The sequence below is a fragment of the Crinia signifera genome, chromosome 1 (assembly GCF_055691185.1).
Source record: "Crinia signifera chromosome 1, ASM5569118v1, whole genome shotgun sequence".
Lineage (NCBI taxonomy): Eukaryota > Metazoa > Chordata > Amphibia > Anura > Myobatrachidae > Crinia > Crinia signifera.
The window spans coordinates 393,913,346-394,046,609 of NC_139217.1; the positions used below are offsets into that span (position 1 = coordinate 393,913,346).

General features: G+C 43.9%; 1 protein-coding gene across 2 annotated transcripts; it reads right to left on the bottom strand.

Annotated features, from left to right (window-relative positions):
* Positions 1-3,751: 3,751 nt before the first annotated feature.
* TNFAIP8 (TNF alpha induced protein 8) lies at positions 3,752-121,491 on the bottom strand. 2 transcript variants are annotated; one of them, XM_083151605.1, is made up of 2 exons: positions 121,298-121,491; positions 3,752-5,015 (listed from the first exon to the last, which is right to left on the bottom strand). In XM_083151605.1, exons 1-2 carry the CDS (start codon positions 121,488-121,490, stop codon positions 4,447-4,449), a joined length of 762 nt encoding a protein of 253 aa, XP_083007731.1. In that variant the 5' UTR covers position 121,491; the 3' UTR covers positions 3,752-4,446. The 2 variants fall into 2 exon arrangements, with proteins under 2 accessions (XP_083007731.1, XP_083007732.1); XM_083151606.1 differs by lacking the exon at positions 121,298-121,491 and adding an exon at positions 28,903-29,187.
* Between the last annotated feature and the right edge of the window lie 11,773 nt (positions 121,492-133,264).

Below are 133,264 nucleotides of genomic sequence, written 5' to 3' on the forward strand. Positions count from 1 at the left end.
TACAGTATTTGCAAAGAGATTGTTGGATAATTGTGTGCAACACAAAACTAGAATTCTGAATTTGCACACAATATCTTTATTTGCATCTGTTTATTAGGTTAAGAAGGATTGACTTGCCGTCGGCACTCACCTTTTCAATAGCCCAAAGGATATTGGGCCTGAATCAGGTTCTGAAGGCTGTTGTTCGGTACTTTGTGCGTGTGCCAGACCCGTACTGCGCATGTGTATTACAGGGTTGCAATAGCAGATACAGGATGGCATTACACTGCAAGTGATTGACAATCTGATACTATTCAGAGATGCGGTGACCGCCTGATTTCTAAAAATGGAGGTATGTCACTGCTGTTGCAGGGGAAGGACGAGGCAACAGAGGATGGAGATTCCCCTGCTACTTGCACGGACCTGTGGAGGCCAGTCTGTACAACTCCATCGGCCATGGAAATTACTGATGGCAATGCAGTTGATATGACGTCGCATCCTAAGGGCCACATGTATTAAGCTTGAAAAGTGATAAAATACCAGCCAACTCTTTCTACAGATTACCTGGTAGGCTCTCAGGTTTAATGGGGTGTAATACACTGTACAAACACAGATGCAATCACAAGGTAGCAGACTAGCTTTCGAAGCATTTGCTTTGAGCGTGCTTACTAGTGTGTGTGTGCATATATATATATACACACACACAGTATATACCCATATATAACACGCTCATATTTAAACAATTTGTATTTACATACTGTGTAAGAACCAGTGTGCAGCATACTGTATATTCATTTTTGCATGTCAAAATATTAGAGTCATCTCAATAAAACTCTCATGATGCGAGTATTGCAGCAACATTCAGTCTACTTTCCAGCACTGGTCTAGGTCGTTGTTTTTCATCCTGTATTTTGTATACAAAACAATCTGGCAGTTTATGTATGGCAAAACAGATCTACAGCTGTGTCCTCTTACATCTAAAAACAATGCTCAGGGTGTGCACTTTTTCCTTCATTTTGCACCTTTGTCTGCATGTAGGATACTACTGTAGGTACCTGGGATTAGGCGGTAGCGTATTATCACAGATATAGCATGGTGATACATGGCGCAGGTCACTCCTATCACACTGGTCTCTTCTTTTGAACAAAGATGTAGTGCCGCTCATTCAGCCTACCTATGGCGATTTTTATTTTTCAGTTTTGCATCGTACTTTACTTATAGTGTACTCGGTATTTACGTTTGCATTTTTATAGCAAAAGAATGGTTAGAAGATAACATAATCAAGATGTACTAAGCCTGAAAAAGTGTTTAAATGGAGGAGTGAAAAACCACCAGCCAATCAGCTCCTGTCCATTTGTCAAACACCGCCTGTAACATGGCAGTTAGAAGCTGATTGGCTGGTATTGTATCACTCTCCATTTTATCACTTTTCAAGCTTAGTACATCTGAGCCAATGATGCATTAAGCGGGTTGCTCGTATCGGACCAGTCTTTTTACCATAAACCTTGCTACTTTTTCCTCAGATGTGTGTCTTCGGTCACTTTTACAATACTAGGTACTTTGGATTTATGGGTTTCAAAACAGGGCACAGCCACAAACCTTTCATGTTATCCACATGTGACATACTGTATGTGTGCAGTTACTGTCTTGTTTTAATAAATTCTTGTTTAAAAAAAATATTTTCTTTTTATACAGTTTCATTTATAAATAGGATAGGGAAACATGCCAGTATGTAATTTTGTATAATTTACTGGAGAAGAAAAAAACTGGTTGGACACCGGCCGATTACACAAGACAAACTAAAGCTTTGGAACTCTTGTCAATGTGAATAGGATCAACCCAGGTTATAGTTACACATTACATTAATAAAGTGAAGCCCGGGCGGAGTACTGAGTTGCACCTTCCACAATGCAGTCTGCCCGGGTCAAGGATACAAGACACAGCCCAGGTTGAACCTTTGATACCAGCACATGAACGGTATTGCCCAGGCTGATGCAGCTTAAACTAATATAGCAATGAATTAAGTAATATCTTCTAGAGAAGTGAATCTACAAACACCTACCAATCCTGCCTCCCCACTGATTAGGAAGTGAAACAGGACATGGGGGGGGGGGGGGGGGGTTTCCCAATACTGTACCACACATATGAAACTGGCTTTTTAGACAATAATACTAACTAGGCTATACGGTACAATTACTGCATCTTTACCTGTGGTAAATTACCAGTTATTTGGATGGGATCGGGGGTAAGATTCCAGACCCATTTATTCTTTACTTGGCTGAAAAACAGGTCTGCTGGGGCTACTTATATAGGGTATGGTTGCTCATGCCGGAGGCATGCAAACCAGAATCTCCGATAAGGGCTGGCTTGCAGGACTAGTTAGATTGCCCTTGGGGAATCCATTTTCTGCAGTAATGTACCGCAGCTTAAGTCTGTGATAACAATCATGTTTGTGGTTTGCATGTACAGCACAGAAATCCACATTTTATAGAAATAATATATTTATGTTTTACTCCCCAGACTAATAATACCACATCATAAGCTCCATTGCGCACGGTGCCTCCTGTTTTCATCAGAGACCAGTGATGGTCGCTGAAGAAAATGGGAGTCACTGAAGAGAAAGCAGCTGGTTGGATGAGCATGTTCCTCCGACCAGCGACCGGTACTTGGCTGGTCGCGGGAGCGTGCTCCTAGTTACCGTCGCCTCATACACACAGGGATATTGTCGCTCAGCGACCATATTCCCGGCGATATTGGCAGAAATTGCCCCATGTGTACGGGGCTATGCATCTAAGTGGACACCTTACAACAAACGTTACCTTATTAGGATAAATAATTGAATCAGAGGGAAAACACTTTTTTGTACCTATCAGCAAAGCGTAATATAAAACAAATTATAACCAGATTATAAATAAAAATAACATCAAAATTGCAATCATAATTCAAATTTCAGACCTGTTTTGCCCCCACCATAACATGGAATTACAATCATATAGTTTTGATTTTTTTTTTTCAAAATTGGTATCTACGTTTCTGAGAAATGAAGAAAATAAAATGTATTTTGCAAAGGAAGTTGATCATCTCCTCAGGGCATGGATATATTTTTAGACCAGCTTGTATTACTATAACCTTGGTTTGCATAACACACTAATAACATCAGCAAATACTTGGGTAGACATAAACCCAAGCAGGATGGCAGTATTATTAGATGTGAATAAAGATCATGTATAGGAAAGTTACCAGTAACATGCAAGAACACATGTACAAATACACCTTTCCGCATGGGGACAGGGCTCTTACTGCAGCAGTGAATCTACTCAGTAGTGCACTACATGAGTAACTTATGTCATTTATTCCACTTGTATCTATTTTGTGTCTGATAAAGGGGGTTATTCTGGTTCACTCCTTCTGGCACATTCCTTCTCAAATGGACAAAACCATATGCACTGCATGTGTGCAGATGTTACTTGTGCAGAGAGATAGATGTGGTTGGGGTTTTATTTCAAATTGAGATCTATATTGCAGTGTAAAAATAAGCACTCAGTATTTTCCCTGCATAGAAACAAAAATAACTCACCCAAATCTAATTCTCTCTGCATATTTTACATCTGCCTCCCCTGCAGTGCACATGGTTTTGTCCACCTAAGATGGAATTTGCCAGAAGGAGTGAACCAAAATAACCCCAAAAGTCACAATTTGCAGCCCAGTATCCAGCTCCAGTGCAGAGAGCCTAATGTGGCCACATGAATGCAATAAGCAGACATTACAGGTCAACGTTTGAAAGGATAGAGGTTTCTTTTTTTTTATTTTGGATGACAGTTTGACTGTGACATTAAGAAAGTGCAATTCTGCCATCCACACACACAAATAAAGAACCATTTATGACAATTATGACATTGGAGTACCGATTATATTGTAAAGCACTGGGTCAAACATTACATACAATTCAGTGCCCTTCCATGACAGCAAGATTCAAGTTCTGTATGTATATTGTACTTACAAGATATTAGACCAAAGGAAAAAGAAGCTGCCCTTTTTTAATTATTCAATTGCTTATTAAGATCATATAAATGAAAACTAATCAGCGCACACATGTTATATATACTTCATACATTGCAGAGAAACACTACTACAATGTCTTTGCATTACCCTTGTGGAAAGCCATAAATAGCATCAAACCCTTTGCATAAATTCTTTGTGAGACTTCCATCCCGGTGGAAATGTCGGCTTAGCAGTTGGTTTCCCCCCCCTCACTTGCAAACGACTCAGCATGTACAGGGAGCCTATCTGCATAGAATGCTCAGTAACACCTCACCAGCGAGAACCAGGAGCTTGTATCAGATGGCAGAACAATATGGTTCCAGTGAAACTGTCAGCAGATAAAATACCCGTTAATCAGTGGTCCCCATCATGGCAGCTTCGAATTTTGCAGCGAGTAACAAAGAGACCATAATATATCTCAAGTGCTTAAATATTGTCATCATCTAACATTTTGTTCACACCGTCACAAAGTCTCTGGATATGTGGTTTGTAAGGTCCAAATGGATTGTACAGAGCAGCCAAAAACTCACAATCAGAGAAGTGGTCAAACACGTTATTGATGCGTCCATGAGACTTCGCCGTGAGGTGACGCTGGATGACCTGATGGAGAAGCTCACGGCACTCATTCAACAATTTTGACAGCACATTGCGGTCAAAGGTGTATTCTACTTGATGAAAGCTGACCACCGTCATGGCCAACTGATGGACTTTCCTTTTGAATTTCTCCATAAGTGCAATCTCATCCTGATTGAACTGGTTATTTCTGTAGAGAACGGCCAGCTTGATCACGGTCTTGATGAGGTTCTTAATAATCTTCTCAGATTCTTTCTTGCTTTGGGTGAACTCCTTAGTCACCTGATAAAGCTCATCCAACACTTCCCCGCTGGTGTCATCAATCAGGGATGTTGCAATGTATTTCGAAGAAGCCATCTTGCCAAGAATCTTCTTCTGGGCTTGGACAGCCAGATATTTGGAGTTGAAAACATCTGTTGCCACTAGAAATATAGAAATTGTATTAATAACAAAAAAAGGAAATATTGAAAGTAAAAAACGGAATTGTTATTTTGCCATTCACTATTGCTTGTTTACACAGAAAAATCCAGAGAATTACATTGTGTTTATACTACTAGCATGTGTACAAGAACAGGTGACATTTCTCACTCCATTAATGTAGCTAATGACCGCATAGACAATGAAGTGCTTAGCACATGTACAAAAGACAGCTGTTGCTAAGACACCGTGGGTGAAGTTTACTAAGATGTGAAATACACTTCACAGGTCATTTTGCTATGGGCAACCAATCACATCCTGTCTGCTATATTCTAGAGGGTGGTAAATAAATAAGTAGCTGCTTCTGATTGGTTGCCCATAGCAACATGACCTGTGAAGTGTATTTCACATCTTAGTAAATTTCACCCCATACCTCACCAACATGGCATGGTTACTACATACCCTCCAACATGACCCATTCCATTAGGTACAAAATGCTCTGTTCCTGGACTTCCCTGCCAGTGGCAGTTGCAGATGTGAGCCTGCAGCATAGTCCAATATTCAAAAAGGGGAGCCACACCTACTGCCACCCCAAACATCACTGTCCTGAAATCACTGAGTTGATGTGACCACCCCTCTTTGAATATTGGATTGTGCTGGAGTCCAACCTTTGTAACTTCCACTGGCAGGGAAGTCCAGGAACAGAGCATTTTGTACCTAATGGAATGGGCCATGTTGGAGGGTATGTTACTACAGTACATATGGTATTATTACCATTCTGTGGCATTCTAAATTCCCCATCAATAAATCTGAAAATACTCTATGAACAGAATAAGAGGAGCAAATAGTCACAAGTAATAATTCCACCCAACATTAAAAAGAGAATTACCAGGCACCTCCTCTTTCCTGCAAAGTACTAGCCAATTAGGGAGATGTCCACCTGTCGTCTGTAAAAGGTACCCAATCAGCTTCTATCATTTAACTAGTACACTCTATAAAATGATAGCTAGAATCTGTTTGGTTGCTGTAACTGCTTATTAGAAGGTTTGATAAATCTCTCCCTTAGATAGAAGACATGTTTTATTAGATACTGAAATATTATTATTATTATGAAGTTTCTTACATAGCGCATTCCTAATTTGCAACATTTTTTCACTGTGGCCAGTATTCACTGCCTCAGTTTCGCCGTATTTACAGCGAATCTGGCAAATCACAGGGGTAACGGCGAATTTTCTCTCAGTAAAAACAATTCGCCTTATTCAATGGAGACAATTCGCTGCAAATGAACAGCGAATGTCTGGCGATTCGCCATATGTGATTCGCCAGTGGTTTTCAATGGGGTTTTTATGGAATCCGCTAAGAGTGCATTCAATGATCAAATGGAAAACTGCTTTCTCCAGTGATTTTCGCCATGATTCTCCATTTTGCATTCGACATCTTATTTTGGTGAACTGTTATGTGTACTTGTAAAATAAATGTTTTCTTTAAAAAAAAAATTATGTCCCAAAAAAAATAGTTTTCATTTTATTTGAAGGGTCTTGTTTTTTTTTACAGCTTTACAGGCACCTTTTTTAAATTTTGAATCCACCCCCCCCCCCCCCCCCCCCATCTGCGAAGAACCGACAGCCAGCTGAGCAGGTTGGGGGGGGGGGTAAGATGCAGGGGACGTTTGCTGACATTGGAAGGGGCAGCCGGGACAGGACACTGCCACTAATCAGTATGGAGATGGGTCCAGCATTAGCAGCAGACCTCCGGCTCCAGCAGCCCCAGCGTGGTGATAGTAGATGTCAGCACTGGAGCTGCTGGAGCCGGAGGTCTGCTACTGCTGTGCGTGAGAAGTCTGCTGATGCGCAGCCAGCTGTAGTTCTCTGCAGGAGAGGTTATTATGCTCCCTGCCAAGGGAGCAGGAGCCAGAGGTCTGCAGGAAGGGGAGAGAGCCGGGACAGGACGCCACTGACCAGTAAGGAGATGGGTCCAGCAGTAGCAGTAGACCTCCGGCTCCAGCAGCCCCAGCATGCTGATAGTAGATGTCAGTGCTGGGACTGCTGGAGCCGGTGGTCTGCTACTGCTGCTGTGCCCGTCCCCATCCTCAGGCTGTGCGGGGGCTCCTGGCGGCATCAGCGAGCTTCCCCGCCATGACTCCGCTCCATCCCCTGCAGTGGCAGTATAGCCGCAGAAGCAGGGGAGAGAGCCGTGAGCGGTATTCGCTGTAGGGGGTAATTTTTGCCATCAGGGGTGGAGAGCCCCTGACTCGTTGAATAGGGTGGACGGACGGCTGCCGGGCGAATCTCCCTGAAGGGAGAATTACATCGAAAGTGCAGCGAATCCTACACAGGATTCGCTGCCGGCCCCGATCCCGGGCCATTGAATACTGGCCTATGTATTCTTTAAGATAAAAAAAATCTTAAAAAAAAAGAAGATGATGACTTCCATTTCTGCCTTCCTGTTTCTTACACAAGAACCGTTTCCCACTGTTACACAGAAATATGACCTATCCCTTGTTAATACATGATCAGTGCGGGATTTTTTTTGTCAATTATATATACACAAAGTATTTTTTTTTTAACACTTTGCAAATAATAGAAGAGATATCCATATTTTATATATCTATACACAGACAAATTCATATTTTTCTTCTATGATTTGTGTTTATTGTACTCACACAGTATGTGTCAATAGTAATTAAAACTGCTGTTTTGGAGGTATCCGGTCTCTGGGTCGACAGTCACTAGGTTTACATCGACTAGGTCAACAACTAACAATGGTCGAATGACAGAAGGTCAATGCGCTTTTTGATGTTTTTTTTTGCTTAGAACGACTTCGAACATGTCAACACAAGCTTAATGTCAACATGTACATGGTCGACACAAGTTTATCATGTTTTTTTTTGTTTTGTTTATACCGACTTGTTTCATACTCTACTATCCAAGTGGGCATAAAGTTAGATTATAATAGTGCTCAAAGCATGGTGTCCATGCCGACATGTGTGTCAACCCCTCCAAAAAAGAACATGTCGACCGATCGCTTGTGTCGACCTCTCACTTTTTACCTAAGGCAGTGGTTCTCACCCTCAATCCTCAGGACCCCCCAAACAGTACACGTTTTACAGGTCACCCGGCAGGTGCACTGGTGCACTCATTATTCACTGACACATTTTAAAAGATCAGAAGTGGGGCTAATTATTTCACCTGTGATTCTGTGTGGAGACCTTGATAATGTGCACTGTTGCAGACCGAGGTTGAGAACCACTGACCTAGGGTATGTTGACCACTCCTAGGTGTCGATCAATAGTGTTCGGACCCAGTGACCCATTATCCCAGAACCGTTTTGGATTGAGCCTTTTCCACCCTCTGTAACTCAGTAGAGCTGTAGTGTCATTTTCATCCTGCAGGTGGCAAAGTAGTCACTAGAAAATGCACCTGTAATTTTCCAATGATTGTAGATACAGAAGTATTGTGTAAACACAATATATGCCAGTGTCCACAGATGCCCTCATTTGTGCGCTTTGTGGAAAACATTTTAATGGGTGAGGATTGAAAGTATTCTCAAAACACATTCTCAGAATACTCATCAGTATCTTTTCCTAGGCATACCAAGGCCAGGGTTCTTTACCAGCCCCAGAAGCGTGAGAAGACCAGTAGTCCTGAGTATCCGGGGGCTCCTCAGAGGACCAGTGTTCATCCACCTGATCCAATGCTGTGCCTTCAGATGCATCAGCAAATCACAATAGCTTACAGTGAGTCTACTACAGGCACCTGCTGCAAGATCCTCTATCTCTGCAGTGCTGGCCCTAACCAATGTGATGCCCTAGGCAAGATTTTGGCATAAATTCAAAAACATACATGCGTTAGCATTAGAGATATGCAGATCTGGATTTACATGGATTCCAAAACGGGATCTTATTGGCTATCAGCAGTCAAATGTTTTTGCTCCAAAACATGTGAAAGCCGGATAGCCAATAAGTTCCCGTTTTGAGAGCTGGGTAAATCCGGGTCTGCACAGCTCTAGTTCGAAGTGCCTGCTGCACAGTATCTCTGCACATGAGCACATGTGCAGCACCAATAGCTGATCATGATGCACAGAAAATAACCATCAATGGTGACCTTGTCATATTGTCAATGCCTCGTTTATGTAATGGGCACGACTAGTGTACCACAGAATTCTGTCCACAAGGCAACTTTGGGTTGCTAGTTTAGTATAAAGGTAGTAGTTGCTACATTGATTGTAGTGTTGTGTCATTTTATCTCATATTGTACATACACAAGGTGATAGAGTTACCAGGGTTGGGCATTTTATTGATACAAATGCTGAAATGTTATTGTTGATTTTTGCAAGTAATAACTCCCAGTATTTCACACCCTTCTGGTATAATGGGTGTACGTAGCCTGTTATCAGAATCTGTGTATCATAACATTCTGCTAACATCTGCAATGTGAAGGGATGGGAGAATGTGCAGGATTTAAACACGCAAATACTTCCCTTCCTTTACTCATTTTTAAGTGTGTGCATGACCTTCTTCAGCCTGTGTATACCTGCAGCTTTGTGCGTTCCCTGCCTGCAGCCTGTGCCTTTTTGTTTACAGCTTTTTGCATGACCTCCATCATATTGTGTATATCTACCTGCAACCTGTGTATAACTGCAGCTTTGTGCATTCCCTGCCTGTAGCTTTGTGCATGCCCTGCCTGCAGCCTGTGCCTTTCTGCCTGCAGCTTTGTGCCTGACCTCTGGCAGTTTTTTTTTTTTTTATGTTTTCTTTCTGTGTGTGGAAATAATGTACAACTTCCGTTATGTAACTGAATGAATAAACCAGAGCTAAGGTGGCCTTTTATTACAGTATATATAGTATAACAATGTTCCTCAACTATCGGGGGAAATCAACATTTTTGCATGCCAACAACCAATAAATGGTGACCGACAAAGCAATTCAAGTGCTGCTCCGTTCGCGTGTGCACAGCCGCTAACATGTTGTTCCATCATTTTGACAGGCAGGCTGGAAACTAGGGTAATATGAAAAAGCAAAAACCAAACCATCTGCAGCTAGGTTGAAACCAGTGGCGTAACTACAAATATAGCGCCCCCCCACCCAGGAATTTTTTCATAATAGCAGCAGCTAAGTCATTAGCATACTTTTGCAGATTTTGCATACAGATTTTGCATACTTTGCAGATCTGCTGCTTGTGGCAGGCAGCAGATCTGCAAAAGTATACAGTCGTGGCGACTGTAGTAAGGTCCCACACACACACACCACATGATATTGTTAACTATATCGGCCACGGGAGTGTAAAAAATGAACTATATCAATAAATGATTATGTTCAGTGACAACACCGTGAACCGCCAAACATGCGGGTCATTTGGCTATATAGCCAGTGACCTGCATGTTCAAGGGGTCATTAACGATGCGCGGGAGCATGCATGGCTAATGATAGTGAGTGTACACACTAGATATTTTAAAAGATATATCTCTCAAAATCCTTTTCTGAGAGACATATTTTACAATATCCTCTAGTGTGTATGTGGTTTAAGACAGAATTGTGCCCACCTGTGAATAAGGCCAATAGTCAGCTAGATAAAGGTTGTCTATGTTGACTTATACCCCGTTCTCACTGCAGGCAAATTCCCGGGCCTAGCATGTCGACCCGGAAATTTGCCTTTTAACACAGGTTTTTTTGCAGTGTGAATGGGTCGCATACCTGGATCTCATACACGGGTAAAACCCTTCTTTTTATCCGTGTTTGAGATCTGGATATGCAGACACTGGTTAACCCATTCTCACTGCATAAAAACCTGTGTTAAAAGGCAAATTACCTGGTAGAACTTCTTCACGGTAATTTGCGGGTTCCAACGGGGGTCCATCCCTGTAGTTCCCGGCATTTTAATGCCAGGTAAAATCCGTGTATTTCTCACTCACAGTGAGATCACGGTATAAATGACTGCCGACCATTTAGATCATAACCCTCCCTGGGCCACTGTGGGTTTTACAGAGAAGCGTCAGCATTGATTGTGCAGAGTGGATACTGTGCAATGACCGGGATATTGTAATAACTAGTATTATCCTCCAGGAAGATACAAGTAGGAATCCTGTTTAGCAGGCACCTTAAGTGCTTCATCCCTTGTGCTCAAGTACTACTTACCAATTATGTCTGCTCCCCTCCTGCCTGACCAACTATGGCCAGCCGTCTGCTAGACTTTCAGTGCAGTATATTAGTAGATGGTCTTAGGGTCGACAGAACTTAGGTCAACAGTCATTAGGTCGACCCCTATATGTCGACAATAACTAGGTTGAATACATGACATATGTCGAGATGCATTTCTTCGACATGGGTCATTCCATCGTTACAATCATTAGGTCAACATGAAAAAAGTTGACATGCATTTTTTCATGTTTTTTTGTGTCTGTCGACTTAAGTTGACATGGACTTCATATAAGTGTACCTCGTTTTGCTCGCCATGCTTCAAGCATGCGCTCTTTCCTTCTATGCCCACTTGGATAGCAAAGAATGAAAAACTACCTTTTTTGAAAAAAAAAAAAGAGCATAAAAAGCTCATGTCACCCTAATGCTTGTGTCGACCTATTTCATGTGGCAACCTAATGACTGTTGACCTAATGCTTAGACTTAGTGACTGAATCCCGTGTACTGAATTTAAAAAAAAAAAAATTTTTGCTATGGCAACCGATGGTACAAGCGATGCTCCCGATGTGTATTTTATACATAATTAGCGATACTTGTGTATTATCTGGGCGCCCGATTTTTTAAGCTTATGTCATTGTACAACCAAAAATCGGCCACATCGCATGCGATCAGACCCCATTTTTAATTGTACAGGCACCCAGATGCCTGATTCCTATGTTAAATGCCCCCCCAGACCCGATTTTTGATAGTCATTACCCATCAGGGTGGGTGTACAATGTCAAATGCCCCCCCATTGTTAATGCCACCCCACGATCAACGCCAAACCGCGCGGGGCAGCGGTACGCGTCCTCCAACCCCCACTTTTCATACCCCCACTATCCACGTCGGCGTGGAGTTGACTTTATATAGTGTGGCGAGCGGAGCGAGCCACCGAGCCCCGCGAGGGGACGCGTATTACTTCACATGTATTCCGCGTCCGCTTACCACGCTTCGGGCTCGGTGGCTCACTGCTCTCGCCACACTATATAAATTTACCTAATAATTAACCATCATGGTGGGTATACAATAAAAAAAAAAATTGGGTCTGTGGGGCCATTTAACATTGGGTACAATGTAAAAATCGGGTCGGTCGCGACGCATCGCATACCATTGCAATGGCATGCGATGCGACTGATTTTTACATCTTAAACACTAGACAACCTGCACCGCGGCGTATACAGTATGAACTGCAGATTAACAATATTGTGCATACACACTGACTTATACCCAGTGACGTCACCCTCAGCTGCTAAACATTCAGGTCATCGGCTAAGTAGACAAGATTGAACTGCATGTTCCGTTGATAGATTGGGTGGTTGGTGGTGGTGATGGGGGAGGGGGTTGTTTAACGATGCACAAGAGTACAATTTGTTAATGATATTGAGTGTACACTGCTTTTGAGCTTTTATTTTTTTTCATTGTGTACTGTGTTTGGGACATTACCGGTGCCTATTCAGCGAGTAATTCTTTAAAGATCAACTAACCATCACCACAACAGAAAACTTTTCGTGATTTGTTTATAAAATGTAAAAAGCTCTGTGATGCTGTAATAAGCTCCAAATGATACTGGTCAGGTGGCAGCAGTAAAAGAAGTGCCTGATGTAATGTGGTCTGGATCACAGCCTCATACAGGTGCAGTTTAATTCAAAATATTAAAAGCACAGTAAATAAAAACAAGTGGGGAAGCGAAGTCAGGAAAATCCCCTGATAGCTACTGCCAGTGATACCCACCTATGGCCATCTTTAGCTGTGGGCATTGATAAACAGAGACGCTCTAAGCTTGTCATTCTATTATGACACATAAACCCCATAGCCTGAATAACCTGTGAAGTGCTACACATAGCAGTAAGTGAGAAGATCACAAGAGAAGGAAGAGGGCAAACGTCACAGGTCAGAAATGAGACCCATGGACTATTCCCACCTGCACACTCTGCGATTTGTCACTGAAGTACTCTCCATCCCACATACATATACATGGCATCCAATAAATACCATTAAGAGAGGACTGCACTTCCATTCTGACTGTGCAGTACCCCTCCCTTCTATAGATTTAGGGTAGTCCTTGCACAGAACCGAGCAGAAACCCCTGATACAGTTTCACTTCTTTAAAAAAAGAGATCTCTACAGGAAATTGCATTGCTGAGTAAGCTACAGTACATACTATTTGCACAGTGCTGAGCCATCAGGCAACAAGTTGACAGCAAGAAAAATGAAAGACACCAGACAAACAGGAACCCAATCAGTATGAGTGCAGCGTATCTTCTTTTCCATTATTATAGCAGAGCGTATGATCAGCATGGCAAAAGGTAGAAATTTTCCCTAGCTCATTGCTCACATGCTGCTAGGTGGAACGATTTCTATGTAAACGGTGTAAAAATATATAAATAATAAAAATAAACAATTGGATTGCAACAAATTCCTTATGCTTACAAAAGATTAATACAAGTGAAAGATCTTTCTTTTCACTTATCGGATAGTCCCCCAGTTAGTCAATGTCACAATAGATGATAATTATTAGGGTTTACAAGTAATGTGTGTAGGGGCGATCGTTCTGTGCAGCCCCGCGCGTCACTATATCTAGTTAATCGCCAGTCAGAGCCAGTGTTCTCTCTCAGCACACATTGCTGTGCAGCGCTGTGTGCGGAGTGATCCTGAGCAATCTACATTGATCAGATTGCTCAGCAATATATTCTCATGTGTAGGCCCCTAAAGGTCCATAAACACTGGGTTTTGGGCTGAAACACCCACTGTTGGGCTCAGGGTGCATACACACTGAGCGTTTTTCGACTGTTTCTGCGATTTTCCCAGGTGTGGAAAGCTATGGAAAAGGCATCCACTCTGCGCTCATCTGCTGGTAATATCAGCATATGAGCGGTGAGGCCAGTGATGATTTAGAAACACGCATCAGCACTCATCGCTGCCCTGTAAACACTGGCCGGCATTGGAGCTGAACGCTGCTCAGATGAGGAAACAGAGCTGCTTTCAGCTCAGAGTTGCCCAGTGTGTATGGGCCTTTAAGAATGTACTCGTTTTAATAATTATGTTGCAATTTGTTTAAAAGATAAATATAAATATTCTATTCTGTCTGAGGGCCTGATTCAGAGATGTACACGAACACTGTCACAGCTGTGACTTAGGGCCAGATTCTCTAAGCTTCAAAAGTGATAAAATAGAGAGTGATAAACAGCCAGCCAATCAGCTCCTGCCTGACATTTTTCAAACACAGCCTGTGACATGGCAGGTAGGAGCTGATTGGCTGGCTGTTTATCACTCTCCATTTTATCACTTTTGAAGCTTAGAGAATCTGGCCCTTAATATGCTAATGTCTGAGTTGCCGGCATCTGCATTGTGACATCCATTGGAGCTGTATACCATGTATATTACTGTATATTTACACATGCTCAGTGGCATATATACAGTAATATACATAGTGAGAACACCAATGTTTGCCTGGTTCACAGAAAGTAGAATGCACCATTTTATTTTATAGGTAGGTGAACAGTCAATAGGTTGACACCATATGGTTGAAACAAGCAAAAAGTCAAAATGACAATGGTCGGGATGAAAATTATTTTTATTTTGGACTATTTTCGGAATCTACCATCCATGCAGACTCTGATTGGGAATGGGTGAGCAAGGCAAGCCATGCAAGGGGACATGGTACACTAATGGGGAGTCCATGTGATCAGATCTACAAATTAACAACTCCCTCCCCCCCCCCCCAAAAAAAAAAACCCTCATGTCTACCTTATTTAATGTGTCAACCTTTTGTCTATGTCGACCTAATGACTGCCAACCCTTTATAACATAACCCTCCCTGGGCCACTGAAGCTTTTACAGAGAAGCATCAGCACTGACTGTTAGGGCTTCACAGTATCAGCACTGACTGTGATATTGTGCAGAGTTGATACGGTGAAGCTCTGACCGGGATATTGTAATAACTAGGATTATCCTCCAGGAAGATACAAGTAAGAATCCTGTTTAGCAGGCACCTTAATCGCTTCATCCCCTGTGCTCAAGTACTACTTACCAATTATGTCTGCTCCCCTCCTGCCTGACCAACTATGGCCAGCCGTCTGCTAGACTTTCAGTGCAGTATATTATTGTATTAGTGTACTGAAGTATACTGAATAACTCATTTTATTATAGACAGTATCTAGGTCATTCACTCACACTGCATTCTGTACTCAGTGGTATGGAAATCACAGATTGCAAGAGAAGTTAGAGGTTAATATTCTACCCTATTTCTATATCAATGCTCAATCTTAAAAGAAGCAACATAAGGTGTGAGTGGACTACCACATCAGGGTCTCCTTTCTGGAGAAGCACAGAGGAGAAGCAGATGCTAAACAAGGGATAGGGGCAATGTTCCCTCTAATTTTACGAAGGCTGTGTGCGGCAAAAGATTTTGTCTGTGCAACTTTGGAAGGAAATTATTATTTTTGCGCGTCACTTATATATAACTGGAAAATGATGTTCAGCATTTGTGTTAACTTTACTTCAAAATGATATTAAACATTTAAACATTTTAAAACACAGCACACAATGTAGTTAATGGGTGAAACACACATTGAGTGCACAACTGCAAAAAGGGACCACTGTGCGCTCTGTTTTCATGTATGTGCGCACACTCGTCGAGTTGTATGCGCGCGCACGTGTGCACAGCTTAGAGGGAACACTGGATAGGGGATAAGGCTGACATCATCTAGGGCTAAAATGAAGAGATAAATGTGGTTTGCACCATTTTAGCCCTGCCCCTCCCTGGAGACCCCTGAATTCCGGCATTTGTCTCAGTGGCAACGGGATGCGGGGGATGTGTTTGTGAGATGTGCGCACCCTCCGATTTCAGGATGCTCAAGGACATTCTGGGAGGGTAGGCAAGTGTGGCTAATAGGGGTCCAAGCACGGTGCCGATGCCCAGGGTACATGGCCATGGAGTCGGCATTGCTCCTTGGCACCTGCATCTGGCTATCAGGGTGTTTTGATACTTTGGATGTTCCAGGCAGTGTACGTCCCAATGCTGGGGACCATCGGTGTAACATGCTCTCAGGGGGCAAGGTCAGCACATGGCAGCCCTGTTACTGCACTGCGAGTATCAAATCCACACACACCTACTGTGTATAATGTTCTTACTTCCAAATGGCAAAAATGTGATATTATATTGCAACCATTCTTTTCAATGTTATTAAAAACTAATACTGTAGCCGACTGGTCAATCTGAGAACAAATAAAATAAGTGCGTATTATCTAGGGTTTTGAATTCATGTTTCCTTTTCCAATATACTCCACTAACATGTGCGACACTACAGTATACTCCACTAACATCTGTGACACTATACTCCACTAACATGTGTGACACTACAGTATACTCCACTAACATCTGTGACACTATACTCCACTAACATATGTGACACTATCACCTACAATGTAGATTACACAGTGATAAAACCGGTCCACATCAGAATGTAGAGCAACTAAACAATCAACAGTAGCACGAGGACACTAAAAGCCAATGTACCTGTTTGCTCTAAGACAGAGGAATGTGTATTAATGAAAATACTTGAAATAGTTTTAAGTGCAGACAGCAACTTCAAGTTTTCCATGAAAGACCACGGCATCTATGCTAAAGGTATTCTAATAGAGCCATACAGACTCTGTGATACTTGACTCTTTAAGTGTAGTATCAAAATACTGTACATAATTAAAGGGAATTAATACCAATATTGCTGAAATACTAGCAAACACCTACATGTTGGACCACACAGCCCCTGTCTCTACTGTGCAGTATGAGCTATTCCAAAAAAGACCCATGATTAACCTCTGTGAGTAGACGTTAAGGCCCCCATCCAGTGTTGCATGCAAAACCCCAACTCCCCCAGCATCTGGACCGCATACAATATATCATATGTGGTTGTTTTGCATACAATATATCGTATGCTATCCCAGTCATCATGGTTGCGGAGTACGATAAATATTCAGGGCAGAAATGCACCTCGGCTCAAGGGAAAATGCATACAATATGGACAGTTTTCATCTGATCCCTCGCGCGGGAAGTTCGGAATCAGATGAAACGTGGCCAAAAAGCACCAGCGGATGGGGGCCTGTACTTAGGCAGCAGCTAACACAGACTTCTGACTGCGCCTCTAGAGGTGCAAACAGAAATCCACAATTAAAGCTGCCTCAGGGCTGCTCACTGATTAATTGTAGTTCAGTTATTAAACTAAATAAATACACTCATGTAACTCTTACAATAATGGGGAGATTAAACTAGAGATGCTTCACACATTGTTTTACCATGGCAAGAGTAATTAATTTATCAACCCTGCAATGAGCATTGTGTCTGGAATAAAAATCTAGAATATCGGATTAATAATACCCATTTCACATTACAAACCCGCGTCCATCCCGGGATTTCGAACCTGGGTCGGACCCTATCACACTGCAGTATCGAACCAGGTTATTTCCCAGTTGGCACTACAACACCATGTTATGTCATTTTAAATCAGACTTTTTATGGCTTTTAGTTGATTAACTACCTGTTGCTGACTTTTGTGCAACCCTGAAAACTCCAGCAATTGTGCAATATATCTGTAAACAACTGCATCTTCGACAGTTCCTGTTAGCTGCCTGGCAATCTCTGCCTCACCCCTTCCTTAATATCTCCTTCACCTCATCAGGACTCTAGATTGCCATGGCTGCTTGTGCAGGAAATAACCAAAGGGATCTTTGTAGTCTCCTGTGTACTTTGCAGTCTGGGCACAGGATGCTGATGTCATCAGACAAAGAGCAGCCAATACTCACTTTTCCATGATTACCGGGTTGAATAACCCGGGTCTGTCAATTTAAGGTGCACACTGACCCGGATTCAACCCGTGTTTACCACTGCTTATATCCCGGGTGAAATGCAGAGTTGCTGAACCTGAGATATTTAAAAGTGCGGCTTTTAGACTGCTCTTAACCCTGGTTATTTTGGTGATGTGAAAGGGGAATAAGACACATATTTGCTGTCAAAATAAGAAAAAATAAATAAATGTTTATTGTTTGTTGCACATAAGCACCTTAATGTGCTGGTATTTAACATTTTACTAAATTATTAACAACCAGAAGATACCATTACCATATCAGTGAGCGCTATGTGGTACTGTATTCTAAGAAGTCAATTGCAACTCCTAGTTAACTTATTTGTAGCCATTTGACATGAGCAGCTGTTCTCCGGCTGCTTCATCCTTCCATTTGTCACAAAAAAACAAAATCGTACAACACTTGTCTCATGATCAGAATTTCAATGGGAAACAGCAGCAGTCTCTTCTGTGATCACACCGCAAGTCTACAAATAAATGCATCTACGTTTCATAAACCCAGAACTATGAAATGTTCATTGTTCGCATGCCAGCACTATTCGGATACACATTCCTGAATAGGTTATGCAGAAGTCTGTCACTACAATGTTGAACTTTATTAGATTTTCTATCTATACATCTTGTAAATGAAAGTCTGTTAGATTGTCTGATTGAGATAAAATTAAGAACCCAGTTAACTGACTGCAATATGTTTTTTGACAGCAGCACATCCAGGGGGCCTCACTGACACATTTCTGACAGAAAAAAAGTAAATCACTACATAATAGGTCGACCCAGGTCAGACATGGGTTATTTGTGCGGTGTCAAAGGAGTATAACTCACAGGACCCAGCATCAGTCCATAGATGACTGGAGCGATGAAGGTCTGTTCAAAGATCATGAACAAGACTACTTTTTCCTCCTTTGCTGTGTCTTTTTCACCTTACATAATCTTATGTAGAACAACTTCATAACATAGCTAGTCACGCTATGAAATACATACACCTTGGGTGGTAGAACACTCGGTTTTCAGCATCACACATTGGTTTGTTGCATTTAATCTTGACTAACAGATTCTCATTAACCATAATGGACTTTGGCCCAGATGCAATAAGATTAAAAAGTGATAAAATGGAGAGTGATAAACAGCCGTCCAATCAGCTCCTACCTGCCATGTCACTGACTGTGTTTGAAAAATGACAGGCAGGAGCTGATTGGTTGGTGGTTTATCACTCTGAATTTTATCACTTTTGAAGCTTAGTGCATCTGGCCCTCAATTTTTTATTATCTTACATCGGTGGTAATCTGCTGGAAGTACAGTCCTCGGCTGTGATGTCACAGCATGGCGTCACACTACAAAAGCTTCCATGACCAACAGGAATGTATTAAACATTTATATGGGGTGAAGGTGACACTGCTTCAGCCCCAAGTATTACACTGGCGGTGTGCGGTAAATGACAGGAGTGCTATGCAGGAGACTTTGCGTGAGTAGCCCACAGTAAGGATGCCAAGCTATAATGCATCTACGCTGAAGAGTGGTCAATGTGGCAGTATACCCCCTTGACTGTGAGGTGCCCCACCACACTGGTACATCATACAAATAATCATTCAATATTACATAGTGGGACAAACTTTTTAAAGATCTAATCTCCGTAGAGTTCTAAATGTTTCGATATAAGAGCTGCCTACTTAATGGCAGACTCATAACTACATTTTCAAATAACTCTTATGGGTTTTCCTAATCTCTACCCTATAATACAATCTTTGATAACATTTGAATCATTCTGAACTCATTATATGTATAATATACAAGCACTACACACAATCTACTGCTAGTTTTACCACAATGTGGAATTCCCTTTCCAGAAACTCAACTTTGCCATTATAACCTGTAGCTCTAGCTCCAACATAAAGTAGTAGTCATTGGTAAAAAAATCCAATGACCAATATGAAGATGACGCATTGCTCTCTAAGTACTAAAAATTTAGAATATTATTTAGTGTCGTGATCTACAGTATGGAATCTGAATACCAAAAGTTACTATACAATACCGAAAAACAAAAAAATTACTGATGGATGTTTGCTGAAGCAATATTACCACCAACTAGCAGTGCCAGGGACCAGTAAGAATACAGGCTGCATGGTATGTAGACTACTGGAGGCTTGGAGTTGATATTATATAGTGCCCGAAGCGTGGCGAGCGCAGCGTGCCCCGCATTACTTCAGACTTATTACGTGTCTGCTCACCATGCTTCGGGCTCGCCACACTATATAAAATCAACTCCACGCCGACGTGGATAGTGGGGGTATGAAAAGGACGTGTACCGCTGCGCTCGCCACGCTTCGGGTTGGCGTTCATCGTGGGATGGCGTTAACAATGGGGGGGGGGGCATTTGACATACAAATTACCCATCTGGGTGGCTATACAATCAAAAACCGTGTATGGGGGGCCATTTAACATTGGTTCCTATGTAAAAAACAGATTTTAAACGGCCATTTAACATTACATACAATGTTAAATCGGGTCGGTCGCATCGCATGCCATTATAATGGCATGCGATGGACCCGATGTTTACATTGTCGGGAAAGCTGTAAAAAAGCCCGAAATCGGGTCGGTCGGGTCCCATCGCATACCTTAAGTTAAGGTATGCGATGGCACCCGATGGGCGCCCTGCTAGAAAACAAGTACCGGTCTATCTATCAATCTATCTATTCCAAAAATACAACATTAGCCGCTAAACCTGTCCGATCTACTCCAATCCAGTTTACAATCAAATGTACTAAGCCAGCTGAGAGAAAACATAAATATTTTGGTTCATGTTGGAGGTGGTTTGTTATTTATAAATACACAGAAGTGGTGGATATTTTTTTCCTAAAATTTCTCAGTGCCTGAAATTCAGCTACCAACAGATTTATTACTAGATAATATGCCAGTTTATCATATGCAGAATATCTAAATGATTATATATAGCTGAATACAGAGAAGATGAATCAAACCTTTAAAGAGAGATGAGAGATGAAGAGGAGGAGTTGCCCACCCAAGCAGCTTATAGCTATTATTCATCTTGCAGTGTGTAAAGGGTGGCACTACACAACTCAGCATGCCATACTTTTTCTGTTAAGGTATGCTAAAACTGTGGCAAGGCATGCCGGCATGAACCTGGAATGCCTAGCCACTGTTTATAAAATGACAGAAGCGGTTTGGTTGCAATTGGCAAATTATTCCATATATTTCTTTAAGTTGGGATTCATCTATTAATTCAGTCTTCAGATTATTGTCTTGCTCCAGATCTATTGATAGTGACAAAAAATATTTGCAAACCTCTTATAACAAAGCTCGACAAAACCCGGGTGCCAGGTCGCCATGGCAACCAGATTCTGCTTCCTGGCCACCAGATTTGCCAGGAAGCAAATCGCCCTGGGCAGAGTGGTGGGTTGAGCCAATAATAGCAGCTGGGTTCGCAGGGGGTTATACCATTATATATAACTGCCAGCGTGGCAGCAGCTGGCAGAGCGGTGGACAACTAATCCAGCTGCTGCTGTATCAGAGCAGGTTCACAGCGTGGCTATTTCAAAACTCGAGGACGGAGCAACAGTGGTAGCTCCTGATTGGCTCGCGAGCTGCCTTGACATTTGAAATAGCCACGCCGCAGACCTGCTCTGATACAGCGGCAGCCGGGTAAGTTGTCCACCACTCTGCCGGCTGCTGCCATGCTAGCTGTAATATCTAACAGTATATCCCACCGCGGGGCCCACTGCTCACATTTCTTATGACAAGGGCACCAGAGGCTGCTGCAGGTGCTCCTGATAGGATAAACACTGCCAGGACCCACTGCTCTAGTTATTGTGCACAGCTCTGCTTATATTGTGAAAGGAAATGAGGGGAGGGTGAAAAATGATACACAGTGATCTCTGTCTCACCCTCTGCCACTCACTGCCTCTTCCTTTCACCCATTTTCCATCGGTCTCCATGTCACTCACTGCTGATCATCCTCTCGATGTCACCCTCTATCTATCCCTTTCACCCACTCTTGGTCAACCTCTGCCTCTCAATATTACCTACTGCTTCTTCCTGGTCATCCTTTCCCTCCCCAACACCTCCTGCCTCTCCCTGTCAATCTCTACCTTCCTCCTCCACTATCCCCCCCGTAATTTCTTTCTGAATCTGCCCCTGCCTGGCATCAAGCAAGAAACCCCTAGCAATGAGCATGTAGGTAAACAACACTTATGTGGCATAATATGTAATGGGCATCACGGTGAGTGGTATTATATGTAATGGGCATTACAGTGTGTTGCCTAATGTGTAATGGGCATTACAGTGTTTGGTATACCGTGTAATGGGCATTTATGGAGTGTGGTATATGTAAATGGGCATTATAGCATGTGGTATATGCAATAGGTATTACGGCATGTGGCATAATGTGTAATGGGCATTGTGGAATGTGGTATATGTAATGGGTGTGTGACATGTGTAATAAGCATTATGGTGTAACTTTTTGGAATGGTCCCTATTTTTAGTTTGTCTGGCTCCTACACTTTCATCCTGGCTCCTAGATTTAAAAAAAAAATTGCTGAGCCCTGTCTAATAAACAAGTAATGGCCTAAAACGGACTCACAAGGCTTCTGTACTTCCTTAACACATATCACTTGCAACTACCCTACACTTGGTGCCCCATTCAGATCCAATACACCCCATGTCAATTTCAGAGACAAATTTGTTTTTAAAAAGGACTTTATTGGATACGTTCTCGTGGGCTGCTAAACAGGATTAGCAGATGTAGTAAGTCTGGGTGAAAGCAGATACAATGTTTATTGGTTGTTATCGCCTGTGCTGCCAGTACACTAGGGAGCATGTAGCCAGCAGTAAACTTGTCTAATTTGTGCCTTCTGTTAATGTTTAACTTCTAAACTTGTTATTTTACATGTTAAAGGTAAATACATTGATTGTTTGGATTAAAGTGTCTATAAAGATATGCTCAAAATTGAAATTATGTATACTGTATCAAAAGTCAGTATTTTGAATTTACGAGGAAGTACCAAACATACCAATTGTTTACAAAAGAAAAAGTATGTACAGCAGCTTACCTCGCAACATAGCAGTCAAATACTCAGCAGGTAGGTCTTCTGAATATTACTGTGCAAAGTTCAGCATAAACATGGAAATAGTTTATATAATAAACAGGCTTTCACACTTCTTAAAAAAAATAAATACACAAAGGTGTACTAAACTAAAATACTACTATGCATAAGCCTTATTGTATAGATTTGACTAATAAAAGGTAAGAAGTTGCCACACATACTGTAGACCAGTGGTTCTCAAACTCGGTCCTTAGGACCCCACACCGTTCACGTTTTCCATGTCACCTGACAGGTGCACTCATTACTCACTGATGTATTTTAAAAGAGCCAAAGTTGGCGCTAATTATTTCACTTGATTCTGTGAGGACACCTGCAAAACATGCACTGTGTGGGGTTCCGAGGACCAACTTCGTGAACCTGTGCTGTAGAAAGTCAGAATACCAACTGTGTACTAGGATTTATGTTTGGTTACTCATTAAAGGAGGGTTAGGGTTAGAATGTGAGAAGGGACTGTTGGATTTAGGCTCCAGGAGGGATGGGTCGGGGTTAAAATATTTCCGGGACCACTTGTGATTTTGAACCACCAGGATGCCACTGTAAGCATCCTGACCATCGAGATTCTAACATTCAGGATATCATACCTAACCCTGTCAATAATACTGTTCCAAAACAGTTCTGTTCCTATTAGACAGTAGCTAAAAATGGGCCAGCTGTATTAAGCACAGTGAAGAGATTAAGTGGAAGGTGATAACGCACCAGCCAGTCAACTCCTAACTGTCATTTTTCAAACATAGCTGATTGGCTGGTGCATTCTACTTTACCTCCACTTTAACTCTTCACCAGGCATAATACATTTGCACCAATACCAGGCAAATGCACACATTAGAGAACACCATGAGCAGGGGTACTCCAGAGTACCATTGTATTCTGTAATCTACAGGTTTTCTTAAAATGTTAAATGCCTGAACTTCCCAATAATGACATACAGTAGCATTTTAGTTAATTATTAGTATTTCATCTGAGCTATATACTCAGCCGGGAAATATAAAGCTCAGGCCTCTATCATAGAAACACTTAATTCCAGGAAATTCATTAAAAAGAGATTATTATTAGAGAAGGTGATGATATTGTCTGTTCCCAAAAAAAATCTAAATAATCATGATACATAAAGGGAACATTATTACTTCCATATGGCCAAGTGAACCCAATGGGAATCAACTGCTCAAAAGCCATTTTACATTTCATGTGTAAATAGTAAATTCCACCATATTTGCCTTTTGCTTAAAATACACCGTATAGTTTCAGCAGTAGCTTCACAGAAAACGACATGTGTAAAGATATTATGGTTTGCCCCAATCCTCTACTTGCACTGCTGTATAGCCACATGTAACACACTTCTGTGGTAATTTCCTGAGGAAACTGGATTGCTCAATGAATGGTTATACAATACAGGTGCACAGCATTACACTCATTGTGATTATATTGTTATTCTCAGCTTGTTACTACTCTTTAGACCAGGCATGCCCAAAGTCAGGCCCAGGGGCCAATTGCGGCCCGTCCTGTCATTTCAGCTCCAGCTGGAAGCGGGCAGAGCATCAGATGTGGGAAGCACAGCACAGGACACTAAAGGTGGGGCCCCAGCGAGCGCGCCTTTACCTTGCTGTCTGCTGCAGTGAGGAGGTGCTGTCCATCACAGTCAGTTGTGTTTGGGGTCCTACCCCTGCTGCTGCAATCGTATATCACCCTACTCCACAATCACAGTGACAGCAGTGTTTGGGGAGGGGGGCAGTAAGGGGGAAGCTTGCTCCCGTAACATGCAGAGCGGAGGAGGGCAGCAGCGGGAGCCCAAGCATCTCCTGTCCTTGCAGTTCCTGCTTTGCCTCTCCTTCCTCTGGCTCACACAAGGGGCTGGGATACTGTACAGAGAAGGGAGGGGGCAGAGTGGGGGACATACAGTGAAGGAGGGTCAGGCTGGGGTACATAGTGAATGGGGGTCAGAGTGAATGGGAGTCATACAGTGAAGAAGGATCAGGCTTGGGGACATACAATGAATGGAGGCACTGATGGGCATTAAGAGAAGGGGGGCAGGCTGGGGGACAGAGTGAATGGGTGCAGAGTGGGGAACATACAGTGAATGGGGGACATACAGTGAAGGAGGGGCAGGCTGGGGGACATACATTGAATGGGGCAGGCTGGGGGAAATACAGTGAAGGGGCAGGCTGGGGGACCATTCTGATGTGATTAATGATTCAAAGAATGTCAGGCTGAATGGTCGGCCCCCACACATTTACACTTCACCAAATCTGCCCTCGTCGCAAAAAGTTTGGACACCCCTGCTTTAGACTTTAGTATTAAAAATGTACAGTAACTGGTCTCAGTCTTGTTTACTCTAGGCAACAAAAACCTGTAGCATGAAATTAATTTGTTTTCTTCTGCCCACAGCTTGTTGGCAATATTCAGTTGTTTGTGCCGATGGGTTACTGGGTCCTTTCCATGCATTTCAAAAATATACAGTATGTACCGGGATCTATGTTTGAAATGCAAAGTGGCATGTCCAAACTGTTGCCCATTAGCTGTTGTGAAACTACAGATCCCAGCATGCCTTGCCATAGTTTTAGCATTCCCTAACCGCAAAACTGTGGCAAGGCATGATGGGACTTGTAGTTGCACAACAGCTGAGGGCCATAGTTTAGACATGCCTGGGCTATACCCATGCGAACTTCCGGGGGACTGAGTTTGGGCACCACAAAAACAAAGTGTGCATTATAAGCCATTACAAATCATCTGTGTGTACAAGACCTTTAGGTGACTTCAGACAAGTAGAAAACTTGGGGTTAATTTTGTTATTTTTTTATTTTTATAACCGTATTCCTCTTCCATGGCGCTGTGGAGAATATGAAATGCTTCACAGTTCATGGAGCTCGCGCAGTTTATGGGTCCATACTGACCGAAGCAACCTAGGTCTTTGCGCCCCCACTAACAGAGAGAACACATACTGTACACCTGCCAGTTTAAAAATGAAAATAAAAGTTTGAAAACAAAATATCTATAGTGCTGTAAAATTGTCACCATTCACATACATCATGTACAAGTAGCCTTATGCTCAGTGGCTCATTTTGAAATAGGCACATACCTAGGGAAGCCACAATTTCTCTTTTAAGGTGGGGGAGAGGGGGGGTTAATTAAGTAGTAACTAGAATAGATAGTATTTCTATTTGCCATCATGGAGTATTAACAGGCAGGATATACACAGCCCACCCTGTAGGTTGTCCTACTGTGCATTTATAGAAGCATTATTTACACATTATTATGTTATTATTAGGCTTATAACCAAATAATAGGCAATTACTATTATACATAATTAAAACTTAACGAAAACTTAAAGAATCACAGTTCATGGTATTATTGTTAGGCTTATAACCAAATAATAGGCAATTACTGTTGTACCTAGATCGTACTGACCCCTAAATTTACCTCTGCTTATGCTATATATACACACTAAGACCCATAGAGATTATGTGTAGTATATGTGCTCTCTGCATATGCTATATACACACAAACACACCTAGACCCATACAGATTATGGGCAGTCTATGTGCTCTGCTATATACACACTAAGACCCATAGAGGTTAAGTGTAGTATATGTGCTCTCTGCATATGCTATATATACACACACCTAGACCCATAGAGATTATAGGCAGTCTATGTGCTCTGCTATATACACACTAAGATACATAGAGGTTAGTCAATGTGCTTTCTGTATATTCATTTAGTCGGAAACTTCCATTTGTTGGAAAACGGCAGTTTCCAACTTTTTTAATCGAATCGGACACGAGGATTGGAGGAAGAGTCGCCAATTTGCGTGCTTTTGTTAGAAACGGGGCCAAATTCAACTTTGAGGTGAGGAGATCAGGTGAAGAGGACGGCGCCGGGTGAGCAGCAGCAGTGGTGGTGGTGGTACTACGGCTGTTCACCAGGGCTGTCTTAAAGGGCCCATACATGGTACAATTATTGTATGCAATTTTTGCATAGGTTTTGCAATGCAATGAGATGCAATATAGTACAAAACTTTTGTGAAGCACATACTTTTTGAGCTGTGTGATGAGATGTGTGACGGGACCGCGCATCTCATCGCACCCAGCAATTGTAACTAGTATGGGCACCTTTACTGCTGCTGCTGCTCACCCTGTCCCGTTGCTCTCCTCTGATGGGTGTCCCACCGGCCAGGCTCCTCTCTCCCGGCAGTGCTTTATGGCTGACAGGCAGCTACAGGCTAAGTGTGGCTCCATCCAGCAGCTCCTTGTGGAGACGGTACACCAGGAACGGCCAAATCTGACAGATTTAGCCGCACATTGAATAGGGCTTGACGAATCCATTCCAACACGTGCATGTCGGAATGGATCCGACTGTAGTTGAATACACCCCATAGAGGTTTTGGCTAGTCTGATGTGACCAGCAAATAAAATATACATTACAAGTGTAAATTGTCTTTTAAACAGTACATGCAATTATCATGTGGGCCAAATAAATTCAGAGGCAAATATTTCACTGCCCACTGGGGTCTCTTATGAAACTGGTACAAATATAACCTTGTGAAAAGCTGATTTAACCTATGGCAGATGTGTTTTTTCCTAGACTGCTCTACAAATATGGTGTTTAGCATCTGATAGGTTGCTGGGGGTCACAGCAGCTTTTGTTTCCATAAAAGTGAGTTTAGGCATCACTTCCTTGCCTTGTGCTAGGAATGTTTCAGCACCTCTCGAAAGCAAGTTTGGAATGTGAGGGCTCCCATAGGAATGTGCTCAGGACAGGAGGAAGGAATACTACTGCTCAGCCCGGTGTCTGCTATTACACCAATTATTTCATCTGCGAGCAGCTTCAGCTTTCATGGAAATAGGGACCCAGTGTGTCCTTGAGCAAACTCTGCAGGCGAGGGATCCAGGGCTGGTATGCTCTACTTTTCCTTTCAGCCTGCATTGGTCACTGTGCCAAATACTGATTTAAAAAATATCACTTCATACTCTATACTAGACCCAACAAATCCTGCTGCTTGAAAGGAACAGACAGATGTTATTCCAATGGTAACAAAATAAAGAAAAGCAGTTGTTTTAAATGTAATCTGATATAGGTAAATATAATCAGTTCTTTGTACACATATGCATCTTGTACAGTATTGTAATATTATACAAAAAAATAAAAGAAACGATGGGTGCAAGAATAATAAACAGAACTAATCCATATGAATAATTGTGCTTTTACTGGACAGTTTCCAGGTTTCCATCGTAGTAAATGGAGTCTTTTTACTATATGCGCAGCCAACTCACATTTTGTTGTGAATCGAGACCTTTAAGAGGAATATACAGAAATAAAAGAGGAAGTACCGGCTAGCAGCAAGCATGCCAGTAACAGCGATCTTCAGTGTTCAGCTGCAACATACCAGCCTGCCTTGCTCAGCCAGGCAATCTGAGGCACTGCAGTATGATTCTTCACACAGTTGCCTATGCTTAATAGTGAGCAGTGCTTCATTTTCTCACACAACATGGGACATGCTGGCCTAAGACAACTAACCACTGCGAATACAAACACTGCTTACTGCCAATACTCCAGTCCACTTCCAGGAAATCTAAAGAACAGTCATTCAATGAATATGCCAGATCTCTACAAGATAATGGCCGAGCAGTGAAACCAGACCAGAATTCACATTTCATTTCCAAGTATCTGAGTGAAGAATCTAGTATCAAAAGTAGGCCACTGAAAAATAAATAAAGCAATAAAAAAAAAAAAACAATAATAAAAACCTACCGTCTTTAGCTTCATCAGACTCTGAGCTCATGGTGTCAGTGCAAATCACTGGAGACCAGATTACAGCTGACGTGCACAGCAAGAAGCAGAAGCTGCAAGTCAACTTCTCAAGCAAAAAAAAGTCAGGAAGAAAAAAAGGAAAGTTCTGCAAGTTTTACCAATCACAAAAAAGCAGTATGGAAGGAAGCCCTTCCCCTTCTCAGCCACTGTCTGCAAAGCAGCAGCTCCTACAGAGAATTCTGTATTGAGGAGGGCAACCACACTATCCACACACGCTCAGTTTTCCTGGGAGCTTTTAGCTTTTTTGGTGGGAGGGGTGTTGCATGCTGTGACAGGACTAGATTGTACTGTAGAAAGGAGTTCCGCTGAGCAATGATAGATGTTTAGCATTTCTTTAAAGTGATTGTTATAGCTGTGTGGTGATTGTTATAGCTACATGACCCAAGGCTAACAACTCCTGCAGGCAGCATTGATGCGCTCAGCCCAACAAAGTGTCACACAGTGAGGGAGGTGTGTGTCATAGAATTGTCAGGGCAGGGCCCATGGAACGGGAAATGATGAAAAGCTGCACACTTCACTTACACAGGGCATGGGGCTATTAGAACAAATCACTGACAGATGTCATTTCTGTAACAGAGACTGGAATTAAAAAAACAAAACAAAAAAAGAAACAACTTTTTAATTAAACAACATTTCTAACATAGTTTAATAACCACTAGAGCATTTTGCTGGCTGCCTTTCTGTGGTTTTTGGGCCTCTTTGCAGGATGATAGTTACTTGTTGTTGTTATTGTTTAAACAAGATAAGTTGGTGCATTACTTATATTCAATAAGGATACCAGGATACATTCCAGAAATAGTAGTAATACAGGTTATGTGGAGATCACGTGAAAATTCTTCTAAACTCATTTGTTTTATTGCTGTAAGTGTATTTAACTGAGAGAATTAGAAAGTCAACGGGTTTATTAAGGAAAACTCAGGCAAAGAATAAAAAAAGTCTGCTTTTGTAGAGAATCAGAACTTTACGTTTATTTTTTGAACTGCAGCAAAAAGTCGACAATCCATTTGCTACAGGTAACACTGCAGTCACTTATCCTTCCCACAAGTGTTCAGTTCATGTACGGTTTATGGCAAAAGCATCATCGGTTCTGGAGGGTGCAGGAAGAGGGACCCCATTGAAAAAAAAACACACAGGGGTTTCAATATAAATATACTACAACAACCACCACCACCACCACCAGATATCCCTTTCCCACTGCAGGTCTTAAACGTTAAATTGCCGTTTTTTCCCCCTTTCTAAACGTTTAAGGCTGCAGTGGGAAAGCGCAAGAGTTGATTTACCGGTTAACTTTAACCAGTATTTCAACCCGTTTCCAAAGCAGAGTCCTAAACGTTTCAGATCCGTTTTTTATGCAGTGAGAATGGCTCTGAAACGGTATTTAAGATCCCACACTAGTCTTCCCCCTCCCCTGGTACCTTTCATCCGGGCAGCATGGTAGGCAGCGGGCATTCCAGGGCTCCTCGTCGGCAGGTCTCACACTGATGCATGAAAGCATCACGCAGGAGGAGGCTGCAGCTGGTGCACTGGGGATCCGGGCAGCGCGGTCCGTGCTCAGGAGGAGAAAGGTCTATTAGGAGATTGTCATTTCATCGGTGGGGGTCCCTGCCGCGAATGGGAAATAGCGGAACCGTTCATTAAATATGCGCATATTTAATTAGCGGCTCATTAGATATGTAATTTCCGGGCCCGCTATTTTCCATTTGCGGCAGGGACCCCGCCGATGAAATGACAATCTCCTAATGGACCTTCCTCCGCTTCCTCCTCTCGAGCACGGACCTGCCCGTATCCCCAGTGCCCCCACTGTCGGTGCACCAGCTGCAGCCTCCTCCTGAATCATGCTCCTTCATCAGTGGGGGACCTGCCGACTAGGAGCCCTGGCATGCCACTGCCTACTGCACTGCCCCGCTGCCCGTATGGATTGCTGCAAGGTACCAGGGGAGGCGCGGGGGGGGAGCAAGGTACCAGGGCAGGGGGGAGGGGGGTACCAGGTACCATGGCAGGGGGGGGAGCGAGGGTACCAGCTGGCAGGTACGGGGGGGGGGCAGGACAGGTACCAGGGGACACGAGGGGATTAAACAGTTTCACTGTGATGTGAATGGTACTTAAACGGTAATCTACTGCAATGTGAAAGCTAATACCGTTTTAAATACCTTTTAAAAATACCAGTTCTTTAAACGGCTTGGCAGTGGGAAAGCAGCATTAAGCTGTCCATACACTGAGCAACTCTACATTCAACTAGCCAGGAATGATTTCCTGGCAGACTAAGCTAGAATGATGCATGACTTTTCCAACATAGGTGGGTAATCAGTAATGTCCGGACAGCAAATTCTTTCTTTAATGGGCAGAACCATGCTGCACTGCAGGTGGGGCAAACCTACTACGAGCAGAGAGAGTTAGATTTGGGTGGGGTGTGTTTAAACCAAAATCTATATTGCAGTGTAAAAATTAAGCAGCCAGTATTTACCCTGCACAGAAACAAAATAACTCCCCCAAATGTAACTCTCTATGCAGAGACTTTACATTAGTTCCACCTGCAACGCACATGATTTACTGAATTAACACCATCATCATCAAAGTAGCCAATCATACAACTACAGTATTATCTCAAAGTAAAGGATTGACTGACTTAACATGGGTAAAACAAAAATAATCAATTCCGGGGTCCGTCCCAATTGTAACATTAGAATTTATAACCTATTGCTAGATACTGCAAAATAAGGGGGGGAAAACCAGCCTTGGCTGGTTGAATCATGCAGTGTGAAGCCCCACCATGATTCCAGCCAGCCCTATTCCAGTATGAAAAACTGGTACCTCCTTAACATGGGTAAAACAAAAACAATCAATTCCAGGGTCTGTCCCACTTGTAACATTAGCATTTATAACCTATTACTAGTTACTGCTAAATAATAGAAGATTTCAAGACCTATGTGAACTTAAAGTACCGAATTGGGTGACCAATCCATTTCTAGCGGAGGCAACAGAACTCCACCCTAGACTGCAGGAGCAGTTGATTGACTTGAAACATGACAGTGAAGCCCAATCCAATTTCCTTCAGCATGGTTAGGAATGCTTTTGGCGAAAGTAAAGGATTCTCATCCTATCCTCTGGCAAGAAGTAAAAATGTTGATTCTAGCATTTCCTTCCACATACTTAGTTGAAAAGGGTTTCAGTTTTGTGCAGCAGCTCCTGACAAAAGCAAGGAACAAGCACCAAATATGTGAAAAGGGCGACCTAGGACTGCGACTAACCAAGATGAAACCAGATATTGAAAAAATTGCATCCACTCAACAAGCTCAAGGCAGCCATTAACAATACTGACACGTTGACGCTATACGCGTTGTAGGTACAAAGAACATAATTGTATTTGGAAAAGAGTTACAAATATTTTACCCTCTTGACAATTATACTGTGATTATTCGTGATTTGGAATTACTGTTCTACTCTTTTACTTATTTATGTTTTAAAGAGGTTGAAAATTGAAGGTTGTCTCCTGTGAATACAATTTGAAATTCTGACCACATTAGATCAGAGTTATCAAAGTAGTGGTTAGAATTAAAAAGGCTTTGCGCTCACTTTTGACATGTCAGCTAACAAAAACGTCCCACCTTGTGAGTGGGAGGAAGGGGGGGTTGGTATGAAATATAGATATAGTTAGGGGGCACTGGACAACTGGCCATTAACCAGAGGGCGGTAGGCTGGAAAAGGTGGAGAACCACTGGTTTAAACCATAAGGAGCGTCTCTAAAGTTTACAGAGATCTGTGCGCAAAAGGAAAGACATTCTGTGAGTGCCAGTCCTGAAGGTGAGAACGCTTGGTCCAAAAATGATATTTAGAGGGGGAGGATTTCTGTCTTGGACATGTCAGAACCGGCAAAGGGGACAGCAATTGCACCAATAGACCCTGCCATTGAGTGAGGAAACTGCTATCACAAGCTCAAATCTACACAAGAGCAGGGCTATAGGGACACAATTAACATATAATGCGTCACTAAGTCCCACCTCCTCTGTAGAGCATGCAGAAACTAGTGCTAGGCTGTGGGGGAAGCAGCACAGGGTATGGCTATACCACTCACCGGGTGCCTCCCCATAATGTGCCCACAAAATTTTGTTCCCACAAAGCTAAAGTGCTGCGTAGCGAAGGGCTCGCACATTACTGGCTGTCCCCTGGCTCAGGCTGGCCAAGTTTCAGTTCCAATCAGCTGCATGTGACAACATGTAGCTACCACGGCCCTCCCCCCGAGCAGTTGGGACAGGCCTGTTGCCCGGACTGCTCCCATGAAAAAGTTAGTTGCTGCCCCCATCACTTTGTCGACATTGCAGCAGCACGGACACCACGATCCCCTGTGATTGCAGCTTCTTGGCTCGAGTATGCTCAAAAGAGCAGAAGTTAATGAATAGCGATTTCTACACTTCTACGAACAGGTCTGAATAAGGCCCAGAAAGCAGCGGCATCTACAGTAGAAGGATCAGTAATAGTTGCAGTGGAGATGGGTGTGGTACAGGGGTTCGACAGTCGGGATCCCGCCAGTCATTAGCCCAACGTCGGGATCCAGACAGCATGGTGAGCACAACTAAGCCCCTTGCGGGCTCACCACGATGCGGACAAGGTGGCTCGCTACGAGGGAAAATAGCCGTCGGGAACCCGGCTGTCGATGTTTTGACAGTCGTGATCCCGACGTTGGGGTAATGCCTGTCGGGATCCCGACTGGCACCCGTAGAGACATGCATGGAGCATTGCAAAAAATATAGAAGGTGAATTAAAATTAAGTATAAAGTGTTCTTTTTCCTTCAAGACGTGAACACAGGTCTTCAGTGCTCCAAATAAAACAGCCAATAAATTGTCGCAGTAAAAAGCTCTTGATGATCAAATAAGGTATGAGAATAAACACAGCCATGGGAGGTTGTACTAAAGCCTAAAAATATGTAAAAATTAAGAATATAGAATTTCTAGGGTTTTCCTTGCATTACCATATGTACCAAAATCTAACCAATACCAGAATCCTTGGAGCCGGGGGGTAACAGTCTTTGGGTAGACTTACCCAACAGACGCCTATGGACCATGGGTTCTTCAAATTGTGGCCCTCCAGATGTTGTGAAACTACATGTTCCAACATGAATTGCCACATTTTTTCCTATAAGAGCATGCCAAAACTGTCATCAACTGTCACAACATCGGGAGGGCCACAGTTTGAAGACCCATGCTATGGACTATCGAGACTTCCCTGAGAAAAAGCTAGTCGGAACCCTCCCAGCACCTCCTGTGGATGCAAACCCATCAGTTCCAACATTGCAAAGGGCAGCTATTATCAGCTGCAAACTTATACAGAATGTAAGTACATATGCTATTACTATGTCCGCTGCTGTAAGTGGCGGGATATACCACATCCTCCAGTCTTAAATGAACATCTTTATAAACATGGAAGCAGTAAGGGAATACATACTATTCTATATGTTGGCTAATATCTCAGTCTGTGTGGCAAACAACTGCAAGGCTCGATAAAACCCATGATAAGGCATGCCGGATAAAAGTGTCACACAATGACCAATTTCAGTTTGTGTATAGGACCGCTATATTCCAGTGTGGATAAAAGGGAATACGTATCATTTGTATCTGATGGCAGCATATTGTACTTACAGATTTACTTGCATACATCTAGGCTCCTTGCTCATTAAACAGCTATTCTAGCCATAGCCAGAGCTGAGCAACTTTGCGTGCAACTTTTTCCATTACAATGCATCTTATTCACAAAAAGGAATAGGTTGCACAAGAGGCTTCTACTGACTAAAATGATAACCAGCATGCCTATAATCTCGCAGTGCCTACATTTATTTTCCAGTAAAATACTAACATAGCATTTTGTATGCATATAGGTGCCTCTAGCTGCTGTAAACTACATATCCCAGCATCCCTGACACAGTTTTAGTATGTTCTAACAGCAAAAAGGGGGAAGGGCATACTGGAATATGTAGTCCTACACTACATATAGGGCTGCTTAATGCATGTTCCTGTTCAAAAGAATGGCTGCCTTTAATCCATGTATATAAAGAATTCATATCCTTTATACAGACAAAAATTACTATTTACAGGAAAGATAATATTTCCTTTAGCAATAATGATGCCCAGATACAGAATAATTTAATTAAACACACACACACACACACACTACGCTTGATCAACTAAATTGGTTTCCTTGGTTAAGTAACATAAGCTATATAAAAAAAAAAATTACTTTCCTCTGAAATTATTTAAATGCATCATTTTTCTGTAAGAAAAATAACTTAACCAAAAATATACATTCCATACTGTATACAGCATAAAGAAACAATGGTACTTGTTTCTTATCACGGCCACAATCGCGGGCATCGTGTGCCTTAACTTTAAGGCACACGATGCCCGCGATTTCCTTTGAAAAAAGCAGTACTCGGGTACATCTGGTGGGTCGTGTGCCTTAAGAAGGCACACGACGCGACCGACGCGATGCCCACGATTTCCCCATAGGCTTCAATGTTAAAATATTTAAACATTGAAGCCTATGCGCGCCCGACGCGATGCCCCCGATTTCTCCATAGGCTTCAATGTTAAAATATTTAACATTGAAGCCTATGCGATGGACCCGATTTGTCCATAGGCTTCAATGTTAAATTATTTTAACATTGAAACTGAGTCCATTTAACATAGTAAAAAATGGGAAACGGCCGAATAAGGTCCATTTCTCATTGGCTATGGCCCCGTCATGTGTGTAAATAATAATGGCCCCCCATTGTGGCCGCCACCCCCACGATTAACGCGAACCCAAAGTGTGGCGAGCGCAGCGAGTCCTCCGACCTTTTCATTCCCCTACTATCCACGTCGGCTTGGAGTTGAGAATAGATTAGTGTGGCGAGCGCAGCGAGCCACCGAGCCCGAAGCGTGGCGAGCGTAGCGAGCCCCGCGAGGGGACGCTGATACCTGTGAAGCCCGCGAGGGGACGCAGGGATCTGTGAAGGTATCAGCGTCCCCTCGCCACGCTTCGGGCTCGGTGGCTCGCTGCGCTCGCCACACTAATCTATTCTCAACTCCACGCCGATGTGGATAGTAGGGGAATGAAAAGGTCGGAGGACGCGCACCGCCGCCCCTCGCGGGCTCGCCACGCTTCGGGTTCGCGTCAATCGTGGGGGTGGCGGCCACAATGGGGGGCCATTATTTTTTACACACATGACGGGGCCATACCCAATAAGAAATGGCCCATATTGGCCCTTTTACCATTTTTTACTATGTTAAATGGACTCAGTTTCAATGTTAAAAAAATTTAACATTGAAGCCTATGGACACGATGGACCCGATTTCTCCATAGGCTTCAATGTTAAAATAATTTAACATTGAAGCCTATGGACACGATGTACCCGATTTCTCCATAGGTTTCAATGTTAAATTATTTTAACATTGAAGCCTATGGAGAAATCGGGTACATCGCGTTGGTCGCGTCGTGTGCGTTTTGGTATGCGACGATTTTTTCCAAAACGACCACCACGATAGAAATCGTGGTGGCCGTGCTAGGAAACAAGTACCAAAACAATAAAAAATGGGGCCTTTTGCCTTACTAAGCGATACATGCATATCAGTTGTAATGAAACAGTATTAAATTTAGTATATTGAAGAGACACAATGATTGCTGCACCAGTAACAAAACCAAACAAAAAAAGCTACAGCAATAAATTTATAGTGTGCACTACACATTAGTGCAATTGAATAAGTATCTGCACTACTAGGTTTTTGTTTATGAAATGCACTCTAACCTAAACATTTATGCGATCAACATCACGACGGTCAGGATACCGGAGCCAGGCTCCCTGACTGACGTTAAAGCGCCGGAGCTGGAACTTTGACACACACATGCCGATGCCACAATTCTGAACTTAAGTATGTCAGTCTGGTTAGGGTCAGGCAGTGGAAGGGGGGTGTTAGGTTTAGGCAGTAGTGGAGGAATTAGTATAAGGCTTAGGGCTATGCTGTGCGGCAGGGAGGGTTAAGGTTAGGCAGTGGGGTACATGGGGTAGGTTTAAGCACTAGCTAAAGTTTGGGGTCAGGCTGCTAGAAGGGAGAGTTAAAAGGGTAGGTGGAGAGGATTCATTTACTATCAGAGCCCCTGTCGATATCCTCTGTATCGGGATGCCAGGGTCGGACAGCCAATATCCCCATCGCTAGCATATCTTCCGTATCCCAATGGCTTATCTGGCTAGGCATAAATGCTATTGTGACAGTATTTAGTTACCACGTAGACCTGTTTAGGATTATGAAGATAGTATTAGTTTTAGGCTGCGACCATATAGGATTGGGTAAAACTGGAATGGCACATCCCTGCCTATCCCCATCCATAGAAGGGGGCGGTATGTTAGGTGTCTGACATCTGTCACTGGGGAAACAGGGAGGAAGAGATTACAGCATCCCTGCATGGTCCAGCAGCACCAGCAGCCGATAAGGAGAGCAGTTATATCCTGCGTCCATATATCTCTTTATCGCCATCCCCCCGCAGTGTTGTGCATGCACATTTAAAAGAAAAAACCCTCTCACACCTTGCCGGCTCACTGGGCAAGCGCGAGATCTCACTATCAATGCCAGATCTCGTGGGCAGCTCGGAGCCAGCAGCAGGGCTAGCGATGTCCCTGTAGTGGGAATAGGACAACGCTAGCCAGTCATACATCGCCCGAGCCGTAAATGGCTGGAGGATTGAAGGGGACAGCCGCGCTGAGCATTAATCCGCGGGCTGTCCCTAGCACACGTTAGGTGCAATGATAACACATTTAAAAAACCTTTATCCCTCAACTTTTAATAGATAGATACCAGCCACTACATATTGAGGACACCCCACAAGACCTGCTGTTTTGGAGATGCACTGACCCAGTCTTGCCAACACAATATGGAACTTATCAAAGTTGCTCAGACCCTTATGCTGGGTACACACTATGTGATATCGTTAGTGAATGATATCGTTAAATATATTGCTTGAACTCCCAGCTGAACAATATAGCGCAAACACACTGAACTATATTTAGTGTTCATTCTAGCACCCGCTATCTTTGAAAACCCATGCAGTTCCTCTTCCCTACAGAAAACTGTTTAGAGCGCTGAGTAGGGTTGTTTACTCAAGCGAGAAGCTGAAAAAAGGGACTAGTCAGGTCCCTGGGTATAAAATGGGAGAAAAGAGAAAGATGTTGCAGCGCTCTCAAATTTTAATAACTAAACCAATTGGCATAATAAAAAGATCACAAAACATACAATAAAAAATATTATTAATAACACTTAAAACCAATATGTGGACCTGTTATTATATAACCTTCTCTGGTAGATCTCAACAAGTGGGGGATTAGGAATCAGCTGGAGTCCAATTTGTAATCCCAATGGATCGCTGGAGGTGTCCCAGTTCACTATGGACTAAGTGGCTTGTGGGGATCCTCTCCAAAGTGCGTTCTGTGATAGTGGGATGGATGTTCCAATTTGTATTCCAATTCCACACTGTGATTGTCCCAATACAAGAATTGTATGGGGGCTCCTTTGATAAAGTGCACTGTGCCAGATATACAGTGCTCCCAGTGTTAAGAAGATTTGATGAAAAGTCCCAGAAAAATCAGCAGGTGATGGACAAAGGTCCAGCGTGATCACCAACGCGTTTTGCTGTAACTTAAGGGGCAGAGGAGACTGTCAGCAGCACTTCAGGGGGGGGGGGGGGGTCAAAGGGGACTGGGGGGGACCTGAAGCAGATGTCATCAAGCCCCCCCCCCCAGTATTGCAAATTTGCGGATCTTCGAGGAGGAAACAGGGCTGAATAACGCAATTTGCATCATTAGCCCCCCTCCCCTGAAAGTCGTTAATTACGGGAGATTAACGCTGGCACAGGGGAGATTGGGGAGGGGGTGCCAGTTTCCGTGACTGTTGCTCACCTTTCCGTGAAAGGTGGGGGGGGGGGGGGGGAATGACCCAATTTAAAAAATATATATATATTTAAATTGAACAAGGCAGATATTCCCATGAGCAGACAACAGGTATATGCAGCCTAAGAATGTATATTTCCCATATACTTTAAGTAGTGCTTTGTGTCTTATTGTCTGTGGGTTTTATGTGAAATCTACTTGTTTTCTGTCTGCATTAAACAGAGTGTTCTTTTGTATCCACATAAAAGTTTGCAGAAATAACGTGGTTTTTGCCTCCTTACTACTTGGGTCATTTAATTGAGGAAATTCAGTGCATATTTCACTGATATAGTTACTCTAGTGTTAGTGTGTGGGAAACCTGGAAACAATTATAGAAGCTACAAACCACCAAGTACTTAAAGCACAGAGAGAGTTTGTTGTTTTCCAGGTTATTAAGAAAACAGTCTGCTAAACAAATCATCTACAAAACAGGTACGTTGTTAATGTACGAAGACAGAGTGGGAGAATCTGCCGCACAGGACTAGGCTTTATTCTAGTTCACTCTTTCTGACAAAAAGATTTGAGTGCTATACAATCTTTGCTATCTCTGTACTTTTAACATACAATTCATTAGATTTGCAGTATATAGTCATTGCTGCCCTGTCTATCTGGGATTCGATTTGTGCTATCACGGGAGCGTGCATCGGGATAGCAAGGTAAAAATACGATCTGCTTACGATCAGCATACGATCTGCATGCGGTTTTGACTATATAGTCAAAATCGAATGTCAAATCTCACCGTGTGTACACAGCAAAAGAATGATGCAATTTGATAGCACCTTCTCTTCGTTATAAAAACAACAGGCAGCTAGCAAAAGAATAATACAAGATCAGGAAGTGTAACTGGGGTTATAACTGTATGAGATGCCATTTGCCCTTACACTTTGCCAGAGTTAACCCTATAGGATTACCGATTAGCCTGAAGTCCAAGTCTCCATTACTGCAGATTCACAGGTATGAAATTGCTGCACATCTAGCCCACAGTGAGGATGCCACAAGCACTGACTGCTCTTATCTCTGTCTATGAACACGGTTTATAACTTTTGTTCAATATTTGCCTATAAAATAGATTATGAAACTTCACATGTTTTTAACAAAAACATATGCACACAAACTACACTTACTTGACTTTGGCATGTCCACAAGGGATGTACTGGTTTTCAGTATCTGTGGCACTGGTAAGAACTGTTTGCCAGTCCTTACCTGATCTCTTCTGTGCTCATTCCTTCCCCACCTACTGCTCATAATACTCGATTACTCCAGCAAAAGCCCAATATACACCACCCACAAAAGGCACAGAATATTGTTTGCTAAACAGAAGATAGAACAACCCTGTTTGTTATTTTGGGTGTTGAATTTCAGCACTTGTAGTACGCCTGTCATTTCACATGAATTTTTGTTCCAAGACAGTTTTACTGACAAACAAAGCACCTTAGAGAAAAAGAAAACAGAAAAATATAAACCTTAATTATCTACAGATGGAGCCACCCTGTTTTAGCCGGGTGCCGCACCCTGCCAGATTTTAAAAGAGCGATATGCACGGTGCCCATTTAGTGTTGCCCAGCTTAAACAGCTGGGCCCGTCCGTCCCAGCAGTCCAGAGAGCATGGGGGAAGTCCAGCACCTCCATAGGTCCCAGATGCACCCCAAACAGAGATGTTGGCAGGCGGGTCCGCCCACATTAGTGACATTGGTGGCCTAGCCCACCCACATTAGTGACATCAGCGGTCCTGGAACAACCGCCTTCAAAAGTCCCGTGAGTGTAGGTTTGGAACCCCTAGACGTTAGTGCTGCACTATTGAGTTATCGTAATCGCTTGGAATCGGATGGTTTTTGTTCATGCGCAGGAAGTTTGACTGGCATTTCCAGCCTCCCTAGCCCTCTAATCCAGCCCATCAGATATATCTTATGGTACATTTGTATACCATAAGATATATCGCATGTGATTTATCGTGGCTAGACATATCTTATGCAATATATGTTATGCAAAAACAGCACAAATTACTAATTCGTATGCAATCATTTCCAGGAAGGTCCAGGGGGAATTCAAGGTATATCATATCTGACGTATCATTTAAGTGTATGGTGCCCTTAGGAGATATTTACATGTAATATATGTACATATTTGTGTCGTTGTTAAAACACTGAGCGCCCGATGTGGCCACAAGATTTTAATGACCTTTTTGGTTCTTTTCTGTTTATGTATAAACACCACCTCTGTATATTTAGCAAACAGACATTTATATAGTCTAACAGGACTTGTCATCCTGGTTTCTTTACTGCAAAATTCTGACCTTGTTCTCGGCTTTAATATGCAAATATTGTCCTACATGTCTCCAAAAATAGTCTGACATTCCCCTTTTCTGGATCATAGGATTTTTCCATTTATGTGACCTACTGTCAGACTGTGGCACCTTACTAATAACTGAGCATTTTTAAATCTAAATAGAGGAATGCAGATTTCATTCTCCCCCTCTCATATTAAAATATATATGTTCTCTCTACAGTTATATAAATATATATATATATATATATATATATATATATATATATATATTTTTTGCAGAGCAGTTGTACCACGAACCAGTCCAGAGGTTGTATGATAAGTCTGTGAATGAAAGGGAGGCAGGAGCTAATGCTGGCCACACATCAGACCAACTTTCCTCCAACCATCCAACTAGTTGCTTGGATGGAATAAAAATCTGGTACTGGATGGGAGCAAAGGACAATCAAAAATGTGCTAAAAAACCCAGGAAAATGGGACAAAAACATTCAGTTAAATTGTTTAAATCAAACAGTTTGAACTACAGTACCGTGTCTGAGCGACAGTTTTTGTCCTTTTCCAGATTTTGGGAGCAAATTTCTGAAGTAAATATTACATTTGCTCCCGTAGCAAAGAGAAATTTTATAGACCAGATCCTTGCGCATCCAGCAGCCTCACAGTTGAATTTCCTAAAGGTTCCTCACAAACCTTCACCAACACCATATACACCACAAAGAAAATGGAAAAAACAACTTATCGGGCGCTTTGGATCCTCAGATTGCTCTGAGATGTTCACATGCAGTGGAAAGAAAATAAGAGCAGGGAATAGTGAAGTACGTTTTTCACTGTGCACTTATTTAATAACATATAACATAAAACATGTAACAGGATATCCACAATTTAAAACATCAATTAAAATCCATATACAGACAAGTTCTGAGATTACCGGATCGAATGGGAACTGATTAGCAAACAGTTCCAAAAAAGCTTCAGAACAGTCCTTCAGTGGCCAAACTGCTGGATCTCACGTTCTGTGTGTCCGGTCCTCCGTCTATCTCTCCTCCTTCACATACAAATCTCACCAAATTACATTTGCTCCCATCCGGTACCATATTCTTATTCCATCCACGCAACTAGTTGGATGGTTGGAGGAAAGTTGGTCTGATGTGTGGCCAGCATAAGCATACAGTAGATCAATATGATGGGACGGGGAAAGAGTATATGGGTGGTCACAACAAAAATGTGGTATCCGGATGATAGATCTGCAATGACTAGGGAGGCAGTCAATAGGTCGACACCATACAGGCAACAGATACAAAAGATTGACGAGGTTTAAGGTCGAGCCACTTTGCCTGAGTGCACTTGTCCTGATAGTGGTCACAGAACATAAAAACATTTCAACAACTGTCATGTTGACCTTTTCTACCTGTGGACCTTTCGTGTGTCAAACTTCTATGAGTTTGAAGAAACTCAGGGAGCCCGAGGTGTGCTCCCACCACCAGTGCTGTGCCTAAACACATGCATAGGGGGTCGTGCGATCGATGGACCCTCTCCCAAAGGAGAAGGGCCCCGTTTTTCCCCTAACCCCTCTCAGCCTTAAGGCCGAAGAGGGGAAAAAAGGGATTGGTGGGTCCTCTTCGCCGAAGCTTAGAGAGACCTGCTTTCCTCAACCCCCGGAAGGGTCAGGACGGTGGGTCCTCCGCACCCAAAGGTTTGGAGAGACCCGCATTAGGCTTCCCTCTGCCTTGCAGCTCGGGGTCGCCCTCGAGGGGACCGAAGCTCTCCCCAAAAGGATGAGAGCTTCGGTACATTGGGGAATGGTAGGCCCATAAGGGTCAACCACACAACCCAAAAAAAAAGTGACACTACAGAAAATAGAAAGCGTGAAAAGTGACGAACGTGAAGAAGGAAAATAAATAAATAAATAAATAAATAAGAGAACCCCAGCCAGAAGGCCAGGGTGGGGGTTTGAAAAATTGTCCTACCTAGAGGGGAAGTGCGCAGTGCAAGTGCTTACTTGTGCAAGATGATTTTTGGGATCACCCGTGCAGGTTTGGCACCCCGAGTTTCCCCGGGGGCACAGTGTCTACGAACCTGTGGAACATTGCCCCCGACGCGATGGCCGCGATTTTGCCATAGGCTTCAATGTTAAAATAATTTTTAACATTGAAATCGGGAGCATCGCGTCGGTCTTGTGCCATTATAATCGCACAAGATGAGATGGACTTGATTAAGTCCATCTCACATAGGAAACAATGTGAAATGGGCCAATATGACCCATTTCACATTGTATATGGCCCAGTCGTTACCCCACGATTGACGCGAACCCGAAGCGTGGCGAGGGGCGGCAGTGCGCGTCCTCCGACCTTTTCATTCCCCTACTATCCACGTCGGCGTGGAGTTGAGAATATAAAGTGTGGCGAGCGCAGCGAGCCACTGAGCCCGAAGCGTGGCGAGCCCCGCGAGGGGACGTGTATACCTGTGAAGTAATATGCATCTGCTCGCCACGCTTCGGGCTTGGTGGCTCGCTGCGCTCGCCACACTTTATATTCTCAACTCCACGCCGACGTGGATAGTAGGGGAATGAAAAGGTCGGAGGACGCGTCAATCGTGGGGTGGCGTTCAGGGTGTCAAATTGGGGGTGTAGGGAATATTTTACATTGAATCTAATGTAAAATCGGGTCCCAGGGACCCTGTTCACATTTGATTCAATTAAAAAATCGGGTCGGTCGCATCGCATGCGATGCGACCGACCCGATTTTTCCGACACGACCACCCCGATGGAAATCGGTGTGGCCGTGCTAGGAAACAAGTACCAAAAAAAAACAGAATACATATAACATTAAGTAGATAGGGTTTATATGCGATTCTTATGCCCGGTACACACCAGCACGACCCGCTCACGATGTGCATATGAGCGGGTTCCGATCGCGACCCACACCCGGGTGTATGATCGTTTTCAGATCCTACCTGTTGCAGGTAGGATCTGAATATCAACTGACCGACCCGTGGGGCCACGCATCCGATCGGGATCAGAACAGGACAGAAAAGTGCCCAAACAACATACAATCTACATCCAATTGGTCGGAATTGGATCTAGATTGATGGCATTAGACCCTCATCGTCCTGGTGTGTACGCTGCATAAGGTTCAGTTATGTGGTCAAGGCAGGTGTTGCCCTTGTGCCACATTTTATGATTGGCAGCCACCAGCACTGGTTTTGCCCATAAATAATTTAACCAAATATAATTTGAACTGGGCCAAAACCACCAACTTGGGGTCCCGAGGCACCGCAGGGAGCCACAGCACACAGTTTGGGAACCACTGGCATATAGAGTATATAGCATTCTCTACACCTGATTTTAGATAATATCACCCATAAAGCACCGTACACACTAGACAAGATTTTAAAGGGGGACCTCTGAACAATAGATTTGAACCCTTTGATTGCCAGGTTAATTTGTCAAAATTGGTGTGAAAATTCGCAAGCAAACATTTTTATTCATCATAATATAGGAGATATAAAAAAAATGTACACAACATTTTGTTTTGTTATTTATATAACAAATGTGAGCAACACTGGCATTTTTAGAAGATATTTTGCGCATTATACAGAGATGTCAGCACTCAAAAGGGTTAAAAAAAATCATCTAGTGCAGTGGTTCCCAACCCTGGTCCTCAAGTACCCCCAACAGTGCAGGTTTTCCAGCTCTCCACACAGAATCACAAGTGACATAATTAGCTCCACCTGTGGATCTTTTAAAATGTGTCTGAATAACGAGTGCACCTGCTGGGTGTCCTGAAAAACGTGCACTGTTGGGGGTACTTGAGGACCAGGGTTGAGAACCACTGATCTAGTGTGGATGCTTAATGTCATCATTACCACCACCCCCTTCAGCTGAACATGCAGGTCAATATTGGCTATGTAGCCAATGACCTGCATAAGAAGTGATACTGAATGATACTGTTAACTATATAGTTCCTTGTGTACGCACTAGGTTGTTCCACCAGGGCCAGCGACGATATCAGTAATGATATCAGTGGTGCTGCAGGTCGACTAGTGTGTGGGGCTTAGTTAACTATCCGTACTGGTATCCATTTGTTTTACAAATAAGCCTCATATACAGTTGTGCTCATAAGTTTACATACCCTAGCAGAATTTGTGATTTTCTGGCCATTTGTCAGAGAATATGAATGATCACTCACAAACTTTTTCTCCTATCCCCCTATAGATTGTAAGCTTGCAGCAGGGCCCTCTAACCTCCAAGTCTGTCTGTTGTTACCCAGTTTGTTTTGTCACGGTCTACTATTGTAAAGCACAATGGAATCTGCTGCGCTATATAAGAAACTGTAAATAAATAAACGTTTTCACTCATGATTAGTGGTTGGGTGAAGCCATTTACTGTCAAACTCTGAACTGTGTTTACTCTTTTTAATTCATAATAACAAACTACCCAAATGACCCTGATCAAAAGTTTACATACCCTGGAGATTTTGGCCTGATAAACATGCACAGAAGTTGATACAAACAGTTTTGAATGGCTACTAAAGGTAACCATCCTCACCTGTGATTGGTTTGCTTGTAATCAGTGTGTGTTTATAAAAGGTCAGTGAGTTTCTGGTCTCCTGAAAGACCCTTGCATATTTCATCCAGTGCAGCAGAATTCTCAAAGGATCTGCGGGAAAAGGTAATTGAACTGTATTAAAAAGGGATATAAAATGATATCCAAGCATTTAAGAATGCCAATCAGCAGTGTTCAAACTCTAATTAAGAAGTGGAAAATGAAGGATTCTGTGGAAACCAAATCATGTTCAGGTAGACCAACAAAAATTTCAGCCACAATTGCCAGGAAAATTGTTTGGGATGCAAAGAAAAAAACACAAAATAACTTCAGCTGCAATACAGGACTCTCTGAAAAAAAGTGGTGTGGTTGTTTCAAGATGCACAATAAGGAGGCATGTGAAGAAAAATGGGCTGCATGGTCGAATAGCCAGAAGAAAGCCATTACTATGCAAATGCCACAAAGCATCCTGCTTACAATACTCCAAACAGCACAGAGACCAGCTTTAAAACTTCTGGAACAAAGTCATTTGGAGTGATGAGACCAAAAAATTTAACTTTTTGGCCACAACCATAAATGTTACATTTAGAGAGGAGTCAACAAGACCTATGATGAAAGAAAGGTACACCATTCCTACTGTGAAACGCAGGAGGTGGATCGCTGATGTTTTGGGAATGTGTGAGCCACAAAGGCACTGGAAACTTGGTCAAAATTCATGGCAAGATGAATGCAGCATGTTATCAGAAAATACTGGAGGAAAATTTGGATGGCAAGGATGGCTTTAACTCACTAAAAAAAGCCATCCTCGCCATACAAACCCCCCTTGCAGCCGCTCGCCGAGGGCATTGAATACCGCCCCATGGCAGAACACCTTACACAGTATACTGTAACTCTCAATGCTACTGATATTTTATTTAAGTTACTTATTTAGCACATATTGGCATTATTTTACAGATTACATTTAGCCATTCAAATCAGTTCCTGACCCAGAGGAACTTTCAGTCTGTCTTTGTCAGCATTCAGTTAACTTAACAGTCTGTTTTTAAGACAGGGGAGGGAAACCCTGGAGGAAACACAGGGTTATCACAATCAGCAATGATAAGTCCCCGGAGCTAACCATTGTGCGACTGTGCTTCCCTACATTCCATTTTGCTTCTAGCAACTCAAGATGCATCATCAAATCCTAAAATCCTATATAACATTGTATTCGGATTCAACAAACCTCGGCTACATCACATGGATAAGATTTTATGTTTATAGGTTGGAACTGACATTGCACTTATACAACATACTGGGGCAGATGTATGACCGGGTGGTATGGGGGAGAAGGGGTATCAGTGCACGTTATGTGCACTGATACCGCTTCTCCCGCATGTATGATGGAGCCAGCGTGCGGTAAAGGACAGGGGCTGTCCATATCAGCGCTGCTATTTAAATGATAGCAGGCGGAATGTATGAATGGTCAGCATGACCCTTCTGTACAATGCCAGTTTTGGCTTCGCCAGCATCAGGCTGGCGAAGCCCTATCTAAACAGCAGGGACAGTGCTGTCCCTGCTGTTAGCTCTGGGCTGCGCTGGGGATTTCGCGTGAGCAGCAAGATCCCGCACATGCCCAGTCCAGCCGGGGGAAAGAAGACAGTGCATCAGTGTAAACTGATGCTCTATCCCCAGGAGGGGACATCGCCGGATGGGGGAGTTAGCGCTCCCCCACTTCGGCAGACAAGATGTTAATACATCTTGTCGATGTGCCTTCCTGCTTCGCCTTGCTAATGAGGCGAAGCAGGAAGTATTATAGTGGCACGATAAGCGCCGCTATAATACATCTTACCCACTGACTAGATGTTATCTGGTCAATAGGTCGCCAGTGTTTGACCACATATGAGGACAGGCATATGGTCAGAAGTTTTGGTACTTATGAATTATCTGGGCTCCCATGTTAAATGCACCGCATTTTTTCATACCCCTACTATCCAACTACGCATGGAGTTGATTTTATATAGTGTGGCGAGCGCAGCGAGCCACCGTGCCCGAAGCGTGGCGAGCAGCGCGCCCCGCGAGGGGACGCGGTCTCATAAGAAAAACGGGAGCCCAGATATTACATAAGTACCGAAGTTTGAAATGCTCAGATAGTCTGCATATATATGCAGCGTGTGCCACGTGAATGGATATTCATAAAGGAACACTAAGTAATTATCATGCTCACAGTCAATGGCCACAAAAAGTGAACAAATAGCAGTAAAAAAAACAAGGGGGAAAAATTAGAAAATGTACCCAATGATACTCTTATTGCATTCCATTTTTCCAAATATAGTATATAATTGGTTTTCTTTTTATGAGCATTTGTTTCATTACACTAGCACAAATTATGAAAATCTAAAATAGTTTAATCTGGGTAAAATGTGTAGTGCTCACCACTGGGAGATACATTTTTAATATTGCAGAGCTATCAATAGGTCTTACTGGCTTAGGGAAAATGCAAAGCAGAAGTTAGTGATTAACCCTTTCAGTGGTGGGGTTTTTTTTTTAGGGAGTGCTCTCCACTGGGCGAGTTTTTAACGGGGAGAGCTCCCTTAAGAAAAAAAAACACCACTCTAACCCTGGGTCCGGGCAGTGCCGCTGAACTGTTAATCAGCCGCTGCCCGGCCCTGAGCCCCGTCCCTGTCAGCTGGCGCCGGAGACTCATAAAGAAAAGCCGGAGGGGAGAGGGGAGGAGGAGGAGGTGCGGAAGAGGGAAGGGAGCCCGGCTCTAAACAGTGGAAATCCCGATAATTTTCCGGGCTTACCAGACTGGGCACTGAGGCACAGCATGGAAAATTCTTGTGATTGCCACTGAAGGGGTTAGTACACATTTACACTGGAATGGGATCCTGGCGGTCAGAATCCTGACCGCCACAATCCGAACAGGGGGCGAGCACAACAATGCCCCTTGCAGGCTCGGTGCCTCGCTACACTCGGCACACTAATTTATTCTCCCTCTATGGGTGTCGTGTAGGGTGGCCAATCCCGGGATCGGGATCGGCGGGATCCCGGGATTTGGCCTCAAAAAGTGCGGGATTTCAATCCCGGGATTGGAATATCCAATCCCGGGATTTTGGGATTAGACTGCGCATGCGCAGTCTAATGCTGGGCAGCGTCTGAGCACTCACTCGGACGCTGCCCGGCTCCTGAATCCTGACCTCTGCGTGCAGCCAGCGTAGCGTGACAGTAGAGGTCACGCTGCACAGCCTTCTCCTGTGCCCGCCCCCTCTCGTCTCCTCAGCACGCGCGCCCACCCGCCTCCTTTCCGGCCTGTCCTGCCTCTTCGTTCCAGCCTGCCCTGCCTGCTAAGAAGGAGGTGCACGAGCATGGAGGCACCGTGCACCTCCGAACCCACTCCCAGCCGGCCGGCCGCTAATGTAAGTAAATGTGCGGGTCGGCCGGTGTGGGGGTGGGTATCCACAAATATGCAGCACAGCACAGGTAGGGATGCCAATCCCGGGATTGAGCATTTTTCAATTCCGGGATTGAAAAAATGCCCCGGGATTGGCATCCCTAGTGTCGTGGACACCCACATAGTGAGAATATGTCAGGATTGTGGCTGTCGGGATTCCGGTGTCGGGATTTTGACCGAGTCAGCAAGTATATACTTAAATTGTAGTACTGAATTGATCTGCTTTTGAAAAGGAAAATATTCAGAATGCTTGGACAAGACAAAGCCAATTAATTTCTATGGCAGTGACAGGTTTTAAGCTGGTTAACTCCTCACCACCACCTACAAGACTCTCCTCCTCCTCCACCGCTCCTTACCTCTCTTCACTGATCTCTATCCACACTCCCTCCCGTCCTCTTCGCTCCAACGCTGACCGCTGACTGACCACTCATCTAATCACCTCCTCCCACTCCCGTGTCCTAGACTTCTCTCACGCTGCCCCCCCCCCCCCGCACTGGAACAACCTCCCGCCACCCATCAGGCTTTCTGATTCCCTTACCTCCTTCAAGCGCTCCCTCAAAACCCACTTTTTTTGACTAGCCTATCCCTCCTCCTAACCTCTTTTGATCCTCCATCCGTTCCTACTTATCCTACTGTTTTTCGTTCATCCACCCACCTCCTTTTAGTATGTTAACTCTTATAAGTAGGGCCCTCCTTCCTCACGTACTCATCCTACCTCTTTACCTCGCCCTGCCCGATTTTTAAAGTGAAAAATGCGCCCTGCCCCTCTGGCAGCGCCCCGCTAAACCAGCCTGCCTTTGTCCCCGCTGTTTTGACCGGGGAAGCCCGGCGCCGCTGTACATAGCGATGCCCGGCACTTCCCCGGCAGTTTACAGCCTTCCGGGTGGCCGGGTCCGCCCCCTGTGCATGACATCGCCGGGCGCGCCCACCCCTGTGCATGACGCCGCCGGCCGCGCCCACTCCTCTGTGTGATTCCGCCGGCCGGGCACGCCCCTTTTCATCACGGCGCGGCCCGGGCACGCCCCTTTTGTGACGTTGGCGGCCCGGGCACGCCCCAAAATAGTGACGTCGGTGTACCCGGTACGACCCCCCCACCCTGCCCGCCCTAGTTCCTAGAAGGAACACTACACAAGGACACCTACGATAAAATCCAGAGTCTCTTTTTAAACGCTGCCCGTTCGCAATTTGATAGACAGGAAGCTGGTGTTTAGGGGTGGTATTCAGCTGTTTAATAGGAGTGTCAGTAAAAATGCAGGTGTACCCACACGTTTTCAGGGTGGGTGTGTGACCTCAGCTTCAGCCTCGATCAGTCTGTTTCTATCGCACCGGCCGAATAGGTCCTGGGTTAGGCACAGACTGCATACACAGGAAAACCCATGAGATGGTGAGTGAGTTGTCACTGGATCTGCAGCTAATCGCCGATCTGCAATATATATTTGCAAGCCTTTCGTAGCCTTGCCCAGTGCGGGATTTCACTCATTTACCTGATCGCAAGGTTAATAACCCTCTGTATTTACAAGGTACACCTAAACAGTGAATTTTAGGTCCACATGAGTAGATTATATTTGGAATATATAAAGTACCTGTAGACATTAGTGCTAGGTGCATACATATATAGTGTACACATATACTAAGAAGTAAATATTTACTGAGGTATTGTCATTTCTCATTTACATCTTCCCCTATCTGGCTCATGGCTTTAGCTGGATACAGCTTCTTGGAATATATTTAGAACAGTGTGAGTAAGGCAGTTCCTCTTACTTTCCTGGGTGTGGCAAGATCTGCTATATGCATTTGTGAAGCCATACACCCCACAGTCATAAGTTCAATTTTTGATCAGGTTTCAGCATTGTGCAATTTGTATTTTTCCCTCCATTTTTTTCGACACTCCAAAAACACGCTAAGTTGTCTATTGACCGCAGCCTGTAGAGGCATCTCAGAGGAAGGGAACACCTCCCAGTAAGACTGCCTCAGTGACTGGCAGGTCGGACTTCCAATAAGAAGTCATTGCCAGTCACAGTCAGTCACAGTGAAGCCAGAGCAGTCACACAGACGGCATCTTGTGTCACACAGTTTTTTTTATTTATTTGCTTCAACTAAACTTACACATGTGCCAATTGGATTTTGATTGTTAGATGGGTATATAAACCCCAGAGCTCCAACCTTGATAAAGCCAGGCACCTGGCAAAACGCGTTGGTGGACCAAGAGGGTTATCCCTATCCAGTTCTGGACTCGACCATTTTCCACTATTGGATCTGGACCAGTCTCCATATCTCAATTTTATTTGTGATCACCGATTACCAGTTGGTACTCTATTGAGGACCTATCCATGCCTTAACCCGGACGGAGGTTACACACTACAAACAGGAGAGTGCTACTCCATAAAACAGCTACCGCTGGCCATTCTGGATCTATTGGATACAATTAACCAATTGTCAATCAGAAGACACTATAGGAACGGACCCACTGAATAGTGGACCTTACCAATACGGTACCATATGAACTGGACTATTTTTGAAATACCCCTCTTTTTTATTATTCACCCCCCTCCCCCATTCTTTTGAATGTCATGTCAGGATTAATATTTTTAATAAATATTATTGTTTTTTTTTCATCCAATTGGCACATAGTGTCAACCTTATTTTTCTCATTATTACCATTTATTGCTTAGTGCAGTGTACCCCCTTGGTTTTCTTGTACCCAGAAGGAGGCTGACTACCCCCTATCCACACTGCAGCTTGATGAAACATCTCACACCTATCACACCAGTCGGTAACTAGTTACCTACTACCCTTCTTGCGTCATACAGTGGCAGATTTTACCTGGGGGGCTGCAGCCCATAGGTAAAAACCACCACTGATACAGACCATGAAAGTAGGGCCTTATGATCCTTCGGCTTTATCGGGTTCTAAGCAGAAGGTGCTGGCCTCTGCCATGCTGTACAAGGACCGGACATAGATGATATTGTACTATACATCACAGCATGCCGTACCACAGTACTGCTGTTACATAATGCTGGATGTACAATTCCACAGCCATAGGTTGTCTACTTCTGTTATAGACTGTATTCGAAAATGCTGGTTAGAAACTAATTGTTTACTATTTATAAGGAACAAATCGACCTCCCCCATAGAGCGTAAGCTTCACTGGGGCAGAGACTGATGTGAATTACATCGAGCGCTGCGTAATATGTATGCGCAATATAAATAAATTCAGACAAGCAAACTTAAATTACCTCAGTATATTTCTGAATAAAATTACAAATAAAAAAAAATAACATTTGTAAACTACTCTTGCAAGAATACTCTGTAAGACATTTCTATAAAGAAAAAAAAGTGATCTAATGTGGTTAAATAAGAGACTATAGGTGGGATGTGGGGAAGGAAGGCAAAAAAAGAGATATACAGTATTTAAATTGCTAAAACTAGAAGAAACTAAAAATATATTGTAAACACATCACATATACAGCAGTATATTGTAAGTAATAAGGAAATAGTTAGGAAACACAGAGCCAAAAAAACAAGAGATTGCAAAAGGCAGCACGTGTAAACCAAAAACATTTAAGTACATAAACCACAAGACAGGAAAGCAAACTTTTAGGCCACAAAACAGAAAAGATCATTGTGGTAGAAACGGAAAGATTATCTTTTATATACTGCATGCTATGCTGGGAATCATAGGGTTTGTATAACAAAAGCCTTTGCAAACTACTATACTGAGAACGGTTTTAGAATATTTTTCTCCGCAGACATTAAAACTTGTTTTAAACAGTAAATATTACTGGTCTAACTTAGAACACTAGACTTGACAGAAACATAAAACCAAACTTTAAAGGGTTCATTCTTATTACGTACTTGTAAGCATGGCATAAATCATAGGTAATTTATTTGAAAGCACTGTGATGGACACTCTTCAGAAATATAGTGTAGAAAGCAATTTGATAGCACGCTTTAATGAAGTATTTAGTCATGCCTAATTAAAACAAATTATATTTTTAGGAGAGGTCAGTCTCCAAATGGATCTTGTTGATGATTTCCAAGTAATAAATGTATCTTTTTCTGGTGGTGAAGTTTCACATTGCAGTCCAATAGATAGTTTTGAGGTCTGTAGGAAAACATATGCATGCTATGTTGATAGAGACCTACCTGGAGGATAGAAGAGGCTACTTACAGAACAGACTGTATTTAGACTTAACCAAAGTTCATGGACTGTACTTAAAAGCTAAGTAATAGATTGTGTATGACCCATATTTTCTGACGACACTATAAAAGTTAGTAAAAAAAAAAGAGAAGGCTAGTAATTTTTGACAGGGAATGCTTACATTTAAAAAAATGGTGAACTGGAGCATAAAATGACAGATGGAAATAATATACACTTAAGCAGCGGTTCACAAACTGTGGGTCCTGACCCCAAAGTGGGTCCCGGCCTTCTCTGTATGGGGTCTTGACTCGATGTTACGGACCATCAGGCGAATTACTTTTCTAATCTCAGTCAGTGATTCGAGAAGTCTGAAATATCTGTTGAATTGTCTGTTACTTCATGCCCCTCCCATAATTTTGTGCCCCCACAATGCTGCCATGCATGTCAGCTGACTACACATGTGATGTGATGACCTTCTGCAGTAACTTGCTGGCGTCCCGTAAATATTTTTATTGTTTTATTGGGGTCCCAGCACTAAAGTATTTAATATATAACCTTTTTTCCCCCAGATACTTAATTACTACAATCTATGTTAGAAAATCTCTTTGAAGTACCTTAGAGGTCATCAGATTAAAGCAACTTTCTCATAAACAAAAACAAAAAATGAAATTATATCAATGACCTATATCCTAGGTTTGTCTGGATCGCGCCCACCCTACGCCATGCATTAGACTGCGGTCGCATTATTCTGCTTCAATTGTGTGAAAAGCACAGATTAGTGAAGATTGCACAACTGTAGGCCTTATTGAGTTAGGCCCTTTGAGCATTAGTACAACACAGTAGTAAGCATTAGAGTTCGTCTTTCAAATATAAAAGGTCTGAATAACATAGGCTATCATATTAAAATCGATACAGTGCTCGTTAGATGAAAGAATAATTAACAAAAGTCTTCCCAGTAATGACTGCTGCTTCGGGTTCATGCCTGCAATGGTTGTCCCAAACCTGGATTCCATAAAAAATGAACACATAAGACAGCAGCAAAAAGAAACAGAAGAGCAGGACACACATTAAGGAAGTCTCGTTTATGGACAACTGCACTTAAATTAGTTTATTTGAAATAATTGTGAGCACTAGGCTGCCCCAGCATCACTAGCGGGCCAACCGACAAGGCATTTAGAGAAAGTGTACATGTATAAAAATATAGACCTTTAAAAAAAAATGGCAATGTTCAAAAAATATTGTCTATGCTCAATCACTAGTTAAAGCAATGAAATCATGTAGGTGTTATGAAGGGCCGTATTCAATCCTGGGGAAAATTTGCAGCAGGTAATAAAGCCAGCATCAGCGAAAACCACGCATATCACCGAATTTGTGGCAAATTCACATGGTTTTGGCAAATTGGGGTTTTTTTGCGGACATTTTTCGTCTATGCTAATTCGCCCAAAAAAAGTGAAATTGCATGGGCGAAGATGTGCTCAAAAATGGGTGAAAATGACAGTGATTGGATACTGAAAGTCGAATCTTCACCTGCCCGAAAGATAGTTTAAAAATATATATGCAGCAATATTGATTTCCACATGATATAAAAAGGATTAATAAAACTTGAAAATTAATAAATACAATTCAAACTACAATTCATGGGACACATGTAGTTTGCAAAATGACCTCAAGATGGCACAGTAGAACAAATACTCTAGCATAGTAAAAAAAAATGTAAACACATTACAAAACAAAAGAATTCTAATTACATTAAAAAAAAATTATCTGAAAAAGATTTGGAGGACTTTTTTTTCACACGCCCCACTCATTAGTAGCCTGATATGTATGATCTGTTATTGCACCACTTCATGACAGCAGGAATTTATTTACCAGGGAGATGTGTCAATATTTTCTTGCTGGAAGATGAGCTCTGTAAGAGCCCTTACCTTGCAAAGAGAAAACCGTAAAGTGATAGCACTATTTCACAATTCCACCGTCCAATATGGGGACTGCTTTTTTGATCAAATACAGAGTACACAACATATTTTCTGAATACTCAATACATGCAGAAACGGATATAGATACATATATATATATAGATAGATATATAGATATATAGATATATATACAGATACATACATATATATATATATATATACACACATATATATATACACATATATATATATATATAGATACATACATATATATATATATATATACACACATACATACACATATATATATATATATATATATATATACATATATATATATATATATATATATATATACATACATACATACATACATATATATATATATACACACACACACACACACACACACATATATATATATATATATATATATACATACATATACACACACACACACACACACACACACACACACACATACATATATATATATACATACATACATACACACATACATATATATATATAGATATATAGATATATATATATATATATATATATCTATCTATCTATGGAATCGGTACATCTGTCAGAATGAACTTAGGTCTACAGTCATTAGGTCGACCCCATTAGGTCGACTGGCTGGAAGGTCGACCTGATTTAAGGTCGACATGGGCCAAGGTCGACACGACTTAAGGTCGAATTTGCATAAAGGTCGACATGAGGAAGGTCGACTGGTCATAAGGTCGACATGGGTTTTTCACTGTTTTTTGATCCGAATGTCGACACAGTTGACATGGACACAGTTGGCAATGAGAATCGGACCCTCGCATCGCTCACAATGCTTCGGGCACGGTGGCTCGCTTCGCTCGCCACAGCTTTAATAACCTCCTCCACTCCCTAGTGGATGGTAGGGCATGAAATACCGCCTGTCGGCACATGTCGGCTCAAAAAACTGTGAAAAACCTCATGTCGACCTTATGACCAGTCGACCTTCCTCATGTCGACCTAGTGGGGTCGACCTAATGACTGTAGACCTAAGTTCATTCTAATAGATGACCGCTTCCCCTATATAGATATACACACACATTTTTGACCATGTCAAAACACAGGATGCAGATACCATGGCAGCACCCAGAATCCAGACTGGTGGTTACAACACCGGTGCCAGAATCCAGAGTTCAATGTCGATGCAAATGCCAGTCTGTCAAGCATACCGAGTCCCAAATAACTTTTTCTTATAATTTTGTAGCATTGCGCATTAGGACAATAAACTTCATGTCTAGCTGGTTTTTGCCCCTTCATCATAATTGAGATGCATCCACTTCAGGATCAAAAGATTTACATTTTGTAGGGAGTTACAGATAATATGGATAATGCCCAAATCAATAAATCGTGGTTAATTGATCTAAAAGGGCTATTCATTTAGACAATCAAAGAAGGGTGTTTTTTTTTTTTTATCCCAAACTAGTGCTGACAAAGGTTTATACAAACATGCACAAAAAGGTCATTTAAGATAATTCAGAGGCTGTACCCCATAAAGCCTCTTTACATGTTTTATAAAAAGATAGTACATGGACTGTGCTACACTAGACCAAAAATATATAAAAAAAAAATAAAAATGCAATATAAACTTATTTAAAATGAATTAAAAATCTTAACAAAAAGCAATACATATAAACTGTAATGTATTGTATATGTAATAAAAAAAACTAAAAATTGCATAAACATATATATAGTTGAGTGGCCACTCAATATAATCAAACTGCAGTATTTATTCCAATAAGAATAAAGAACCTTAATGTGGAATACATAGGAATGATCAGCGGTCAGGATACCAGTGGCCAGAATACAGACAATGGCATCCCGAAGGGAATCACGACAGGGGTCAGGTAAGTATACTTCCCCTTGTCATCCCCCCCCCCCCCCAACACATTAACTTCTAGCAGCCTAACCCTAACCCCCACACCCCGCCCAGACTAACCGCCCTTTCTTGGCGCATACACCATGCAATTTGCACCAGATATCACCATACTCCAGCAGATCGGGCAGCATACAATCCTGCCATCCGGGACAAGGGGAGATTGAATGAGACTTCTCTGAGGGGAGAAGTTGCATAGTATATGGGCACTTTTAGTGCCTAAACCTTATCCCCTCCCTACAGCCTAATTGTAACCTTTGCCTACCCACAGCTTTACCTAAACTAACCTGCCACCTTCCCCAGGCTTCCGATAACAAGCCCCACAAACTTATCAATGGTGATCCCAGTTGTTGGTCTATCAGCATTGGATTCTTATCTATTCAGAGTTCCGACACTGGTGTTGTGAGGGCAGTCAGGATTCTGGCATCAGTATATTGAACACCAGCATCATGACTCCTGGGATGTTAACCGCATCCCCATAATATCCTCTGTATCAAGGGAAGTACAGTTGTAAGTCCCATGGCATTAAAACATAGCAGTAAATGTAGCTGTATTTATCATTCTCCAATATGGGGAAAATTCAGTTGCTGGTTAACGATCTTGTCCGGCTGAATTCACACAACATCTGGCATACTTTACTGCGATAGACTCTCACTCAAAAGTGTTTGCTACCTCATAGGGTAGCGAGCACTTTTGAACAAAATCAGTGTACAAGTGTTTAATCTTGACACCGGATAAAATGTAGCTTGTTGGAATTAATGCATTTAATGCCAGACCATTATGTCCGTGCAAAATGATGTGTGCACAGTCCTACTCACAAAATAGTGGGGCCACATGTCGAAACTCTCGGTCTGCTGATGACCATATGAAGCACTAGTGTGGGACTGAAGTCACCAGTGCCAGCTGTGGGAGCAGAGCCAGGTGTCCAAGTCACTATAAGGAGCACTGACACACAAATCGAATATTTACATTTATTATGACATATTAAAGTAGTTTAGTGGTGTAAAAAAATAATTGAAAGGAAGAAAAAAAAAAAAAGGATATGCAGTAGAACTCAAGTACCAATATATAATTTTCGTGACTTTACACACAGCAGATCCACCCAATCAATAGGTGTCATCAATCACTGGGTGCACGCTCCAGATGGTTTTTCTCACCAAACACATAGAAAACTTTATGGGCGGGATATACCAATCACTTACAGTACATCCCATCAATACTAATCCCATGTGTACTAGCATATTCTATTGGTTCCACAAAGGGAAGCTCTCTCAATAAGAGTAGCCTTGTATGTTGTGCTCCGATGCCTGGATATCTGGGTCTGTGACCCAGGAGTTCATCCGCATAAGCAACCACAGGGAATGCTTGGAATGATCAGCGTCTGGTCCCTCTTAACAGTGCTACATAAAAAAGCCAACAGGCATCTATGGGATAACGTAGAAGGAAAGGAAGGAAAAGTCTCTCTCTTTGTTGGGGCACTCTTTAGTTGTGACATTTTTTATGACTGTTTTAAGAGTTATATGTAAAAAGTGGGGGTGGGATATGAGTATAAAAGCTTGACCACGGGTACCAGTGGGGTTCCTTGGTTGGGGCCCTTTTACGAAGGTGAGATCCTTTTAATGGGGCTAAATGTGTACAATAGGAAATGCTAGTCACACTTCAGAAGGTGAGATGGAATGACCCATCTCCGGGTAAGTTATATATATTAAAATTTGGCTTTTATTTAAATTTACATAAAATAAGTACTAGAACAACATTTTAACACACACATACAGAAAAAGACATAATAGACAAACGTTCTACAAACGTTTAACACACAAACACAAAAACATATATCGAATCACACTCGTATAGCTGTGCCCATGGGGCACTGTGTCCTCTTGTTCAGCCTCCGCAGAGGTTTGTAGATACAAGTATGAACAGTATGGTCTCTGCCCCTGACACCTATGACTGACCCACCAGATCAGGTATCACTGTTTCAGGGGATAGGGGTCAGAGGGTGTGCTGTTCTGACCTAAGCATTCTTATGTCAGACAGACTGAGTATTTACGTTTTCAATCATATAATGCACCTTCTGCAGACAGAGCAGATACAGAGCAGATACACGCAGGGTTCACCCTTAGCGTCTGGTCGTGCAATATATGCCCGGTTGGGGAATGCGTTCAATTAGCTCTCAAAACTAAAATCACATAGCAAACATGATCCTATAGATAGATCCAAACTATATCCTTTATCTGGAAAAGAATGTGCCCGGCAGTATTTGTTAAAATTCCTGCTGTTTGTACCCAGCAGGGTTAACACTACACAGAAGGTTGTGATAGTGTGTGTGGTATTCCTGGTGTGTGTTACAATAATGATTCACACCTCAAGCATAGTCATATCACCTGTACACAGTTTCTATTTTCCTGCCAGAGAATAGAAACTGTGTACAGGTGATATGACCATGCTTGAGGTGTGAATCATTATTGTAACACACACCAGGAATACCTCACACACTATCACAACCTTCTGTGTAGTGTTAACCATGCTGGGTACAAACAGCAGGAAGTTTAACAAATACTGCCGGGGTTTTTTTTTGGTACTCTTTACCTAGAACGGCGGCCATCGCATGTACATCGCATGCCATTATAATGCCCTCGATTTTACATAGAAATGCATGTTAAAATGTAAATCGCGTCGGTCGCATCGCATGCGGCCAAAAAATCGCATGCGATGCGACCGACGCGATTTTACGTAGGGAACAATGTTAAATGGCACAATTGACCCGATTTTACATAGGGAACAATGTTAAATGGCCCACAGACCACAAATAGCCACCCTGAAGTGTGAAATGGCCCCCCCAATTGTTAACGCCACCCCACGATCAACGTCAACCCGAAGCGTGGCGTGGAGGACGCGTATCGCTGCGCTCGCCACGCTTCGGGTTGACGTTGATCGTGGGGTGGCGTTAACAATTGGGGGGGCCATTTCACACTTCAGGGTGGCTATTTGGGGTCTGTGGGCCATTTAACATTGTTCCCTATGTAAAATCAGGTCAATTGGGCCATTTAACATTGTTTCCTATGTAAAATCGCGGTAATCGCGTCGGTCGCATCGCATTCGATTTTTTGGTCGCATGCGATGCGAACGACGCAATTTTTTACCTTGCGATGCCTAAGATCAAAATCGTGGGCGCTGTTCTAGGTAAAGAGTACCTTTTTTTTTTTTTTACAGCATTTCTGCATTAGTACATGCTACCTAATAAAAGTAAATATGCCATGGTTGCCACATGGCAAACTATGCAATTAATACACAACAGCAAAGAAAAAGGGGGTGGGAAGGTATCAGGAAGAAGTCCAGTAACAACAGAACTTACCTAAACTAAATCCCACCACCCTTAATAACAACCATTGTTGTTAAATAAATTACTGTGACTCACCAACTCTCACCACCACGTAACTCTTTAGGCAACATAACACTGCTATGCAAGCTTTGATGTTTAGCCACCTCAGGCTTAAACACATCCTTCTGTCTTAAAACAGAAGATTGTATTTTTGATCTCCACGTAAGCAATTCACAAATGCATACTAAATAAAAGTAAGAAATTTATGGGAAAAAAATTAAAAAGGCAACAGGTGTTCATTAAAACATATGTCTGTTCTTGCTTAAAACAAATATGCAAAAAAAACCAGGAAATTAGCACTCACTTGAATCTACAAAAGTTTGATGAAAATATGGATCATTGGGACTGGATACCAGCTAGAAAGCATCTGGAAATACTTAAAGAACTTTTTTTTTTTTACATGCCCCAAGCCATCCAACAACTATTACAAAAATATTCCCACCATCTCAAAACTCTTCTAGGGAACATGACCTCATTCTTTGCATTATGTACTATGACATTGTGGCGGTTTTTGGTCAAACGGAACTTGGGAAATTCACTGAAACTAAAAGCATTATAAAAATGCTTTTATAGTTATTAGCATTCATAGTCCACTTTTTTTTTTATCAAAACAAACATGTTCTAGATTGGATAAATCTGGCAAAGCTAAAAACTTGAAAAGCCTCAAACATATTTCTTACAAATAAAAAGACAAAACCCTGAAAGCAGAATGGATAAAAAAAAAAATACAAATATTCCAAGAAAGTGACTCATCCGATCAAATGTTGCTATAAATGTAAATAAATGACAAATTAATTTTGAAATGTTGATGTTTTCCTGTGTCCTGAACTAGAGTACAATCATTATATTCAGGTAAGGCAACTTAATTAACACAAAAGCCAAATTAGCAATAAAGTATTTTTATTTAATAAACTATAAATGAGTAGTTTTACAACATTTATATATTGTAATGGATGTCCATGGAAGTGTGCAGGGGGGGCGGGGGGTGTTGTATGATCATCATCATCATCACTGTGTACATTGGTTTTGCTGGACTTGTATGCCTGGCTAGCAATTATGCTTCAATAATAAAATAATAATAATAATTATATATATATATATATATATATATATATATATATATATATATTTTTACATTTGAAAATTTGTAAATATTCTACAACACATCCATCATAGTAACAACATGTATGTAATGCCAGGTTAATGGCAAGAAATCTACTACTTTTTGGTACTTATGTAGTATCTGGGTGTCCGATTTAGAAATCGGGTTGGATCGGTAGCATCGCATCGCATGCGACCAAATCGTATGCGATGGTCCCGATTTTTCCATAGGATTCAATGTTAAAATGGTCTGAGTCCATTTAACATAGAATTCAATGAATTCAATGGGAAAAAGGGGTCCTTTTCCTTTCCCCACTATCCAAGTGGGCATGTAGTTGGATATAAACCTGTGGCGAGCGTAGCGAGCCACCGAGCCCGAAACGTGGTGAGCGTAGTGAGCCCCGCGAGGGGACACAGAATACTTTTTAAGAAATCTGCGTCCGGTCGCCTCGCTGCGCTCGCCACGCTTTATAAAATCAACTCTATGCCCACTTGGATAGTTTGGAAATGAACAGGACCTTGTTAACATTGAATCCTATACAAAATCGCATCGAATCGCATCTGATTGTATGCCTTAAGGTAAGGCATACAATCAGAAAATCGGCAGCCCAGATACTACATAAGTACCTACTTTTTTGTATTTAGAAATCAGACAATATTGTGAATGGTCCACAATGAAAAAAAAAAAAAAAAAGAGAAAGCCAGGGAGGACACTACTGTGCAGAGATCTAAAAGAAATGTAATAATCAGGGATGGGATTTTGGAAAGTGGTTTGGAAAAGCAAGGAAACAATAAAGCACTGGATACACTATACAACATTTGACAGTATCTTGACATGTTCTTCAAACTCTGTAGGAGTTTGGGGGATATACCGGAGTGACTTACGCCTATTTTACACACTCCAGTTTTGATCTGATGGCAAAAAGCCAGACACACTTTGTCTGGCTTTTTGCACTTTTTTTTAGCCGGATTTAATGGTGCATTATAGAAAAAATGGTACTTCTTTACTTTCACGGCGCCACTAGATAGGACAGATAGGACAGATAGGACAGATAGGACAGATAGGATAGGATACGATTTGTATGCGATTTGACATAAGATATCGCATAAGATATAGGATAAGATTTACTATCCATTTCATTACCCCACTATCCACTAGGGCGTGGAGTGAGAATAGAATAGTGTGGCGAGCGCAGCGAGCCACCGAGCCCGAAGCGTGGCGAGCGCAGCGAGCCCCGCGAGGGGACACGGAATGTATTTTATGGAATTGCATGCAAATGGCATGCGATATTGGGGACTTGCTTTCAAACAACATCCGTGTCCCCTCGCGGGGCTCGCTGCGCTCGCCACGCTTCGGGCTCGGTGGCTCGCTGCGCTCGCCACACTATTCTATTCTCACTCCACGCCCTAGTGGATAGTGGGGTAATGAAATGGATAGTAAATCTTATCCTATATCTTATGCGATATCTTATGTCAAATCGCATACAAATCGTATCCTATCTAGTATCCTATCTGTCCTATCCTATATCTTATGCGATATCTTATGTCAAATCGCATACAAATCGTATCCTATCTAGTATCCTATCTGTCCTATCTAGAGTGGCGCCGTGAAAGTAAAGAAGTACCGAAAAAATAAAATGAAAATAAAAAAGTATAAAATTAAATAAAAAAATTAAATAAAAATATATATAAAATATACCTGACTAATTCTGCCATACTTTTCACATTCATTCTGTGGGCAAGCTTCAATGACAAGTTGGGGGTGGTGAAAGGCCCCTATCTCCCTATGCACACACTGTCATGTTAAAATGGGGTGGCCACGGCCGAGCAGTCGTCCTTCTGAGTGGATAGATCCAGCTGCTACCCGATGGACGGGCCATGTCCGGCACAAGTAAAAGGACCCATATTATAGATTAGAAGCATGGCTTTTTTGACATTCGGCGTCTTGTCGTCCGGCCCTAACCCGATAGTGTGAAATAGCCCTTGTGTGTTAATTTTCTGACAGGGATATGGATTTGTTGGCTTGTGCACAGAAAATAAATATTTTCTGGATATTAAATCTATAAGTAGTAAGTTAAATCAATCAGAACAGAGAAGAGTGTTATTTCTAGGCTCAGCAGGACCCACAATGCTTTATATGAGATTGGTAGGGTGTTTAGAAGTATTTGAAAGAGTGTTTCAAATGTTACACTAATGCGAGCGAAGGACATAAAGAATACATGTAAGACCATAATCTATGCAGGACTATGTAGCTCCACCAAATATGGAGAAAAGTGTTGGTCAGTTTCTCCAACAAAGCCAAGAAGAGTTGGGAAATATTTTACCTAGCCTGGTCAGGACTAGATACCACTAACAGAGGAGCTTGTATGAGTTTCATTAATTCAAACACAAATAGAGGATTACACATACCCAGGACCTACCCAATCCATTCATCTCCCTTCCCCACCCAAACTTTGCTAATGAGCAGGTTTACATGAGCTTGATAATGTGAGGGTTGAGTTGCAAAGAAATTAAGCCCTCAAGGGGGTCTAAGAAGAAAGACTGGAAAAAATGACCAATTTCGAGGATTCAGTGGAATGAAAATAGTTGAAAGATAACATTAAATTTTGAAGTACAGACTAAGCAGGGAGGTTTCCTTGAACCACTAATCAAGAAAACAGAGTATCCGAGGAGTTCCTTGGGAAAACTCTGGGTTAAACCAGAGTGGAATTTATGTGGATGGGGCACGACATAAATTAGAATAAATCTTGCTACAACAGGACCAAATGGAGAGTGATAAAGATACCTAGATGCAACCAGACTTCCAGTGGCTAGTGTGAGTGAAGACATTATACTTGATGTTGACTAATTAGCAGCAGATTTAATATCAACACATGCTCTGGATCTAGAGGAAATTTGCCATTGAGCATTGCATTGACATTGAGCTCAGCTGAGAAGTAGTAGGTTAAGAAGTATAAAAATAATACATTTAAATAAGGAGCTACCAGGTACCAGCTTGGGCAGATAGGTGCAAAGCCATTAAACCGGTGCTATGTCTAATGTGAACCAAATACAATTGAATTGAAATAAAAGATATTGTTGGAGTAAAGAGCAAGTGTGTGTCCCTCACATTTAATATGAATTCACAAAATATCAGGATTCTGCTGGATCCTAGCTTTCAATGGCTTTTATGGTAGGTGTAAAGATCAGTGGTGACAAAGAGCACCAATAACAAATGCTGTTAGGAATATAGAAAAGGGGGATAGAGAGCCATTGGCCAGTATTGAAGCCATTCTGTTATCATACAGAGAAAGTAGCCCAAAAATTCAATGTTGATACCGAATGTCTCAAGTCACCGTGATGGAAGGCCAGCAATTTTGTCAACTATGGTTTCCTTCTCTCCAGTTTCTAGAAAAAGTCCATCTCTCCCATTGCCCATTTCTATATTGACTAGCTCTTCAATTACTCTATCAGCTACCATTCTCTTTGTGTTCAAGAATGTTTTGGTCTTATTCTTACATTTTTTTTGTAAAAAAACAAAAAAATCAAAGCTTACCCAAAAAGCCTAATTATTGCTGCATCTCTCGACCCTACTTTTTCTCCAAGATCCTCGAGCAGAGAAGATAGAATGACCTCATCAATCATTTCTTTCCATCCACTCCCTGACAAATCTACTTCGAGATTAGGTTTTCATCTTTTCCACTGAATACAAACTGCCCTTAATAAAGGCTTCTTGCAGCCAAAGCCAATGGCTACTACTATTCTCCTTGATTTGTTTGCTGCTTTTCACACCACAAACAAACCTATCCACCTTCAAAGCCTTTGCTTCACTTGTCCTCTGCTCAATTGTGACTTCAACTATTGCTCTGTTATTTCCACCTGGATTTGCCTAAACTTTCTCATACTTAACATGTCCTTCTAGAGTTTTCCCTCCTCACTCAGTTTCACTATCTATCAACAAAAGTTATTTATCCTGGACTCCAAAAGATTCTTCAATATACATTCAGTCCCTGTCCAAAGTCTTGTCACTATCACCTTTACAATACCTTACGGGTCAGTACCTTTTTTATTTTTACTTAAAAAGGAAATAAAGACCTTTATCTACACTAGAATTGATTACTGCAACAAATGGCCTCCTTGGTTCCCACCTCTCTTCAATCCAAACAGCCATGTACAGAATGTTCCATCTCAATGCTTCCTGGTCTCCAAACTGTTACTGCCTCCCATCTTTAAGAGATATTTCACTATTTTCCCTTCTTAATCCATTTAAACTCCTGACACTGCCCTATATAAATCCCTCACCCAATCCACTCTTCTATTTTTGACCTGGTCTCTCCCTACACTCATGGCTGTCCAGTTCACACTCAGCCCATGACTGTTGCCTCACTTCACAAACTGAATACATCCTCCCCTCCTGCATCTGACATTTTGACTGTTGCTTCATGCCAAAAGAACTCCCCCTCTCTGAGTTAGACGCCACTTCTCTCCAAAGCATAAAGCAAGCTCCCAAAACTTATTTCTATTAAAGCATTCTAGCTCTCATACTAAAACACTGGCTCTCCGTTTTAGGCCATCTGTCTATCATTTACGTTCAACTTTAATCTCTCACAAGCAGGGACCTCTTCCCTCCTGTGATACTTCTCTGAATTCTTGGCACCAAACCTTTAGGGTCAACAGGCAGAACTAACACTGTTGGTACAGTGACTGCATATAAAACAATGTTCATATGTTCTACCATGTTTTTTTTTTCCATTGTTATGCTTACACACTCTGTAAGGCAGTGCAAATCCGTTGTGGCATATAAATAACAGATAATAATAATAATAATAATAATAATAAGCAGCAAGAAAAAAAGAGGATTTTGGTACTTACCGGTAAATCCATTTCTCTGAGATCAGCAGGGACCACTGGATTCACATCGGGTGTTAGAGCCGGGAATGCTGGGAGCTAGGCACTTCTTAAATTTAATTAGGGGATACTGGCTCCTCCCCTCTAAGACCCATGATCCCCCAGTGAGGAAATTGGCCCACTAGAGGAAAGGGTTACAGGAAAACAAGCATAAAAAACAAACACACACACCCAGTCAGGAACAAGACTGGGCTCAAACAGTTACCACAACAGGCAGGATCCCCAAGCCGGGCGGGCGTCCAGTGGTCCCTGCTGATCTCAGAGAAATGGATTTACCGGTAAGTACCAAAATCCTCTTTTCTCTGACATGCAGCAGGGACCACTGGATTCACATCGGGGAGGTTCCAAAGGCCAAGCCCCAGGAGGGAGAGTGCTGGGGATCCTGCAATACCAACCGACCGAAGGTCGAGGCAGATAAAGCAAAAGTGTCAAACTGGTAAAATCGCACGAAAGTGTTCTGCGATGACCAAGTGGCCGCCCTGCAAAGCTGAGAGACCGAAGTCCCCCTCCCGGTGGCCCAGGACGTACTCACCGACCTGGTGGAATGCGCCGTCAACGAAGACAGTGGGACCTGTCCCGCGTGTAAGTACGCACTACGGATCGTCAGCTTGATCCATCGTGCAATAGTCTGCTTTGACGCAGGCCAACCTCTGCGGAATGCGTCATACAGTACGAACAGACAATCGGATTTGCGTAGAGGCCTTGTTCTATCCACGTAAATCCGCAGTGCTCGGACAACGTCCAACGAGGATTGTTCAAGCGAGTCCCCGCGGAACGCAGGAACCACAATGGGCTTGTTAATGTGGTATGAGGACACCACCGTTGGGAGGAACCCGGGATGTTTTCGTAACTCCGCTCTGTCTTCGTGGAAAATGAGATACGGAGGCTTACACGACAGAGCACTGAGCTCCGGCACTCACCGAGCCGAGGCCAGTGCTAATAGAAGAACGATCTTCCAACACAAGAACTTGAGATCCACCTTGTACAGTGGCTCAAAGGTCTCTGATCGGAGAAAGGCTAGCACTAAATCTAAGTCCCACGGCGCTGTAGGAGGGATAAAGGGTGGCTGGACCCGAAGAACCCCCTGGAAGAAGGTCTGCACCTCTGGAAGAAGTGCCAACCTTCTCTGGAAAAGAATGGACAAGGCCGAGACCTGTACATTAAGAGATCCAAGTCTCAGCCCCCCGTCCAACCCTCTTTCTAGAAACAGTAAGAGGTGGGACAATTTGAAGACTTGAAACGGCCAGCCCTTAGATTCACACCAGGCTGCGTAAGGACCGGCTCGTCCGCCAGCAACATCTGAATGTCCGAAAACCAATTCCTGCGAGGCCACCATGGTGCTATCAGAATTGCCTGCACTGAACTCCCTCTTGAGTCTTTTGAGAACCTGACCCAATAGAGGCAGAGGAGGGAACAGGTGCATGAATTCGAACTCCCACGGCGTCGACAGAGTGTCTACCGCTATGGCGTGAGGATACCTTGTGCGAGCCATGTATGCCGGCAACTGATGATTCTTACGAGATGCCATCAGGTCTACCTCGGGAACTCCCCACCTGATGGTGAGATCCTGGAATACCTCGGGGTTGAGGGACCATTCGCCTTCGTGGAGATCCTCCCGGCTGAGGAAATCGGCCTCCAGAGTTTCTAACCCGGGAAGGAATACGGCCACGAGAACTACCTTCATCCGTTCCGACCACTGAAGAATCCTTGTTACCTCCTTCATGGCCATCCAGCTTCTCGTGCCGCCATGCCTGTTTACGTAGACGACTGCCGTGGCATTGTCCGACCTTATCTTCACTTGCTGTCCCTGAAGGTGTTCCTGAGCCTCCTGCAGTGCATTGTAAATCACCCTGATCTCCAACACGTTGATGGATAAGTATTGCTCATGAGACCTCCACTTGCCCTGAAGGCGAAGATGAAGCACCACGACTCCCCAACCGCGGAGACTGGCGCCTGTCGTTAATACAATCCAGTCCTGAATTGCAAACCGACGGCCTTCGAGCAGATTGTCCTTGTGGCGCCACCAGCGTAAGGAGCGTCTCGCCTCGGCTGACAAACGAATCCGTCTGTGAAGATTTAGATGCGAACCTGCACCCTTCCTGAGGAGATCCCACTGAAACTGCCTTGAATGGAATCGTCCCCACGTCAGGGCCGGAAAAGCCGCCACCATCTTTCCTAACAGCTGTACGCAAAGATGAAGGCTGACCCTGTGAGGAAGCAAAACTCTCTGGATAAGAAGCAGGATCGCCTGGATCTTGTCCTCCAGTAAGTATACTCTCTGTGCTTCCGTGTCTAGCCAAAGACCCAGAAATAAGATCCTCTTGGATGGGACTAGTGAGGATTTCTTGAAGTTCATTATCCAACCCAGACTGGTGAGTGACTGAGTTGTCAACCTCGCATGAATCTCCAGTAACTCCACCGTTGGGGCATTGATGAGGAGGTCGTCGAGCTACAGGATTATCGTCACCCCTTGACTTCTGAGCGACGCAATGACCACCGACAGAGTCTTGGTAAAGACTCTGGGAGCTGAAGATAACCCGAACGGTAGAGCCCTGAATTGGAAATGATCCCCTCTGATGGCAAAGCGCAGAAATGCCTGGTGAGGAATCCAAATGGGGATATGCAGGTAGGCATCCTTGATATCCAAGGATACCATGTACTCCCCTGGTTCCAACAATGCAATTACCAAATGGATCGATTCCATCTTGAATGGTTGATAGGAGACAAGCAGATTCAAGGACTTGAGGTTGAGAATGGGCCGAACAGACCCATCTGGCTTGGGGACCAAAAATAGGTTTGAGTAATAGCCCGAATTCCTCTGAGCCGCTGGAACCGGCATGATGACCTGAGAATCCAACAAAGTCCGGAATGCCTGAAGAAGGCCCATTCTCTTGTCTTGCGCTATAGGCAGAGCCGTTGTGAAATAACGGCCCGGAGGTGCGGCATCGAATTGAATTCGGTACCCCTCTGAGATGATCCTGCGAACCCACGGATCCTCTGACAGGGAGAACCATTGGGTTCTGAAGGCCAACAGATGGGCACCTACCGGAGAGTCGCTGACGGAAGCTGGTAAACATTCATGCCACCATCTTTTGAGGGGGCTTAGGTTCCTGAGATCTTGGGGCGGCCTGGGGTCGCGCTCTGGCCCGGGCACCTCTGGATGACTGGAAACCTCTTCCTCGGCCCCGAAAGGGCCGCTGCGTCCAAAAGGACTGAAACGACAGTCCTGTAAACTGTCGCCTGGGAGGAGGCGCCGCCGACGGGAGGAAAGCCGACTTTCCTCCTGTTGCCTGCGAGATCCACTTATCTAATTCTGGACCGAAGAGGATGTCCCCAGTAAACGGGAGACCCTCTACGGCCCTTTTAGATTCCGCATCCGCTTGGCATGAGCGAAGCCAGTTTGCTTAACAAACTGAAATCACTGAAGAGGCAGTTCACCAAGTTTTCTGACCAGAACAGGAAAAAAAGCGGTGCCGCACGTGTCGAGTGGATCTATTACCATCTATGCTGCAGTGTATTTGGCAACACAGCTATGAGTAATCCTGTGGCACGGTCATCCTCATTGGCCAGCCAGATGGAGAGTAGCCAGGAGCCACCTGACACACAATCCACCATGGCAATGTCGCCGTGCTGCCCAACTTCTCCGCTCCTGATTTCAGAAGATGGCGATGAAGAGTGCAGTCTACTCGATAGGTCTGTCTTTGTCTGACACCGCACAATGGATTGTGGAGGAGGGGTCAGAGACAACAACGGAGCAGCTGACTCAAAAACAAACACCAAAACTGCGGTAAAATAGTAAAAAAAAAAAAAACCTGAACATTTCTCCCAGTAATCAACAGTATATGTTGCTGAATGCCGCAAGTGTGCAGGTGGGATAGGGCCGCAAGCACAGGTCTGCAAACATCTCTGCTATTTTATGTTTATGCTGTTTTTTTGTTTATCCCACTTGCAGTTTACAATGTGTCACCAAAGAAGAAAAAACAAAACCGTTCCGAACAAGCAGCGAGAGCTTTCTCTTCCATAGTAATAGAACAACTGTGGGAAATGGACTCCGACATGCAGGCCAAAGAGGATGCTCGTGTGGAGAAGTTTTTAGCAAATGAAAGACAGCTGCAGCACTCTTTCTTGGATCAATTAAAGGACATGCAGGACAGACCATTGTCCTTCTTGGAACGGATATTTAATCGTGGTTTTACGCCACCTCCGCATTATCCACAGTATCTGCCACATGCTCCACAGGCCCCAGCATATCCAGCACCACATGAGTATGCATAATGCCAATACAGTAGAGGACCAACTCCCTCTGCCCCTAGCATTTCGTGTGAGCACCAGCCACACCAAGAGCCTCTACAATATAGAGGACCCCAGCACAGCAACTAGCTACCACCTGACCACTGGTGCTAGCTACACCCCCAACACTTCCACTAGCTATGACTCCAGCACTGCTACCAGTGCCCCACTAAACCCAGAGTGTAGTGAGGCAAACACTATTAGCCATGACAACAAGTCTACTACACTGCTGCCAAATTTACCTGAATTTATGGTATATTGTAATTTGCCATAAGAATACCTGTTGTTTCTTTGGTATCCTTTTTCTTATTGCATTATTGCAATAAGAATGCTGAATGCATCTATTGCATTCAGTCGCCTTGTGGGCAAAATTTGGTTAAACCCTACAACTTGCACTTTTTTCAATTTTATGGGCACTTGTTTTTCAAAATGTTTACGTGCACTTTTTTCATTTTTATGTACGCCAAAGGCTCAGGTATACGGCAAACATTTTACCTAAACATGCTTTTTGTCTTGTGTGAAGACACTTAAGAAAGTTTCAAAGATTTAAGCTTTGGGATTAAAATAAAAATATATATTTTAAAAGAAATGTGTGGTCTCTTTTAATATGGTAATCTTTTTAATGGGGGCCCTGTTTTGTGACCTCCCCTGGTAAAGCCCTTTAAAAAGGCTTTTTCTTATGTAATCTATAGAAAATAACAGGCCTTACCCGGGTTAAATGTAAAAGGGGCTGATCAGGCAATTTACCGGGTAGCACTGCAGTGGAAATGTGTCTCTTACCCATGTCCAAACCGGGTACAAATTACCGGGTCTGACCCAGGTTGCTAGTGGAAAAGGGGTATTATTTTGTTTGACTTCTTTTTAATATTGATTTTAGAAGTGTTAGTTCTGTATATGAGTTTTTCGAGGGTTATTCAAACTTGATCGCAAAGCTGTTTTGTTTGCTCAAATGGACAAAACTATGCTGCAGTTCAGGTGGGGCAGATCTAACATGTGCAGAGAATGTAAGATTTGGTTCAGATGTGTTCAACCTGAAATCTAAATTGCAGTGTAAAAATAAAAACAAAGCAGCCAGTATTTAGCCTGCACAGAAACAAAATAACTCACCCAAATCTAAAGGCCCATACACACTGGGCGACTTTGAACTGAAAGCAGATCAGTTTTGTTGTTTGAGCTGCTTTCAGCTCAAAAGCCACCCAGTGTGTACAGGGCAGCGATGAGTGGTGAGTGCTGATGTACGCTCCCACATCATTGCTGGCCCCGCTGCTCATCTGCTGGTATTATCAGCAGATGAGCAAAGGAGTGGATAGCTTTCCATAGCGCCCTGGTCTACCCCTGGAAAAATCACTCAAAGGCGAAAATCGCTCAGTGTGTATGCACTGAGTGATTTTCAGCCCAGCGAATTTCCCCATCATCATTGTCCATACACAATGGGCAAAATCGCCCAGTGTCTATGGACCTTAAGTCTCTCTGCATATGTTACATTTGCCCCACCTGCAGTGCAACATGGTTTATCAACTTGAGAAAAAAAAGCAGCTTTGCTATCAGATCTGAATAACCCCCTTAGCCCTATGATCGTTTTAAAAAAGCCATTAAAATTTTAGTTACGTAAATTTACCTCTGGCCTATTTCTGATCAAATTGCTTGTAGCTTTACTATGTTAGTAACAGTGATGAAAACGGTTGGTTTGAGGAAGGAAGTTGTGGTCATTGGATGTCGTTAGACACTGACAAAACCAGGCACGTTTACATTCAGCAATCAAGTGCACTGCTGAAAAACAATTTTTAGAAGTCTACTTCTATCCCTTATAATAAAAATAGTTTAAAAAATACATAAAAAAACCACAAAACAAGCTTAATATTTGGAAACCTAGAATAAAATAAGTCCATGTTCCCCCTTTTATTTCCCGTAACAGGGAGGTATCTAATATTTACTGCCAGCAACAACACGGATATCTATATTTCACAGAGGGCACCATGGAAAAAAGATCAAAACTCACCATGGCCAGACCTTGAAGGCGAGTAATTAGGTCACCATTCAAATGCACTTTTCCAGTAAAGCTCTCATCTGGGTAGAAGATTGGGGACATTTTATTGACATATGTCTATATAACTGAATCATTGTATTATACACACATTTTATCAAATTTCTTTTTTTTTAAAGACCTTTTTTGAGTGTGGCAAAGTGGGGATCAAATAGAGTTGACCTCTTTTATGCCAAAAACACTTAAAATGTGTGACAAAACACCAAATCAAACCCCCACTCAAATTTCACTGAGATACCTGAGGTTCAATATAAAACAATATACCACTTAATACACCGCTATGACTGTTTCTCTGTAGTACATCGATACTTTTGAAACCTTCTTTCCATTCCAGGGATATGCATATAGCCTTACATGGTACACGCATTAACAAAGCAGATTTATGGCTTAAAAATGTTTTGTCCTACTCTAAAATTAGCTTTATTTTATGTCCTCTGATGTGTTAGCACAACAGCTGGAGGCTCGCATGTTAAATACCCTTGCCCTACACCATCCGTACGGCCCATACATCAACCTTGTTGGCCTTTGCTTTTAAGATGCCAAAAAAGGTCCGTAGTGCTGTATGAAGAATACAACTTCATTGGGGAGGGTTAGAAGGGAGGTTTACTTACCTCATCTTGGGTTTCTTTCCTTTGGGATACACAGGGTGAGAACAAATTGGTTAGAAGGGCTCAAGAGATCTTGGTGTATAGCTTGGTATCCAATACCAGTAAATTATTTCTTTACTGTTCACTTCAGAAGAGAACATGTTTTGGGGTATAGGGTTTGTCAATGGATAGTATTTTTCCTATAATAGAACCAAAACATGAATGAGACTTTGAAATAAAGTCTCATGCTCAGCAACAAGTACTGGTGTTTATGCAGCCATTATACATTGGGGAGAGTCCCAGTATGGTCACAATATATCAAAAAATAGGATAGGTAAATTGGTATATGTAGCAGCGCTTAAAAAATATTTTTCCTTACATATAATAAAGCAAATATGATCGGATTGACTTTTTCATATGTAAAACATTTAATTAGTATTGATAAAATGTATAATATATAAATCACATAAGCAATACATAAAAATGCTCCTCAAAGCTGCATTTTGTGATGCAGCCAAACATGTTAGAACCCCATATCTGCACCCACGAGCTCCATTGCGGTGTCTGGACCAGCCACCATTATTGAATCTGGACTACTACTGTATCACAACCAAGCCCTGCCAGGGTCTGTCACCGTGCCTACTGTCGATCAAACACATTTTGGACTTCTCTACCCCCAAAAACCACAATCGGATGAAATCCTCTTCTATCTACTTGACACTAAAGACTGCCTGAGGATACCAGTTTATGGGTATATGTCCAATTTTCTCTAGCGGTGCACTGGTAAATATACCATCAACTGTGAGCATTAACTACCAGCCTTAGTCAATAGCCTTACCACTGGGGGTATCATAGGAACATACACCGTTTACAGTACTTATATGTTGCAAGGAATAGGAGCCAATTGAGGTGCATTTTATGTATGGTTATTGCGCCTTTTTTTTTCTTGTGATTCACAGAATATCAATACTACATAAATGTTTTACATATTGTAAAGTCAGTCCAATTGTATTTACTATATTATATTATTGAAGGAAAAATATTTTATAAGCGCTGCTACAGTCATTTGTTGATTTTTCCTTTATACAGGGGATTGCAGCCCATTTACCAAGAACCAGCCTCATTTGTCCTTTTGGCTTTTCTTCTTCTATAAAATTTGAATATCATCTGCATACAGAGGATACTGAAATCCAAAAGAGCGGATTAGTTTGCCAATAGACGTTACACAAAGGAAACACTGCAACCCCTAGCAATAGACAAGTGCTAACACCAAAGCACTCTACACCTGTATTAACCTCGTATGTTGCTGCACTTGGGCATACAGTTTATACCTGCATTGTGTACAATCCATTCCCTTTATTACTGCATGCATGTCCCTATCAGTTACTAAATGGTTTCATGTTAAAGTGCACCTTCGTGTGGATTCACATACATCTTATAGACATCACTTCTCCACCGACACCAATAAATATTTAAGTATACTAGATCTCTTGAAAATAGGCAATGCCAAAACAATCTTGAACTATGGGAGGGGGGATTGCAGGTTTAGTCCTCTACTGCACCTGAAAGCAAGTCTATATAAAAAAAGGTGTTAAAAACTGTACACCATTTTCTTGACCAGGTGTAAGGCTGTAAAATGTAATAGGAGCAGGGAATATAAACCTTTGGAAATTGATGACATTGTCACGGTTTCATGAGAGAGCGAGAGAGCATCACTGGAGCAAGTACTGTAGATCAATTTTATTCTATTATGGAATAGCTATATTCAGGGCTATTTTTGTGCAGGCTCCAGCAGGAACTGAGGCCCTAATTCTAGTTCACTCTGACAAAATATTTCTTAGATGGACAAAACCATGTGCACTGCAGGTGAGGCAGGTATTACTTGTGTATAGATAATTAGATTTGGGTGGGGTTTTACACCTGCCTCACCTGCAGTGCACATGGTTTTGTCCATCTAAGAAATATTTTGTCAGAAAGAGCAAACTAGAAAAAGGGCCACAGTTCCAACTAGAGCCTACACAAAAATAGCCCTGGCTATATTCCATGTCTTATCTTCTCAAGGTTTAACAAGCTGGTGATAGAAGTCTAAAAATGGGTTATCGCATTTTCCCTTACCTACATAGCACTGGAGATATAGCTTTCTTCTATGAAAGAATGGGCATCTTGACCTCTTCATCATGACCTCATATTGGTTCAAAAATACTAGTACACCAATTAACTATTTAAAGGGGCAAAAACTAGACAGATGTTTCCTGCCAAATCGGAACGACAAATCTGTCAAATCATTTAGGGTGTACCCACGATTGCACGCTCCCATGGGCCGCAAGCAGTATCTTCTAGTTGGCCACGCAACATGGTCAGCCTGAAGTGATCTTGTATATGCCATGCTGCTGAATGTAGCAACCCATCCCCACATTGAGCAGTCATCCCCTGCATTGTAAAAGTGTTACGCACTTGTTAATGCAGATGCCATCGCCCATTGGTAGACCTCGTTCCAATGTGTACTCAGCTTAACAGTATAAGGCAATCACTCTTGACTAAGAGCAAAAGATATAAAGTTCACCAACACACTGTGGTAACCACCAAAGCCCATTACGCCTCTAGTCACATGACAGGCTATTTAACGGATTTGTGGTGGGTATGCAAAAGCTTTCTCCAATTACCCACGCCTTACAAATTCCCATACTAGACCTTAGATAATGGGGGTAATAATAAAGTCAATTTACTGTACTAAGCCTTTTAGAGAGATAAAGTGGATAGCGATAAAGTACCACTCAACCAGCTCATGTCGTTTTTCAAACACAGCCTGTATCATATCAGTTAGGAGCAGATTGGTTGGTACATTTATGTCCACTTGATCCCTCTCCAAGGCTTAGTGAATGAACCCCATCCATATTATAATTACATTATTTGCATATAATTTAGATTTTATTCAGTCTTCCCTGTCAGGCCATTTTCTCCCTAAAGGAAAAAGGCAAGTACACCATGTAAAAAAAAAAGCAATATAGTGTGCTCCTGCTGCAGAGGTGTTTGGGAAGGTATAAAATGGATAGAGGGGCACTGATTAAAATCATTTGCTAATGATATGGCTTACCATGAGGAGCTAACCAAATTTGGAAAGGGGATTATGGTAGGCTGCTCGATCAGAAGTATCGGTTTGAGAAGCATTGCAAATGTTAGAAAGGTCCCTTAAACCAGTGTGTCCTGTCATTAATGCGTGGAAGAACAATCATTGCAGGAATGCATCCTGTCCTGGAAGACACCTGAAACTGCAATCCAGGTACTAAAGATTTCTAACCAGTGAGCTGTGAAAAACCTATTAATGGAAAAAGTCTTCATGCAAAAAAAAAATTGGTCTGGTCTTGTAGAGGGGAAACATTATGGTGGTCCTCATCCTGCAGCTGTCCTAACAGAAGCTCAGTCAAGTCCTATGCTGTGTACACATGGTGAGATTTGACATTCGATTTTGACTATATAGTCAAAATCGCATGCAGATCATATGCTGATCGTAAGCAGATCGCATAGGTTTTTGACCTTTCAATCCCGATGCGCGCTCCCGTGACAGCACAAATCAAAACCCAGATAGACAGGGCAGCAATGACTATACAGTGCAAATCTAATGCTGATTGTATGAATTGTATGTTTAAAGTACAGAGATCGCAAAGATTGCATAGCACTCAAATCTTAAGTCGAATAGCAAGGAATTGCTTGAAAGTAATACCCCTTTCACACCAGAAAATGCAGGGAATTACCCCGGGTTAGCCCCTTTCACACCAGCCTAGTCCCTGCATTTTGTGGTGTGAGAGGGCAGTCGGCGGGAGGTGGGGATGATGCTGGCGGGGCTGGCCGGGGATTAGCTCAGGGTGAAACTATACCCAGTATTCACCCGGTGAGCAGAAGCCGGGAAGCCAAGTTGGCCACTTTCACATCAGCCAGTAACCCAGGCTGGTCGCGGGAGAAATCCCTGGGAGGTTTAGGCTGGTGTGAAAGGGGTATCAATGCCAGTAAATAACCATAAGAAGTTGTGACACGTGCTAAAGAGTGTACTGCGGCTATGGTCACCACATACAGCAATCCCAGCTATTTTCACAATATAATTAGTGCAGCATAGTAAGGTTATTGGCCAATGACCTGTAAGCATTAGTTCTGTAATATTTTATGTCCATGATAAAAATCTCTTTATAACAAACAAGAAATAAGCAAGCAAGGGCACAGGGAGGAAAGCACGGCCAGAACATTAGCTGTTATGTTATATGGATTATGTGCTACCGGTGTCCTTAGGATGCGTTTAACTGCATCCAGCAATCTATAACCCGTGATTTATAACCCTCCTAGAGACATCTGTTCTCATTAGTAGTTCTAAAAACAGTAAGCTGCAAGTGCAACATTAATTTATAGTCCTCTACAGGTGTCGGCTAATCTGAAGTCAAGCAAAGTAGATAGATGAGGGTAACATTTTGGATTCACCAGACTTTCAATTTTAAATAAAACAAAAGTTAACCTGTCCAACAGATAACATTAAATAAAACAATACATATAAATATATAAAAACGCATTTACGTTCATAAAATATATTTATTCATTTGAATACATTTTTAAATCCAATAAAATAATTAATACCAGTGAAAAACAGTGGTTCCTGAAGTAGTCAGTCAAAACAAAATGTGCTTTCTGAGGAGGTCTTGCCAGTGTTTACGATTCTGATTTCTTCTAACCAGCCTCACCAGACAGCCCTACTACATGGGCTGTGTGAACCCTTCTAACCCACCCATTCTACAGCCTAACCCTATCACTTACAGTATGGCCCCCATCCATTACTGCGAGTTCTCAGACGAGAGAAGTTGTAACCGATCCCCCTTCAAGATCCCGGAAAGCAGGATGGCATTCAATATGTTGCATGCTGTCCATTTGCAAGATATATATATATATATAGATAGATATAGATCTATCATGCCATCCCGACTACGATCCACATGGTGGCGTGCATGGATCAGATGTCAAACACATTTTCACCCGACTTCACAGTCCGACCCATCGAAATCAGCTGAAAAGTGGCCAAATTTGATGAGTGGATGGGTGTCAGATGTCAGCATTGTGATGGTCAGGATCCTGACTACATCCCCAAGTGACAGTTATGCAGAGCTCCGTGCAATAATAATGTAGCCCACTTCTGACTAATCATGCACATAACTTTAATGGAAGAATGAAAAGTGCTCAAAAATAGTAAAGCAATACAAAAGGAAACCACAAAACCTACTAAATTTCATACATTTAGCATATTCACTTCTGACCCTAAAATGTAAATGTCAGAAATGAATTGAAGCAAATAATAAACATATTCTTAAGTATACTATTTATATTAAGGGAAAAGGGTGCCTGTATCTTCTATATAATAATAATAAGTTGAAGAGTGTGTGTGCGTGTGCGTGTCTGTCGCATTGCAGGCACACCGTGGCACTCAGAGCCACCAAATTCAGCAAAAAGATAACTCTGGACCCAGTGGTGTGCACCTTAAAGCCGTTTTTGGGAAATTTCACTTAGAAATTAAAAAAAAAAACATAAATTTTTAAATTTGCCTTCATTGATGATCTGGGAAAAAGATCGACGGTCTGGGAAACTTGACACATCACACACACATAGTACACGCACACACACAGTACACCACATACGCACACATAGCGCACCTCACACACTTACACATTGGACAGATACACACAACAAAACACACACATAACACACCACATGCAGTACAACACAAACCCATATACACTACAACACACACCCAAAAACAGTACATCAAACACACACACTTAAACATTGTGCAGATACAGAAACACACAGAACACACACAAACATTGCCAGGATACGCACAGCACACTACACACACATATATACGTAGCACCTCACAAACTTACACATTCGGCAGATACACACAACACAACACACACACACACATAACACACCATTCACAGTACAACGCACACCCACATTCACTACAACACACACCCAAAAACAATACAATACACAGATACAAATCAATTGAGGACCCCCTCTAGGTGTACCAAACACCAATTATGCCCACAATATCCATACCCCCACCTATAGATTTGTTTCGCAACCCACCCCCATCCAAACAATTATCAGTTTGAATCAGAACTTATTTTTTAATCCTACTTTTATTTCTTGATTGTACTTCTATGTACACTTATATTTTTTTCACGATTTATTGAGTAAATTGTACACTTTAAAATGGCAAATCTTTATCTCAGTCTTATTCTTCAACTTCTTACACTCCAAACCTTATCAATGCACCCATTGATGATTGCGATGGCTGGATCGGTGGATTGGCCAGGCGGGTGTAGGGAAGAATTTGGCCCATTGCACCCGTTCCCAGTGGTGCATTGCAATGGTGTGGGTAGCGTGCGTCACGTTATGATGCCATGTGGCCAGGCCCGCAGACCTGCTCCCACACTCAGGGGCTACCCCACTGTAGAGACGCCCGGTGCATTTACTTTACAGATCTCCAGACCTCAGAGACTGCTGCAGGCAGGATCAGTGAGAGGAGCGGCAGTGGCAGGGAGAGTTTAATTTTTAATTAATTATGGCGCGGTAAGTAACGGCCACCCCAGTCTACACTCACTCAGCGTCTGTAATTACACACCCTAGAAACTGTACCATTGAAAGTATAGAAATTGAGGCGTGGCCACGTCCCTTTCTGATTTGGTACCGATTTCTGACCCTCAGATGTTGGAGGGTATGTCATAGGTGCTAAATCTCAGGAGTGGATGTGGAATTCATCAACACATACAAGTTATCAACTCAGGAGCGTTTTGTTTCAAACAACAGCACACCTGATTTCATTGCCTTCATTGAGTAGCAATGCAAACACATTCTAACATTATGGTGGAATCTATAACAAGTTACAATCTTAGGTATTTGGCACAGCATACTGTAAGATGACATTTTTCAGCAATTTTGGAAATAAAAAAAACCCAAGGTTTTCCCAGGCAACGCCGGGCGGGTCAGCTAGTCATAAATATGCCCATCCTATTAGCTTGCACAGAAAAAAAAACTCCAGGTACAAGCTCACATTTCCTCAAACATTCACATTTTGGTATGTAGCATATTTTTTTGTCAGTTTAAATAGAAAATGAGTTATCTCTTTCCATTCAATGGTATTGTCAAACTGACTTGAGATAAGAATAAAAAATAAGAAGTCCTGCACTATGCATTACCCATTTTGCCCTGGGTGTGTCGTTTTCTACCCAGCACTTCAATTTTTAGCCATCCCTCAAAAAAAAAAAAAAAATTACATCGATTCAGGTACCGTACCGGGTAAAAACCGGTTAAGCATAGAAACTGGTTTGTGAGGGTGCCTTGAGGACCAAGATTGGGAACCACTTGTTCTAATATTCAAAAACCATGAATAGTTTGCCGCAGGTGTTTATAAAAGTACGGATTATTACCTGTTAGTACGATTTCCTCTACTCCTCCATGGCAGCCAACCTCTGGGTTCTCTCCCTATAGGTAGATATCTGGAAAGGAACAAAAAAGACACCTCCCCTACATAAGGACTGCCCCTTCCTAGGCTCAGTGTCTTTTAAATTATACAGCTTAAACATAACATACACATATAACTCATAACTCCTAACTCCTTTTTTTTTTTTTTTTTTAAGTCACACATGGGAGGGAATAATGCTGCCATGGAGGAGTAGAGGAAATCGTACTAACAGGTAATAATCCGTACTTTCCTCTACCTCCCCATGGCAGCCAACCTCTGGGTAATACCCTAGCAGTTACTTCACTGGGTGGGTTTCAACTAAAAATTACTATTTCCTGCAATGTATCCAAATAAACAAATAAACAGGACACCAAATGACAAAAAGGATACGAGGTTCTCTTCACCTCCTCTTCCCTTTTTTTTTTTTTTTTTATAGCGCCACTGCTCCCACTTGATGACCCTACATCTACTCTGTAGTGTTTGGTGAAAGTATGTGCTGAGGCCCAGCATGCCGCCTTGCACAGTTCTTCCATAGAGGCCTCGCCTCTTTCTGCCCATGACGCCGCTACTGCCCTTGTAGAGTGCGCCTTGATGCCTTCGGGCGGATCTACCTCTTTGATCCTGTATGCCTCTGCTATGCATGACTTGATCCACCTGGCTATCGTTGTCTTGGTGGCTCCCAAGCCTTTGTTTTTCCCTTCTGATATTACAAAAAGTCTCTTAGTCTTCCTCCATGATTCTACCCTCTTCAGGTAAATCAGTATAGCCCGTTTGACATCCAATTTATGCAGCCTATTCTCCTTTTCGTTTGCCGGCTTGTCGCAGAAGGTGGGGAGCACTATCTCCTGATTCACGTGGAATCGCGACACTACCTTTGGCAAGAAGTTAGGGTTCGTCCTTAGGACCACCTTGTCGCTGAACACATTCAGAAACGGCTCTTCAGCCCACAGAGCCTGCAGCTCTGACACACGCCTCGCGGATGTTATTGCCACCAAGAATGCCACCTTCATTGATAACATCCTGGTGGACACTTGCTCCAATGGCTCAAATGGTTCCTCTGTCAGTACATTCAACACCATGTTCAAGTCCCATGGCGCCATAGGTCTGTGAAATGAAGGCCTTATTCTCTTCGAGGCCTGTAGAAACCTCTGGACATACTTGTTATCTGCCAGTCTGATATCCATCATAGCTCCTAAAGCCGCCACTTGCACCTTTAAAGAGCTCACCGAAAGGTTTCTTTCTAATCCTTTCTGCAGAAAATCTAGCACCGACGTGACCAGCTTATGGTCTTTACCTTCCCTTCTGCAGAGCTCTGTATATGCCTTCCATATCCGGTAATACGTTTTAGACGTAGTTTGTTTCCTAGCCTTCAGAAGGGTATCCACGACTTTTCTGGAAAACCCCTTTGCTACCAAGTTTCTTGTCTCAGCAGCCACGCCGTCAGATTCCAGTGGTCGGGCTGCCTCTGTACGTGGGGCCCCTGTCGTATCAGATCTTCTATGTCCGGTAGCTCCCAGGGAGCATCCACCGCCATCCTGAGCACCTTGGCGAACCAAGCTCGCCTCGGCCAGTAGGGCAGGATTGCTATGACCGTCATCCGTTCCTGTTGGATTTTGTTCAACAGTCTCGGTATCACTGGAAATGGGGGAAAGACGTAAGCCAGGCCCGTTCCCCAACTGGCGGTTAGGGCGTCCGCCTGCCAAGCCCCTTGTTCCCAGTGCCTTGATATAAATTTTTTTGCCTTTGCGTTGTACTTGGTGGCCATTAGGTCCACCTGCGGAACTCCCCAGTGGCTTGTCAGTATGTCGAATATTTGTGGGGACAGTTCCCACTCTCCTGGTCTTATTGCCCACCTGCTTAGGGCGTCTGCTCGCTGGTTTTCCTTCCCTGCGATGAACACTGCCGACAGGCTTAGGACATGTTCTTCTGCCCACTGGAGTATGCTTGCCGTCTCCATCAGTTCTCGGCTCCTTGTACCGCCCTGGCGGTTCACGTATGCCACTACAGCTCTGTTGTCTGATCTGATTACAACTTCCTTTTGCCACAGTTGTACTTGAAATGCCTGGCATGCCATAAGCACTGCCCTCATCTCTCTTATATTTGAGTGTGCCCTTGACTCGGCTTGCCTCCATTGACCTTGTGCTGTTCTTCTGCCGCACACAGCTCCCCATCCCGACTGGCTGGCGTCGGTGGTGACTAATATCTGCTCCCTTTTTGCAAATGACCTTCCTTGTCTCAACCTGTTTGTGTCCATCCACCACTTTAGGTCTTCTTTCGCTTGCTTTGACAAGGAAATCCTTTGCATGGGATTCTTCCCGTCGCCATCCCATTGGGATAGAAAGCACCCTTGTAGGTTTCTTGTATGAAATCGGCCCCATTTGATAGTGTCTTGCGCTGCCGACATAAGACCTAAAACCTTTAGGCAGTCTCCTGCGCACACTAGCCTTTTCCTCAGAAGTTTGGTTACTTCCAACCTTAGTTTCTCCTGCCTTTCTGGCGTCAATCTGACCCTCATGGCTTCTGTATCTAGCACCACACCCAGATACTTTGCGGCTCTTGATGGTTCCAAGTGACTTTTTTCCTTGTTTATGAGCCACCCGTGATGCTTTAGATACCTCATCACCTTCTCTGTATGATCTCTCGCCATTCCTTCTGTTTTCGCCATAATTAATAGGTCGTCCAAATATGGCCATATTGTCACCCCCTCTTTTCTTAAGTTTGCTATGAGCACAACCAGAACCTTTGTGAAGGTTCTTGGGGATGTGGATAGGCCGAACGGCAGAGCCGTAAATTGGTAAGTAGTTCCTTTGATTTTGAACCTTAGGTATTTTTGGTGCTGCTGACATATAGGAATATGTAAGTAAGCGTCTTTTAAGTCGATTGTTGTCAGAAAAGACCCCTGTTTGATGTCTGGTAAAATAGATCTTATAGACTCCATTTTGAAGTTTTGTGTCTTGACATATGTATTGAGCCTCCTCAGGTCCAGAATGGTCCTGAAACCCCCTGTCTCCTTTTTTACCACGAAAAATCTGGAGTGCCAGCCTTGACCTTCCTGATCCTTGGGCACTATGACTACAACACCCTGAGAGATCATAGTCTGCAGGCTGCTCATTAGCGCCTCCCTCTCTTTCGGGCACCTTGGCACAGGGGATTCCTCCATCCAGTTCCCGGGATTCATGATAAATTCTATTTTGTACCCGGTGGAGACCACTTCTTGGACCCACCGGTCCTCCGTAGATCGGAGCCAGGCCTGTTTGAACTCTAACAGCCTGCCCCCGACCTTGTCCCTGGCGTCATTGTGATGACTGCCTGAACGAGAATCTTCCTTCCTTGTTTCTTTGACCTCGAAAGGAACTCCGATTTCCAAACCATGGCCTTCTGTAGTTCCTTCCTGGCCTGTAAGTTCTCGCCTCTCTGAATTCTGATTGCTGGAACCTCTGAGATTTATTAAAGGGCTTCTTTGCACCCCTATCCTGTGGTAGCCACACTGATTTCCCTCCTGACACCTTTGTGATGATGTCATCGAGTTTTTTTCCGAATAAATACTCTCCCTGAAAAGGTAGGGATACGAGTTTATTCTTTGATTGGGCATCGGCTGCCCACGGTTTCATCCACAGGGCCCTTCTCACAACTGCTGCATTGGCGTTAACTCTTGCTGCCAGCCTGACTGCGTCTAGGGAGGCATCGCAAACAAATTCTATGGCAACCTGCATATTCTGTACAATCTTAAGTAGATCTGCCCTTTTGATGCCATCAATCATATCTGACTCCAGGTCCTGACACCACGACCTGAGCACTCTAGAGGTAATCGCAATCGCTGATGACGCCTTGATCGCGGCCCCTGATGTGACGTGTTGCTTACGCAACCCCATCTCCATTTTACGCTCCATGGAGTCTTTGAATATATTGGCGTCCTCCAATGGAAGCGTCGTCTTCCTAGATATGCGTGCAATAGCCGCGTCTACCTTCGGCGGCTCCTCCCACGTCTTGACTTCCTGAGGCTCGAAGGGGTACATTTTATTAACCCTTAGTGGTACCGCCACCTTTTTATCCGGGTGAGCCCACTCGTCCTCTACTACCTCCTTGAGTGTCAAAGACAGCGGGAATGTCTTAGATTTCTTCTTTTTGTCTCTGAAGAGCAAATCTTGTAACTTGCCTTCCTCTTGTGCTACGTCTATATTAAGAGACTTGTTCACCAGTGTGAGCAGATTATCCAGCAAGTCAGGGTTAAACTCTAACTCTGCTTTTTCCTGCATCACCTCTCCTTCTTCGACTTCCTCCTCTATAGCAAGGGCAGGGCCTTCCTCTGAATCCTCTGAGTTAGCAGAGTCAACCTCCCTAGGCCTTTTAGCCGACATCTTTGCCAGATCCTCCTTTGTCACGAAAGTATCTGCCAATGCTGTCCTAAGTTTTGCAACCAACTCTGTCATTTGTGAAGGTGCCAGTATCTGAGACCCTTTGCAATTATCACAGACAGACCCTGCGCATCTGTCAGGAAGCGTCTTGTCACAGAGTGTACATTTAGCCAGGTGCATTTTTTTATGCTTGGCTTTTCCTTCTGCCTTTTCCTTGCTTGCTTCAGACCTGCCAGAAAGCACACATAATGAGTGCCTGACTACTGATAACACATACCATGAGGAGAATAAATAACCATATCAAAATAAATGAATAAAGAAATAAATATCTAACTAACTGCCTTTCCTGCTTACCCTGATTTTGCAGGCTGCTTTCTTTCTTCCTCCATCTTACAGTGTTTGAAATTATCTGCACAGGGATACACTGATTAAGCACTGTTTTACAGGCACACAGAGCCCTGGCAAAAGCCTAGGGCCTTACCTTCACTCTGAAATCGCCTGCTGCAGCTGCCCTTTGGAGAAGCAGTGGCATATAATCGCAGTCCCCGGGTTCTTTAGATTCTATCTCCGGCGTTTGGATTCAGCAATGGCGCCGTCCTGCGCCTGTGTCGCGCTTAAATGACGCCCGCTTTCATGACGCGATAGCGTCCAATCACCGCCCGGGGTAGTGCCCCCGTCATAGCATGCGTCCATACTCCCGAGGTGACGCGCCTACTGACGCGCACTCTCGTGACGCGCGCGGCCTTCCTGGCGCGCGCGGTGTCCTCTTGCTTGGCGGCGCCAGTGATGACGCGCCTAGCCTCGTGTTACACAGCCGGCGCCACTGATGACGCGCCCGGCAGCTCCGATACCCGGTCCGCGCCCCTGACGCCGCCGTCAGTCTCAGCACATTACCGCCACGGCCATCCGACATACAAGCCTCCTGCGGCTCCTGAACCCGGGGTAAGCTACCTCACTGCACCTGGCAGCAGGACGCTATATGCAGTCTCCCAACCACGCCAGATGGCGGGAGACGTTATGCTTTAAATGATCGCCTAGACCCCAACTGCACTAGGCAGAGGAGAAGGCAGCAGCCAGCCTCAGGGTAAGCACTCTCATCTACCTGGAAAGGAAAAAAAAGACACTGAGCCTAGGAAGGGGCAGTCCTTATGTAGGGGAGGTGTCTTTTTTGTTCCTTTCCAGATATCTACCTATAGGGAGAGAACCCAGAGGTTGGCTGCCATGGGGAGGTAGAGGAAAAGATGTTCCACTCCAGTACCTTCAAATTTCTTCTTCAAAAAGGGGTGTACACAATTTATTTAAAATATACATGCATAATTTCAAGTTTGCATACATTATTTAAAATTGTATGGACCACAGCACACTCCCTGGTGCATTTAGAAAAATATACAGTGTTCCTCCTTTATGGTTTAGTGGGCAGCAGTGTTTTCATTTTATAAAAACGTTTTTTATTGTTGAAACCACGGGTTCTAAGTAACCAAGACTAGTCAATCCACCTATACATGCAAATGTTCGGAAAATTATTTTCTCCTCCATTTAAATTGTTCAGATCCTGAAAGGAGCTCTGTGTAATGGGACTTTCCACAATGGTGTAAGCTCTGTTTTAAGATGTTGACACGAAATAAACAAAAAGTAGAGATAGTAGGAATCCTTCTCTAGCGTATGTATGTATTCCACAAAAAACAAGATGGGCATTTGAAAAAAAGAAAAACACTAATACATTATAAGGACCCTGGCTAAGAAAGTATAAACGTACCAATTAAGCATTCTTTTCTGGAAGAAGTAACCTTATATGAGAGTAGCAGCCAGACACCGTGTATAAAACTTCTCTATACTGCGTCTGGCTAAAAATAGTTAGGCTTTGAAGAAATATGCTTTAGATATCACATTCATGCCCGAGGGACAAAATAAGACGTTACGCAAGCAGCAGCTTATATAACTCAGTCATTCTAGTTCAGTGTATAGTAGGTGTGAAGTCATAAAACTCTTGTTCAACTAAAGTGCCTAAAAGTGAACATTTAAAATATTAAATATTGAAATAAATGAAGTAAAAAAAAACAGACGGCAATGCGCTTATAGGAGAGTATGTTCCAGCAGAAAGATTTCAGGACCACTGTGCTTAATGCTTACATTCTAAGTAAACTTTCCATCCCTGTTTGAAATGATACATAGGCCTTTCCATACACAGTCTGGAGGGTACAGCTGTAGCTTGTCCAAAACACTAGAGCAATTGAGGTCTAGCTAACCCTTTCTGGAGAGCGCGTGCCATGCTCCGCACACTACCTTCATTTAATAAACCTACATTAAAGGAGTGTGCGGCGCACACAGCACATCCATTAGCCACATTCCCAAATGTCTGTATGAATGGAGAACTTGTTGTAACCCCCTTTGTGTCCCTACAGTATAAATAAGTTCCATGCAACTAGACTTCAACATATACGTTTTCTTGTTATAACTTAAGTATGAAAGACAACAAATCATTTTCTGACCAAGAATTTCAACAGGAGAATTTTCCCCACCGTCCCATACAAATGGCTATATACAAAAAAAGCAATAAAGGACAGATAACAATACCCAATAATATGTATTTTTGTCCATTTGTACTTTGCAATTGCTCGCTCGGCAGCGTTAGATGTCATGTTAGGCAGAAAATTTACACTGCTTAGGGAGTCAACCAGAATCAGGTCCTATGTTCATTGTCACATGAAAATTTGTTTGCCATCTGTTTTCCAAAGTGCAAACAGGCCAAATTGCTCTTTAGTAAGTCAACAGTTCCAAACTATCCGCAGTAATACTTTACTAAGGGTTAGGTATGATATGTCAGCACTCAATGCCCTCATGAGAATGTTCACATGATCAAAACATCGCCATTGTCCAATGTGACATTTATTTTGTAGACACTGTGTACACACTGGCATGACCCAGAAGTGACTAATATTCTCCTAATTGCGGCAGTGGTTATAGCTACATCTTCCCAGGAACAGTGTCTATACCAGCAGTCATATAGGTCTTCATTAATTAAATGGAGGTCTGTTGCACGCCCCACATCCCCAGAGCACAACAATTTCACAGCATTCCACAGAGCTATAATATTAATCCTATACCTCACTGCTTTGAGTAAACAGAATGTATAAGAATTTTATTGGTAGCGACTTCAACCAGTTAATTTGCCCTTTAGCCCCCACCAGCAAACTGTAATCTGTCTGGGTTAATTCACTACAGATTATATTAACAATTAATGGTCCTATTTTCAAAATGAGCAGAATTACAGTATACTGACCCAGTATACAGCCAACAAGAATAAAGATCTCTATGTTGAAATATCTGGTGGACTGTATTCTAAAAACCTTGGTTGCCACCTGCAATCTTTTAAATGTAATTCATGTGTTCAACATCAATGAGAATAATTTTTATTTATCATCAAAATATATTTTAATATACATTAAAAGAGTGGCTTAATATTAAAAGTATCTAAGGGAACCTAATAGATAAATATATACAAAAATATAAATGTTTGAACTTTACTCTAAAGCAACTAATGTTCAGTCTAGGAATTTTTTATGCAGGATGCAGTCACTAAAGACTGATTGTTTTCATTTTGTTTTGGTGGACAACATTATAGACTTGACGCACTGTTACACTGTTAATATGAGGCATAGCATTACATGTAATATTTAAAGCTTTCGCTTTTAATACCCTATATCTTCTTTCAACTACCATAGATCTCCACACATGCATCAGACCAATCCATGGGCCCTTTCAAACAACCTAAATGTCTCTTCAAAGCCCATTATACCTCAAATGCTTGCCACCACTGAACCTCAGGCCTCCCCACATGCCATCAGTCCACACAACTTTCCCCTGAAATGTCCAATAAACCACAACCCCCATCATTCTCACACAGACAACACCAAATGTTCTGTTTAAATCAGTTCATGTAAAATAAATAAATATAAAAATATGATGCATATAAAGAATCCAACAACACATCCAATTTTGGGTTCAGATTGTACGCTCTTACAGGTCTCCCACAAGAATGCTAGAGGCAGTGCAGAACAAAAATGGTGAAATAGCAGATATATTAATAAAAAGACAATCCCCCCCCCCCCCCCCCCCAAAAAAAAAAAAGCACAGGTGGCGGACAGATAAACACACATTATGGTTCTTCACCACCTCCTGGAGATCAGGATGGTGCGCCCAAAAAATAAAAAGGCTAGTGTGAACACTACATTTGTAAAAGTCATACTCCTTTTTAATTTTGATGCAGGAAATTGATGGGTCTTTCAAACTGGCATATTCCTGGTTATCAGCACCAAACTTGGTGAACAGCAGGGTTGGGAACCCTTTATCCTGGGAATTTTCCTATTTCATAGTCGAAAATCCCAGGTTGATTTTAATGCAAAAACCTGGGATTTTTAAGTCTGTGACAAAGGGGTAGAAGAAATTATTTTAGGAGATACAATGTAAAATGTACAAAGAATATGGCAGTGGACCACCTTCTGGCACAGCAACCAGTCTAGTATTAAACAAATTAAAGTAGACACCACTCCTCAAAACTATATATCCCACAAAATACAAATTGAGACACTGGCTCTAATGATGTAGAACGTTACTTCCCTTTTAGAACAGGGTGTTTCTGGACGATTCTCCCCGAGATCTCAATGTATCCTCAAATGCAGGTTTTTCAAGTGTTAACTCAGTCCATGCAAAGAAGAATACATAAAATATATATGGTGAAGTACGTCCCAAAAACAATTCTTCTTTTTCCACCCGTGTTTTATTCGGAGGAGTAGTAAGGACACGTGATGTGTAACCCACTCACATTAAAGATCGATAGATGAAGCCTATCACGGTATCTTTTTGGTGATAGAGTAACCCAACTCACACTAGGGAGACGTTTTCGCTCACAAAAAGGTATCTTTAGTATGCCCCACAAGGATGGAGATATGATGCATATCACAACTCACTCAGAGATAAATATTCCTGCTCCTATAAAGGTTTATTTTACTCGTCACACAGCGTGGTTTTAAAACAGGGGTCTTTATTACACTTTTTCTCAACAAACAGAATGACAAGTAAAAAACCCAAGTGAGGATAACGCCAGAACTCCCAGATTTTCAGATAGGGCAGAAAAAGCAAAGTCTACAACCTGGTAGAAAGTCCGGAATATCGTCCCAGGGTGTGTGTATCGTCTAATCCGGTTCTGGTTAGTCCTCTTCTGCTACAATGCATTTCGATCCAAAGAGTAGGATCTTTTTCAAAGGTGCAGAAATGGTAGAACCATAAGGGTTTAAATACCCTACAGGCAGGAAGTCCACCTACTTCCTGTTTCTATCAAATCACAATAATCACCTTTTCACAGATGATCGGTAAAAACTACATAAAATGTCACAGTTTACAAAGTCTGGAGTGCATTCTGTGTCCCCAATAAAATGTGAGAATGTGCAGGCATGGAAAACGAGGAATCGCGGGTGGTGAGGGCAGCGTGTGTTCCACCTCCACCACTTCCGCGTTCCATGCCTCTCATTGGGCGGAAGACGCGTCACAGAAGCCGGATGTGGCTTTCACTGTGAGCATCAATCTCTGGGAGAGACTAATGCGCCTCACCACCCCAATACTTTCATGTTCCACCTATACGGCAGAGAGGCGGGATTAATATGAGGAGGATAAATCACTGTATGGCACGCAAGAAAATGGCTGTGGTATTTTCACATAGCACTAGCAACACCTTCATAATTAAACACTGGTGACACTCAAATGCTCTCCAGCACCCACCTAGCAAGAGTCGTGATCATTATTCTTGCAAGAAAAATACGGATGAATGAATTGGTCAGGAACATTGGCCAAAGATTGAGCTATCCGTTTAAGGCCCTTTTTCTGGAGAAATATATTTCTTTCTGTGGTTGAGATTTCGTGAGATCTGGGTTAAATATTCAAATCCATATGTTACCCCATCTCCTAGGGGCTGCTTATGGGGATTATTGGCTATTCACCGCTAGATTGGATACCACTTAAAAAATTTGGTACTCTTTACCTAGAAGGGCGACCATCGAATGCACTAAAAATCGGGTGCGACGCGATGCCCGCGATTTCCCATAGGGACCAATGTTAAAAATAAGATTGGACCCGATTTTAGTGTTCAATGCCTCAATGCCCGCGATTTTTACATAGGAAACAATGTTAAATGGGCCACAGAGCCCTAATAGTCACCGTGAACTCTGAAATGGCCCTCACAATTGTAAACGCCACCCCACGATCAACGTGAACCCGAAGCGTGGCGAGCGCAGCGAGCCCGCGAGGGGCGGCGGTACGCGTTCTCCGACCTTTTCATGCCCTACTATCCACGTCGGCGTGGAGTTGAGAATAGAATAGTGTGGCGAGCGCAGCGAGCCACCGAGGCCCGAAGCGTGGCGAGCGCAGCGAGCCCCGTGAGGGGCCGCGGATACCTTCACAGTTATACGCGTCCCCTCGCGGGCTTCACAGGTGTCCGTGGCGAAAAGCGGACACCTGTGAAGCCCGCGAGGGGACGCGTTTACCTGTGAAGGTATCCGCGTCCCCTCGCCTCGCTGCGCTCGCCACACTATTCTATTCTCAACTCCACGCCGACGTGGATAGTAGGGCATGAAAAGGTCGGAGGACGCGTACCGCCGCCGCTCGCCACGCTTCGGGTTCACGTTGATCGTGGGGTGGCGTTAACAATTGTGGGGGCCATTTCAGAGTTCACGGTGACTATTAGGGCTCTGTGGCCCATTTAACATTGATTCCTATGGCCAAATCGTGGGCATTGAGGCATTTAACATTAAAATCGCGGTCAATCACCGTTTTTAACATTGATCCCTATGGGAAAATCGCGATCATCGCGGGCACCCGTTTTTAATGTACCCGCGATTTACCCGCGATGGCCGCGATTTTTTACCCCCGACGCCCGCGATTCCAATCGCGGGCGCCCTTCTAGGTAAAGAGTACCAAAAAATTTTTTTAAACATAAGAGATCTTAATTTGGGGCCAAATTACTAACAGCAGCTAGTCATCAACTACATTTTCTTATTGCCACATATAGCCTATAACCTACAACCACCTAAAGATTCAATTATCTATCAGGGCCAAACGCCCAATGGAAATTCACTGTGTAAATTGGGTATTTTCAAAGCCTACAAATTTATGAGGACTGCTTCTGAACTTCTGATCTATCTGCACCACAGCAGATAGATCAGATAACTGCTGCTGCTGTATAAAATGCCCAATACTTAAATAATGTGGCATTCCACTGCAAATGTCTGCTCCCAGCAAACTGGTCATCGAGTTGCTATAATGTATAGGCCCCTTAGTGACTTACATGTAATGTTGTTTAGCATAGACACTCAGGCTTGAGTAATGAACTAAAGTTTTAGACCAAACACAAAGCCTTGTTCATGTCCCCTTATTCAGAGTTAACTGAACGAGTAATAATTCATAACAAGCCACAATGAGCATAACAATTTAAACAAAGGGTGTTATAAAATATTAAGCAGAGCCTCAATATAACCCAAATATTCATTCTGGAAATGTTTAACAACTGCAGATGTCTACAGCAGGAAAAGACCATTTTTTAAACTAGCCACCAAAGAAGTAATTCTGCACAAGAGATATTTACGGTCTGCAATTTAAAAAGGAACAAACTAATAACTCTCCTTAAATAGTAATGTGCCAGCGGCACACTGCAACCTGTTGCTGGAAGCAGTCATACGGAGCAGGAAACTGCTAGAATAAATAAAAAGTTCCAGGCTCTGTCATTTATTTTTAAGCTTATTGGCTAGGGATGACTTAAGCCCATTACACACTAGAGGATACAGGTTGAGTATCCCTTATCCAAAATGCTCCGGACCAGGAGAATTTTGGATAACGGATTATTCCGTATTTTGGAATAATTTAATATTTCAATGATGTATTTTGAAGTATCTTGCATTTATGCTGTATAAACACATAATATACACACAAATATATTTTATTACCACATAAAATACACACAAATATATTTTAATTGTTCAAAAAAATAGGATTTTGGGTACCTACCGGTAAATCCTTTTCTCGTAGTCCATATGGGATACTGGGCTTCACTACTATGGGGATTGAGACCTCCGCAGGAGAGACAGGCACATAAAAGAACTTTCAGTGTGGGTGCACTGGCTCCTCCCCTCAATCTCCCTCCACTAGTCAGTTAATGCAAAAACTGTGCCGAAGGAGAGCATGTGAGGAGTATGTGATAATGTATTGTGGTGAGATTCATCCAGCACACCCAAACGAACAAGAAACATATAAAAAAAAGAGGTGAATCCTAACAACTTTTGAGGACACCTGTAACTGTAAACAAGGCTATAGACATGTCTATGCTATAGAAAACAAGGCAATAAGCCTAACATGAAGTAGAATCTGACAGCAGAAAAAGCCGCACCGAGGCGGGCTCCCAGTATCCCATATGGACTACGAGAAAAGGATTTACCGGTAGGTACCCAAAATCCTATTTTCTCTACCGTCCAATGGGATACTGGGCTTCACTACTATGGGGAGGTCCCAAAGCTACCAGAACGGGTGGGAACGTGCGGAGTCTGCTGTAAAACCGCATTCCCGAACTGGGAATCCTCCCTGGCCAGGGTGTCAAACTTGTAGAACTTCACAAATGTGTGTTGCCCTGACCAAGTTGCGGCCCTGCAAAGCTGCATAGCCGACACCCCTCGAGCAGCAGCCCAAGAGGTACCTACAGACCTGGTTGAATGAGCCTTTACTGAAAAAGGAAGCGATAGACCAGCTGATGCATAAGCCTGTTGGATAGTACATCTTATCCACCTGGCAATGGTACGCGTTGAAGCAGGTAAACCCTTCTTCTGCGCATCATAAAGCACAAACAAGCTGTCCGTCTTACGGATCCTAGCTGTGCGCTTGACATACCCCTTAAGGGTGAGGACCACATCCAAGGAATCTGGTATATCCGGGTGTGTTGCACTAGAAGGAACCACAATAGGTTGGTTTAGGTGGAACCCTGACACCACCTTTGGAAGGAATTGTGGTCTAGTCCTGAGTTCCGCCCTATCGTTGTGGAACACAAGGTAAGGGCTCCGACAGGATAAGGCTCCAAGCTCGGACACCCTCCTGGCCAAAGCTAGGGCCAGCAGAACAACAGTCTTCCAAGTGAGGTGTCGGAGCTCAGACTCCTCCAGTGGAACAAACCGGGCTGATTTTAAGAAAGTAAGAACCACTTCCAAATCCCATGGTGCAGTGGGAGGCACAAAGGGGGGCTGAATCCTCAGAACCCCCTGTAAGAAGGTTTGCACTTCCGGCAAGGCCGCAATCTTTTTCTGGAAAAACACAGACAGCGCGGAGATTTGGACTTTTAAGGAACCCAATCTGAGACCCTTATCCAAACCAGCCTGAAGGAAACATAGCAGGTTGTTTAATCGAAAACTGGCCGAAGGCAAGTCATTCTTCTCACACCAAGCAATATACCTGCGCCATATTACATGATAATGAGCAGCCGTCACCGGCTTCCTGGCTTTTATCATTGTAGTGACGACAGAGGGATGGAGACCCTTGTGGACTAAGATCTGCCGCTCAACCTCCAGGCCGTTAAACGTAGCCGCTGTAAGTCCTGGAAGACGAACGGCCCTGGAGGAGCAGGTCTTTTCTTAGGGGCAGACGCCACGGGTCTTCCACTAGCATGGCCTGAATGTCCCCGTACCAGGCCCTTCTTGGCCAATCTGGCGCCACCAGTATGGCCTCCGTCCCCTGATGCCGGAGCCGCTTTAGCACCCGAGCCAACAATGGGAGAGGTGGGAACAGGTACACCAATTGGAATTCCCAGGTCCAGGTGAGAGCGTCCACCGCTATGGCCCCTGGGTCTCTGGTCCGTGCACAGTACCTTGCTACTTTGTGGTTCAAACGTGAAGCCATCAGGTCGATCTGAGGGAGCCCCCACAGATCCACTATGGCATTGAACACTTGTGTGTGAAGGCCCCACTCCCCCGGGTGAAGATCGTGGCGACTCAGGAAGTCCGCCTCCCAATTGTCGACCCCCGGGATAAAAATGGCAGACAGGGCCAGGACATTCTGTTCCGCCCAAGACAGAATCTTTGACGCTTCTCTCATGCAAGGCATGCTCTTGGTACCACCCTGCCGATTTATGTAGGCCACAGTGGTGGCATTGTCCGACTGGACCTGGATCGCCTTGCCCTGTAACAATGGAGCTGCCTGTAACAGGGCATATTAAACCGCCCTCAACTCCAGCTTGTTGATATGAAGGCCCGACTCCAGTGGGGACCATCGACCCTGTAGGCGGACTCCCTGTGTCACAGCTCCCCAGCCCCTCAGGCTGGCGTCCGTGGTTACCAGAATCCAGTCCTGGATCTGGAACCGTCTGCCTGCCAACAGATTGGATGAATCTAGCCACCACTGTAGCGAGATCCTGGTTCTTGTTGCAAGGCCAATCCTTCTGCGCATCTGCAGGGGGGAGCCGGACCATTTTGTCAGAATGTCCAATTGAAAAGTCCTGGAATGGAAGCGGCCAAATTGTATTGCTTCGAATGAAGCCACCATCTTGCCTAGAAGCCGGAGGCAAAGATGGATCTGTACCAGAGGTGACTGTAGGACCTCCCTGACCAGCTGTTGTATTGCAGTGACCTTTTCCATCGGCAGAAAGACTTTTTGTTCCGATGTATCCAGGATCATGCCCAAGAAAACCATCCTCTGGGTTGGAACCAGCGATGATTTGGGCATGTTCAGGATCCACCCGTGGTCTCTTAGAACCTGTATGGACAGTTTGAGAGCACTGCTTAAAGCCTCCGCCGACCCTGCCTTTATTAGCAGGTCGTCCAGGTATGGCACTACATTGACCCTTCGGAGCCTAGTGACATCATTTCCGCCGTTACCTTTGTGAAAACCCGCGGGGCTGTCGACAGGCCAAAGGGTAACGCCCGGAATTGGTAATGGTCGTTCCCCAAGGCAAACCGGAGATAGATTTGGTGTGGGGGCCAAATAGGAATGTGTAGATAGGCGTCTTTGACGTCTATAGAGGCCAAGAACTCCCCTTTCTCCAGACTGGCGATCACAGAGCGCAAGGACTCCATCCTGAACTTGAACACACGCAGGAAGGGGTTCAGTGACTTTAGATTCAGGATGGGCCTTACTGAGCCGTCTGGCTTCGGGACCAGGAATAAGTTGGAATAATATCCCTGGCCCTGCTCCGTGTCTGGCACCGGTACAATTACCTGAGACTGAAGCAGCCTGGTAATGGCCCCCTGAAGGAGCACCTGATCTTCCTGGGATGCTGGGAGTGCCGACCTGAAGTATCGTCTGGGAGGAGGTTTGTCGAATTCCAGCCTGTAACCTAGAGAAATGAGACCCCTGGCCCAGGAATCCAGACCCGATGCGTCCCACACATGGCTGAAATGCAACAATCGCGCTCCCACCGCGAGAGAGTCTCGTGGCGGGAAAACCCCGTCATGCTGCAGGCTTAGAGGAAACCGCGGCATTTGGACGGTCCTGGGTGTTGGAGGAGCTAGGCTTCCTAAACTTGCCTCTCGTGCCCCTGCTGGCATTGGAGGCGCCCCTGGCCTTGGGGCGAAACCTGTTCCCACGAAAGGACTGCTGGGAAGCACCTGTGAAGGTACGCTTTGCAGCCGTGGGAGCTGATGGAAGGAAGGTAGATTTTCCTGCCGTGGCTTTGGAAATCCAACCGTCTAATTCACTCCCAAACAGCCATTCTCCTGTAAAGGGAATACCCTCCACACTTTTCTTTGAGTCTACGTCTGCAGACCACTGACGTAGCCACAAGGCCCGTCTGGCTGAAACTGCCATGGCTGAATTGCGCGCGTTTATAGCGCCCAATTCCTTTTGCGCCTCGCACAGGATCTTAGCGGTATCCTGAATGTGACGCAGACTGTCACCTATCTGGGCCACAGTCATGTCACCCAACAAACCCTCCTGAATCTGGGTTGACCATGTATGAATTGCCTTAGCCATCCAGCAGCTGGCTAAAACTGGGTGCTGAGATGCCCCACTAGCCGTATATATGGACTTGAGGGTAGCTTCCAGCCTCCTATCCGCCCCATCCTTAAGGGTGGATACCCCTGGGACTGGTAGCAACACCTTTTTAGAAAGGCGGGAAACAGAGGAGTCCACTACCGGTGGCTCCTCCCATTTCTTTCTGCCCAAAGGTTCAAAAGGATATGCATTTGTGAACCGTTTTGAAAGAGTAAACCTCTTATCAGGGTTTTGCCATGCAGCCCTGAAAACAGTTTCTAACTCTGCCTGCTCAGGGAAGTACACTGGCTGTTTCCTCTGAGTCATGAAGAAAGGATCTCCTTCTGTGGATGCCTCTACTGGGAGATCAAAATCATCCCTAATGGCCCTGATAAGGGGCTCGGGACCATGCACTGCCGCCTCAGGAGCTGGTTCCTGCAGACCCTGCTCCTCACCCTCCTCCAATATGTCCTCATCATCCTCATCTGTGTCAGGATCCATTGCAGTAGCCTGCCTCTTTTGAGGCTGTGCGGGAGGAGGAGGTACATTAAGGGTATGAAGAATATCCACCCTGGCAGCTAACATGGACAATTCCCTCTGAACCCTCTGCGTTTGCTGAGTGTTAGTGGAAAGCTGTGAAGCCACAGAATCCAACAAGGTTTTTATGTTGGAGGCCCACGCAGGCTCCTGCTCGTCTGCCTGTGACGGCCCCACCAACTGTGGGGGTACCCCACTGATCTGGGTGTCAGCACTACTGGGCTGTGGTGACATACAAGCCTCACAAGTAACCTGGGACTGTGACTTTGGCACAAACTTGGTGCTACACACCAAACAAGTGAACTTTTTCACCATGATGAGATATTACTACAATGTCTGCAGTACAACACAACCCCCACGCAGTCACACACGTGCACACACCACACTGCTGGATGTGAAAAACAGACTATGTGTGTGTTTTATGCTGTGCTGTAACTAATCAGTGGGGAATAAACAGAGCAATTGGGGAGCCAAGTGCACCCTTAACCTGAACTCACAGATCTGGGTGAGCTGGTAACGCTAAACACAGTGATATGAACAACACAGTGTCTGAATCAGCCAGATAGCGCAGCAGCGCTAAGAAGCTATAAAAAACCTGCTGTCTCTGCCGTGCTGCAAGTACCCGGATCCACCACGCCAGTGAGGAGCCCTCTGTAATGGAGTCTGGCAGCGTGTGAAGAAGCAGGAAGTGACAGCGCGCGCCCAGCAGAGCTTGGTCCCGCTCTGAGTGAAGCCCCGCCCCCTGTACACGGAGCTGGCGCTTCTATATATTTATACTGACATAAGGTGTAAATATATATAATATATATATGTATCATACATTTTAACCTGAGAGGTGTCCCTGGTGGTCCAGCGGCAGCACCCCTATGCCAGTTACCAGACGCGGTGTTCACGCAGTCCCTGCTGGAGGGCCGCCATTACTAGCCGTCGTCTTGCCGCACCAGAAATGGCTGCGGGGACCCCTTGTGGGACCCCCAGCCTGTACTCACCACTGAAGTCTTCAGACCTGTCAGGGGTGTGCGGCGGCTAGGGGACTTGCTCGCTACAGCGCAATGCTGTGCGGTGACAAGCCCCACGCAGGACCGAATTGTCCTGTAGCAGGGTCAGCTCTGCACCTGAAGAGGTCGGGGACTGACCCTTCCCCTGACACCCACGAAGCAGGACAGCTGTGTGGTCACCACAGCACCCCAAAATAACAAACTTTGAAAATAAATGTAGAAAAACTCTGGAGCATCCAGAAGCACTGCCTCTCCTGAGGCACATTTTTCAAAACTGACTAGTGGAGGGAGATTGAGGGGAGGAGCCAGTGCACCCACACTGAAAGTTCTTTTATGTGCCTGTCTCTCCTGCGGAGGTCTCAATCCCCATAGTAGTGAAGCCCAGTATCCCATTGGACGGTAGAGAAACAAGGTTTCAAAACGTGAAACAAAATGTGTGTACTATCTCAGCACTGAATTTGAATGCCAAGCAATCATTGTCTTGCACATATATAGTGCCAGTTACATATCATGTCCCCATTGATGCTGTTACAAATGTCCCCAGTGAGTTTTTAGCAAAAAAAATTTTTTTTTTCACTTTCTGGAATGTCCGTATTTCGGAATAATTCGGATAACGGATATTCGGATACGGGATACTCGACCTGTATTGTGAAAGATATTGCTCAGAAAGGGGCTTCTGAGCGACAACTTCTAGTGTGTACACTCTATATCGTTAATGATGATTGATGTATGTTAAAAATGCAAGTCAATTTGGTTAAATATAGCCAAATAACCTACATGTTCTGTAGTTCCCAGTGATGTCAATGGACAATATTGATAGCCAATATCATTCAGCTTGAAAGCACAATATAGGAGCCAGCAGTCCTGACCAATATTGTTAATTATATCGGACAAAGCCCCCATCGTCTAATGTGTAAGAGTTTAAACTTTTTGGCACCCGCTATGTGGAGAATTACTATCACACTACACAGTCTGCCAGTCTACTGGTGATTTATTTATATATGTGAAAATCCCTGAAGACAATGGCATAGCCAGAGAAGAAGCAGGCTAAAGAAATTGTTAAAAGGTTGCCTAGGTACCATGTCTGCTGCACAGCCAACATAGGTGACCTGCTGGTTGGGATGTATTAAAGAAATGCCCTAAAAACCCAGTTGGAAAGCTGCCCAGTGCTATACTGTATATGGGGCACGGCACTGCCAGCACCAACCTAACTCCTGTGCCGCACATGAGGTCATGATGTTGAGTGGCTGGCTTTGAGAAAAGGAGCCAGACAGAGCAGCCTGTAGAACTCATGAATGTAAAGCAGCAAAAAGAAACAAAACGTAAAGAAAAGTAAATTACTGCAGAGGTTAAAGAAAGAGGGGAAGGCTGATTCAACAAGAGATGTCTGCTTATATTCCTTTTATCAAGGAATTAATTTAATGATTAGTTCGTTATCTTTAAGGTTACTATAGACCAGTGATTCCCAATCCTGGTCCTCAAGTACCCCCAACAGTGCACGTTTTCTAGGTCTCCACACAGAATGACATAATTAGTTCCACCTGTGGATCTTTTAAAATGTGCGTGAATAATGAGTGCACCTGCCGGGTGACCTGGAAAACGTACACTGTTGGGAGTACTTGAGGACCAGGATCTCCCGTCGGGAGATGGCTGCGGGAGCAGGACAGACATTGAATACCCCCCCTAAGTGTACCGCTCGCCATGCTTCGGGCATGGTGCCTCGCTGCGCTCGTCACACTATTTTTTTCTCCCACCACAACGTAGTGGATAGTAGGGCATGAAATATTGCCTGTCAGCGTATTGGCTCAAAAAAACATGAAAAACTAATTTCAACCTTTTGACTGTCGACCTAGTGCTTGCATCGACCTTTTAACCCTGTTGAACTTAGCCATATAAACCGATTCCATGTATCGACCTTGTGATCGTATCATCTCTGGACTCTGGCTGTGCTATTGTGGCGCAGCTCAATTGCAGCCGATGCAGGACATTCTGCCTATCCTCCTCCACATCAATCCCCACCAATCCCCAGCCATTGCGGTGAGAACTCCACGCCCTACACGGCTTCCAGACACAGGAACACCACGGTGGATTTATAATGCGAGTTGAGGATTTTGGGCATGTCAGTTTAACAAAAAAACAAGCACAGAGCTTTTAATTTTATGCAAGCTGTCTATCCATGGGGGTTATTCTAATCCATTCTTTCTGACAAAATCCTTCTTAGATGGACAAAACCATGTGCACTGCAGGGGGGGCATATGTAACTTGTGCAGAGAGAATTAGATTTGGGTGGGGTTTTTCTTCAAAGTGAGATCTATATTGAAGTGTAAAATCATGCAGTCAGTATTTTCCCTGCACAGAAACAAAATAACTCACCCAAATCTAATTATCTCTGCACATGTTACATCTGCCCCCCTGCAGTGCACATGGTTTTGTCCATCTAAGAAGGATTTTGTCAGAAAGAATGAACTAGAATAAACCCCCATATCATCATGGCCACACTTAAAGGTAAAGGACTATTGCTATTATGTCTGTGATGCTAACAGCACATATTTACCTTTCCATTACTCTACTAACAGACTGGCGACCTAGAACCTCTATTTATTCAGCTATTAACTGCTGGAACAGCAACAGATTACCATTATACATGTCCATAACTAAACACTGGCTGATGCTTTGATTTATACTACTGCCATTTAATTGCTGCTATATTGTACCAATATTTGTTGATGAATTCTATTTTTAATTTTATTTCACTGTACTTATTATTGAAGTAAAATTGCTAAATTATTGAGTTTTGTGTCATTTTTAATAAGCGGAATAATATAGAAAGATTTCTTTTTGAAAATGAACCCTCCGGGCACGGTGCCTCGCTACGCTCGACACGCTATTTTATTCTCCCACCACGCCCTAGTGGATGATAGGGTATGAAATACCGCCTGTTGCCACGTCGGCTCAAAAAACTGTGAAAAACCCCATGTCGACCTTTTGACTGTCTACCTAATGCTTGTGTTGACCTTCCTGCATGTGGAAGGTTGTTGTTGTAGACAATATGACCGTATCCCTAAAATAGTTGTACCAACAGTCTCACTGTTTTCATACTGAAATAAACTGACAATTAGGACAAAAGTGAATCACTTAAGCTCTGTAAACACGGAGAAATATGATCGCTGAGCAATACTGGCTTAGCCCCTTGAGTGGTGGGTTTTGCTGGGGCAGGACAAACCTACCAGGGCAGGTTAGTCCTGCCCCAGCAAAGCCCACCACTGATCATAGGAAGGCCCCCACCCCTCACCTCCGCTCCAACATTAGTACACCGGAGCTCCCCTGCCGACAGTCAGTTATCACTGACAACACAGGCGGCAGGCTCAGGGATGTTCGTGGCCGCTCGGGAGGATTAGGGTGCCTGAACACCGAGTCCCCCTGAGCCGCTCCGAACATCCCCGAGCCTGCCGTCTACGTCATTGCAGTATGGCGATTGGCGGGGGAGCTCTGGCGTACTATAGCCGGAGGGGGTGGGGGGACCACTGGAGGCACCACTGGAGCCACTGGGGGGGACCACGTACATAGTGATATGCCCGGAAATTTTCCGGGACAGCCAGCTGCGGCAGCGCAGCTGATCCCAGAAAATTTCCAAGCATACCACTCAAATGGTTAATATTGCTCAGCGACCATAATGCTCAGTGTTTTGTTTTCATCAGCGACGATAAAACGAGACACTCTGCCTGTGGAAGCCGCTGGTCACAATAGCATGCTCCTCCGATCAGCGACCACTCTCCTGGCGACAGTCACCCCGTACACAAGAATGTCCTCAAAAATGGTTACAGTGTCTTAACATATACTGTATGATATTAGCATGTCCAAATGTCAAAATACCTATAGACCAGTAATTCCCAAACATTCTGAATCATGGCACCCAACAGTATCAGAATATTTTTCATGGCACCCGTAGGCAAAAAGTTTGCTACTGAGAATTTCAGGAAAAAAACTATTAAATTAAATAAATTGGGAATACATTTTATCCTTCGGTCCATTTATGTGGTGAGGAACAGGATTCCCTTCTGTTTCTCCACATATTTTATAACTGGAAGCCATAAGCACTGATTTTGCCTATTTCATTGACCATAAATAAGTGGAATTGGTTCTAGACCACCAACCTGAGGCACCCCAGGGAGCCTAGGCGCACAGTTTGGGAACCACTGCTATAGGGAGTTTGTAAGTAACATAGAATTTGATGGCAGATAAGAACCACTTGGCCCATCTAGTCTGCCCCTTTTTTTAAAACATGTTACCTCAAACCATATTTGATCCTTATTTTTTAGTAGTCCAGCAATTGAGAGTCCATAGCATTACTAACTACTAAGGAAGATGAATATATGCTTTTTAGTCTTAGTAAATAGCCACTGGGAAAATGTGAAGTATTCCAAATCGCTGTACAGCATATGCAGGTATGTTGAGCCACAAAGGATTTTTAGCATAAGGGCTTTTGTATGGGGAACCATTCACATTTTTGCTAAGTTAGATGCTGGCACAAGAAGGCAGAACTCCAATCTGGAGAAATATAAGCAGACTTGACTGGCAGTACATGGTCCACTGCAACACTTCCTAAATAGGATTAACCAGGCTTTGCACAGGAACTTTTTCATCAGAGGCAGCCATCGGCCAGCTTTTAGCAGCTAGGGCAGGTGTAGGCAACGTGTGGCTCTCCGGCTGTTGTGAAACTACAATATAGGAAAATAGAATGGTCAGCACTTAAGGTGTGTACACACTTTGCAATCTTGGCTATATAGTCAAAATCGTATAGAAAGTTTTCCAAAATCTCCTGCTTGTGATAGTGATGTGCGGCCCCGTAAGGTTTGTATCTCATGGATACATAGACTGTGCAGGCAAGGCCATAGGCCAAATAACAGTCAGGTTTGCATGGTTCTGGGCATTTCAAGGGAAGTCACGAACACATAATCACACCATCTGTACACACTAAGGCCCTAATTCTGGTTGACTCGGTAAGAGAGCCCGTCTCACTGCCGCGGGGAAAAGAGACACCCCCCCTCCACCACCGTATCCCCTCACAACCATGAGAGGGGATGTGATTTCCCCTGCCTTCGCAAATATAAAAAAGTCAGTGGAGACTGACATATTTGCGGGCAGCGGGACGAAGACCGCACGCCCTCGACACACTTACCCGCCCCACAATCCCATGGGAATGGCCAGCATTTTCACGGGGATGCCGATGAAATGCAGGGCGTTCCTATGTCCGTGTGCTGCCACCACTCCCAACCCGCTGCGAAAGGACCGATGACATTGTAAATCACAGAGGCCATTTGCAGGTGGGGTTTGCAGGAAATGTGCAGGCGCAAACCCGACCATCGGGGCAGAGGCCGAATTCGGTTCACTGAACTGCAATCAGCCCCTAAGTATGTAAGTTGCGATGAATGCGAAGCTGGAAAATTGAAATCTGTAATATAGCAAGGGGCTAGTTGGGTGTAGTTAAAATCGAATATGGTTCGAACTGCACTATGTGTACAGTCCTAAGGCCAGATTCTCTAAGATTCAAAAGTGATAAAATGGACAGTGATAAATAGCCAGCCAATCAGCTCCTACCTACCATGTCACAGACTGTGTTTGAAAAATATCAGGCAGTAGCTGATGGCTGGCTGTTTATCACTCTCCATTTTATCACATTAGAAGCTTGGAGAATCTGGCCCCAAATCACATAACTCACACTGTATAGGCTCAAATCACACCTAGCACACGTCTCCTCGTGGGCGAGATGTACGAGGCCTGAAAACTGATAAAATGGAGAGTGAAAAACCAACCAATCAGCTCCTACAGTACATGTCATTTTTCAAACACAGTCTGTGACATGGCAGTTATGAGCTAATTGGCTGGTGGTTTATCACTCTCCTTTATATCACTTTGCAAGCTTAATACATCTGGTCAGGGTTAGGCTGTGGTCAGGGTCTGTAGAGAGAAATTGTTGCTTTTTCCTCCTGCAAATGCTCTCTGGGAGTAATGTTGCGACCTGCGACTGCTATGCATGCAAACTTCTAAGGCACATGCACCAGCACTGAAAGTGCTAGGAGGGAAACATATCGGCCTCCCCAGCACAACTCTGCTGATCTGTGTGTGCAGAGATATAGTGGGGGAGTCAATCACACAATATTAGTAATAAAATGTTGTTACATATATCACATATGTGTATATAGGACCCCTCTTGATATTCAGTAATGGATATTTATCCAAAGTTGTTTAATCAGGAGGTGTGCTACCAAGGACAAAAACGGTTATAGTATTGAAGGACAAAAGTAGTTTGACACGGTGTGGTGCGCCAAAAATAAAAATAAATACTTTTAATTGATATTTGTTAAAACTGCAAGATCATAAAAACACATAAAACATAACAAAAACAAAGAGAATAACGTGCGTGTTTAAAAAAGCACATGCGGGGCTCCCATGTGTCTTGTGTGTTCCTCTTTATTATAGATTCATTATGTTGTTGTGGTACGTGTAAGAAGGTTTCCTTCTCTGTTATTGTGGCTGTATAGCCGATTCCATTTAGGAGAGGAAACACAGGGACTCACTAATCTGCTAGAAAAATCATCAAGTTTGTACACATCTCAATGTAATAAGTTAATCAGAAGTCAGAAGCTTCTGTTACTGAGGTAGTATGTGATACTCTGCAGCAATAACGGCAAATTAATAATGTGATGTTCATATTCATTAGTGTTCGTTCTAGCACCTTGCATCTTCCAAAATCTGTGCAGTTCCTCTTCCCTGCCTGGGGTGTCACTCTCTGCTGTGGTGATTCTAGCACAGTGTGGTCTGTATTTCAGCACTAATTTGCAGCCCAGACCTTTGCTAAAAGCACTACAGAGAGCAACACCCCAGGCAGGGAGGAAGAACTGCACAAGTTTTGGAAAATGATGGGTGAATGAACAATAATCAACATGCTAACTGCACCCTTACAGTTTCATTCCAAATAGTTTAGAACAGTGGTCTCCAACCTTTTTTGGGTCGGGAGCTACTCGCGACAAAATAAACCGCCCGAAGAGCTACTAAAATAAAAAATGTTAAAAATCTGCATAATATAAAAAAAAACACACTGCAATGCCCCAGACATAATATGGCACACACTGCAATGTCCAATATGTCACAAACATACCTCTCAACACAGTAGGTAGAGGAGAAGAGACATCTGCGCGTGCCGAAGGCACGCGCCAAAAATTAGAGGGTTCAGCTACTACCGTGGAACTCCTGCGAGGCTACATCCCCCATTCTTTCTGCTATGGGGGCATGGTCAGCTCTCTAAGAGCTGTAGCCACATGGGGTGCGGCCATGGAAAATGGGGGTGTGATACACATATGCCCTCAATAGTGCAGTGCCAGATACACATGACCCCAATAGTGCAGTCCGTGATACCCATTATAAATATGCCCCGCATCGTGATGCTCCATTATACAAATGCCCCACACCGTGATGCACCATTATACATATGCCACACACCGTGATGCTCCATTATATATATGCCACAATGTGATTCTCCATTATGCATATGCCACAATGTGAAGCTCCATTATACAAATGCCCCACAGCGTGATGCTCCATTATACATATGCCACACACACGATGCCCATTATACATATGCCCAACAACGTGATACTCCGTTATACAAATGCCCCACACCGTGATGCTCCATTATACATATGCCACACCGTGATGCTCCATTAATCATATGCCACACCGTGATGCTCCATTATACATATACCACACACCGTGATGCTCCATTATACATATGCCACACCGTGATGCTCCATCAATCATATGCCACACACCGTGATGCACCATGATACATATGCCACACCGTGATGCTCCATTAATCATATGCCACACACCGTGATGCACCATGATACATATGCCACACTGTGATGCTCCATTAATCATATGCCACACACCGTGATGCACCATGATACATATGCCACACACCGTGATGCTCCATTATACATATGCCACACACCGTGATGCACCATGATACATATGCCACACCGTGATGCTCCATTAATCATATGCCACACACCGTGATGCACCATGATACATATGCCACACTGTGATGCTCCATTAATCATATGCCACACACCGTGATGCACCATGATACATATGCCACACACCGTGATGCTCCATTATACATATGCCACACGCCGTGATGCTCCATTATACATATGCCACACCGTGATGCTCCATCAATCATATGCCACACACCGTGATGCACCATGATACATATGCCACACCGTGATGCTCCATTAATCATATGCCACACACCGTGATGCACCATGATACATATGCCACACTGTGATGCTCCATTAATCATATGCCACACACCGTGATGCACCATGATACATATGCCACACACCGTGATGCTCCATTATACATATGCCACACCGTGATGCTCCATCAATCATATGCCACACACCGTGATGCACCATGATACATATGCCACACCGTGATGCTCCATTAATCATATGCCACACACCGTGATGCTCCATTATACATATGCCACACGCCGTGATGCTCCATTATACATATGCCACACCGTGATACTCCATTACACATATGCCACACACCGTGATGCACCATTATACATATGCCACACCGTGATGCTCCATTAATCATATGCCACACACCGTGATGCACCATGATACATATGCCACACTGTGATGCTCCATTAATCATATGCCACACACCGTGATGCACCATGATACATATGCCACACACCGTGATGCACCATGATACATATGCCACACACCGTGATGCTCCATTATACATATGCCACACCGTGATGCTCCATCAATCATATGCCACACACCGTGATGCACCATGATACATATGCCACACCGTGATGCTCCATTAATCATATGCCACACACCGTGATGCTCCATTATACATATGCCACACGCCGTGATGCTCCATTATACATATGCCACACCGTGATGCTCCATCAATCATATGCCACACACCGTGATGCACCATGATACATATGCCACACCGTGATGCTCCATTAATCATATGCCACACACCGTGATGCACCATGATACATATGCCACACTGTGATGCTCCATTAATCATATGCCACACACCGTGATGCACCATGATACATATGCCACACACCGTGATGCTCCATTATACATATGCCACACCGTGATGCTCCATCAATCATATGCCACACACCGTGATGCACCATGATACATATGCCACACCGTGATGCTCCATTAATCATATGCCACACACCGTGATGCACCATGATACATATGCCACACTGTGATGCTCCATTAATCATATGCCACACACCGTGATGCCCATTATACATATGCCACACCGTGATACTCCATTATACATATGCCACACCGTGATGCTCCATTAACCATATGCCACACCGTGATGCTCCATTAATCATATGCCACACACCGTGATGCACCATGATACATATGCCACACCGTGATGCACCATTATACATATGCCACACACCGTGATGCACCATTATACATATGCCACACACCGTGATGCACCATTATACATATGCCACACACCGTGATGCACCATGATACATATGCCACACCGTGATGCACCATTATAAATATGCCACACACCGTGATGCACCATTATACATATGCCGCACACCGTGATACTCCATTATACATATGCCACACCGTGATGCTCCATTATGCATATGCCACACCGTGATGCTCCATTAATCATATGCCACACACCGTGATGCTCCATTATACATATGCCACACCGTGATGCTCCATCAATCATATGCCACACACCGTGATGCACCATGATACATATGCCGCACACCGTGATGCTCCATTATACATATGCCACACACCGTGATGCTCCATTAATCATATGCCACACACCGTGATGCACCATTATACATATGCCCCACCGTGATGCTCCATTATACATATGCCCCACACCGTGATGCTCCATTATACATATGCCACACCGTGATGCTCCATTAATCATATGCCACACACCGTGATGCTCCATTATACATATGCCACACCGTGATGCTCCATTATACATATGCCACACCGTGATGCTCCATTAATCATATGCCACACACCGTGATGCACCATTATACATATGCCCCACCGTGATGCTCCATTATACATATGCCACACACCGTGATGCTCCATTATACATATGCCACACCGTGATGCTCCATTATGCATATGCCACACCGTGATGCTCCATTAATCATATGCCACACACCGTGATGCTCCATTATACATATGCCACACCGTGATGCTCCATTATACATATGCCACACCGTGATGCTCCATTAATCATATGCCACACACCGTGATGCACCATGATACATATGCCCCACCGTGATGCTCCATTATACATATGACACACACCGTGATGCACCATTATACATATGCCACACCGTGATGCTCCATTAATCATATGCCACACACCGTGATGCTCCATTATACATATGCCACACCGTGATGCTCCATTATACATATGCCACACACCGTGATGCTCCATTAATCATATGCCACACACCGTGATGCACCATTATACATATGCCCCACCGTGATGCTCCATTATACATATGCCCCACACCGTGATGCTCCATTATACATATGCCACACCGTGATGCTCCATTAATCATATGCCACACACCGTGATGCTCCATTATACATATGCCACACCGTGATGCTCCATTATACATATGCCACACCGTGATGCTCCATTAATCATATGCCACACACCGTGATGCACCATTATACATATGCCCCACCGTGATGCTCCATTATACATATGCCCCACACCGTGATGCTCCATTAATCATATGCCACACACCGTGATGCTCCATGATACATATGCCACACCGTGATGCACCATTATACATATGCCACACACCGTGATGCACCATTATACATATGCCACACACCGTGATGCTCCATTATACATATGCCACACACCGTGATGCTCCATTATACATATGCCTCACCGTGATGCTCCATTATACATATGCCCCACACCGTGATGCTCCATTATACATATGCCACACCGTGATGCTCCATTATACATATGCCACACCGTGATGCTCCATCAATCATATGCCACACACCGTGATGCACCATGATACATATGCCGCACACCGTGATGCTCCATTATACATATGCCACACACCGTGATGCACCATGATACATATGCCGCACACCGTGATGCTCCATTATACATATGCCACACACCGTGACGCTCCATTAATCATATGCCACACACCGTGACGCTCCATTATACATATGCCCCACTGTGATGCTCCATTATACATATGCCACACACCGTGATGCTCCATTATACATATGCCACACACCGTGATGCTCCATTATACATATGCCACACCGTGATGCTCCATCAATCATATGCCACACACCGTGATGCACCATGATACATATGCCACACCGTGATGCTCCATTAATCATATGCCACACAATGTGATGCTCATTAAACATATGCCACACAAATGATGCCCATTACACATATGCCCCACACCTTGATGCTCATTAATTAATAATCATCAAGGTATCTGGGGCATATGCCACACACATGATGCCCATTATACAAATGCCCCACAGCGTGAAGCTCATTATTAATGAGCATCAAGTGTGTGGCATCATGTGTGTGGCATATGCCCCACACACCTTGATGATTATTAATTAAGGAGTATCAAGGTGTGGGGCATATGTTTAATGGACATTATTTGTGTGGCATATGTTTAATGACTCATTAAACATATGCCATACACATGATGCCCATTATACCTGCCAGGGCCTGACTGAGGGAACATGTCAGAGACTCAGCATCACGCTGTACCTACTTGTAGAACTCAAACAAGACCCCCTCAGTCACGTAGCGACAGCCAGGCCTGACACCGATCCCCGCAGCCGCCGCCGCCGCCCAGTGGGAGACGTGACCACAGGTAACCCGGGAACAAACAGTGCGCGGTGATGGGCGGGAACTCACAGTCAGGTCCGTGCGGCTGCGCTGCTGGGGAAACCTCTCCCTTCGCTCCCGTTCACGGGCTGCTGCTGCGCCCGTGCCGCTATAGAGGCGGTCGCGCTCACCTAGTCACCGCCATTACACGAGCGGCAGCGGGGAGTCCCCGAGCTACTCTGAAACACCCGGCGAGCTACCCGTCGCTCGCGAGCGACGGGTTGGCGAACGCTGGTTTAGAACATTTGTTTAAATAGAACTAAAGTGGCTGCTGCAGAACTCTACCCTCAGGGTGGAGGCTTTAAGATATGACCAGCAGTTACTATTACTGTAAGTCTTATGAAGACACTCCTGCCCACTGGCTGCTTTGCACACATTAAAGTCCAGCGTACCTATGTGAATTAATGTTTACAGTTCATCCGTAACAATCAACCAAAAATCTACAAAATTACAAGAAAATTTTGCAGAATTAGCAGCCTTTGACTTCTGTATCAAGATACATTGCAATTAAATAAATGTTTTTATTTGTGCTACACAACACAAGTCGTGGCCAAGTTGCAGTGTTGTATCTTATGCTGCTTTCCCACTGCAAACCAGTTTAAAGTACTGGTAATCTTAAATGGTATTTAAAACGGTATTAGCATTCCCACTGCAGCAGATTACCGTTTTAAATACCATTCAAGTACCATTCCCATTGCTGTGAACCGTGTAAAATGTAGAGTGCCTAACCCCCCCCCCCCCCAGTGTAAAGAGTGCCTAATCCCTCCCCCCCCCCCCCCCCCAAGTGTAAAGAGTGTCTAACCCCCCCGTACCTGCCCTGTGCCCCCACCTCCCCTCCCCTTGTACTTACCTGCACGGGGATGCAGGGTACAGGCAGTCCCAGTGCCTGATGAGAACTAGTAGTTCTCACTTTGCGCATATGTAATTAGTGCACACGCATAATAATGAGCCGCTCATTACATATGTGCATATGTAATGAGCGGCTCATTATTATGCACGTGCACTCATTACACATGCAAAAAGTGAGAACTACTAGTTCTCATCAGGCACTGGGACTGCCTGGAGGCTAAATAACGTTTAAGAGGCATTCCCACTGCCTCTTAAACGTTATTTTAATGTGTAGGACTCTGCTTTATAAACGGGTTGAAATACCATTTAACTTTAAACGGTATTTAAACTCTGGCACTTTCCCACTGCAGCCTTAAAACGGTAAATTGCGCTGAAAATCGGCAATTTACCGTTTTTTTAGCTGCAGTGGGAAAGCGGCATTATAGTATCATCTATCTGGTCATTATTATTATTATAAGCCCTGTGTTGTAAAAAGCAATGGTTCCAGTAAGGACCTATTTAATTATTTTACGGAGGAATGGATTATCTGCTTTAAAGGTCCATGGGAGCCACTTGCATATTGTAAATGCGATCATGGTAAATGGGCCCCTTAATGGCTTTATGTATTCCTTTACCACAAATATGTGTAATACTAGCAATAACACTTAGCATTCACTTGTTATTCATATCGTGTTCATTCTAGCACCCGCTATCTTTAAAAACCCATGCAGTTCCTCTTCCCTACCTGGGGTGTCTGTCTGCTGTAGTGCTTCTAGCACAGTGTGGTCTATCAGCACTGATATGCAAACCAGACCTGTGCTAGAAACACCACAGCAGACAGCGACACCCCAGGCAGGGAAGAGGAACTGCATGGGTTTTCAAAGATAGCGGGTGCTAGAATGAACACTATATAAATAACAAGTGAATGCTAAGTGTTATTGCTAGTATTACACATATTTGTGGTAAAGGAATACATAAAGCCATTAAGGGGCCCATTTACCATGATCGCATTTACAATGCGATATGGGCGGATTACCGCCGAGGATCGAATTGTAAAATGCGATCACACTGGCTGGATGTATCAACCTTAAGGGGGACTGTCCGAAAGGAGCCCATCCCTGCCAAGTGCTGACCCGGAAGCCGGGGGAGTATGCACATGCGCGGTTATGCGCTGAACACCCGGTGACCCCGCTGACTGCACTGTCAGTGCAGTGTGTAGCACATAGGCTAAAATAGGCTGTTGCCATCTCAGAATGGTGATAGGCCAGGGATGCGATGCCGGGCTGCCCGATGTTGATACATCAGGCAGCTTCGCACCCCCCATAGAAACCTATGGGGGATGCGGCTGGCGGCACTGCAGGGGGGATCGCAGCAGTGATCGGAGATTTGCAGCAGTGATCGGAGATTCATAGTGCGGTCCCCTTATGATACATTCGGGGGATGCTTAATATTTGCGGCTAATCCCCAGGGATTTAGCAGCAAATATGGTTTGATAAATGGGCCCCTTATTCACAGAATGGCTTTCTACACCTTTCCAGGGGAGCAACAGTGCGCCCCTCCATCACCGGTTGCACACCCTTGCGAGGCACTAAGAAGAAAAGAAACAAGGACAGTCAAGCTAAACTTTCCTTACACCTCCAAAGCTGTACCATCACACTCCTTGCCCACAGCAATATTAAGGCATTGGGGCCGAATCAATTAGCTGTGGGGGGGGGGGGGGGGGGGGGACGAGTTGCCATTGTAAGAACAAGGAAACCCCACCACCACTTGCCCTCCTCACAGTCGAATCTCACAAGAATCTGCGCACAGACCTACGGGGCTATGAACAAAAAGCAGCGAGTTTAGAGTCACTATCTACAGCATGTGGGCACACACAGGCCCTTATTCAGATCTGATCGCAGTACAAATTTGTTCTCAAAATGGGCAAAACCATGTGCACTGCAGGTGGGCCAAATTTGTATGAGTTCTGTTTCTGTGCAGGGTAAATACTAGCTGCATTAATTTTACACTGCAATTTAGATTTCAGTTTCAACACACCCCACTCAAATGTAACTCTCTCTGCACGTTACATCTGCCCCACCTGCAGTGCACATGGTTTTGTCCATTTTGAGAACAAATTTGTACTGCGATCAGATCAGAATAAGGGCCTTAGTCACACCGGAAGCCAATTAAATATATAGTAACTGTAGGCTAAAGTATACATTTTATAAGGGTTTGTACTGGAAAAGGATACTTTCACCTTGTATTCTATTTTTTCAGTCTGAATTTTGCTGGGAGCACAAAGCTTAAAAAAACAGTAGAGGTCAGCGCATTCTCACTACAATGCAACTGTCCTATTACCGGGTCACTTCATTCCATTCGTCTGAAACAAATATGCACATAAGCTCTTTACAAAGTCAGAACAAGTGAAGACTAAGCTTCACTATTCATTCAGGCTTTGATCTGGGCAGTTAGCCTAAACCTAAACGGACTCTTCGGTCATACGCTGACTAAACCATGACTGGAAAGAGACAAAAATACAACACACACGCGCAGTGCTGTAAACATATACCTGTATATGTTACGCATTTACTCCATACTGCAGTTTTCAGTCTGACCAGGTTTCCGGTTACCACAAATACATTTAAATGTAGAGAGAATGATGATAGAAACAGGACAGTAACTAAGTTCACTGAAATACAATGAACAAAACATTCATAAATCATGGCTGTGTGGGGCAAGGTCAGGTAACGAGCCTCGGCTGTATGTGGCCAGCTTTATGCCTCATACGCACTGGTGTTTACTTTAAGGCATGTAAAACGCACCTAAATGGGTCTGACAATATAAACTTCTGTTTCCACAGTTACCTTACTGCAATTAGGAGGGTTTTACTTGCACTTGATTGCAGTATATGCTTCAGAAAACTACTGGCTCACTCACGTAAATGCCTCAGAAAAAGCTTTGAAAATCGGGTACAAACAGTCTGAAAATCGTATATTGGATGTTTGCACTTGAGTAATGAAAACCCAAGAAAAACACCTGTGACACTTGCTTTCACGAAAGATGAAATTTAAAGAGGTACTTGTTTCTTATCACGGCCACAATCGCGGGCATCGTGTGCCTTAACTTTAAGGCACACGATGCGACGCGATGCCCACGATTTCCCCATAGGCTTCAATGTTAAAATATTTAACATTGAAGCCTATGGACAAATCGGGTCCATCGCATAGGCTTCAATGTTAAATTATTTTAACATTGAAACTGAGTCCATTTAGCATAGTAAAAAATGGGAAAAGGCCGAATAAGGGCCATTTCTCATTGGCTATGGCCCCGTCATGTGTGTAAAAATAATGGCCCCCCATTGTGGCCACCACCCCCACGATTGACGCGAACCCGAAGCATGGTGAGCGGCGGCGGTGCGCGTCCTTCGACCTTTTCATTCCCCTACTATCCACGTCGGCGTGGAGTTGAGAATAGATTAGTGTGGCGAGCGCAGCGAGCCACCGAGCCCGAAGCGTGGCGAGCCCCGCGAGGGGACGCTGATACCTGTGAAGCCCGCGAGGGGACGCAGGGATCTGTGAAGGTATCAGCGGGGCTCGCCACACTAATCTATTCTCAACTCCAAGCCGACGTGGATAGTAGGGGAATGAAAAGGTCGGAGGACGCGCACCGCCGCCGCTCGCCACGCTTCGGGTTCGCGTCAATCGTGGGGGTGGCGGCCACAATGGGGGGGCCATTATTTTTTACACACATGACGGGGCCATACCCAATGAGAAATGGCCCATATTGGCCCTTTTACCATTTTTTACTATGTTAAATGGACTCAGTTTCAATGTTAAAAAAATGTAACATTGAAGCCTATGGACACGATGGACCCGATTTCTCCATAGGCTTCAATGTTAAATTATTTTAACATTGAAGCCTATGGAGAAATCGGGTACATCGCGTCGTGTGCGTTTTGGTATGCACCCGACGCGACCGACACAATTTTTTCCGACACGACCACCACGATAGAAATCGTGGTGGCCATGCTAGGAAACAAGTACCCTTTAAAGAAAATAATACCTGTATACTAAAAGAGAGAAGAGGGGGAGATGTACTAAGCCATGGAAAGTGACAAAGTAGAAAGATAAAGTACCTGCCATGTCATAGGATGTGCTTGAAAATAACAGTTGGTACTTTATCACCAGGATAGATAGATAATCAATATACCAGGCGTATCCTGTTGGCAGTTGAAGTACCAAAATGCTGATCAAACAACATGTTTTCTACACGTTTACAAGTCCCAGAGTGCTGCCTGTTTATTGGATCTATACATGGGGTGCTCGAGGGCACCAAGACCAGATATCTAGCCAGTCACGGCAGAGTGCCGGAACAGATACATACATACATAATTACTGAATTCCGATTGGTTGCCCATAGCAACATCCCATGTGAAATAGTACTCCCATCTTCGTAAATGTCCCCCTATAAGTTAAAAATCTGATTTTGACTCCTGCGGGTGTGATATGAAGAGTCAATGATCAGACATGGACATTAGGAGGACAAGCAGTATGTTGACATTCACAAACGTTAATATGGTTACCATGCCAACATTTGACACCAAAATGTTAAATATACCATTTATTTTTACATTTGCTTCACCCTAAAAATAACAGCGCTGTAATGATGACATTCTGGTGCAAACATGTTAAATGTATTTTAATCATGTTGACATTTGAAGATGCTGACATTGTTCTCATCAACACTGTGTCCATAATCACATTTTGAATGAATACCAATTCCTGCAACATGAAGATATACTGTATTGTTCACATCACTTAAGCAGATAAGGTTGCTACAAATTATTTTGTCTATTGCTACAAGAATTACTAAAGGGAATTTATCCAAAAAATAATCTCCTCTTAAACCAACTCTAATGGAATTTACAGCTGCACGGTCCTATGACATTTCTAACATCAAATGTGCCTCTACTGATCAACTGCTCCACTGGCTCCTCGTAGTAATCAAGAGTCAGGCAGTCCCGAATAACCGACTTGCTGTGAATTGCAGCGCTAGATACAGTACAGAATCGCCAACATAATGCTCCGTCCCCCTATCACCTACACTTTGATAACAATGAAACTCAGCAGTGCTCGTCCACATGTGTAAACTTGGCTCACACAGGTGCACAAAGGATCCAGCACCAGCAGAATGAGACGATCAGGGACTGTGGGATCCAACTTGGTCCCTTTGTGCAGCTCTAGATCTCATTCCAAGTGCCTACATTTGCAGAAATTAGGGGATAATGAATAGACAAATAATATAATAGAGATTACCGACATCCTATATTAAAAATGTAAAAAAAAAAAAAACACAAGGATTAGTATAAAGTCCAGTGCCATTTATAGTACTACATAACAGCTTTTGTACTTATTGTCAGTATTCGGTCACTTCCTCCCTACTGACTACTTTTTTTTTTTTTTTTAAGATATACTGTAAAAGACTAAACCGTTATGCCTTGTTAAGAACTCTACACTTAGATATTTTAGGTTAAAATGACAAAAAAACAGATCAAGTACTCTAATAATGCAAACACATCTTTGCAAGAAAACATAACATCAAGTCCACTGAAGAAACACGTCCTTACTTGATGGATTCCAGAATAGCATTTAAAAAGAAGAAAAAAAAAAAAAGCAAGAGGCTTTCAGGTTAGGCGCTGCACACATCTGGCTCTCATCCAAGAGAGAAGGGGGGAAATAAGAACAAGGTTTTTCACTATTTAAGTGACTGTTACACCTATATTAAAAAGGTCAAAAGTAATTTATACACTAATAACAGACCAGAAGGTTTTTGCTTCTCACCAGCTGCAGAAAATATTTGACAGAAGTTCTGTTAAAGGTTTTGTACAAAAATGCAGACTAAATTGAACAAAAATGACCTATGTAACAGCAATTTGAGCTATATTTATTAATGTGCAAGCAGAGATATTGCCTACAGAAACCAGGTTCTACTGTACTTATCAATAATCTAGCACTTTCTAGAAGATAATAGGGCATCAGGGATGGTGTAATGGTAAGCATTACTGCCTCACAGCGCTGAGGTCATGGATTCGATTCCCACCATGGCCCTAACTCTGCGGAGTTTGTATATTCTCCCCGTACTTGCGTGGGTTTCCTCCGGGTGCTCCGGTTTCCTCCCACAATCCAAAAATAAACTGGTAGGTTAATTGGCTTCCAACAAAATGAACCCTACAATGTTTGTGTGCGTGTACATGTGGTAGGGAATATAGATTGTAAGATCCACTGGGGCCGGGACTGATGCGAATGTTCAAATATTCTCTGTAAAGCGCTGCGGAATCTGTGTGTGCTATATAAGAAACTGGGTACTTATGTATTATCTGGACTCCCATTTTTTCATACCCCTACTATCCAACTACGCATGGAGTTGATTTTATATAGTGGGGCGAGCGCAGCGAGCCACCGTGCCCGAAGCGTGGCGAGCGCAGCGAGCCCCGCGAGGGGACGTGGTCTCATAAGAAAAACGTGAGTCCAGATATTACATAAGTACCAGAAACGGTTAATAAATAATAGATAGAATCTGATTGGTTGCTGGATAACTAAAAAACCCTGCACTTTAGTATATATACCCCATTGTGTCAGCTTACTAATTAGAAGAGAATAGTAACTTTTCAACCCTTTCTGTTCTATAAAAAAAAACAAGACTTATGGAGGCCATACACTTGAACCATCACATCCAAAGCATCTTATGGTACCCAAGTGCTTTAATTCCATCACCCTATGTCCTGATTTCAGAGGGCCACCCAGTCTTTTTGAAATGTTTTTTCAAATGATGACGCCAGCCCTCCCGACGCCCGCTCTGCTACACCACCTCCCGCCACCAATTTCTCATGCAATTCAATAAATATTATGTATTAGGCATTGAAAGATCTCTCTCATGGGAGTAAAGGGTCCCATACACTACAGCAACTTCTCTGAGGTGGGAAATCGCAGCCAATCCACCTTGGACCGTCAGGGAGCTTTCCGGGGGTCATGTTCACATACATTATATTGTATGTAATTAGCACTACTAGTGTCAGCAACTGGCCTGGGCATTACATGTAATTAGGAATGGACAAAAAGTACAGTAAGAACTGTATAGAGCGCTTGTCAAGGCTGATTTCTCAAGTAGAGCAGCTGCAAAAGGGACTAGTCAGGTCCGTTATTGGTAACGCAAAACACAGAAGACAATGCAGCGCTCGATTTTAATGATTGCACCCAATAAAGTATTTAAAACATATTTAATGAATAAATTGATATTAATAATAGGGTAACAATAAATCACTGATTAAAAAGCAAAATAATTAAAAACAATGCAACAATGGAGACCTTTCAATAAAGGAGTAATATAACCTGCTGGGGTCAATCTGTTTCCCAAACACCCTTGTGGGGGTTAAACCAAGGGATGGCTGGAGTCCAATTTGTATTCCAAGGTTTTGCTGGAGGTGTCCCGGTCCTATGGATGACTGCTGGTATAAGGAGATCCTCGCTAAAGTGCGTTAGTGCTTGGAAGAAATAAGGTGTTCCAAATTGTATTCCCAGATCGCCGCTGGAGGTGTCTCAGTCCTGCGGAGGACTTGCAAGCAGGTGGGGATCCTCTCTAAGGTGCGATTGTACTGAGAAGAGTATTGGGCAAAGAAAAGTGCTCCACGTTGGGAAAATAAAAACAGCAAAGTCCAGATGATTTTCCAGGTGGGGTGTAGTGAGGCCAAGACAGGTCCCAAAGAGATCACCAACGCGTTTCGCTGTCAAAGGACAGCTTTTTCAAGGTCTTAAAAAAGCTGTCCAGCTGATTGGCTGCTGCGTTATCACACTTTATCACTTCACCGGTCTTAATGCATCTGCCCCTATACACTAGGCAACTTACCTGCAATTTGGGCTCTTTTCCTACTATTGCAGCGATCACAGGGAAAGAGCCCAAATTGCAGGTCAATGAGCGCAGGTACAATGTGCGGTCCTGCGCACATCCCACCAAAGCCTGTGAGTTTAATCGGCTGCAAAAGCAACCTCTTGGATTGCTTGTGAACCTGGCAGGCTTAGATGTGATCAAATGCAAATGGACTACATGTGATCATATAGCGCATGCAATCCTGCCACCCGGGACCTTCCTAGGCAGCTTCTCCAAGGGGAGAAATCCCCCTAATGTACTGCGGCCTTTAGTCACTATATTTAAATCAGCAAAATAAAAGGTTGAACTAACCTGATTTAGGTATTTTAAACAATTGCCACTAAATCTAGTAGCTTCAAATCTAAAAGCATTGGAGCCTGCGCTTTACCCTAATACGCAATGAAAGAATGACATAAATAGTGTGTGTAGGCAGAATAGACAATGATTGGTTATTCAAATGAAACATTGCACTTTTACTAAATATGGGCTTATCTAGTGCAGAGCTTTAGAAATGTAATCATTATGCAACAGTAACGAACCAAAACGTTAAAGTTATAAAAGTTGTTATTTTAGATACACAAATAACAAGCTAGGCTTCTGATACAGTGCCCCACCAACCTTACTAACGGATTTGCAGACTTTTCTAAAGCAGATTCTACATACTGTATGAAGAAAGATAGATAGATACTGGTCTTGCCCCTGCAGTACCACATAAAGCAGATAAAAGAACCTTTTGTGATACATCAAGGTCACACTGATGCTGCAGGACGGCTTATGGTGGTGCATGGATTGGGAGCCTTTAGTTAAGAGTAGTCACTAAAGAAATGTTTGAGCATATAAATAAAAACACATGCCAGGACAATGACATCAGGAGGGCTACTTGGACTACTGAAAAAGTTATACTGTAGGTATCCCATACTACACACTCGGTGCCCTAAAGTGCACTGATATAACAAGTTCACCATTTAATCTGAACGAAAATGGCATCAGAACTTTACAGACTGTAAAGCAGGGAAATCAAAATGTCATACAGATACCTAGCTTCCCCACACAGCCCTGGGTAATAGACCCCCACCACCACACACAGTCCTAGGTACTGGATCCCCCACCACCACCACACAGCCCTAGGTACTGGATCCCCCACCACCACCACACAGCCCTAGGTACTGGACCCCGCATACACACAATACCCCAGGTACTGGATCCCCCACACACACTGTCCCAGGTACTGGATCTCCCACACACACAGCTTCAGGTACTGGATCCCCCACCACCACCACACAGCCCTAGGTACTGGACCCCGCATACACACACTACCCCAGGTACTGGATCCCCCACACACACTGTCCCAGGTACTGGATCTCCCACACACACAGCTTCAGGTACTGGATCCCATTTGCACACAGCCCCAGGTACTGGATCACACAGAGTAGTGTAGCTGTAGAGCTGCACATTAGATGTGACACACACCTCGGTAATAACGCCCGGAGCAGCACACACATAGTTAGAGCCTAGTACACACCTTGGGCACCAGAACTTGTTACTCCGGGCAATGGGGCACACACCGCATCTGGAACATTTGCTTAGTTCTAGCGGGAGCCACTGCAGCCCCCCTGCCCGCCTAGCACACAGCATCTCACCCGGGAGACAGTGCTGCGGTGCCCCGTTACCACAGGAGAGGCTGGCCGGGCACATGCCAGGTGCGGGAGGGCGGCACCGGGGGCAGAGCGTAGGGTACTTACTGTGTGCACAGGAGATGGGCGAGCGCACGGCCGGCGGTGTACAGTAGCCGCGTCCTCTCAGCCAACAGCAGTCAGAGCTCCGGGCCGGAGCGGGAGTACAGTCCGTGTGTGGGGTTAGTGCTGAGGGCGGAGCCGTGCAGTACGGCGGGGCGGATACACACACAGCCCCCGTACACACACATACTACATACATAGCGCACATACTGTGCGTGTAGCCGCATGTCAGCAGCATGCCATCAGTGCACGCACGCTGCAGCTGCAGCCATGGACAAGCGCTTGGGGAATGACAAGTATTGGGAATCTCAAAGTTTGCTGCTTCGGTGTGTTTAGACCTGTTTGTCAGATGTTACTGTGGTGGTATACTGATGTAACGTTACAGCATTCATAAGTGCCAAATACTTGTATTGACAACTACTATAAAGTTTATGCAAACAGTCAATATTAGCAATGCTGACCCATCCCTTTCAAGACCTCTGTAATTTGACCTGGAATAGGGATGGCCATCTCGAAATCGATGTATTATCGCTGATGTCCATAGGTGGATTTAGGAGTCTGGCTGCCCCTAGGCACAATAATATTAGTGCTCTCACCTAGGTGCCACCACTAGGCAGCATTAGGCATTTGCCTAGGGCGCCGGCCACTGGAGGGCGGCAGTTCTGAGCAGCCAGGTCCCCCCCAATGGAGTGAGCAGAGGTGAACAGCAACTTACAGTCAGAGCCCCGTCAGGTGCCGCCGTCCGGCCAGGAGAGGAGCCGCCCGCTGTACCGCCCAGCTTGAGTGAAGTGCTGCCCGCTGCCGTCTATCATCATCTTAAGCCTGGTGGACATAAAGTGAAAGGAGATTACGCATCAGCTGTGTTTGACAGTTGGGATTTGATTGACTGGTGCATTATCTCCTTCCACTTTGGGGGTTATTTTCATTTAATCGCCCCCCCCCCGTGCGTGTTCGCACGGGGGATAGATTTTTAGCGTCTGTCATTGTCCAGGCGCTTGGTGTGAGATGGGTGGCGAACTGCATGCTCGCCGTCCCGTTCGCACTTAGCAGTGCAGGTGTGGGGTGGTGGCAGGGAGCAAAGCCCATGGGAACGCCCAGCATTAAAACACTGGGCATTCCAATGGTAATGGCCTGGTGACGCGTGGGGGGGGGGGGTTATACACATCTGACGTCAGCGGATGTCAGCTGCCCGTCCGCCTCCCACACAGGGCGCTCAAAGGTGTCTCAGATCTGCAAGCCCTGGAGAACTCATTTGATGGTTGCCGACCATAAAATGATTTCTCCCCCGCACCCAAGGCTATGAATGAATGATTATGCAAATCATAATCGCGGCATGCTAGGGGGTTGGAGGGGCAGCTTCTAGGGGACTCAAAAGGTTGCGATATTTGCAGCCATGTGAGTCAACCAGAATAAGGTCTCTTCACCAGGCTTAATACATCTGCCCCCATGTGCCTCCCCTTTGTATAGGATATAACGAGTTCCCCCCTCCTTTAGTGAGATTTGGAACCCCACACTGCCTTTAGATCCCATGTAGTGACCAGTTCCAGCTGTGCCTAGCCCTGCATCATGCATGGAAGGAAGCTGCCGTGCCACCACTGCTGATGTCCAATACTTTTGCCATTGATGAGGGAGAACCAGATGGTTTCTCTCCATTGGTGGCACAGTAGAACTGAATTTTTTGAACTTTAAAAAAAAATCGTGTACTGGTTCGTGATTTGCAGATAAAAAGCGATCTGCAATAATTTCAAAATTCATAAGCAGATTTGCAAGGTTCTATTTCTGTCTATATGGCGGCTATAGACTCTCAGTTCTCTGCTATTTTGAGATGCACAATCAGGTCTGAATCAGGCCCTAAGTTCATTGTCATGGCAAAAAGCATACCTCCCAACTTTTGACATGAATAAATAGGGACACTCAAGGGGGCGGGCGTATGCAAATGAAGGCGCGGCTTATGCTAATTAGCCGCAACCTCATTTTCATACGAGAATAGACGCTGTGCGCATGCGCACAGCGTCTATTCTACTGTATTGGGGGGTCTCCCAACTGCCACCCCCCGCAGCGGGACAATGCCTGCCGCGGGTGGGACAGCGGGACAGTACCCGAAAATCGGGACTGTCCCTCTAAAATCGTGACAGTTGGGAGGTATGAAAAAGGGACTTTGTAACTTTGCAATTTACCCACCCTCGATCTCCCTGTCCTTCTCCTACCCTCTCTCCCTTCACCCTCTCTCCCCTGGACACTCTCTCTTGCTTTATACACTTTTCTTGACACTATCTTTTCCTAATATGGTCTCTCTCTCTCTCTCTGCCACAGACTCCCTCTCTCTCCCTGACACTTTCTCACTCTCCCAGACACTTTCTATCTCTCTCTCTCTCTCTGACAGAGTCTCTCCCAACTCTTCTCCCTCTCTATGACACTGTCGCTCTTCCCCTTTCTCTCAGTATCCTAGGCACTCTCTTGGTTTATTATTTCTCTTTACCTGAAACTGTCTCTCTCTATCTCCCTATAACTGCCCCTCACTCTCTCCTGTCTTGACACCCCTTCTCCCCCCTCCTCAAAGCCTCCTTCTAACCTAACATTTTTTTTTTTCAAAAATCTTTATTACATTCTCGTAACAAGAAAGATATACATAATACAGACATGTAAGGGGATGCCATAAAAATAGACCATCATAGTAAACAAATGGGTATATATAAAAATGTGTATTAGTCAAAGAAAATAAAAAATATCAATAACACAACATATCATATCAGACTGTGTAATACCAAAAAGGTTAAAGGGCAGCTGGACATTTAATGAAGCCTAAATAAGAGAAATAAAAAAGGGAATTAGCAATAGACATATTTCCAACTAGTAGCCAAAACCAAAATCAATGTGAAGTAAGTCGTGGAAACTTTACATTATCCTTCACTGACATATAAACAAACTGAAACAAATAAATCAATTAACTCAACAGTAGTGATGCCTGCCAAGAGCCACAGGTCATTAACCCATCCATGAAATTATCCATCCAGCCATCTCAAGTGAGAAGGAAAAAAAAGAGAGAAAAGGAAAAGGGAGTAATTGAGAGAGAGAGCAAGAATAAGAGAAACGGGAGAATGGAGAAGTATCTAAGTCGGTTATATAGGTATAGCGTTCTGACCATCTACCTGTTGGAACAGATACCAGGAGGTAGATTGAAAAAAAATTTGTATTGCCAATTTAGTGGAAGGTGAAATAGTTTGTATATATCAATCCCAGCCCTCTAACATCTTTTGTCTTTCAATCCCCTTAAGGTGCCCACACACTAGAACATTTTTTTGGCCGATTGGCCGATTTCCAATAAATTGTCTGATATATCGTCTGATGTTTACCGATAATCGGTCGAAAATCGGCCGATTTCGGTCCGATGCGCGCTCCCGTGGATCTTTTGCTAAATATTCTGATCTTACGTGCCGTATGAAAGATCAGAAGATTTAACAAAAGATCCATAGGAATGCACACGGGATCTTAAGAAAAATCTTTATTAAAGATGTGCGCTTGCCTGAAATCTTTTGTCCAGGACAGACAAAAGATTTGAAGGCTAATTTATGCGCACATCTTATGATCGCCGATCTTTCTAGTGTGTGGGCACCTTAACTCTCTATCTTACTCCCATTAGGTGCATGGTAGTGACAATGGGGAGGGGGCTTTCATTATTTTGCATGTAACTCCTGGAAACTCCTGGCATGTAACTACTGGGAAGGGGCATGTAACCCCTGGCAATGAACATGAAATCCTTGGAAATGAGCATGTAAACCATGGCAACCAGAAGGAAGCCCCTGGCATTTAACACAACATGATACAGGTGTATCACCTGTATCATGTTGCATAGATCATAATTGTGATCTCTTCTTTTATCATATGCTTCATATTGTATTTTACTGATCTGTAAGTAATCTTAAATCCTGTATATACAATTTTAATTATCTGTTCTGTAGCTTTAGATACACCCCTGGTGCAGTCTCTATTAGACAAAACCTATCGCAAACTGGCCAACTGATTCTCTAGATACCTCAGTCCCCACCAGAGACTTATGGATACCCATCACACGTGAATGATAAAAATTGGATTGCTGCCACCAGAACAAGAACAAGGGCGAGACATAGTAGGGTGCGATTTTTTTAAATTTCATGTTTTCCGAAAATCGCACATGTAATAACCTGCTATTTGCACAAAAATTTGCATATTTTCACCTGTTAAAAAATCACACATTGAAAATCGCATCCAGATGTTTTCTTGTAGAAAATATCAAAATCGCAAATATAATAGGGTACGAATTTTAATGACCAAAAATCGTAAAACAAATAGGCCAGGTCTAGCCTGGTGAGTCTGACAGAACCATGCACAGATCTGTGCATAATTCTGTCCAAAAAAGTGTTCTAAAGGTAACATTTAAAAAAAAAAAATAATGTGACCCCCTCCCCCCTCCCAAGCATAACCAGCCCCGGGCTCATTGAGGGGGGGGAATCATGGTGTTCCCCTGTATTTAAGAAGCCAGCACAGGGCTCTTGGACCGGACCTGGTTTCAAAAATACGGGGGCCAAAAAACTGGGGGTCCCCCGGATTTTGGAACCAGCACTGGACTGGACCGCCAGCGGTGTCATGCCACAGCCGGGGGAACACTTTTAACACAAGGTCCCCTGGCCGAAACATGATGACCGTGGCGCGTCAGCCCTTGACGGGGTACCAAGGGGAGTGGGGATGCCCCAATAAAGGGGTGCCCTCCAGGCTTGACCTGTCCAGGGTGGGGGACACTGATAAAATAAGTGTAAAATTAGAATAAAAAACATTGCTTTTTATAGTAGAACTAGAAGTCCCAGGAGGCCACCCCCGCATGCTGGGACTTGGCAAACCACAAGCCAGGGCATTAATGGCCTCTTAGACTTGTAGTTCACCTGTAAAAATAATTATAAAATAAACATACACACACCAAGAACAGTACAACTTTATTACATACATTTTACACCAATATCTATTACCCTTCCTCACTCCCACGGAGGTAGGGCCGCCGAGAGGGGGGGAGAGAGGGTACATTTTACCCGGGCCCGTGCCTGTCAGGGGGGCCCTGGTCCAGGGACACACACACAGAGCTTTTTTGGCAGCAGTTGCCTGTGTATAGTGGCGGGGGTGGGAGAGCGGGCGGGCGCTGGGTATGAGAGCAGCCCGGGTCAGCTATTGCTCACAGTATGTACAGTGGCAGCAGTCAGCAGCAGCAGTTGGCCACCTCTGCAGAGCTTCAGTGCAGGAACTGCTCCTGCTGTCCTGACTCCTCTGCGCAGCTCAGCTAAGCTATAGGAAGATGTGGCAGGCAGGGGCTAACAGAAAATGACTGCCCACATGCCGGTTACAAAAAGATGGCCACCGATGACCAATGGGGAGCCAGGTTTGCTTTCCAGGAAACACAAGAGTGAAATACGGGGCAGGGCTTATCGGGGTTCTGCTGCATCTGAAGGAAGAAGAGAAGCTGCATCTTCCTGATCTAGGGATGGCCATCGTTGCCTTTGCTATCAATGGTTTGCTCCATGTCCCGGCACTTTAGGGAAAAAGCAAAAACAAATCTATTTGTTTAAGCTTTCCATCAATGGTGGGAAACCATCTGGTTCTCCCCATAGATGGCAAAACTATTCGACATCGGCCATAAAATTTCTAATCATCAATGGTCGATGGCCATCCTTATCATGAAGACCCATGAATTGGAGGAGAGAGACAGAAAGGTAGAGGGAGTGCCTGCTACTCTACTCTTGCATACACAAAAAAAATTATGTCAATATTGATTGTTGTGTACACATTATGTATACAGTATATATATATATATATATATATATATATATATACATATATATATAGAGGTAGGAGGCGGCGGCACTCGAAGTATGATGAATGACACAAACGCAAATTCTTTAGTCAAACGTTTTCGATGTATTTACATCGTCATCAGGACAACCAAATAACAGTGCAAACATACCTTATATCGACCCTCCACCAAGTGAGCAGACTTCCACAGACCGACGCGCTGAAGCTGACGCGCCCATCAGTGACGTCATCACGCCTCGCCGGTTACCATGGTAGCCTGTAATCCAAAACAGAAACAAATTAACACACTCGTTGCAATGTATGGCATTAGCGAAATGTAGCATATGGCAATAATGACATGTTAATAAAGAAGCAAGAGATAAAATGACAAGAAAACAAGTAGGTGTCATGCAATGTCGCCGGCAACAACATGAGAGAACATGTAAATGCGAACATACGCTGTGGACCTGTGTGCGATCGCTCGCATGCAAACAAAACAGTTAATTACAAGAAACAGTGCAATCCAGCAGATTCATTAAGGCCTTTGGGCGAAAGAGTCCCTAGCCTATGGATCCACCGTGCCTCCCTTTGAAGAAGGCGCAGGGCCCTATCACCCCTTCTCGCTGTCTGCGGCTCATGATCGATAATCATGTACTTAAGTTGGGAGATGCTGTGTTTAAAAAGCAGGTAATGTCTAGCGACAGGTTGGTCGCTATGATTGCTAGAATACGGTGCTCGTATCGAGGTCTTGTGTGCTGCCATCCGCTCCCTCAGTGTGCGCTCGGTCTTCCCCACATAACAAAGGCCGCAGGGACAAGTTATCAGGTAGACAATGTACCTGGTGGTGCATGTCACCCTGTGTCTAATCTCGTACCTGCGACCCGTGTGTGGGTGTGGGAAGTCCTTGCCAACCGTGAGGGCTCCACAGACGGCGCAGTTAAGACAGCGAAAGCAACCTTTTCTAAGCTGTAAAAAGGAAGTGGTTTGCTCAGAACTGGCAGCTCTCATGCCAGTAATGTCAGTGCGCATTACGTAATCCCTGACATTTTTGCCCCTACTGTAACATGACATGATGCGGGACTCATTGAGGTTGAGATCCGGGTCAGTGCCCAGAATAGGCCATAACTCACGGGTAATGGAGCCAATCTCCCCACTATTGTAGTTATAGTGATTGACCCAAGGGATGATCTTTTTGAGTTGCTTTTTGGGTTTGGCTGTAAGGGCTTCAAGTCGGGAAGTGCGGAGCGCCTTAGTTTTGGCTTTGGCCAGTAAGTCTAAGGGATACCCCCTGTCAGCAAAATTCATCGACATTCTGTCGATATGCGCAATGGCAGTAGATGGGTCGGAGCAAATTCTAATGGCCCGCAGAAACTGTGAATAGGGTAACGATAATTTAAGCTTGGGGGGATGAAAACTCCCCGCATGCAACAGCGTGTTGCGATCGGTTACTTTACAGAATAATTCAGTGACAATCGTGCCGTCAATCAGTTTAACACAGACATCAAGGTAGTTGACACAAGAGTCATTAGTGGTGTAAGTCAGCTGTACGGGATGTCCCGTGGAGTTGTGGCCTATGATGTATCTCTCAAGTGAGTCAGCACAGCCGTGCCACATAATAAACACGTCATCAATATATCTCTGATAACACAAAATATTGGACGAAAAGGCCACATCATTTAACCAGAGATCATCCTCCACAGCATACATATACGCATTGGCGTACGATGGGGCCACGGAGGACCCCATCGCACAGCCAGATGTCTGGAGATAAAACCTGCCGTCGAAAATGAAGTAGTTACAGGTTAGAACCATCTCAAGCATGTCAATAATGAAGTCAGCCTCAGGTCCCTTGTAATGAGGGTTATTGAGAATCAACCTGCGTACAGCCGCCAACCCTTCAGGATTGGGTATGATGGTATACAAGCTGGAAATATCCATGCTGCAAAGCAGTGTGTCAACAGTTATTGTGTCGATGTCGCGCAGCCTATTAAGAAACATAGTGGTGTCCAGCAAATGTCGGGGATGGTTGACTATGCATGGTTGTAACACAGAGTCAAGATAGGTAGATACCTTGTGAAAAATCCCCCCACGGGCCGAAATTATCGGTCTACCGGGCGGTTTGTCCAAAGTTTTATGAATCTTAGGCAAAGAATACAATAAAGGTACCGTAGGGCTTTCAGTGTATAAGGCTGTTGCCAGGTTCTTACTGATCACTCCATTGTTGGCAGCAAAAGTAAGTTTCTCCAGGAGTAGTTTATTGAACGAAGGTGTAGGATCTGAGTTGAGGATTCTGTAGACGCTTGTGTCGGCAAGTTGACGCTGAAGTTCAGCAGTGTAGTCGGCAAGGTCTTGAATGACTATAGCTCCGCCCTTATCGGCAGGGCGGATAACTATATCATTGTACCCGGCTAAATCTTTAAGGGCAGTAGATTCCTCTTTACTCAAATTATGTTGAATAGAAGTGTCGACATCGCCGACTCTGTGACTCAGTAGTCGATTAAAAGTCTTAATAGAAGCATTATTGGATACAGGGTCAAACCTGGACCTCTTTTGTAACTTCTGTAAGTTAGGGGGTAGAGTAGGCTCAGGGGTACTGGTTTGGGTGGCTTTCGTACCGTTAAAGAACTCATGAAGTTTTAACTGACGGTTCAGCTTGTATTTCTCGATGGACCACTGCATATCGTTTAGTGGTACAGTAGGCACAAAAGACAGGCCACGTCCAAGTACCTGTTCCTCCATTGGTGTAAGAGGATGGTGAGATAAATTGAAAATCAGGTCCTGGGATGCAGTGGAGGGCGACCCACTCTGCCGCGTCCTTTTCCACCTTTGTTCCCTCTGCCTCTGTCCCCCTCGTCTGGTCCTTTGCCGATGGCGCTTCGGCCCCGGCGTGGTTCCCCGCCTAAAGGGATTTGCCTACGCCTGGTGGACCCTCTTGTAGACTGTTCTGAGTCACTATTCGATCCTTGATCCTGTGATGAATCTGATTGCCACAACTGTCTATAATTGCGAGGTCGGAATCTAGTGTTCCGTTGTGGTCCCTCGTTATTGGCCCACTGATAAACACGATTATTCTCGTAATCTCCGTTCACCTTATTCAATTTCTCCTTCTTGAATTGTATTAGGTCACGTTTGTAGTTGGCTATTTGAATCTTGAGTTTGCCTTCCCAGTCCTCAGTCTTATCCTCCTTGAAGGCTTTAAGATGTTGGTGTTCGAATGTCGCGATTCTCTCTTTGGCAATGGACAATTCTCTTGACGACTCCTCTATCACCAATAGTAGCAAATCATAACTGCACTTATTAAGCACCGCGATCCAGCGCTTGCAGAACGAGGAATTGTTGCGTCCAATTGTGGGTGAATTCCGGACCCGGAACCCACGGGGAATACGCTTTGCCTTATAATAATCGCTTAGTGTAATGCCGTGGTAGAGATAGTCTATCTCCTTTTGTCGCAGCTTTACCCAGTCCCTGTACAGGTAATTCAGGGGTAGAGTCTCCAGATCATCCTGGAACTGTTGGTCAAAAAAGAATTGAGTCGGCCTCGGACGCTGAGAAGGTAAGTGCAATCCCGTGGGTTAGGAGTGATAGATTCTCCGATGTAGAGCCAGCAGCTTGCAGACCCTCGTTGCTTTCAGTCATCCTCACGTAAAGTAAATCGTTGAGCCAGTTGCAACCACCACCGTGTGGTGTACACCCGTGAGATAGGCCCTTAAGGCCAGTGAAAGGCTGATGATACGTATGTCAATAAAACGAGTCTTGTATGCAATAAGGTGCTGTAGCCAAAAGACCACGGTGTCTGCGGAACACCCGTGGAATAAATGCAGGGGACTGGGATAGCAGGCACTCCTTTCAAACAGATACTGTCTCCGGTGCCTTCCAGAAAACAACCCCCTTACAGAGGTTGCGTATGCAGAGGTAGGAGGCGGCGGCACTCGAAGTATGATGAATGACACAAACGCAAATTCTTTAGTCAAACGTTTTCGATGTATTTACATCGTCATCAGGACAACCAAATAACAGTGCAAACATACCTTATATCTACCCTCCACCAAGTGAGCAGACTTCCACAGACCGCCGCGCTAAAGCTGACGCGCCCATCAGTGACGTCATCACGCCTCGCCGGTTACCATTGATTGCCTGTAATCCAAAACAGAAACAAATTAACACACTCGTTGCAATGTATGGCATTAGCGAAATGTAGCATATGGCAATAATGACATTTTAATAAAGAAGCAAGAGATAAAATGACAAGAAAACAAGTAGGTGTCATGCAATGTCGCCGGCAACAACATGAGAGAACATGTAAATGCGAACATACGCTGTGGACCTGTGTGCGATCGCTCGCATGCAAACAAAACACCATTAATGACTCTTGTGTCAACTACCTTGATGTCTGTGTTAAACTGATTGACGGCACGATTGTCACTGAATTATTCTGTAAAGTAACCGATCGCAACACGCTGTTGCATGCGGGGAGTTTTCATCCCCCCAAGCTTAAATTCTCGTTACCCTATTCACAGTTTCTGCGGGCCATTAGAATTTGCTCCGACCCATCTACTGCCATTGCGCATATCGACAGAATGTCGATGAATTTTGCTGCTAGGGGGTATCCCTTAGACTTACTGGCCAAAGCCAAAACTAAGGCGCTCCGCACTTCCCGACTTGAAGCCCTTACAGCCAAACCCAAAAGCAACTCAAAAAGATCATCCCTTGGGTCAATCACTATAACTACAATAGTGGGGAGATTGGCTTCATTACCCGTGAGTTATGGCCTATTCTGGGCACTGACCCGGATCTCAACCTCAATGAGTCCCGCATCATGTCATGTTACAGTAGGGGCAAAAATGTCAGGGATTACGTAATGCGCACTGACATTACTGGCATGAGAGCTGCCAGTTCTGAGCAAAACACTTCCTTTTTTACAGCTTAGAAAGGTTGCTTTCGCTGTCTTAACTGCGCCGTCTGTGGAGCCCTCACGGTTGGCAGGACTTCCCACACCCACACACGGGTCGCAGGTACGAGACTAGACACAGGGTGACATGCACCACCAGGTACATTGTCTACCTGATAACTTGTCCCTGCGGCCTTTGTTATGTGGGGAAGACCGAGCGCACACTGAGGGAGCGGATGGCAGCACACAAGACCTCGATACGAGCAGCGTATTCTAGCAATCATAGCGACCAACCTGTCGCTAGACATTACCTGCTTTTTAAACACAGCATCTCCCAACTTAAGTACATGATTATCGATCATGAGCCGCAGACAGCGAGAAGGGGTGATAGGGCCCTGCGCCTTCTTCAAAGGGAGGCACGGTGGATCCATAGGCTAGGGACTCTTTCGCCCAAAGGCCTTATGAATCTGCTGGATTGCACTGTTTCTTGTAATTAACTGTTTTGTTTGCATGCGAGCGATCGCACACAGGTCCACAGCGTATGTTCGCATTTACATGTTCTCTCATGTTGTTGCCGGCGACATTGCATGACACCTACTTGTTTTCTTGTCATTTTATCTCTTGCTTCTTTATTAACATGTCATTATTGCCATATGCTACATTTCGCTAATGCCATACATTGCAACGAGTGTGTTAATTTGTTTCTGTTTTGGATTACAGGCTACCATGGTAACCGGCGAGGCGTGATGACGTCACTGATGGGCGCGTCAGCTTCAGCGCGGCGGTCTGTGGAAGTCTGCTCACTTGGTGGAGGGTAGATATAAGGTATGTTTGCACTGTTATTTGGTTGTCCTGATGACGATGTAAATACATCGAAAACGTTTGACTAAAGAATTTGCGTTTGTGTCATTCATCATACTTCGAGTGCCGCCGCCTCCTACCTCTGCATACGCAACCTCTGTAAGGGGGTTGTTTTCTGGAAGGCACCGGAGACAGTATCTGTTTGAAAGGAGTGCTGCCTATCCCAGTCCCCTATATATATATATATACACAAAAGAGAATCAGGCGGCACTCCGGACAACTTTCTGTGCAAACAGGTGCAGTCTTTATTCGGCAACGTTTCGGGGATATCACACCCCTTTCTCAAGCCTTACAGCAACAAGTGACTATATATATATATATATATATATATATATATATATTATATACATATACACACACACAAGGTGGAGGTTGCGCTATTTGATAAAAGAAAAGGCTATAAATATTCA

Excerpts from the sequence above, each read along its gene's own strand:
- TNFAIP8 (XM_083151605.1), bottom strand. The coding sequence starts at position 121,490 with ATGTATGTAGTATGTGTGTGTACGGGGGCTGTGTGTGTATCCGCCCCG. Across the intron at positions 5,016-121,297 it reads GCCCATCTCCTGTGCACACA|TGGCAACAGATGTTTTCAAC; the intron begins GTAAGTACCCTA and ends CTATATTTCTAG.